This window comes from Gordionus sp. m RMFG-2023, chromosome 2 (assembly GCF_954871325.1).
Source record: "Gordionus sp. m RMFG-2023 chromosome 2, tfGorSpeb1-WG-v2, whole genome shotgun sequence".
Taxonomy (NCBI): Eukaryota; Metazoa; Nematomorpha; class Gordioida; order Chordodea; family Parachordodidae; genus Gordionus; species Gordionus sp. m RMFG-2023.
In genome coordinates this window covers 15,875,269-16,010,037 of record NC_088776.1, presented here as the reverse complement: position 1 = coordinate 16,010,037, position 134,769 = coordinate 15,875,269, and the positions used below count along the sequence as shown (strand labels likewise).

Sequence of the window (134,769 nt, the reverse complement as noted above, 5' to 3'; positions counted from 1 at the left end):
AATATTAAGGAGAGCATTTTAATCATAGTGAATTTAATGAAGTATGTAATATAATAAAAATTAGGCATACAAGGTGGTGATCAAAATATTTCAAGTTTATATCATAAATTTCAGAAATAAAAGCGGCTTGTTTAATAGAAAATCATGGGGATACCAGTCATAAGAAATAATCAGATTTCAATCTCAAGCAGTGGAATTAGCTTTGCACCATGGCCATTAAGAGAAGTGACATAACTAACAATTTCTAGATCTACTTCTTCATCAGAAAGAAATTGGTCGATTTGTGTCAATAATCTTACTAAAACAGAAATCGATTGAAGATTTAGACAAAAAGAAAATTGATTAAAAAATATTAAAGAAAATGATGATATTCAATATAAAATAATATTTATTTGATTTTAACCATATTTGACCGGTCAAATGCACAACCGTGGTTTTGGCAGTCACTATTCTTAAACAGTGTAGATGAATAAAGTCTACTACATTACTGTTTAGAATATCAATTTTGAATGGCAATTCAAAAATAAATTACATCTAAGTGAAATAAGGGATTTCCCCAATTTAAAATATGTATTATTCTTATTATTTAACGATCTTTTCTTTTTATCTTTTCTATTTATTTGAAGGGGGGGGGGGGCGTGATAAAAATTTTAGTATAATATCTCGCCATTAATTTTAATTAATTTAAATATAATATTTTGATATGGGTTCTTATTGAATCTTAAATAATTTTAAAATATAATAAAAAAAATAGCTACACTAAAAATTAACAAATATCTAATGACATATTTGATAAATTATAACTATTTTAAAAAAAAAGTATTGCCGAAATTTAAAAAAAATAATTTTCTCGTCTGGCTGGTGCCATTCCTTTGGTTATAAATTATAAATATTTTCGCCATTCTTTCCTCTTTATTTCGGAGTCTTATAAAATATGTTATCAAGCAAAAATAAGGAGATCTTAACCTTTAAAAATTATTTGTTCCGCCTGGATAAAGTAGTCTCAGATACTAATTATTATAAATTCATTAATCAGGATATTTTTAAATGTCCCGTACGACTTACAAAAAAAATGGTAAGATAAAAGATAATAAAGAAATACACAATCATCCAGAAAATCCAATCGAAATGGAAACCAAGAAAATAATCAATTCAATTAAGAATGAAGCTTTGAATAATACTATGGAAACTCCAAACTTTATTGTGGCGAAACACGTATCTCGATTAAGTGATTCCATATCAATGGCACTACCATCACCGAATCTTATGAAACGTATATTCACCGAACGCGGAGTTCAAACAGTTTTGCACCTCCGAATCCTAGCAGCCTTATTGAGCTGGTAATTCCGCATGAATATTCAATTACAGATAAATATGAGGATTTCATACTTCATGATGATGGTCCGGTAAGATTTTCTATAAATTTTTTGAACAAATATAACTAAATCCTTCATTTTTATTGCGATAAGCTGCCCGATAAGAAACACTTTATTATAATTGCTTATTTATTTATCATGTGTGTCAGGTTCCCGACCGTGTTAAAATTTGGACTTCTTAGCTTCATGCGAACATTGGTTTTCTGATGGTACATTTAAATCGTCGCCACCTTTATTTACGCAAATTTATACAATTCATGGGATTAGAAATAATAATGTTTTACCTCTCATATATATATATTGACCAATAGAAAGGATTATGAAACATATAAAAGAATATTTACTGTTATAGGTGACAACTTAATAGCAACTCCAAAAAAAATTATGACGGATTTTGAAATGGCCAGTGTAAAAGCTTTCAATGAAGTGTTTCCCAATTTGCAATACAAATGTTGCCATTTCCATTTTGGCCAATCCTTTTGGCGAAACATTCAAAAATATCCAGAAATATAAAACAAATGTGGAATTTAATATACAACTTATAATGATGGTTTGCTTGGCATTTGTGCCACCCTTAAATGTAGTTGAAACATTTGAATTACTAATAAACTCAGAATTTTATTCTAATAATCAATTGTTACTTCAGCCTCTAATTGAAACTTTTGAAAAAGCTTACGTTGGTAAAACGTTTGGAAGAGGCAGACTACCTGTTTGTTTAATATTGAACTATGGAATTGTTAACAATCAACTCTGAACTGGGAAGCGAAAACCAACAACGCGGTTGAAGGGTGGCATAGATGCTTTAGTTCCCTCCTAACAAGTTACCATCCAAACATGTGGAAATTTAGTTATCTATATATATAATATTTTAAAATGATTTAAAAAGTATAAAGATTTACTATTAAACTATATAATTTATATTATAGGCTTAAAAAAACAAGAAGGGTTGACAGAGTTAAAAATTGTTCAATATAATTCTGGTGAAACACCCTCTACCACGAAAAAAAAATATCGAAATCTACATGCGAGAATAGTAACAATTGTTTCTGACTTCGAAAATCGATCAAGATTAGATTATCTTAAAGGAATCGCTATTAATATAACATTGAATGTTTAATTTTTTAAAATTCTTATCTACAATAATAAAAATTTTATTTGTTTTTATATAATAATCTCAAATTTTTTATATTTGCATTATTTTTTGTGACAAAAATATAGGAAGGTCTACTTTGGTATAAAATTTAGCTAGCTACATACAGATTCATTCATCAAGATACAGATTTTATGAGAGTATTTACAAATTCTTTTATATGTGACGCAGATTTACAAATTCTTTTATATGTGACGCAGTCTTTCTCTACCACATCAATCCCACAATTAAATTTCAAAAATTACTACCTTTCGTCATGCATTATAAAATTATTTTAATACTAATATTCCTAGCCCTTGAGTCATATAGTTGTTTTCCCTTACAAATATGATCAATTTTGATGAGCAACAATATTAGAAAAATATTATTATAAAATAACACGGGACTCTCCTCTGATTATGATGCTCCTGATTTATTATAAAAATTTTATCAATGTCAGGCCGTGTCACCGCTCGTTATTTATAAATATCCGTTTGTTTAACAGACTATTTAATTTCCTCTAAACAGCCTAATAAGAATTAGGCTATTTAGATTTTAAGAGTGGCACTCATTTATTTTTCTAAATAAAGATTGTATATATCAGAAGTACTTCTACATAATATACAAATAAAATAAATAAGTGCGTTCAGGAAGGTAACAATGACATTAATACTATAGACTGCCGATCGTAATGCTAAAATCAAATTTGAAGTGGCAAAAATTGAAGTGACTGGTGGCCATTTTGTGTTTGTATCTTTTACGAAAGAAGCATATGATAATTTCATAAATTTCAGGTATATTTTTATTATGTTTATATTTATAATATATATATATTCTAATTAAATACCAATTTACTATTTACCTTATATATTATAGTATATATAAATCAAATAAAGGTCACTACTGAATATTTTACTTGAAATATTTCTGCTCTTTATTAACATTTGCCATTTATTATTTAATAATGAATATCTTTTATAAGAATTCAATTTAATATTACTAAAAGATTTAAAATGGTAGTATATTGCTGAGGAAGCAAAATTTCCTTTCATAAGTATGATATCTCAAATTAATTATTCTATTGTAAAAATTATTTATGGCAAATTTCCTATGAAAGATAAAATATTATTACAAAAGTGGACCCATGCTGTGAAGAGAGAGAACTTCAATGTAACAAAATATAGTAAATTATGTTCAAAGCATTTTACACCAGATTCATTTATTCCGTCTGTTACAAATCATGTTCAATTAAGAGAGGGAGCAATACCATCAATTTTTAATTTTCCAAAGCATCTTCTAAAAGTAACAAAATAATGAATAATAAATTATAACATGCAGGTTTCCTAGAAGCCAGATTAATTAAAAAATACATGAATATTTTTTTTATAGAAATCAATTCTAGATTTCTTTTGTATTTTTATAATTTATGTCTTATGTCTTTTATGTTTTATTTTTGCTTATAATTATGTTATTCCTTAATAAATATAAACTATCCATTTCTAAATATGTTTCTTTATTTAAATTTAATTCACTAAAGTATAAAAATCAATAATGTAAATATATATCATAAAAAATACAAATAATATATATTATGTTATATTTACATCAAATAAAATAATTGTATTATTATAATTAATATGTATCGCGAAAAGAAAGTATTAAACTTATAAATCAATAATAAATACAAATAATATATATATGTTATATTTATGTCTAATAAAATTAATTTATTATAACCAATAAAGTCATTAGAAATTTTTAGATAATTTGTTCTTCACCTATAAATATTTAAGTTAAATAACATATTTTTATATTACTTGGTTTATTGCCCTTGAAAAAGTACAGCCTTGTTTAGTTTTTGCCTGATATTTAATTGTAATTTTTGATTTACTATATTACCAAAATGATGCATTCTTATGTGCAGGTATCTGAAAATAAATTTTTATTAAAATCAAGTAAATATTATATATACCTTTTAATTATAAGTCTTATTATAATTTGATAATGACTTAACCCTGCCTCTTGATCAAACATATGATCTTGCAGGTCACTAGGATATTTGTCCCTAATATTATTGACAATATTAGACATTCTATTTTTTTAACAGCATGTCTTTTGGTTATTTCATCTACTTTTTCAAAAGCCCTGAATGAGCTCTCTGTTATTTTGCATAAATTTGACACGCTTTGGGATGGTATTATCAATCCACCATAATTCTTTATTTTTATTAATGTATAATTATTGTCGTTTGCGGAATTATCAATTATGGAATGTAAATAGATATCACATCTAACTTTCTTTTCTTCATATTCAGTAGTGACCTTTATTTGATTCATATATATTATAATATATAAGGTAAATAATAAATTGGTGTTTAATTAGAATATATATAATATATATATTATAAATATAAACATAATAAAAATATACCTGAAATTTATGAAATTATATGGTTCTTTCGTAAAAGATACAAACACAAAATGGCCACCAGTCACTTCAATTTTTGCCACTTCAAATATATTAATCGGCAGTCTATAGTATCAATGTCATTGGAAGGTAAAGTTTGAGAAATTGAGAGCTAGATAATCATTATAAAAAAATTTAAATCATAAATATACCTATTACTTTAAAATATGGAAATATTAGAAATTACAAATAGTAAGTTACACAGACCCCAGAAATACATTCAGATGATATATTTATTTTTCTATTCAAATCCAAGAATAATATAATCATTATTTCATAAAAAAAATAAATTAAAAAGATTGACATTCATTAAAAAAAAATATTATTCTTCATTAAGACAAATACATTATATCTGAAGACAAAGCTTCCTCAAACATGTGATCATTTCTCTCCCATAATCAACAACTAACAAAATTAATTACAGAAGATCCCTTTTGATTGACATTTCATATATATCATTATATATATATATATATAAATACAAAACTACAACAGAAAGCAGACGATATAATTTATTAATTGTAATACTGAGGACTGTGCGCTGATAGAAAAATTATCGGCAACGGCATTTCACTCTAAAAATTTTTTTACTATAACTATATTTTATTTTTAAAACTTTAAATTTTAACAATAAAATAAATATTTATCAAATAAAACGTTTAAATCTTTATAAAAGTAAGTAAGTTGTAAATTCATTATTTTTAAATTTAAGGTCGAAAAAACGTATTTTAACAAAAATGTTTATTATTTTTCATACTTAAATTTAAATATTAAAATATTTTTACCCCAACAGGGACTAGAACCCAAACCCTTCAAATCCTCAATATTTTGCTGAATCAAATTCAAACCCTTTTTAAAATTTAGGGTTCAGGGTGCAAGCTTTTTTAAAAAATTTTTAAATTTATATTTTTTATTCTAAACTTTCATTTTATTTATTTTAAATAATATGTTAAAAATAATATCTATAATATATATAAAAACCTTGCCACAAAAATACCGTTACGCTGTCACAGTCACACTTTCATCTATAATATATATATTTAAAAAATCGTTAATTTTGAAAAGCAATCGGCAAGAACGTCGCTTACAAATCTATGGAATAATGGACTTAGGTTCGAATCCCGGCAAAGGTTTTTTTTCTTAATCTGGCAAAATTAATCAAATAGAAGATACGATTCAAAGTTTGTAGCTACTTTAAAATTCAAACTATTAAATAGGTATTCTGATATTTTTAAATTTTTTACATTCTTTTTAAAAATCACTACAGAATCATATTAAACATTCATTCATCTTCCATTACCACAAATAAGAACTAACTGATACATTAAACAACTGAACTGATCTTATATCTATTATGATAATCCTCAAAATCAAATTTAGCCAATAGTGTTCTTTTAAAAAAATTTTGTCCAATAAAAATGATTATAGGGTAATTGGTCCAATAGTAATCATGTAACAGCCTCAACATTCATTCAATTTTATAACACATTTTACCATCTTCATAAGGTTAAATTTTTTATAGTTTATATAGTTAACCTACAGAAAACGTTAATATATTGGAATATTCAAGTCTTTTAAAATTGGCTTCAAAGAAATTTAAACTTCAAACTGGGCAGAATAATGGAGAGTTTTAATGTCACAGTATGTCTCTAGGAATTTAGGGGTAAAACAATTTTGTTATCAAAACTATTTAAAGTATATCCATGTTAGGAACTTCTCCTTAACACTCAATCTTAATTGACATGTATATCTAATAAATTAAGACCCTGGATTTTGACCCTTGCTAATAATCTTCTAAATAGCCAATGGATACCACCACAGAGTTTTTATGACACAATCAGGTTGACCTCATATTTGATTTAAATCTATGATAGGAGATCTTTGTTTAAAAGAGTAGTTATGAAGGGTACCATGTCAATTCAGCGAAACGTTTATCGCGAAACACTTTTTCGCGAAACTTTTATCGCGAAACACTTTTTCGCGAAACTTTTATCGCGAATCCATAATAGCTAATACTATTCCGCGAATGCAATATCGCGAAACAAATATCGCGAATTTTTTATAGCGAAACCTTTATCGCGAAACCTTTATAGCGAATATATTACCGCGAATACAATATCGCGAAAAAAATATCGCGAATTTTTTATAGCGAAATCTTTATCGCGAAACCTTTAATGCGAATACATTACCTCGAAAATTTTATAGCGAAACCTTTATCGCGAAACATATGAAGCGAATACATTACCGCGAAATTTTTATCGCTAATCAATAATCGCGAAAATTTTATAGCAAAACTTTTATCGCGGAACTTTTAAAGAGAATACATTACCGCGAAACTTTAATCGCGAATGAATAATCGCGAAAATTTTATAGCGAAGTTATTATCGCAAAAATTTTATAGCAAAGTTATTATCGCGAAACCCAAATCGCGAAGACAATGTAGCGGCAATTATTTCGCGAAACATATCACGAAGATATTATAGAGAATTTAATATCGCGATAATTGCTAATTATGACTAATTTATTTTGAATCATTTTTTTATAATTATATTATTTGAATAATATTTTTTTAATTCACATAGTTTGATTTTCTTTTAACCTTAAAAAATTTATATAATGATTAATAAACTTATATCTGGTTTATGAAATTTGTTATTGAAATACACTTTTTTTCGCTATCCTATCCTTTTCTTCGAAGTTCTTATTTTATATAATCGCGCACAAGGAACTCAGCTTTATCAATATATTAATCATTGAGTTTATTAGTTAAATCTCGATATTTACTGGCGAAATTGATATATGTATGGGTAAGCATGACTTAATATTTATAAATTTATCAATCAATTTTGGCCAGGGTTAGCAAGTCAGTCAATTGAACAGTCAAATGACTAGATTTGACGGGTCAATTGAACGGGGGAATATTTGACCTGGTCAAGTGGTCATATATTCTATAAGATCTGAATATAAAAATATGTTTGAAAAAGAAAAAACGATATAAATACATGTGAAATGTGATCACAATGCTTATTGAGTTCCTAATATTAAGGAGAGCATTTTAATCATAGTGAATTTAATGAAGTATGTAATATAATAAAAGAATTAGGCATACAAGGTGGTGATCAAAATATTTCAAGCTATATCATAAATTTCAGAAATAAAAGCGGCTTGTTTAATAGAAAATCATGGGGATAGCAGTAACTTCCATAAGAAACAATCAGATTTCAAACTCAAGCAGTGGAATTAGCTTTGACCACCATGGCCATTAAGAGAAGTGACATTACCAACAATTTCTTGATCTACTTCTTCTTCAGAAAGAAATTGGTCGATTTGTGTCAATAATCTTACTAAAACAGAAATCGATTGAAGATTTAGACAAAAAGAAAATTGATTAAAAAATATTAAAGAAAATGATGATATTCAATATAAAATAATATTTATTTGATTTTAACCATATTTGACCGGTCAAATGCACAACCGTGGTTTTGGCAGTCACTATTCTTAAACAGTGTAGATGAATAAAGTCTACAACATTATTGTTTAGAATATCAATTTTGAATGGCAATTCAAAAATAAATTACATCTAAGTGAAATAAGGGATTTCCCCAATTTAAAATATTTATTAATTTTATTATTTTCAATCTTTATAGATATCTTTTTATCTTTTCTGTTTATTTGAAGGAGGAAGTGGGGGGGGGGGAGGGGGCGTGATAAAATTTTTAGTATAATAACTCGGCATTAATTTCAATTAATTTAAATATAATATTTTGATATGGGTTCTTATTGAATCTTAAATAATTTTAAAATATAATAAAAAAAATAGCTACACTAAAAATTAACAAATAATTAACTATTTTAAAAAAAAAGTATTGCCGAAATTTAAAAAAAAAAATTTCCCGTCTGGCTGGTGCCATTCCTTTGGTTATAAATTATAAATATTTTAGCCATTCTTTCCTCTTTATTTCGGAGTCTTATAAAATATGTTATCAAGCAAAAATAAGGAGATCTTAACCTTTAAAAATTATTTGTTCCGCCTGGATAAAGTAGTCTCAGATACTAATTATTATAGATGTATCAATCAGGATATTTTTAAAAGTCCCATACGACTCACAAAAAAAATGGTAAGATAAAAGATAATAATGAAATACACAATCATCCAGAAAATCCAATCGAAATGGAAACCAAGAAAATAATCAATTCAATTAAGAATGAAGCTTTGAATAATACTATGGAAACTCCAAACTTTATTGTGGCGAAACACGTATCTCAATTAAGTGATTCTATATCAATGGCACTACCATCACCGAATCTTATGAAACGTATAATTCACCGAACGCGGAGTTCAAACAGTTTTGCACCTCCGAATCCTAGCAGCCTTATTGAGCTGATAATTCCGCATGAATATTCAATTACAGATAAATATGAGGATTTCATACTTCATGATGATGGTCCGGTAAGATTTTTTATAAATTTTTTGAACAAATATAACTAAATCCTTCATTTTTGTTGCGATAAGCTGCCCGACACTTTATTATAAATGCTTATTTATTTATCATGTGTGTCAGGTTCCCGACCGTGTTATCATATTTGGAACAAGAAAAAATTTGGACTTCTTAGCTTCATGCGAACATTGGTTTTCTGATGGTACATTTAAATCGTCGCCACCTTTATTTATGCAAATTTATACAATTCATGGGATTAGAAATAATAATGTTTTACCTCTCATATATATATTGACCAATAGAAATGATTATGAAACTTATAAAAGAATATTTACTATTATAGGTGACAACTTAATATCAACTCCAAAAAAATTATGACGGATTTTGAAATGGCTAGTGTAAAAGCTTTCAATGAAGTGTTTCCCAATTCGCAACACAAATGTTGCTATTTCCATTTTGGCCAATCCTTTTGGCTAAACATTCAAAAATATCCAGAAATATCGCATAAATATAAAACAGATGTAGAATTTAATATACAACTTAGAATGATGGTTTGTTTGGCGTTTGTGCCACCCTTAAATGTAGTTGAAACATTTAAATTACTAATAAACTCCGAATTTTATTCTAATAATCAATTGTTACTTCAGCCTCTAATTGAAACTTTTGAAAAAGCTTATATTGGTAAAACGTTTGGAAGAGGCAGACTACCTGCTTTGTTTAATATTGAACTCTGGAATTGTTACCAATCAACACTGAACGGGGAAGCGAAAACCAACAACGCGGTTGAAGGGTGGCATAGATGCTTCAGTTCCCTCCTAACAAGTTACCATCCAAACATGTGGAAATTTATATCAAGTTATCTATATATCTATTATTTTAAAATGATTTAAAAAGTATAAAGATTTACTAATAAACTATATAATTTTTCCTAGGTTTAAAAAAACAACAAGGGTTGACAGAGTTAAAAATTTCTCAATATAATTCTGGTGAAACACCCTCTACCCCGAGAAAAAAATATCGAAATCTACATGCGAGAATAGTAACAATTGTTTCTGACTTCGAAAATCGATCAAGATTAGATTATCTTAAAGGAATCGCTATTAATATAACATTGAATGTTTAATTTTTTAAATTCTTATCTACAATAATAAAAATTTTGTTTGTTTTTATATAATAGTCTCAAAATTTTTATATTTTCATTATTTTTTTGTGACAAAAATATAGGATACTTTGGTATAAAATTTAGCTGGTTACATAAGACTCATTCATCAAGATATAGATTTTATGAGGGTATTTACAAATTCTTTTATATGTGTGTGACACATTCTTTATCTACCACATCAATCCCACGATTAATATTTCAAAAATAACTACCTTTCGTCATGCATTTATAAAATTATTTTAAAATTCATATTCCTAGCCCTTGAGTCATATAGTTGTTTCCCCTTACAAATATGATCATTTTTGATGAGCAACATTATTAGAAAAGTACTATTAAAATAATACTCAAGTATTACACTAAAGGGCAAAGTTTAAAACGAGGATTACATTTTCCTTTTATTTATTAAAGCATATAAATTTATATCGGGGTGTTTTTGTCAGATTTTTTTCCCATGGTTATTTTTAACCAGTCTTTGTTCAAATCAGTGATTCTTTTAAAAATTTACACTTCAGTTATATATTTAACAAACAAACCTATTGGTTTAGACGATATGTTATGACAATGCTCTACTTTTTCCTTCACATATTCAATAAAAAAAAAATTATTTTTTAAATAAATGATATCAACCCTCTCAAAACTTTTAACCTCCTGCCAAATATAAATAATTTTAAAAAAAAATACCTTTCATCCCTTTCCAATTTTTCAAATAATGATAATTATTTCATAACTAACTATCCCCCCTCTAATTTCAATGATGCTCCTCTAATGAGTTCGCAGTTCAAGTTACGATATTGACCTTGCTATAAAAATTTGGAAAAAAATTGGTTGTATTAATTTTGTTATATAGCTTTAAAATTCCTTAAGGTTATTAATTATTTAAATATTGGAATTTGGTTAAATTTTTTTAATATACTATATTCTCATTTGATTTGATAACAATGTAAATGAGCTTGGGTGGCTTCATGTCATGATTCACAATACTTTCTTCATTATTTAATAAATCTAATAAGATTAATTTTAAAATGTATTTCATCAAATGTAATTTGTTGCAATAAAACTTCTTTATCCAATATACCTGTATATTTACTGCTACCAAGAATCTGACTTGTTGTAGTATCCTCTTCAGATTCTATGTCTATATAAAATTTTATATTTAATTTAATTATATTTAAAAAATTAATACATTCAGAGATATCTGTACATTGGATCTCACATATATCTTCAGATTGAGCCACACATAGTGCTTCTATTATTTTATAAATAAAATATCTTATATATAAATTAATTTTTTACCTATTTTCTTTCTTTCTGTACTTACATTATTTACAATCATGTCATTCACAATACTTTCTTCATTATTCAATTAATCTAAATAAGATTAATTTTAAAATGTATTTCTTTTCAGTGTATTTATTTTTGTAAATATAATATATAAAAAGTAATATTCCATATTATAGTGTCCATTTTTCAAAAATATATATAAATAATCAAACTATTCTAAATTTATTTAGCATTTTTATTAAAATATAGTTTATTATTAAGTTAGGATAAACAAATAAATATATAATTATCCAATTATGAAAGAATGATTGAGTAAACAATTTAGCCAATATTATCTTTATTAATGTAAAAAGAATAATAGTGTATGATTTTTTAAGATATTGACTATTTATATAGAAAATATTTACTATGTTTTATTTAGCTAATATTTTGACATCACCTTATGTGATTATAATAGAAAAATTTAAAAAAAAATTTCCATTTCTAGTGTCCTGCTCCTGAAAGGTGAAAATATATTGTAAAGCAATTTTTGCTTACCTTGAAAACTAAAGAAATCAATATTGTTTAATACTCTGGTGAAAAATGACTTAAATAGAAATTCTATAGAAATTAGGCAAATTTGGGAGGAAATAGGAAAAACATATAACTTCAATTATGATCAAGTGAAAAAGAAACCTTCCATTAAAATAGATAATTAACTAATAAATTTATTTTTTTTTAAACTTAAATGTCCAAAGTGTTTTGTTATTAATTTGTGAAAATTTTAAGGATTTTTTCAAAACATTTTGGACACAGACTTATTTATAAATTTATTTACCTATTTTCTTTCTTTTAACATTTTTGTTTTCAATATTTATATCTTTTAAAACTACAATTAATCGTCTTTCAACTAAATCAAAGTTTGAATTTTAAAAACTGTATAAAATATACTTTGTTCATCACCAGCTTTATTATTGAATCCTCTTCTTTGGTCCTCAAGATTATTGCTACTTTTATCTTTAGTTTTTTTCATAAAGTCTTTAATGCTTAAATTTTTAAATCGCAAAGTCATTTTATTTAAATAGTGATTTTGTTAATTTTCAATTAATAAATCTTTATATTTATTTAATTAGGGTTATATAATAATTTAATTAATAAAAATCAATTAAACTTCAACTGTTAATGCTAAATTGATATTTAAACATTATGCATGGTATTGATATTTTATTTTTAACAAAGAATTTGATTGCAAGCTGACATAGTGAAACTATAATTTATATGTATTAATCTAATCTAATAATTTAGATAGTCTTATTAATTTTTAAATAATAAAATTAAATCTATATATTACTTAATAGAATTATAATAAACAGGGGACAATCAAAAAAAGTTCTTTTTAGTTTAAGGGGATATTAAGAAACCATTAAAAAAAAAATTTTTTTTGCTTCAGAGGGCTATTCAAATTTTTCAGGGGGCTTGAGCTCCTGAGCCCCCCCCCCTAGTGACGGCCATACAACAATGGTCCGTAGCACACAGTGGCGTAGCTACGGGGGTTGTTTTCGGGTTTGGACCCCTCCCAGAGCAAAATTTTATTTTTAGATTATACGTTCAAAAGACTTATAAGTGGTGACTTTATATCAAATAAATATCAATAATATTTATATTTTTCTGGTTTTGATTTGTGGAAGGATATTATATTACTATTGAAATTATTATAGATAGTATTATTATAAAGTCATTGAGAATAATCTACTAAATTATAAAACAAATTATTGATGCATTTAAAAATATATTTATTATATATTATCGAAGATATGGTTAAGATTTGTAAGATAAATCCGGCCGAAGGCCCGTTAAAGGGGGTCTGGGGGGCGAAGCTCCCCAGGCTTTTATATGTATGGACCCCCTCTAAGGAAAATTCCTAGCTACGCCACTGGTAGCACACAATAGCCGAGGGAGTTCATCAAGGGTCGGCTCTCAGCCCCCTTCTCTTCATAACAGTAATAGATATATTACCACAGTCTATACCACAAACAGTCCCGTGTAATATGATAATTGCAGATGATATTGTGATACTTGCCGAATCCAAAGATGAAATGAAAGAAAGATTAATGATCTGGATAAATAACCTAGAAAAGCACGGACTAAAAGTAAATAGAGAAAAGACGGAGTATATGGTGATAGGAGGAGATGAAACAGAGAACATTGATATAAATGAATGGCAGATTTCGGCAATTGAAAGCTGAAAATATTTGGGCTCCACTCTACAAACAAACGGCACAATAGAGAAAGAGATAAAGAGTAAAATTAATCAAGGGTGGTTAAAGTGGAGATCTTTATCTGGAGTGCTCTTTGACAAAAGAATCCCACACAAATTGAAGGGAAAAATTTATAGTTCCATAGTACAACATATTCTATATATTTCGGAAACTGGCCAACCAAAGAATCCGACGAGAGAAGTCTACAAACTATGGAGATAAAGCTGAGGATGATTGCTGGGGTAACAAGAAAGGATAAGGTGAGAAGTACAAGAATACTAGGAAGTTTAAAGGTAGTGCCCATTAAGACTAAGATAATGGTAAACAGACTTAGGTGGTATGGGCATACAATGAGAAGGCCTATGAACTACATAAGGTTGAGAGTTTGGAAGTGATGGGTAAACGTAAAAGAGGAAGGCCAAAACTTTAATGGGGCCATAAAGTTAGAGCTAATATGAAAGTATACTTTAGATAAAAGAGATATAACATAAAGTGGAGAGAGATATTGAAGGAGTTTACCACCAGAAAAAATGAAAGCTAAAGAGAAAAAAATGTACTAATAAATCTAGTCATTATCACCTTTGGGTTACGCGCGCAGAATAAAAGCAAATATGTATATTAATATAAAAAAATTAAAATACTCATATGTCTAGGCATCAAAGTTATTTTCTTTCAATAATATTGTGTAGAAATTAGGCAATTATATTTTTTGTTGCATAAGAATATCTTAAGTTAATTTAGCAGTTTATCAAACAGCTGATAAATAATTTTATAAAACTCCAGTACAGACACACAACTATTATTTCAGTTAGGCCAAGCTTATAATTTTTTTTAAAATATTTTAGTCTAAAAAAATTAATTATGGATATTCAAGATTTGCAACAAGTAAAATTATCAAAGAAATATTTGGAAAATTTTAAAAGTATACAATTACTAATTAATGAAAATTTGAAAAAACAGTTTTCTCATGAATCTTTTGAATATCTAACATTAAAACATATAAATTATAAGATTGATAACTCACTTGATCCATTTGTCAGCTTTTTCTGGGATGTTGATATGGCTGATGATTCACAATCTCTATTTGTTGATCAAAATATGTTGATAGCAATCCATAAAATTATATATTATTCCTTTTCATTTGCAACAACTGATAAAATTGATGAATTCTATAATAAATGTTTTAAAAAATTTCCAAATAATAAATTAATATTTTATTATTTAGAAGATGAGAATGAAAATATGGAATCTAAAAGAATAAGTGATGAATTGAATTTATATAACATTATGCAATATGATACACAATTTATTTTTATCAGTTCTTTTAATCCTGATTTACTAATCTGTTATATCAAATTACAAAATCTTATGCAGAAGCTGAAAAAAAATTAAAATTATATGATTCAAAGTTTGCCTTTCATCCTGCTGGTGAACATACACAGTCAATCAAATTTCCTAGTGTCTTTGATGACAAAATAATTGTTAAATGGAAAGTAGATATTTGGAAGGCTCAATTATCATCTTTTAATAATGTTGGTAAAGATGTAGCAGAGGCTATAGCATCATTTATACCATCACCATCTAGTTTATTAAATGCATATCAACAAATAGAATTGAAAAGCAATGGTAACAATTTGAATACAATAAAAGAATGTGAAAACTACTTGAAAGATGTTAATGTTCGAAGAGGGGCAGGTATATTGCAAACTACTAGAAGAGTTGGACCAGAATTATCCAAAAATATTTATAAATTTTTTACAAGTCATGAACCTTTTAACCAAATATAATAAATTTATTTGTACATTATTTACAATATTTTACAAAATTATATCAAATTATTGTGATTATAAAACCAATTCCAATTTATATTTTACATAATAAAAATGTCATTATTTTTTACTTAGTCTGAATGAATTCCTAGGCATATCCTGGGTTTTTGTAAGAGGGCAGGGTACTTTTGGGTACCTTTTTTCATAAATTGCTTTGAAATATTTAGACCCCTTCGAAGGTTTTTGGCCAGATTACTATTATAAAGTGTTTTCCATTGCACTGGGGGAGGGGGGGGGGGTGGAAACAGGGCTCTCAATCATGGGGGTAGGTGATCAATTACATCATTAAAATCTAAGGAAATTATCCTCTTAACCCAAACCAGAGTTGTTAAAGTAGTTTGTGTTGCACGCTATCTTTTTTGATAGCAATAGCTAATAGCATTCTACTTTTTTCCAATTATTAATTTTTTTTAGCATGCTCCTTTTTTTGAAAGTAGTAAAAATATAATGAATGTAACTATAAACATGAATATTTAAATATCATAATTAATTATAATTTTTATGATTTATTATTTATTTTTGAAATTTATACTATAAACCTAAATCATCTTGTGTAAAATATTTAAAATGTCATCGCAAATGGATATCCAAATCGATATAAGTGAGCAGGGGCGGACTGGCGACGCTACAGCCTCATGGGCATTTTTTCATAGCGACCTCATTTATGGGGGCTTTGCCCCCATAATGCGGGCCTTCGACCTGCTTTTGCCCGGTCTTCAACCGGGTTCCCTTATATGGCTTCTTCGATTTACATGATTTTTATTATTTCTTGTAACATTAGTAACGATTTTATTTTAATATATTGTAAATAATGAAGGTTTAAGCTATCAATTTAAACTTTTACTTTATTATAATTTTTATAAGAAACGTTATATTATATTTTATATATTTAATATTAAAATGATTTATTTTTGTATATATAAAGAGATCATTATTATATAAAATTTTACTAGTTAACTTTTGAAAATAAAGAACTTAATTTAATATTTTAAATCGATTCTTATTTATTCATACGTTCAAATCAAGCCATCACCCCCGCGCAGTGTCTACATGAGCGGGGGGGGGGGTAGGAACAGTTTGCATCCTAATATCTATAAAGGGGTAGGAATGTTGGGGGGTAGGCTATAATAATCTAGAAAATTTTCCATTACATTTTTAAATTATCTATGGATAACATTTTAGTATTTTTAGGGGGGTAGATATATATTTTTGAGGGGGGTTTGCATCCAGTGAATATACTGTCATGTAGACGCTGCCCCCGCGTATCGAATACTTCTTATTTTTGAAAATAAGTTCAAAAGATTTACATTTTTAGTAAAAAATCATATATTTTATTTTGAAAAAATGCACATCTAAGATCATATTCACTACCAATATAAAATAATAATCATTGCACATATAAATTTTATATGAGATTTATAACGATATTGCACTATAAAATAAATCATACATCACATGTTAAATATAAAAAAATACATACTCAATATATCAAATCAATTAATTTTACGCATATAAAATTATTCAGTTATATAATATTACAGCGTATAAAATTGCTGCACTTATAATAGATATTATAAAATTCATATAAAAGAATTAAGGAAATATATAATTTTTAAGTTAATAAATCTCTCATTAACTTTGAACCTTTGCTCAAATATACAAGAATATCTTCTAGTTCAATCTGCGCTAAAGGTTCTCATTCAACTGCATTAAAAACGCTTCTAATTTTTATTGGTCAATATTAACTCTCAGCTTATTTTTATAATTTTTAATTTACTAAATGTTTTCTCGCAAAACCTGCATAAATGACAAAGTTAAAATGTATTAATATGTCATATATAAATTAGTGTCACTTGTAAGCATATTGCATCTTTTAAAAATTTCATACACGCATATTAAACACTTGTTCCATTTATTATCACCTCTGAGTTATCATATTTTAATATTCCATCTTCTTCATTTGACTCCTCACTTGTACTCACGATCATCGTCCGTTTCATTTAATTCTGCTACCAAATCTTTGAATACGGCAAATGAACATTATTCGTTACGTAATTTAACACACAATATATATATCTTTACCATTTATTTCAACAAAATATATAGGGTGCAAATATTGCACATTCAAAATAAGCTCTCAATTCGCAGAGAGCCGTTCCGACAAGGTGTTTATAATTTGATCAATTATAGGACGAAATACTCTGAACCTATAAAGATCAATCGATTCTTGAGGACGTTTATTTTGGCATTTGTCACTATATATTCTCTTCGCTCGTCCTATTCGATTTTTTAGCAGAGTATTCTGTACCCTGACTCTCCGGGAGCTTTAAATATTAAAATGTTTCATAAATTAGAAGCCATTTTATTGCTTTATTTTGAATCGATGTAATAATCGATGATACAGAAGACTTAGCATCTTTTATCATTTCCCATGCTGACAAAGTACCTAATTTTTTAATTTGAAGATATGACAGTGGTCCAATTATTTCAAAAATTTCCAATACTTAGAGTCTAAATTTACATAAATTATCAAGTTTTTGTTTCAAATGATTTATTATCTAATATAAATTGAAGTGCATTTATCGTTATTGGGAGAAAGCTCTCTTTACCATATATCCTCTAAGAGCTTTTTCACGTACCCACCACCTTATCTTACCTATTTTTTGCAGCTTTCTCAGCTTATTTTGGCCAGATGAATTATTCTGTTTCACCCAAGCATCCATCCTTTTATTTAATTCACCGACCTGGATTTTACTTGATTTCAATGAATTAAGTACAAGAAATGTTGGCCATATTATTTCTACAATAAATCAATGTATAAAAATGTAATATAATAAACTAATCAAAACTTAGCGTTCACTCCACTCAAAGCGTTTTTACTTCATTTTAAAAAAACAAAGAAAAGAACGTGGTAATGATGTATAGCGTCAAGCGACGTTACTGATATTTTATGCATAAAATTATAGTAAACGACATGACAATTGTCAAGGAATGTGATATTCAAATCATAGATATATCATCAAAAATAAATAAATGATAAGAGAAAATAATGTGAACATAATAATATACTTTTTTTCTAATCGGCCTCTTTTTTGATATTTTCCTCTGATCGGCCTCAAAAATCGACATTTTCAAGCGGGCTCGTGGGCAAAATGCCCACCTGGTCTTATAGCCAGTCCGCCCCTGTAAGTGATTCATAATGATGATATTAATGAAATGGAAGGTACCCTGGAAGAAAATGTTCTTGATTATACACCATTTACAAAAGGTGGCTACAAATTTATTTGTTTAAAATAAAATATATCCTCAAATAAATCTAGTAATTATAACTTAAAAAACACATAAGGTAATTGTTATTTTTAAATTTTAATCAACATTTTTAAAAAGATAGAAAAATATCGTAATAATTTTTGTATAATGGAGACTACATCTAAAAAGACTAATTCAATTCAAGCTAAATTGATTAATAATATTGCACATGCCAATATTTCTCAAATACTGGCTGATAAAGTCACGGTCGATTTATTAGATTTTGAAGGGGGATCGGTGGTTTTTCTTCGGTTTATATTCTCTTAATTTCCCTTTGGTAGTTCTACGAAAGATATTATATTTTATTTTACTACTTGACACAAATGTAGCAATTGTAAAAATTTCACAAGAAATAAATTTGAAAGAAAAATATTGAAGACAAAATAATTTTGAAAACAACAATTTTATTTCTTTTTTTTTCTCATTTTATATCTACTAAAAAATAAATATAAATTGATTAAAAATATAATTAATTTACAAACATATTACGTAAACATTTTTCATATTTAATCTTTTTTATTTCTTTTACAAATAATATATTAAAAGAATGATTGCGCAAAATAAACAAAATAATATTCATCACCAAAAATGAATGATTTTACAATTTAATAGAGAAATATGACCCACATAACATGCTTTCCCCTCTCCACAATTGAAAACCAAACTTGGCGCTTCAACCTCGCATCCGGCTTCTGCCCAAAACTATTGCCTTTCATCGTACTTCCAAGGATTCGCACAGTAACATTCTTATTATTCTTCTTTAGATCCTTGAGTCTTCCCTCTTTGTTCGACGATATAGCTGATTCCCTGTAGAAATCATGTCTTGGTTCGAATTGGCTCCATTGATCATTTACATATCCCATTAACCAATTTATCCCATTAACCAATTTATCCCATTAACGACTATATTGTTGAATCCCCTTTTCATTATTATTATCATTCGCCCAGGTATTAAGTTAGCTTATCTTTGGCTTAGTCATTCCCTTAGACCTTCCTCGGATATATTGAGCACTATATTAAGATAAATATTTTTCAGCCACCTTTACCCTGACAAAATTTTTGACAATGTACCATTATCATATTTTTTTTAATGAATTTCCCATCAATTACCCTCTCCTATTATTAGTCCCGATCGTAATCTACCAGGTTCCACTCCTCTGCGGAGTTGGTCTTTGTGCCGAATACCTTCTCTACCATCTGTAAACTCCACTCTGCTCAATTTGCATCCCATATTTTCTACAATCATTCCGAACTTCTATTTTGTTATCCCCAAACACTCTCGCCCATAATTTCTCCTACCATAAATTCACTTCTTTTGTCTCGATCAGCCCCTTTCCTTGCATTGCTGGCCTAAGCGAATCCAACAAAATCCTAGTTCTCTTTCCTAAATACCTCTCCGCTAACGATTGCTCCTCCCCCTTTTTTTACTGCTATTGTAATATGTCACTGCCATCCACATCTCTCCGCCTATATCTTTTGATTTCCTCAACCAATTCTTGACTACAACTACCATCCTCTCCGCCTGCCTATTCGAACTCGGATGATGCTGTGGCGCCAAAATGTGTTTTGCTCCGGTTTCCGCACAAAAAACCTTGAATTGTCTACTAATAAAAGCTAGACCTCCATTCGACACTATTGTTGTAGCGACTCCGAATTTAGTTCATAGATTTTTCAATGTTTTTACCACCACTTGGGTTGTTAATCCTCTTATTTTCTTGCATCCACCACAAGTATATATACTTTGCTGAAATCCACACGTGTATGGGCTCCCACGGCTTAGTTGCTTTCGGTTACACACTTTCTTTGTCTTTTCGGGGCAGAGCCCAGGAATTGCATCTGACACAAACTACTGATATTTTCAATATCTTTATTCATTCCTGACCACCACACATATTCCCGTCCCCATTGTTTCATTCTCTCCATTCCTTGTTGTCTAGTATGAATTATTGCCATCACTGCTTCCCTTAACTTGAACTGCATAACATTCCGACTTCCTCCCACTAGACATTCATCTATTAGTGCCAACTCCTTTTCTATATGTTTGAACGTTTTGTTTCCATCCTGCCATATTTTCCGTTCCTTTAGACACTCTTGATTCGTCTCAATTCCCGATCTGTTAATGTCACTCTTTTAATCCTCCCATGTCACCGGCCCACCTCTGGGTATTCAGGCCATGGTTCTAATAAGTACTTGCTCATTTTTCTCGTCTCGTTCTTCCTATTCTTTCTTTCCGAAATCTCCACATCTAAATAAAATGTCAGGTAAATAATTTTCTTTCCCTCGGCGATATTTAACTTGTGCGTCAAATCTGCCTACTAGCAATAACCATCTTTGTAACCCCGTCGATAGCATTAATTCCTTGTTGTCCTCTTGAATAAATGCACAAGCGGTTTATTTTCCGTATAAATAACAAACCTGTATTCAATTAGATATTCTCGGCATTTTGTTAATCCAAAAATGACGGCTAGCGCTTCCTGCTTAATCACGGAATACCTGGTTTCTGCTACTCTAAATATCCTTGAGAAGAATAATGCCAGCCTTTCTAATTCATCCATACAATGTAACAAAGCTTCTCCTACACCTTTATTAGGCGCGTCTACAGCCAATAATATCTCCAATTCATTATTAAAGCATACTAAAATAGGTTCTTTATCATTTCAACTCTTTAAAGGCTGCCTCTTGTTCATCTGTCCATTCAAATTTCTCTTCCTTCTAAGCAATTGATAAAATGGCGCGACTATTTGAGCGAATCCCTCTACGAACCGGTGGTAATATTTGACCATTCCTAAAAAGGCTTGCACTTCTGCTTTACTGCTATCATAATGTTAATTCATGTCATATTAATGTCTACAGGTCTCACCTCCTTTCCCGTAATTTTGTGCCCAGGATATGTCACCTCCATCACTCCCAACACACTTTTCTCCGCACTGGCCCGCGATCCTTTTTCTTTTATTCTCCGAAATACTTCCCCCAATCTACGTTCATGTTGTTCGGAGTTCTTCCAGTCACCATCACATCATAAAAAACGGCAACATTTGTTCGTTGAAAAATAGGAGCTGAGACATTAAGTCCAAATGGCAATCTACAAAATGCAAACAATCCCTTAGGCGTAGTGATAGTTAAAAATTTCTTTACCTACGGTTTTACAAATAGCGGTAGATATGCATTAGAAAAATCCACTTTTAAAAAAATAAATACTTCCCTTTAATTGGTGACAACGGATATTTTACCTCCACAACCCACGGATTTAGTAGCATGACCCAAAAATCTGCTCATAGACGGAGCCGGCCATTGGCTTTCTTCGCAGGCACCAGCGGGGTTGCCCATATATTGTATTCCACGGGACATACAATGCCTTTCTGTACCCATTGATACATTTCCATTCCTACTTCTTTTCTCCATTCAAACGGTGTCCATCGTAACGCACAAAATTTTGGAACACAAGCATCTCTTAATTTAATATCCACTTCATAATCTCTGAAGCACCCCAAATCTTTGTTAAAATTTCCTGATAATCTTACATTAATCTCCGAACTCCCTCTTGCACTTTGGTCATTTCCAATTTCCCTCCATTTTCTTCATTAAATAGCAACTCCTCTTCACTGTGCTGTGTCTCAGCATTCATTAGCACTCAATTTTCTTGATGCCGTACATCCCTCCGCCCAGTCTTTCCTTTCTCCTCCCTTTTCTTAATATCACGATATTCTTTACCAAGTCCAATTTCCCCTGGTAATTTTTACAGAATTATTTTCCTTATTTCGCTCACTGAATTATTTCCCCTTATTTCGCTCCTAGAACTATTCCCCTTTGTTTCGCTCCTAGAATTATTCCCCATTGTTTCACTCCTATCATTATTTTACCCTTTTTCTTTCTTAGAATTATTTCCCCTTATTTCGCTTCTAGAACGATTCCCCCTTGTTTTACTCCTGGAATTATTTTCCCCTTACTTCGCTCCTATAATTATTTCACCTTATTTCGCACCCCTAACTAATTCCCCTTGTTTTGCTCCTAGAATTATTTTCCCTTGTTTAGCTCATAGAATTATTTCCCCTAATTACTCTCCTAGAATTATTCTCCCTTGTTTCGCTTCTAGAATTATTTTCCCCTATTTCGCTCAAAATTATTTCCCCTTATTTCGCTCCTAGAAGTATTTCCCTTTGTTTCGCTCCTGGAATTATTTTCCCCTATTTCGCTCTTAGAAATATTTCCCCTTATTTCGCTCCTAGAACTACTCCCCTTGTTTCGATCCTAAAATTATTTTCTCCTATTTCGCTCTTAGAATTATTTGTCCTTACTTCGTTCCTAGAATTATTTGCCCTTATTTCGCTCCTAGAATTATTTACCCTTGTTTCGCTCCTAGAATTATTTCTCCTTATTTCGCTCCTAGAACTATTCCCCCTTGTTTCGTTCCTAGAATCTCCCCTATTTCGCTCTTAGTATTATTTCCCCTTACTTAGCTCCTAAAATTATTTCTACTTATTTCACTCCTAGAATAATCCTCCTTGTCTCGCATCTAAATTTATTTCCACTTATTTCGCTCCAAGAACTATTTCCCCCTGTTTCGTTTTCTCTTATTTCGCTCCTAGAATTATTCACCCTTGTTTCGCTTCTAGAATTATTTTCTCCTATTTCGCTCTTAGAATTATTTCCTCTTACTTCAATCCTAAAATTATTTCTCCTTATGCTCCTAGAACTATTTCCCTTTGTTTCGCTCCTAGAATTATTTCCCCTTATTTTGCTCCTGGAAATATTCCCCCTTGTTTCGCTCCTAAAAATATTTTCCCCTATTTCGCTCTTAAAATTATTTCCCCTTATTTCACTCCTATATTTCCCCTTGTTTCGCACCTAGAATTATTTCCCCCTATTTCGCTCATAGAATTATCTTTACTTCACTCCTAGTAATATTTATCCTTATTTCGCTCCTATAACTATTTTCCCTTGTTCGCTCCTAGAATTATTTCCCCTTACTTCGCTCCTAGAATTATTTCTCCTTATTTCAGAATTCAACATAGTCTCAAATCCCGACATCACACTCTCACTCTCAAACGTCATAACTGCATATTCATCACTAGTTATTGGTACAAATACACCGAACTAGTGTTGTTAAACGACTCACCTGAGTCGACTTAACTACGACTCAAGTCGAGTTTTGAGTCGATTAGTCGACTTGTTTTTACTCGACATGAATTTGAAGGGTCAACTAGTCGTGAACTCAAGTCGCAACTCGAGTTTTGAACTTGAGTCGTGAACTCAAAAATATAATTTAAATTTTATAAAACTCGATTACTTATATGAGTGTTATTTATTGGTTGGTTGCGTATAATCCAGATTCGAGGCTTGGGTCTAAAAATCGATTAAACTAGCTATGAGCACGAACCCCGAGCACAGACCAGGGTTCAGCATGAATAATAAAATTAAAATACATCATTATTTTTGGTTATATTTTTTAAAAATTATTTTCTAAATTTTTTTTATTAATAGCTCAACCTATTCGCGGCTTGATGAAAATAATTAGCTATCCTATTGATTTTACCATAACCAATCCATCTCATTTTGATATAACATTTTCCAAAGTTGCCGCAAGTTATGTCATCTGTCGGAAAAGTTTCCAAGCTTAATTTTCTTTTGTATAAAATATCGAGTTAGCCTTTTATCTTTATCCTCATATTTTGAAATAAGGAAAAAAGTTGATTTTATAAATAATGATAATTTCATTTAATTTTTTTATTATAATTGCTTTCTTTAGATTCTTTGTTCAATCTAAATTTGATAATTTTTGAAATTCTAATAACTTTTGGTTCATACTCAGGGTTGCCAGGTCAAAATTTTCAAATTGAGGTAGATGTGGGAGAAACATGAAAATTGCGGTAGAAATATAAAAATTGCTAAAAAAAATTTTTATGCGGGCGGCCTTCGGCCGGGATTTTGAATTGATTTAATTATCCGCCTATTATTTTTTATAATTAGTTATATAAATACAAAGTCGGTAACTATTTTTCAAAATACAATAAAATCTTGATTTATTAAATTATATTAATTTATAAAAAAAACCAACGATCTTTTTTAAATATAAAAAACGATTTTAATTTTACAATTAAAAATATATTTTAAGCGAATGTTCCTCAAAACGACCGCAATTGGAAATCTACCGTGTGTGTGTATAACATTATAGGGATAGGCGCTTAATTATCAAGTATCACGTTTAAATACATAATAAGGTACTCCAAAATAAGATATAATACAGATGCAACTACAGTTGCGGCAATTGTACTTATCTTGTAGTACAACATTCACAGAGTTACTTATCATCACAATGTTGGTAGAATCTTTTTTTCCATAATATTTAACGACTCTAATATAAATGAAAATTATACTTGTAGAACAAATGAGCAAGGCTATCATTAATGTTTTAAGACCTAAATCCAGGAGGTTAATTTTTGACGATTTGAAAGATGGGCATATATATGCAATTCTAACAGATGAATCTAAAGGGATTTCCCTTGATCTTCCGCTATTTCAACAAAATTAAGGTCATTTCAATAAAACTATTAAATTTTTTCCCCTCAAATAGTGAAAAATCCAAAGACATAGCTAACCATATAATATCAGATTTGAGATGATCAATAAATTGCATGTCAGCTTTCTGATCTGATAATGCCTCAGTGAATTTGGGAAAAACAGAGTGTATTTACAGAAGCGAGTCTACACAATGTTGGTTGCGATATGTTCCTAATATCGGCCATCGATAGAATTTTAAAATTTTATAAACCTTTAAAAAATATTTCTTATAATGAATGGCAGAGGTATATTTAGGAATGATTTCACATGTAGAATGTGCAGTTGCAATCGAAAGAATCTTAACAAAGATTCACAAAATTATGCTGCAGATGTGTCCATCTTTACAGTTATAAATTGACAATAAATTTTTTGGCGCCCTTGCTAAAACATAATTATATTTTATTTGAGATTTAAATAATAGAACTAAATGTTTATCGTCGTTATTGAGATTATAATATTCCTGGCATGACATATTATACATTATTTAACCATTAGCTCGTTCTCTAATGTTGTTAAATCCGATTTCTCTCCTTTTTTCCAGGCAGTCCTCTTCAGGCTAAAAATGCGCTCGGATGATTAGAATGAGGTAAGGAGAGGTTTTGGCGAATCATAAAAAATAGAGAGAATAAAATCTTTTCAAATAAGACATCAATGTCTTTCGGTATTTTTAATATATTTATTAAATTACAAAAACCTTAATTGATGGTTTCTGTTCCAAGGTCATAATATTTATACAATTGTAAATAGAGTTATTAAAATCAAATTTTGAAAATATTCTAAAATTGTCTGAATAAAAATATCTGCATTATTTAAATATGTATTAATTAGAGTATTATTTGAACATTTTAATATAATATTTTTAGCAATAGCGCCATAAAATTTATTTTCAATTTTTAAATATAGAGATGAACAGAGCTGTAGCATAATTTTGTGAATCATTTTTAATAAAGAATATTATGATTGCAACTGAATATTAACTGCATGCAGTAGATTTCCTACATGTGAAGAGAATCCCAAATATACTTCTGCCATTTCATATTAGAAAAATTTTTTCAAATTTTAGGACAGCCTTTAAAATCTTTATTTAAGAAGTATTTTTTTAAGGGTTTGTAAAATTTTAAAATTCTATCGATGGCAGGTATTAATGACAACCACCTGATAGGTATATATCGCAACAACTTCCATTCCAAGTCAGACCACTTCACCAACTCTTTTAATTCATTAACTCTTTTAGTTGAACTAAATTCGTTAAAATATTTCATCACATTTATTTCGACATCCAAAGACAGTACATTCATTGCCTTCTTGCAAGAACTATGTAGTATATATGGCATATACAGCCAATTGGTAATAATTCATTGCTGCCTCAATTCGGTAACTTTAGTTTTGGCCAAAATTTACAGAGGCATTATCAGCGCAGAAAGCTGGCATGCAAATCATTGATAACCTTGAATCAGCTATATTTATCCTTATGTGGCTAGCTACATCGTTGGATTTTTCACTATTTGAGGACTTTTTTTTAACAGTTTTATTGAAATGTTCTTATTCTTGTTGAAATTGCAAAGGATCGAGGGAAATGTTTTAATATTTCCATTATTAGATACATTTGTTAGAATTGCATAAGGATGCCCATCTTTCAAATCGTCTAGAATTGACCTCTAGGATTCAGGTACCAAAACATTGTGATAGCCTTGCTCATTTTTATTGCCACAAGTAAGGTTTGCACTTATATTGGAGTCGTTAAATATCATGAGAAAAAGATTCTACCCACATTGTAATGATATATATAGAGCTCTGTGAATGTTGAACTACATAATAGATGTATACGATTTCCGCAAATATAGTTTCATTTTGAGAATATTTTTGTATTGCAATCGATGTTGATATACTCCCCTGTACTGACTAATATTAATGAAATAATGTTGATTTATTATTGGATAAAAATAAAACAGGATAGAAAGAAATTTACAAACTAGACATGTTTTTCGAATAAATATTTAAAATTTAATTTAAAAATATAAAAATAATCAATTAATGTCTCAAAATTATTATTTACATATTAAAAACGTTTAAAATACTTTTTTTAAAAAATCGCGGGAGAAATTAAATTGCGGTAGATTTTTGTGGGAGAGAGATATTTGCGTGTAAACTAAAAAATTGCGGGAGTCCCGCTGATGTGGAGAGACATGGCAACCCTGTTCATACTTAAAGGTTGCTACTGTCTATATCTCTTATTAAAATTAGTTTTTGTTTATTGACTAGAAAAACTGATTGATGGAATAGTAAGTACTAATCTGGCATTTCTATGGTATGAGCTCACCCAAAAATATTTGTTTTTTTCGCATGTTGCCAATCGTGGCAATTTTATCTTATTTTGTCGAAAAACTATCTAATGAATTGAAGAATCAATGTAATAAATTTCAATTATTGATTTAAGTTCCAGATTAAATGCTTCCAGAAATTTGGTTGGTTTTAGGCTTTAATGGGAGATATAGATTTTATTTCTCTTATAGTACGATTACCTTTTTGTGTGTGAAAAAAATGACTGAAGAATTAATAAATATTAGCGCAAACCAGCTATCTCCATTCTATCAATAATGCCAAATTAGGCAATTTTTCTTATTTTGCTAATAAACTTTTTCTTTATACTGTCTCTTAAACGAATTAAATTATAATTAATACGGAACATCGATAAAATTTTCTGAATAAATTATTTCCGTCGCTTAAATCATAGATTTGCCAAAATTTTGTTACTAATAGTTTTTTCCTTTTACGAGCTACTATACTCGTTTAAATACTCAATTGGTACAAATAAAGCAAGAAATAATGATATAATTTACAATTAGTTCGTAGAACTATTCAGCCGCCAAATTTAACGGCGCTGATATTAAAATATATAAATCTTGTTTATTCCTCTGTGATACACAAGTTGAAGCATATAAAGAAGTTACTTAGAATTATCAAACTATTATGGTAATTATAGATATAGCTTAAACCTTTGATTTTAAATGATACGATCAAGTTAGAATATTTAGAAAGAATTAAATAAAAATGTAAATATAAGCCTAAAAAATATCTAAAAATTTATTTTTAATTCTACATTCAAATGCTGGCTCAGAAATGAGTTTAATGAATATGATTAGGCGAAAAAAATTTTCTTCGGTCTCATTTGATTTATTAGAGGCCGAATTAATGGTAAAGCAGAATTTTGACATGAATTGCGAAGAGTTAAAATTTATTTCATATATAATAAACTTTTAAATAAAATAAATTCCTTCCGATAAATATGTAGATTTGGATCTAATTTTTATATATTTTGACTTTATATTCAAATTCAAATTTAAATTTGTAAATTATAATTTGAAAAAAATTATTCACCAATATTTATATATAAAAGGATTGCAGTTGTGGCGCTTTCCCGCTTTTTATCCTTTAGTTATTAAAAATCCCACCTCACTCTTAGAATATGGGAGGTATGGCCGGGCCTAAAAATTTTTGCAATTTACAAAATGAATGAGAAAATTGAATAATACACCTATTTAATATAATTAAAATATAGCCACTTTTTATAATTATTTTTTATTATCCTTCATTTATATATTCCTCTCAAAATTTAGAAAATGTTTTTAACAAAGTATTACTTTAAATGACATAAAGCACACTTTTAAATTTTATGTTGGGGGGGGGGTTAACTTATTCTGCTAAAAACTTAACCCAAAATGTCCGCTCCATACTTACAACCATGAGTGAGTGAGACCAGGAAGACTAATATATTTTCTATCACATCAGATAGAGGTTACATGCTTATTAAATAAACAATACGTAATAAAATATTCTTAAAACATTAGCGTTTATGATTTAAGAAACTTCGGTTGGTAAATTGATATTGAATATATCGATTTCACTTAAAATGAATTCACAATTTTCGCGGTCATGCGCTCATTATAATAATTTCGCGCAAATACATTCGCGGTAGAAAATTCGCTATAAATGGTTCGCGATTAAAGTTTCGCTATAACGAGTTCGCGATCAAAGTTTCGCTAAAATGTATTCGCTCTAAAGTATTCGCGGTTTAGGTTTCGCGGAAATAAATTCGCGATAATGAGTTCGCGATCAAAGTTTCGCCAAAATGTATTCGCTATAAAGTATTCGCGGTTAAAGTTTCGCGAAAATAAATTCGCTATAAAGAGTTCGCGATAAAAGTTTCGCTAAAATGTATTCGCTATAAAGTATTCGAGGTTACGGTTTCGCGGAAATAAATTCGCTATAACGAGTTCGCGATCAAAGTTTCGCTATAATGTATTCGCATAAAGTATTTGCGGTCATGGTTTTGCGGAAATAAATTCGCGATAATAAGTTCGCGATATTGTCTTCGCTATAAAAGTTTAGCGGAAAAAAATTCGCGGAATTGGTTTCGCGATATTGCCTTCGCTATAAAATTCCTTCACGATAAACGACATTCGCGATAAAAGTTTCGCTGAATTGACCTGATACGGGCGTTATCCATGGAAAATTCTTCATTTTTGGTTTATAAATGTACAATAACGTGGTAGGGATTATCCTAAAAAATATTTTGAAAATATTATGATTTGACCGAATCGAGCTCAAAACCGACCACATATTTTCTTTTGTCTTACTTCTTTAGATTTTCTTTTATCTTATTTCATCTCGATTCTTTCTTCATACATTTTTCTTCTCTCTTCCATTTTGCTACTTTTTATATCTTCTCTCATCTTTTTTCTTTCTAATCATACCAGTTTATCAATGATTTAATATATGAAGATTTCAGCAATTTATTACACTCAAAATAGAAAACAATAAAATAAAATATTCGATATTTGCTTAGCATGCGAATAGATATTTATAAAAAATAGCATTATTTAAAGATTTTCTCTTACATGAAAATTATGTTCGAAATTTGAAAGCTTTAGAACCTATAGACTGCAACCGAATATGATAGTGGTAAGCATGACCAGAACTTCTAAGCCCATCACTATGAACTTCTCAAGAGGGTATAGATTCTAACCAATACGCCTTCTTAGTATCGAGTTACTTATGATCAAAATAAATGTAAATTAGAATCCCGATACTTGAAATATTCAATTTCTTCGCTCGTTTGGATTTTAATTAATCTCTAGTGAAAAGGTCGATCTTCAAATAATTTGATTATCCATGTAAGAACTCGATCATATATTTTTCGAAGATATGCTCTACGTAATTATAGATGCAGAGCATTGCAAAGGTCATTCCTTCTATTATGAAATCCATTTAACTTTAGCCACAAACTTTATAAAATTTAATGACAATAATTAAATAATGATTTATATAAATCTTTATTATTTTTATAAAAATTGTAGAAAGCATCTTTGTATATTTTATGATTTTAATATTTTATTAACTAATTAAACACGATGTTACTTTTTAACAAACTATAAAAAATAAATTTGCTTGAAAGAAATAACATAGCTATATCCAAAATATAAGAGAAGCCAAAAAATACATTAAATATACAAAGTGTATTTTAAGAGAGACTAAATATAATTTATATATATATAATATTGTTTGTATTTGTTATATAGGCATCCTTTGTTTTCGAACAGAAACCATTTAAATTCCTCTTAAGCGTGAGTTTCTTGCAAACATAAGGCGTTTAAATAAAAATTTAATTGAAAAGGTTATCTTTATGGATGAAAACAAGAATTTTTATACCAATTTTAATATTTTATAAATCGATCACACCAAACGTTGATGACGAACTATAAAAATACCAAGATGCTAAATTATATATTGAAGATGATAATATTTTAAATTGGCGGAAGACAAATCATAATGACTTTCCAAATTTAAATATTTTGGCTCTTAAATTCTTAGTTATCTCTGCTTCGTCGGCTCGCAGTGAAAGAATGTTTTCAGCTGCTGGTAGGGTCGAAGAGATAAGGACTCATTTAAAGTCAGATAAACTGGCTCCTCATAATTATATCACAACTATCCACTTTGTGATACATTTTATATGATATTGGTATGTCATTATAATATGTTCAATATATATTTTTTAGTTTCTATATTAAATATTATATCATCTACATTTGAGATAAATCATGCTTATTGTTTTTATATAATCGGATTAAATTCGATTATATTTTAACTTTTTTATAATATTTTTTTCATATTAAATAAATTGGAACTTAATATATATTTTGATTATATTATGGCCTTTAAATAAACTTTTATTCATCGTTTGATTATAGCCGTCAAATAACCTTTTATTCAAGGTGGCGATGAATAAATTCACTTAATAATTTTTTTGGATATTATAATATTCAAACAATTGCAAGAATTTCGGGCTTGGGTTGGATTAAAAAATGTGTGCTCGGGAACCACGAATATTTTTTTCAATAAAATTTTTTAATTTTCTCATTTATCCGATTAAAATAACGTTATTGTCATAATGGGGCATGAAAAATCAACAATTATCTATTTAGCAACCGATTTGTAATTATAAATTGTTTATGGATAAACTAAAACAATTATAGAAAATATTAATATACCTTTGTAAATAAAAATATATTTCTGCTAAAAATTAAAATCTCAATTATTATTAATATTTTCAGCTTAGATAATACAACTTTATGATAATTATAAATAATCTTAATCTAAAATAATTTTAACAAAATATTTTTAAAATATTAAAGCATATCTTAGAAAAAAAATAATATATTTTTGACGATTTGCCTGTTAAATTTTTTATACTCATAACTAGTGTTGTTAAACGGTTATTTTGAAACGGCTAACAGAATATTTTAGCCAGAAAGGTTTTGTATAACAGATGTCTAAACGAGACAAGGTCTCCACTGTAAATCTATACCAAAAATCAGCCGACATGATAAAATAAATACAATAATAGCTTCTTTTTTAAATAAAGCCAATTTCCCATGTATTTTAGAACCGACACTTTTTTAGATAAAAAAAACCCCTGACGGCAAGACAATCGTACCTTTTTAATGGGAAAGCTTTTAATGTGGGATTTTACCTGCATTGATCCCATGGCCCCATCTACTAACTCGCACAGGGGCTTCGCTAGCCTTTACAATCTCAGGGGGGTCAACTAAAAAAAAATTTATAGGGGGCTTCGCCCCCCATGCCCTTCATTTGCGGGCCTTCGGCCGGGTTTTATATTAATATATTAAAACAATATAATACATTCTAAAAATATTATTTTTTAGTACAATCTATTTATTACAGTATAAAATATTTTCGATTGCTGATATAAAAAATTTTTGCGTCTAAAGAATTACAAGTTATAAAAAAGGTTAATTAGTACATACATATGCCTCAATTGATAATGGTCTTTAAAAACTACATATTGTAAAATTAGCAACTTACATTGACAAAAGGTCAAGAAACTAATATAACACTCTGTTACCATTTTTAGACAATGTTTTATAGAATGGACTAATAAGGAAAAATTTATAGGCCTAACCAAATCAACAATTCTTGGAGATGAGAATATAAACGACCAATCCAAATCATAAAACTATATGGTGGTTAAACCCTCTTAAATGATATGATGGAAGCTAGATAAGTAATTGAGAAAAAAATTGTGAGATATTAAATTTCTAAAAGATTATCTTCCAATTTTAATGATGTATAAACAACTAAACAGTTGACCATTATTGTTTATAAAATATGCAATCATACGCTCTCAGCAGCTGTAATAATAATCTTAAATTACTTAGCCACACAAATAATAGATGCTGGTTAATTTGCAGTCATTGCCATGACATTCACTATATTAACTTATATCAGAATTTACTATGCTAGATAAATTGATAAAACAAAAACACTAAAAATCTTTAGAAGAAATTATGTAAATGTATTGAAGCCTTAAGTTATTTACAAGGCAGGGGTGCCATATTAGAAATTAAACATTTTGTAACTATAAAATAAAAACCAGAGTGATATCATATGACAAAAGAAATTAATTAAGATTTTATAAATTATTGTTGCACCACCTCTAGTTGGAATATTATATCTTAAAATAGTAGTAGTTTGTATTTGTAATAATATCAAAAATATACTAGTATTAAAAATTTAACTCAAAGCTGTTTTTCAAATAAGAAAAATATAGCTTTCCTAAAAACACGTAAAAAAGAGAAGAAAAGTTATCTAATTTATTACATCCATTCTGGGATAAATAATAAGATGTTAAATTTTTTAAAATATTTCTAAATAAATAGATGGCGTAAAATATTTAAAAGCAATTTATTACTGAAGAGAATCATGATAAACGTGCAAGTAAGTAAAAATATATTTTATTATTATTAACTCCTTTTCTCTTTTTACACATAGTATATATATACTATTTAAAATTAGAATATAAATGTTTAAACAAAAAAAACAAAAAGTAAGGTTACGAAAAATAAAAAGTAATATAAGTTGAATTTGAATTCATAACAAAAATAAATATTATTTGAATAAATATAAGTTGAATCTGAATTCATAACATTCTCCTTCTTCAAGTTGTTTCACAAGTCATCATATCGTTGGCTTGTCCCAATCGCTGGTTTGTTTAAATCGATTTTGCACGTTGGTTTGTTTAAATCGTAAGCTTGATATCCTTATCGTAAGTTGTCCTTATAAATCGTGACTTTGTCATATAGCTTGCTTGGTTGTACTCAGTTGTTATTATTATCATTTTTCAAAATTGTTATTATCATCAGTAAGTTGCGAATAATAAGAAATAATAGATCATCATATTGGATATAAGAATAAACGAAGAATTATAAATCAATAAGATTGTTATATAATATTTTCAGCGTTTTAATTTTTTGCGTTTTAGTGTAAGCGTTTTAATTTTTTTTTTGCGTTTTAGTGTAAGCGTTTTAATATTTAATTTACTTTATGCAATTTACTATTTATCTTATATTTTAAGTTATGTAGTCTTTTAGATAAACAGGTTTTTGTTTAATTCGGACAGGTCTAGAAATAGGTGTTATATCGTTATTATCAGTAATTTTTATATTTTTGTCCACACTTCCCTCCTTAAAAGAATCCTTAGAATCATTGTTAACAATTGTGTTAAAACAGTTTCTAATTCTTATTTGATCTAAATGTCTCCTCAAAATACCTTTCTCTGTCTTAATTTGGAACATCATGTCACTTTCTTAATGTGTGATCAGAGTTGTACAAAAGATGCTCAAAAATTTGAGCACGATCTTTGAAGATCGTAAAATTTGAAGATCTTAATTTTGTGTAACGATCTTCAAAGATCTTTATATTTATTTTTTTACCCCTTTATTAAAAGCCCAGATGTTTTTCAATTTTCATCAAGGCAGGAGGAGAGGTATAAAACATTAAAGAAATATTATATTAATAAAATTGAAAAACATCTGGGCTTTTAATAAAGGGGTAAAAAAATAAATATCATGAAGATCTTTGAAGATCGTTACACAAAATTTTTAAAAAATAAAAGATCTTCAAATTTTACGATCTTCAAAGAAGATCTTTTTATTTTGAGCAAATGTACAACTCTGTGTGTGATCATACCTTTGCACCATTTATCATCACCTTGTACTTTGTACCAAACAAAATCTCCTACGTTAAAGGTTCTTTTTCGTGGTAAAGTGACGTTTATTTTATTCTCCTTCTCCTCCAACGGTTTTAATAAGTCCCATTTAATTCTAATATCTCGATTAAACATTCTCTGAGATGGTGTAACTCCTGTAGTATCATTACGCGTATTTCTGTAATTAAATAAAAATTTGCCAAGTGCGATATCTAGGTCAACTTTAATATTCCTTTTCATATGTGTTTTGAACGTTCTCACCATGCGTTCTACCTGTCCATTGGATTGCTGGTGATACACAGATGTGAGCACATGTTTGATGCCGAAATTGTTGCAAAATTTTTCAAAATCGTTACTCGTAAAGTTAGTGCCATTATCAGTTAGTTTCAGGTATTCCATATAGCGAAATAGTTTTAAAGATTTCTTTTAAAGTAACATCAGTCGTAATATTTTTAACATGAATAATAATTGGAAATTTGCTGTAGGCATCGACTATTATCAACCAATTTTTTGTGAAGAACGGACCTGCATAATCTTTGTGTATCCTTTCAAAAGGTTTGGTTGCCGAAACCCATGGTTTTTGTATCTTTATAGGATTATCATGATATATGTTACAATCGTCACAACTTTTCACTTCCATCACTATGTCATTATTTATACCAGGCCACCACATGTAATCTTTGGCTAAGGATTTGATTTTTCCTGCTCCCAAGTGACCTTCATGTAATGATTGTAGTATATTTTTGAAGACGGAATTATGATTCTGTTACTTTTGTAAAGACAATCCTTAATTATACTTAATTCCAATTCAATGTTTTTATAAATATTATTCATTATAGGCCTGTTGTTATTAATATCATTTATGACTTGTTTTAATTCCATATCTTTCAAAGTTTCATCAGGAATTTGATTAAAATTAATAGGTAAATCCCCATATTCATTTATTATAGTGATATTTTCAATAGTTTCATCATGACATTCTTGTGGTAATCTCGAGAGACAATCAGGAACAACATTATATTTACCGGCTTTATACTTTAAAAATCATATCCTCCTAATGTAATATTCCACTTCTGGAGTCTTAAGAACATGGTGCTATTATCCTTAAGACCCTTGGTAAAGATGTGAACTAGAGGTTTATGGTCAGTAATAATTGTAAATTTTGTGCCGATTAAATTTCCTGGAACCTCCTTATAGCGAACATAATGGCGAGAGCCTCACGCTCAATATTGGTCTAATTCATTTCGGATTTTAATGAAGTTCTTGACGCAAAAGCTATAGGTTTTTCTTTACCATCTTTTTCAGTATGAAATAGTACAGCTCCTAAACCACATTTCGATGCGTCAGTAACTATCCCTATAGGTAATTCAGGGTTAAAATAGGTCAAAGCAGGTGGAAGACTAATCAACTTCTTAAGATCATTAAAACTTTTAGAGTGTTATAGGTTCCAAGCCCATTTTTCTTTGTTGACAATCATATATAGAGGATCGGCAATTTCTGCAAAATTGTTCAAAAATTTTATATAGTAGCCAGCCATTCCCAGAAATGTTGATAATTCAGCAGCAGATTTTGGTTCTGGCATATTAATTATTGCTTCAATTTTGTCGTGATTAGCATGAATCCCCTTAGCGTCAATATCATGACCCAGGAACCTTACTTTGTTTTTAAAGAACACACTTTTATCGAAGTTAGGTATTAGCCCAAACGATGATATTCTATCAAACAATTTTTTTATGTTGTTAAGGTGGGTTTTATCGTTTTTTCCAGTTATAAGTAAATCATCAATATAAAATATGACGTCATCCATATCACCAAAGATTTGATCCATAATCTGTTGAAAAATTGCAGATGAGGTCTTAAGCCCAAAAGGAAGTCTAGTAAATTGGTGATATCCCTTGTGCATAGATATGGTTAAAAATATTTCGGCAACTTTTATCAATTGGTATCTGTAAGAAAGCATTTTTAAAGTCAATCGTAAATTTCTTTCTTTCTGAAAGTTTAGCTATTAGATCATTGATTCGTGGTAGAGGGTATCTGAAATCTTCTAGAGCTGGGTTTACAGTGTCCTTAAAATCAGCACAAAGCCTAATGCTCCCATCATCTTTATAGACAGCGGTAACAGGACTTGCCCATTGGACATCATTCACCGGCTCAATTATCTTATCATGTATCCATTTTTTAAGTTCATTGCTAACAAGATCAATTTTTGAATAAGGAATACGTCTAGGCGGTATAATTTTAGGTTGGGCATCTCTTCTTAAATGTAACTTGACACTTGCTTTGTTGATTGGCCCATTAGTCAATTTGGATTACACTCTTTAATCAATTTTTTTATTTCATCTTCGTAATTAGTGTCAACATTTGCTATAAATTTATTTAAAATATTTTTGAAAGCATATGATCCATGTACGTCCCAACAAAGCATTTTTATTCGATTCGGCGACTACCCCTTGTAAATATTTTGAGATACCATCATAAGTCACTTTAACTTGAGTGGTGCCGATGATCTTGATTAAATTTCCGTCATAAGCGGTAAGTTGTAACTGGGATTTCTTAACATCTCTAATACCAAGTTTTTTAGCCAGACCATGAGGTATAATAGTATGTTTGGAGCCTGTATCAACTTGCATACATGTAACAATATCGTTCACTTTTAAAGTAGTCATAAATGCGTTATCTTTGTCATAGAGCATGTCACCAGATAAATTGTTAACATTGAAATCATTATCATCTTTGTTCTTTGTAGAGTCAACTTTCTCTTCAATAATTTCTTCAATATTCATATTATAATCATTGTTGTATTGTATTTGCTTTCTATTTTAATTGTCGCTACCTCTATAATTATTTGAGTTATTGTTGTATTGTATTTGTTTACTCTGATTATTGTCACTACCTCTATAATTATTTGAATTGTTGTAATAGGATTGGTAATTGTTACGATTTCCATCACCGTATTGGATCTGTTTTCTTTGATTATTATCATGCCATGTTTTATTTCTACCATAATTAGATTGATTATTATTTTTATAGCGATAGTTATTATAGTTATAGTTGTTATAATTATCTTGGTATCTCGAATTATTAATACCGTAATTGTATCTAAAATTATTATTGTAATTCCCATTTCTATTTCTATTATCATAATTATTTCTAAAATTATTTCTAAAATTATTATCAGGTCTAAAATAATTATTGTTGTCGTTTCTATTTTTATTGTAAAAGTTTTTATCTTTATCGGTCTTTTTGTCGTTATTTATATAACTTATATTATCATGACTTATCGCTGATGCTGTCTAACTTAATCCCTAACTCCACCATCTCATTTAATGTTAAGCTAATATTTTTACAAAATTTATATTTTATTTTATCATTTAAGGTAGATGTACGTAATTTTTCTTTTAATCTACTGTCGTCCGAAAAATTACATTTTTTATGCAGTTTCGATACTCTTATGTACCACAGCATGAAACTCTCAGACGAGTTCTGCTGTAATAAATTAAATTTATTAATTAAAGTGTTTTTATCTTGCACAGGTAAAGGGAAGTTAATTTTTTTAGTCACAATTTTAAGATCTAGTATGTCGGTATCAGAACAAATTGATTTAATATTGTCAAAAACCTCGTCTGATAAATTATTAAGCAAAGTATTTATTTTAATAGAGTCCGATCAGTGGCGTAGCTAGGTATTTTTCTTAGAGGGGGTCCATACATATAAATCCTGGGGACTTCTCCCCCAGACCCCCTTTAACGGGCCTTCGGCCCTTTTGCCCGGCCTTCGGCCGGGTTTATTTTAAAAATCATAATCACATCTTCAACAATATATAATAAATAAATGCATGAATAATATGTTATTATAATTTAGTAGATTTTTCTCAATGACTTTAATAATACTACCCAGAATAGTTTCAATAGTAATATAATATCCTTCCATAAACATCAAAACAAGAAAAATAAAAATATTAATGGTGAAGTCACTTATAAGTCTTTTGAACGTATAATCTAAAAAAAAAATTTGCTCTGGGAGGGGTCTAAACCCGAAAACCACCCCCGTAGCTACGCCACTGAGTCCGATAATGTGCTGGTCGAAAAATAACTTAATATTCTATCTAAATAAATCTCAGTAAGTGGTCCAACTAATTTAGGAATTATGTGTATAAACTCTGGTTTTATTTTCATATTTTATTAGTAAATCATATATATTGGAAATTATAACATTTTATATTTTAACATTTTATATTTTGACAAACATACAATTTAATTCGATGAATTCTCACTCATTATACACATAATGTTTGCCATTCAATAACTCAAAACAATTTATCATGTCTTTGAGGTTCATGAACTCAAATATAACATCGTCAGTACCCCGTATTCTAGAGTAGTTTACATCGCAGTTATAAGTCAAGTCGAACAATATATCGTAAATGGAAATTTCATAGGAATGTTGAAGAGTTTAAAAGCAAACATGATAGAAATAATATCAAAATGATTTTACCTTTTTTTTTCTTCTTTATATAGAAATTATTTGTACCGTTTTATAATTTTTTTTTATTCATATTTATAAAGAGAAAAAAAAATATTTTATTTTTAAAAAAAATTTCCATAAGGCGAGTTTTTTATGCCAAACATGGAGCACCATGAAGAGAATCATGATAAACGTGCAAGTAAGTAAAAATATATTTTATTATTAACTCCTTTTCTATTATATATATATACTATTTAAAATTAGAATATATATGATTAAACAAAAAAAACAAAAAGTAAGGTTACGAAAAATAAAAAGTAATATAAGTTGAATTTGAATTAATAACAAAAATAAAAATATTATTTGAATAAATATAAGTTGAATCTGAATTCATAACAATTACTTAGATTTATTATTAGTAAAATTTATTAAAATATTAACTGTAATATATTATATAACTGTCAAATACGCCTGTAAAAGTGGTATTTAACCTAATATTTTATAACCAATTATATCTAATAGAGGATTATAAACTATATGTTTACTTACTTTTTATATATAAATCTCTTATACTTATTTGGATTTGGACCTTAAAAATAATTTTAAGACGAGGCATGGTAATTAAATTTAAGCAATAATATATTTGATTAGTGATTTTAACTAGGCTAATAACAATATTAATTTGTTAATTTTCAATTAATATTATTTAATTAGGGTTATATAATATTTTAAATAATAAAAGTCAATAAAGCTTCAACTGTTAATGCTAAATTGATATTTAGTGAGTGATATTAATATTCTATTTTTAACACAGAATTTTATTGCAAGATGACATAGTGAAAATATAATTTATAAGTATTAATCTAATCTAATAATTAAAATAGTATTCATTTAAGAATTATTTAGATAGACTTATTAATTTTTAAATTATAAAATTAAATCTATATATCAATAGAATTATAAAAGAAATCATTTAGTGGGCAATCAAAAAAATTTATTTTTAGTTCAAGGAAATATTAAGGAGCCATCAAAAAAAATTTTTTTTTGCTTCAGGGGGCTATTCAAGTCAGGGGGCTCGAGCCCCTGCATACCCCCCTAGCGACACTACTGAACTCGCATGATCCTTTTAACAGAGCCGAATCTCTAAAAAATATAAAATACTCACACCTAATATGTGACAACCACTTTGTTTCCATAGCAGCTACATCAACCTGCTCTTTTGGACAAGCGGCATTAGATCTCTTCAAAATAATATCCAAACCAATAAAAAAATCATACCTTCCTCCATTTTATAAACTTAAGCAGAAAATCGCCGTATCTATAATTAGATCTAATTATCAAATATTTAAAACATCATGGCCCGATATCGCCACTTGATATTTTCTTTTATAAATGTTTTTTCTTTTTATAAAAATATACATTTGTATCAAACTTTTTTTTAAACTTAAGCTTATATATGACATATTTTATAATATTCTCTATATTATAATGTTAATTTTTAAATAATAATATTTTATCATATTTGTATAAACACTACTCATAACATAAGGTTTACCAACTGATAAGAAAATTTGTTTTCATACATTCATCTAAATGGACAGTAAGAAATATTTCTATAGCTATATTTAATCATAAATTAAAAATTTTTTTTAGAATATTTGTTCAACCTAAGGTTTGCATCAAAAGAACTTTTAAGAAGTGCCAAGAAATGTGAGAAGGATGAAGTTGAGCAAAAAAATAAATTGAAAAAGGTCTATATTATTTTATACTAAATATCAAATATTTAAAGGCCATTCAAAATAATAATATGGAAGGGGCAAAAATATATGCTGAAACAGCCATTAGGAAAAAAAATGAAGCTTTGAATTATATGAGAATGAGTGCTCGAATAGATGCTGTAAGCACTAGAGTACAAACTGCTACTGCAATGAAGAAAGTAAACTTTATTTTGATATTATATTAAAAAAAGAGGTACTATCATTTTTTTTTACTGTTAACAGTTTTGGCCAATATCTGGCCTTTATAAAAAAATAAGAAAATAGACTATTTTTTTTAAAAATAGTATTTTATAATTACAATATAAATATTGATGTTGTGTAACTAGTTAATTTAGGAAAAAATATAATGATTACTAGTTACCTTTTAAGTATAAATAGCAGTTGTAACTAACTTTTTGCAACACTAAAAATATTGATGAAATAAATTATGAACCTGAGATTCTTAGTGAAAGTTTAGAAAATTAAATTTGAGTCTAAAAACAGGGAAATTAGAGCAGTCACTTTTATTATTTTATTTAAAAAAATGACCTAAAAAAGTAATAATTTTTACCATAACTTATAAAAATATATTTATATTATACTGCAAAACAATTTCTTTGCAAAATTTTATCAAAATTTTTATTATATTTCGGGGTAAAATAATTTTGTATCTGCCTATATCAGTAAAAAAAAAGTTGTGCCCAATACCAATTAATACCTAGGTGTGTCTTTATTATTAAATAATTTTCTTAACCATTCAATAATCTTATGGGGGCTGTCATCAAGTATGTTAAAATGAATATTACTGGAAATGATTATTTATTATGTTCTCAAATCTTCATTAAATTTATCTTAGAATATATATATACAAAATTTTCTTAATTTATTTTATGTTCAGTAGTTTTTAAGAACATAAGCTATTTGTGATGGACTTGAATCTGTCAAACTCTATTATAAAGAATTTATTTTTAAATTCCAAATTTTTTAGAAGAATTAACATTATTGATGAGTGTCAAAACTTATATCAATATTTAAATCTAGTATTATATTATTTCATTTCTTTTCAGAGATTATCTAAAAATTATGATAAATATTTTTTTAAAGTAATATAGAATTTATCATGTTGTCGTCATCCATTGCATAAAATAAAATTTATCTGGGTTGTTTTTATAATAGATAAATGAAATTTAATTTAAATATTATTATTTTTAATAAAAAAATTGTAAACTAAATTATATAAAAATATTTAAAAATAGATACAGATGCTTTTTATAAAATTATATCTAGATACAGATACCATATTTTTGTGTCTAGATACATTAACTACTATGTATACTTGTAGTATAATAGAAACGAAATTTGAACCAGCTAGCTTTTATAAAACCCAATATATTTTAGGTTAAACTTAAAGATCCAAAAATAACTCATTTTGATATTAAATGATTAAATACTAAATCAATTTGATTATCATAACTAAGTTAATTATTAATAATGGGGGGGGGGGGTAACGAAATGTTATTTTACATGGTCATCTTTATGCCCAGTAGAAAGTTTAAACTAAATTTTTCTAGTAATTAGGAATTCTAATTTTTGCAAAAATAATTTTCTATTGTATAATAACTGATTACCTTATGTCGATAATTTACACAGAAAACATATTGTTAGATATGAGAATTTAGAGAATACAAATAAATAGCATAAATAAATTAACTATTAATACTTTATTAATTAATATAAATTGTAATTAAATAAATCAAAAATAAAACAGCAAAATAAAATAATATAAGAAAAATTAAAAGATTAAAAATTATGTTCGCAAATTCATAATTATTTAACAAGTAAAATATCCTCGATTATATATACTTTTCTATACTATTCATTTACATCGTTTATACTCAAATAATATAATAATTCGTTTCGGTTTTCTGTTTAAAAGTCGATTTGAATATTACTTCCTTTTTCTCGATTTTATTTCATTGTAAATTTACATATTACAACACATATATCTACAAAATTTAACATATTTATCTCTGAAAAAAATTAAGATTGTGCGATATATTAATATTTTAAGACAATTAAAGGCTCTTTATTATTATATAAAATTTAAAGGCACAAAATTCCAATTATCGTAATCATGTGGATTGGGCATTTTTTTTATCTTAAATAAATTTTATAAAAAATAAAAAATTTATCAATATTCTTGATATTACACATAAATTAATTATTGCTCTTTTATGTGTTAGAAACCATTAAAAAAAATATATGTCTTGAGTTGGGCATCTGACAGCTTACATAGGGCTCTAGGAATGCCTTACTGTATTGATTAATAAGGATTAATTTTATAATATTTGACACTTTTATCAAAAAATACCTCCTATAAACTTTTTATTCTTGAATCTCGGCATTCAATACCATAATATAAATATATATTTTAATAAATTCTATCAACAAATAATTATGAATCCTACAGGTGACTAATTCAATGTCTGGAGTAGTTAGAGCTATGGATTCCGCTATGCAATCAATGAACCTTGAAAAAGTTACAACTATTTTGAAAATTGTTTAAAATATTTAAATTATTGCACTTATATCATAAGATAAAACTAAATTTTTAAAAAAATTTGATAAACAAAAATTTTTTTTCCTGCTAGGTCTCTGCATTGATGGATAAATTTGAGAAAGAATTTGAAGATCTTGATGTTCAATCAAAATGTATGGATTCTGCCATGACCTCAACAACCACTATAACAGCACCACAAGAACAAATTGATAATTTGATGATTAAAGTAGCTGACGAAGCTGGGTAAATTTTATTTTTGGCCATAATCTCCTTCAAATCTATATATCTTGATGGTATTTTGATCTAAATTTTAGCTTGTAAATTGTTTAGTTATTACAAAAATACCAGAGATGCACCATTGTTACATTTTTAGCCATTATCCAAACTTATATCATCAAAAATAATTATGTAATATATTGAAAAAAAGCAATTTAATTTATTTATGAAATTAATAAAAGAAATATGAAAGATTAACAGCAACTTATCTTTTCTTTAAAAATTGGTCTCGATATTTTTAAACGGTCCATCTCTGAAAACATGCTAGATTTTTTTCTTCAGGATGCACTGATATCACTTTTTTGCCGATACTGATTAGAGATCTTCAAAACCCAACTACCGATTATATTTTTTACTTTCAGGTTATGTCTGGTCGATAATTTTATTTCAGGTGGATCAGGTTTGGAAACATTTTTTTTTACAGTTTTAAATTTAATCAGTGATATCAATAAATCATGTTTTGATTGTATATATTTTTAATTTTGTTAATTTTCGATTTTTTTTTAATTAATGATCTCTTTACTTATATTAAAATTTGATATATAAATCTATATTAAAATAACATTTAAAAAAAAAGTAAAATAACATTAAAAAGATAATTAAATAAACAAAAAAAGACAAAAATAAGTTTAAAAAAAACATATGGAGGGGGGGGGGCGCAATAAAAGGGTTCTCAATGAGATCCGAGGAAACTAAAATAGTTGCCTGGAACACGTCATACTAAAAAAATTAATAAATTTTAATTTAAATTTTTATTATTTTGATTTTCGGGTTGGGTGGGGAAAATGGTTTTCTTCTTATGAGCCGGGATAGAAAAGTCTTTAATACTGATGCCCGATGCTGGTCCAACCGAGACTGCTCGATGCTTATATTTAAAAATATATTGAATTTGAAGAAAAAAAATTGATATAATAAAGGTGCCAGTATTTTTACCTCCACGCCTAAGATTATTATTAAAAATTAAGCTCGGTGCATAATGATTGATTTTTGTCACAAATTTTGAAATATTGGTAAAGCATATAGATGGTTTTAAATTTATACTAATTTATAAAATAGAGATTAGAAGAATTTAAAAAAATATATAACTAATATAAAGCTACTTTTTAAAAAGTGAAATAATTATTTGGACGACTTACTGCTGAATGCAGATCGAGATATTGACTGCTGTTCTTTTAAAGATCAGAAATGCGTGTTCAAAGTTGACATCTATTCATAAATATAAAAAAGTTTATCTGACTTTTGTTTCTTAAGATTTGTGTGAAATCTGTTTACGGTTGCATGAGCAATAAATGTTCACACAAAGTTAAATAGAAACAATTTAATAGGGAAGAGTAGAAATAGACGGAGCTAATTTAGGCATGTTGAACGAAGGATGATTGTATGAAGAGATGCACCTTGATGGAATCAATTGTATCAATGCCTCAGGGAAAGAAGGCCTAAGAGGATGAAAGTGATACAGATAACATGAGAATAAGTTTTACAAATAATTATCCCCACCACCATAGAAGGGGAGGAAGGAATCAGATAGGAAATTGTTTTACTCGGCTATTTTAGAAAACTGCCATTAAATAAAAAATACATTTGCGAATAAAATTTAAGCAATCATTGCCCAGCCAGCCAGAGTTCGGCAGCTCCGAAAAAAGAATCTAGATACAGATACAGATTCTTTGTTAAAAAATGTATCTTAGAAACAGATATTAGTATCTTTTTCAAAATATTAAAATGATACAAGATAAAAGATTGTATCTTTTGTTTAATTAGAGTATCTTAAATACAAGATACCTTTAAATTATCATTATTAATTGTTTATAAATTACAGTTTTTATTATTTATTTGTGAAGAACATAACATACACATATAATATGAATGAATATTTACATTTGCAATAATTAATAAAATATTTAATGATGAGTTAATTATAATAATCAGGCATTTTAATATTAGTAATAAACTTAGCATAGATAGAGAAGGGAGACTAGTATTTTTAATGGGAGTTAAAATATTAATTTGCAAAAGAGTATTTAAAATAGATTCATTAATTTATAAGATAATCAAATTTTTCAAATAATTTAGCATTAGATTGCCTTTTTGGCCTACTTAACATTGTGCAAAACAAATTATCTTTCAATTGGAGCTAAATTATATTTATAAAAAATTTCCTTAATGGAAGGATAATTTAAGCATTTATAATGTATTTCGACTTTCTTTAATATAATTTAAAACCTCCAGTTCAATGTTATTTGTATTATTGAACTCAGAAAAATTTGTTTCACTAAGAGAAAATATCATTTTCTTTATTGTTAAATCTATCGGTGTTATAGATTGAACTTGTATATACTCTGGTTCTACATTTAGAGCTTCTTTTATTAATATATTTTGAAAGTATTTGCTTTTATCATCTGACTTAATCCATTAAAATATGGATGTGATATTGATGTCAAAAAAGCCTCATTATATTCAAATCACAGGAAAATATTTTCTTAAAATCTATTGCCCATGCCACCTTAGGCAGCTTTTAATTAAGGTAGAAATATTGTAAACTTGAATATTTAAGATAACCTATGCCCGTTTTAACCACACATAAACAATATACTTTAATATGTTTAACAAAATTTGTGTTTAACCATTTATCATTTTTTTGTTTATACAGGTTCTACATAGCCTGTACGTTGTCTTTTTTAACTTTTATTTTTTAAAATTTTAAGATTTGGATGATTCGCGGGAACTTATTTCCATAATTTAAATTTTACTACCATGAGTGCTAATCAGAGTTGTTAACGCTCCTTTTTAAAAGTAGCCAGCTCCCGCTTCTACCTTCTCAAAAGGAGCTAGCTCCCGCTCCCGCTACTACATTTTTAAAAGGAGATAGCTCCCGCTCCAAGTAATGGAGCGCCACTCCATAACCGCTCCTTTGATTTTCATTTTTTAGAAGGTACGAGAAACAAAATCATATTTTTTATCAAAAGGTTTCATTTATATTAAATGATCTATCAAAATATTTATAATCTTTTATTAGCCTTTAAAAGTAATAAATTTTCTAAATTAGAATCTAAAAAACATCTATGCTTCTCACCTATGACTTGTTTTGCAATACTAAATAAGCGCTCCACAGGAGCACTAGAGGGAAGCGGGGTATTGTATTTTATAAAGATATTTTTTAATTCAGGTATAAAAAAAGGAGGTTGAACAAGTAATGAGAAAATTAAAATAAATATTAATATATATTTTAAAAAGCATCATATTCATATCTAACAACCCAGGCTCAACTATAATGAATTGCCCAAATATAATTATAACCATTTTAAAAAAAATTATTCAAAAATAAAAAAAAATATAGTTATCGTTTTGTATTTAAAAGAAAGGTTTTTTACTTTTAAATGCTTTTTTAGATTGAAGCTGCTCGCTTGAAAATGAAATACTTTTACTTAACCACAAAAAGCATTTTGCCCTTAAATTTGTTTGATCATTTGGATCAACATCTTTTAGAAGTTTAAAATATTTTGATGATGGAAATGGAAATTCGATTTCTTCTTCTATGATCTCTAAATCCATAATATCTAAAACTATTTTTTATTATATATCTATAAAATAAATATTAATATAACTTACAAGATTTTCCAAAAAATTTTCAATAGAGAAATGAAAAACTTGATGTTTAATATTTAAAATGATTAGATGAAAAACCAATATAAAACTCGGCTCTAATGGATAAATTTAAATAAAAAAAATTTCATTTTTATTGAATTTTAATTAACAAACATTATTAATATTTAAAAAATAATTTAATTTATACCTTAAATTTAAAGGAGCTAGCTCCCGCTACCCAGGAGGCCTACAAATTAAAAAAAGGTACATAGAACATGTATTACCTGAAGCTTCATGTTATTTAATTTGCCTTATTATCATCTAAAATTCATAATATTATAGTTTTAAAGACAAAATTTTATCCTCTTTTTATTTTTAACATTAGTAAATTAAAAAATGATAAATGCCATATTGATTATTTATTATTCAAATGTAAATAATATATAACTTGTGTAGTAAATTAAAATGATTAAAAATATACTTAATTTAATATTTTGGTAGTTTCAATAAGGATGATCTGTACATTAATTTTAAATTTAATATTTTGTAAGTAGTTTCCAATTTATGTTATCACACCTGAAAGGGATCAAAATGTTTCATTTCTACACCCTAGTTTATGTCACTTGTTGGGCAATTATTGTATTAAAATCTATTATTTCTTAGAATCTTTTGTCTCCTTTATAAAAATTTTATATTATTACACGGATTTATTTTTATCCTTGAAATAAATTTTTGGCCTGACAAAAGAAATTTCAGATCAGACCTGACTTGCAAAAACAGGTCCAATGCAGGGTTTGATTTACTGGCGATAATATTATGGGCACTTTTCTTAGTTTAAATCACAGAAAAAAATTTTTCTAAAAATTAAATATTAAAAATTTTTTATCCTTATATTCATTTTTTTTAAAGAATCGAACTAAAAATGGAACTACCCGGACAATTAAGCACTAGTATAGGAACTGCAACCGCAACGGCTGCCTCATCCGTAGAACAAGACGAATTATCTCAAAGATTGGCAAAATTAAGACAAAGTTGAAAGGGTGATATGGATCATTTTTTTAATAACCAAAACATACCATATTTTATAAAGGCACAAATATTCGAATGATAATATAGTAAAGAGTTTTGATAAAATATTTATTTTCAAAATAATGTCTAAATTATTCTCAATTTTATATAATTAATTTTAATGCTAATTTTCCTATGTTCAAAATCTACTTGAAAAAATGTTAAAGCACTATGTATTATGCTAGAAAATAATATGTTTTTTAAACTCCTTTATGAATATTGATCGTATAAATTGGAGACGCATATAATATATTTACTTATTTATTTATATTTTTTGTCGTTAATATTTGATAATAATAAATAGAAATTATCGGGTCCCGATTTAACTTGTTCCTAATCTAAATTTTCAATATTTAATATATTTATTAATAAATATTTGAACATACTAAAGTCATTTTTTTATTATTTGATTTGAGACTATAGTTAGTTTATAAATTTATATATAATACAATACACCATGACTATAGCAACCGGATCTAAATTTAAAAAAAAGAAGACATAATTTGATTGGTTAATTATAAATCAATATCTGCATTAGGAGAGAGAGAATTTAAAAGCTTGAAATTAGTGCAATAAAATTTGACCGCCAAAAAAATGTTATTGGAATGTTTGAGATACGGAATAATTACACATCCATAAAAAATAAACTCGATTTTAAAAATGATATAAACAAATAAAAGCTATTTATATCCTTGATTTTTTTTCTACTTCTTCATAAAAGGTCACTTAAAATAGTATTATCACAGTTTCGTTAAATCGATATCAAAAAATCGGCCGGCCCGCGCGCTTAAACTTCTGTGAGCCTTAGTATCGTTATACTTTTTGATAGCCTTCAATAAAATACTATTAACGATGTCGTCGGTTATTTCATTAACAACCCTAACCTCCTCTTCATCACGTTCCTTGTGAAGATCGTTATTGTTATCAACTTCTTGACTATTATCGATAATTTTGGTTAGTTCACCCTCCTTGGTTTTTTCTATTTTACTTCCATCGGTTGCGCTAACTGATATTTTAGGGTCGTATTTAGTCAAATAATCATAAATTTTGGGATACTTTATCGGCCATTGAAGATGATCATCGGTGCTATTTTCTACCAACTCTAAAGCCCTATCTAAACTTAATGTTTTACCGCCGCGCTTCTTGTTTCGTTCGTGCCTCACTTGTTTATCTCCAGTTCCTTCTGTCGAAGAAGCATTTGTATTTAAATTAGGTAACGGACTAGGTGTTTTTTCAGCCGTCAGGCATTTAGCCAAGTTTTCTTGCAGGCTCATAATTGTGGATGAGACGTTATTGAGCAAGTAGCTTCTTTCATCCTCAGTTAATTTTTCATAATTCATAACTTTGTTCTCCAATTCATTCAAGTCCGCGAGTAAAGGATCTTCCATTGTATCTTGTTCCAGAGTAGCTTGAGTTGAGTCGACATCATCAAAGGCGTTATTTACCACAATTTCGTCAAACCCAGGTTTATTTATATGAGAAGTATCTACTTCGTTTAATTGATTTTCAGAGTAATTATTATCTTTAGTGGTGTTAAGATTCATGCTAATTTTGGGTTGGTCAGAGGTTTTCAGAGGAGTGTTCACAATGGTTTGAGATTCTGAATTTTTGCCGATACTCGCTGTTGGGAGGAATGGGGAATCATTTAGAGCGTTTTCGGATAATTTAGATGGTTCATCTATTTTGAAAAGCAAGTTTACGTTAGTATGAGAATCTAGAGGTTGCACTTGATTTTTGGTAGGAGATGCTAATATAAAAGTTTCGGCGGTAGAAGTGGATGGCTAAATTATGTTACACAAGAGTAAAAAATATTTAATGAATGTTTAATTTAAAATAACATTTTAAATATTAAGAGGTATTCTTAGATAGTTGGGTAATGACTAAATGTAGGCATATTCAGCTCAATCTTCAGGCACAAATTTGAGCTACGATCTTTAAGAAAAATCCAAAGCCAAAACAATAGTTTTCGGCTAAAAACTTGGTTTAGACTGTAAAAATAGAGTAATTACCCAACTATAGTTCTTAGTTCCACATTTAAGCTGCATTTAAAACGATGACTTATCCAGTATTCTTAAACAAATTAATTCAAAACATATTTTAATTAATATTTTTCTTCTTCATATATAGAAATTGTAAAATAGGTTTATAAGTAAAAATATATTAGTGTTAAACTGTTGATATTAAATTTTTTAGACTTTACCGCAGCATTTAAAAATGTTTCGAAAATCATTGGCTATCTCTAAACATTGCAGCTTTTAGCACAAAGAAGTGAACTAGGACGACCTTTTATGGTCTTTTAAATGAGACAATTTATTGCTTAATTTTTATCTGAGACATGCAAAGGTACCATTTGCATGGCCCGGTCCAAATTTTTTTTTAAAAAATCGGCCCAGGTTTAAAAAAATTTTTCAAGGCCGGACCAGGTCTCTGATTTTTATTTTATAAAATGATAACTTAATATAGAAAAGTTTAAAAATATTTTTAATATAACAAATATTGCTATACCCTTATGATTTCATTTTTGGCTGAATTTTGGTTGAAGATGATATTCAATTTTCTATTCTTATCAACATCTTCACATATAAGGGAACCCAAATTTTCGATACTTTTTTTCAAATCTTTAATCTTAAAAATTAATTAAATATGTACTTTTTATTATCCTGATCGGATTCCTGTTAAACTAATTATATATATATAATTTAAGGTAAGACAACTAAATAAAGCAACAATTATAGTCAGCGCTAGGCCTTAACAACCAGTTCGCTAATTATTTTGGTAAATAAGTGTTAGGTCTACAGTTATTTAATTGCCTTAGACCCTAAGGGTCCTTGTACTAAGAAATCGTTTTGTAAGCCTGGCTAGCCACTGTTCTGCCAACATTATAGATTAAATTTCTATAAATTCTAAAAAAATAAAAATTTCAATATATTTTATCATATTTATATTAAGAATGTTTTCATACATCTTTATAATTATACAAAGTTCACTTTTATTTTAGTCAAATGTTTTTCAAGTGCATCATGAAAAACTTAGAATATGATCCATTAACAAACTATTTTCTAATTGATATTCCATTTATTAAGTTAAAGTCCTCGCTTCAGCATTGATAACTTTATTTGCAATTTTTCTTGGTCCCTACAAGTTTCAATAAAAAATTTAATATAATCCCGAAAATGGCTCACATTTATTTCAAATTTTAATAATTTTAACAAAATTTCTAATTCCTTTTTCTTTCCCTTCAGAGGGGTGATATATTTCTGATTGACCATGATGCTGACTCTAATAGCTTGAGGTCTATAAATTTGTTTTCGAATTATTATCTAAAAACGATTTCAATTTATAAAATAAAAATACGATAAAACAAATAAGAATATATTAAAAAAGAAAAATTTTATATTAAAAAAATATGTTTCTGATTTATTTATATTTAAGTAATTAGCAGTTAATAGTTTGAGTTCCAAGTGCTCGATAATTTTTTCTAGAATTTATTTCGTAGTATGGGAAAAATAATATTATGTAAGCCTCGAAATTTGGCAAATAGAAGTCCAAACCTTTTTGCCACCACCAAAATCTACACTTAAATAATATTATTTTGGCGAATATCTTATGGGGCTTTTTTAAAAATCAACCCAAATCGGGTCGTTTAACAACACTAGTGATAGGTTTGTATTGTTCACTTTTAATTAAATTTGTTACCTGTTCCAGTATCAAAAAATCCTGAAAATAAGTATATATAAATTGGATGGTTAATTTAACCTAATCCGGGCGGGAAGATGGGAATTAATAGTATTAGAATTCATTATTTTTCCTTATTAATTTCTATTAAAAATAAAATAGTATATTATACCAAAGGGGTTGCCTTTAATTAAAAGGCGTTCGCAAATAATGGCAAAAATGTAACAACTGGCTCTAGCCCAGCGCTTTTTATAGTGCTAAATTATATATTCTCAAAAATGAACAAGCAATATTTTGCAATCATATTAATTTAGTCATATATTTTTTTGATACAAGCGACTCATGGCATGCTACAACAACTAAGTCGGTAAATAGCCCAAACTGAAAAATTATTTTATGCCATCTATATATCTGTTTTTTTAATTATAACTTAAACTCATATGTGCTTTTTGGTAAAACCATCTAGCTAATATCAGCCCTTTGACTAGTGTTGCGTAATCGGCCAAAAACTACGCCTAAGCCTAAAATCGGCTAAACCTATTTGGCTAAGCCTAATTAGGTTAAGCCTAAAAATCGGCTAAGCCTAAAAATCGGCTAAGCCTAAAAATCGGCTAAGCCTAAAAATCGTCTAAGCCTATAAATCGGCTAAAATTAAATTAGTCAAAATTCTACTAATTATTATTTATTTATTTTAAAAATACACATGTTATTAATACTTATTTTAACATATATTCGTCAAAAAATTCAAAAAACTTATAAAATAACGATTATGACAATTTTCACTTTTCATTGGTACATCTTCACTAAATTTTTATTTAAACATCTTATTAATACTCATTTTAACATATTTTCTTCAAAAAAATTCAAAAATTTCTAAAAATAACGATTATGACATTTGTCACTTTTCATTGGTACATCTTTACTAAATTTATATTTACACTATTTTAACATATTGTTGTCAAAAAAAATCAAAAAACTTTAAAAATAACGATTATGACAATTGTCACTTTTCTATGGTATATCTTCACTAAATTTATATTTACATATGTTATTAATACTTATTAACATATTTTCGTCAAAAAAAATCAAAATTAACGATTATGACAATTGTCACTTTTCATTGGTACATCTTCACTAAATTTTATTTAAACATGTTTTCAATACTTATTTTAACATATTTTCTTTAAAAAACTTATAAAATAACGATTATGACAATTGTCACTTTTCTATGGTACATCTTCACTAAATTTTTATCTAAACATGTTTTTAATACTTATTCATATTTTCTTCAAAAAACTTTAAAAATAACGATTATGACAATTGTCACTTTTCATTGGTACATCTTCACTAAATTTATATTTACACATGTTATTAATACTTATTTTAACATATTTTCTTCAAAAAAATTCAAAAAACTTTAAAAATAACGATTATGACAATGTCACTTTTCATTGGTACATCTTCACTAAATTTATATTTACACATGTTATTAATACTTATTTTAACCTATTTTCTTCAAAAAAATTCAAAAAACTTATAAAATAACGATTATGACAATTGTCACATTAAAATATTATCCTTAAAAAGATCATATAAAATAACATCAAAAAAGTTTCATAAAATCCACCTCATTTAATAAAAAATAGATAATTTTAAAAAAATTATAAAAGATTTCACCTAAAAGATTGTTTATTTATCGAATAAAATTTACAATATAATTCCTCAATAAAAGATGTATACAAAGAAGACTGTGATAATCACTAATAAATTATATTAAAAAGAATATTACATTTTTACAATATAGCAGCCATATTATTTTTTTTAATTAAAAAAACATCACAAATAAATAAATTTATTTTCATTTCAAAATATAATAATATAAATAAAATATATTAAATTATATCATGTTTATTTGTTGATAATAATAAAATATTTATATTAAATATAAATAAAATAAATTATTTTACTAAAATAAATAAATAATAATTAATGCTAATAAGCATAGATGCAGAATTTTGACTAATTTAATTTTAGCCGATTTATAGGCTTAGTTAGACGATTTTTAGGCTTAACCTAATTAGGCTTAGCCGATTTTTAAGCTTTACCTAATTAAGCTTAGCCGATTTTTTCACCTAAAATCTCGGCTCCGTTTTGTGATCGGCTAAAATTAGTCGATTTCGCAACACTTGACTGCTGATATTTTAGTGATGTTAAGGTAACTAGTTACATTTTGGCTAAAAAATAACTGTAACTAGTTATATTTTTTAAAATTTTAACTAGTTATAATTTTTTATTTTTAATATGTTGTGATAAATTAATTTTAAATTAAATTTATTAATTTAAAATTTTGTGAAAATGTCTGATTGTTTAATTTCCCGTTCAAATTGATTTTCTTTTCTTATATTGTTACATTGCTGCTGGGCTTCATAATTTTGTAAGCAAATTCAAGTAATTTAATAAATTTTAATATTATATTTATTTACAAATGTAGCACAATATATTTTTTTCCGTCAAGTAACAAGCATTGGAACTTCATATCATACGTAATAAAAAAAAAATTTAATTTAGTATAAGGAAAAACAAAGACAGATTATTTTAGAATTTAATATTAAATTATTAATCATTACTTACAAGAACCAAGTCTAACAAAAATATCATGTTATAGGTTTAATAATCTTTATGATAATGACAAATCATTGCTGCAATTCTTCACCCTTTATTTAAAACTGACTGGCCTTGTGAATCCCAGACGAATGAATCATGCTTAAAACCAACATCACTTGAAGTAGTTGGATTTTTTGACCTAAAGCGCCAAAATATTCTGGATAATGAACTTATAGAAAACTTTATCAAATCTAATAACAACACTTTTTCTTTATATAACGATTTTCCAAAATTAAAATTACTCTTTATTAAATATAATGTTGTTCTTCTAACATCAAATGCTCCCGTAGAGCGCTTGTTCAGTCTAGGTAAGCTCATTTTTGGAGATAAACGAGCACGTCTTCTAGATAATAACTTTGAAATTAATTTGTTGTAAATAGCAAATAAACATTTATTAGATTCTAATTTTTATGAAAAATAAATGTTTTTTTTACAATGCAAATATATATTTTTATATTCGATGTAAATATTCAATTTTGCGATATTTTTTTATATAAATAAATTGTATAATAGTTTAAATAACTGATTATACTTTGTTTATCCTAATTTTTTTTATATTAAATAAATGCATTCAATAATTAAATAATGCGCATATGAATGATGTATAAAGTAAGTAACTAGTTACTTTTGAAAATAACTGTAACTAATAACTAGTTACTTTTGTAAAAATGTAACTAGTAACTGTAACTAGTTATGTTTTTGCCAATGTAACTAGTAACTAGTTATGTTTCAAAAGTAACTTTTAACATCACTAATTACTATTCCTTACTAGTTCACATCAGGCCTTGACCTGAATTCCATTTAAAATAAATATAAATTATTTTTCAATATATGGCTATTTACCGACATCTGATGTAACATAGCACAATTTAACAGTATACTAAGCTTCTTATTTATATATGATATAGATATATTTTTCCAAATACTTCATCCCACATTATTTGCAGCATATTAAATTGCGTTTCTCTCATTTCTTTTTCCAATTTTTTTTCTTCGTTACGTCTTAATAAAAAAATATACAAATTTATAAAGGAGGTCTATATGATTCCCAGAACATTTTTCTTATAAAAAAATAATCTTGATTTAAAAAAGTATGAATATATATCATAGACCTGCAGTCCTGACACGGGTACACGGAGAGGGCCGTATTTTAATTTTTAAATATACCCTGACCGGGCCGAATATTTTAGGCCAAATATTGTTAATCGCCTTTATTATCTGTAAAAATTAATAATAAATATAATATATTTTTAAGAAATCCGAGCCGGGCCTGAAAAAATAAAACATGATACGGCAGGGCCGAAATTTTTTTTAAAATCCGGGACGGGCTGTGCAAATGGTACCTATGCAGGTCTCTGGTATATATATATATAAAGTTAATATACAATTTAATCTGAGCGTGTATGTTGAAAATATGTTCCTCTATTCTTCTCATCCTCATACATTGCAATTTTTGAGTAATACTGGGATTGTGTCGTAACCTGTGACCCCTCCACCAGGCTTGGATCTTGGTGGCGGCGTTAGAGGTTTTTTCATATTTCTTGTTCTTTATATTTATTTATATTGACAACAGTTTTATAAATTAGGAGCTTTTAGATTTTAAAAATCATTCTATTAGAACACTATAATAAACTTAATAAATAATTAAAAATAGATGCAATGGATAAAATTGATAATATTGGAACGCATTTACCAAATTTAATATTAAAAAGTATTTTAAATAAAATTGGATTATTAAAAAAGTTAGCATAATGAGTGATATCTCATATGATAGGAAAAAGAGAGTATAGAAAAGTTAACATCAATATGTACTAACTAATTCAAATTTTTTAACTCCAGGCTTAGATGGACTTGAGCTGGACCGATGCGAACCATAAGAATTGGATAATTTGTACTCAGTCTTATGACTATCTGGGCTGTTTTGATAGGTTTGAATTGAATGATTTGTTTGTTCATTTTTCAGTCTGCTGATGCTAGCATTGTTGGAAATTCTGGCGGTTAAAGAAGTGTCTGTGTTTTCATTAGATTCTGTATAAAAGAAACAAAGTATAAAAATTAAGAACAATCCAAATAAGTTTTCCTTCAACATTAAAAAAATATTTTATACCATTATCAGTTTGTATGGGAATTATATATCTCGCTTTAGTGGATTGGATTGGTATTGTAATTTTATGAGCACTTCCGGGAATGTTACTATAACCTCTGATACCGTTCATTTCAAATTTAGTTGGAGAGGTTATGGGCGATTTACAATGTTGATTGTTACCTACATGAATATAGAAATTACCTAAGCTATTTTAATATTATAATAGAAATTATTGCAATTCTTTATTAAATCTTAAATATTTACATAGAAGATTCCTACAACTTTTAACACTATTACGAGTCTAATATTTCATAAAAATTTTAACAATAATTCAAAATATAAATCCAATCCTAATTAAAAATTTATATTTATAAGTATACACTGCTTTAAATTATAAAATAATATTTTTATAAAATATCTACGCATAAAAAATTTTATATTAAGAAAATAGAAGATCAAAAACAAACTATGTTATTAAAAAATATTGAAAAGTAAAAAATAAATAAAAGTATATATGGTTATTGCGAGTAGAAGTGTGCGCGGGCCTACCCGCTCACGGTGACATTAAAAAAAATTTAAGCTCTTTCATTACCAATAAAAATTTGTTTGACCCGATCCGCTCTAGAAATACAATATGATCAAGCCCTTTTTCAAAACTTTATTGTTATACTTTTACGTTTTTTGAATTTATTCTATCATAGTTTTTATTTCTCTAATTCCATATTAATAACACAAAATAATTACAAATTATAAATCAATATTTTTATTTAGAAAAAGAAGAATGTCAATATTTTTTTTTCAATTGTGTTCGCCTTTTCTCTAATAAGTGATTGTCTATAGAAAATAACCTAATTTGCAGGCTGATAAAATTTTACTAGTTAATTTTCTCAAAAAAGTAATGAATTGCTTCCAAAATTTCAAAAATTATTGTTTTATGAGCAATGAATCTTTTAAGTTCATTCTCACCATCGGTAGATATTAAAGCTTCATCAAAATCATCTAGGAATTCTCTAAATGTTTCATTTAGAATATACGGCTTTTTATGTGTGTAGGATAAATTAGAAAAGTTATAAATGGTTAGCATTGACTTATGCGTATCAATATTTTATATCAATTATCATTTTTAGGGTTCTTGTCCTGTTTTTTAGGGCTTCGATTACTATCTATCACCTACAGAAGGTTGACAAAATTTTACTAATTTTCGTTTCCATATATAAACTTCATTTATTGGGGGATGAGAATCTGCGCTCAGATTATCCGAGTCTTTGAATATTTATAAATTTTTAATAAAGATAAATGAAAATAAAACATTTAAATTTAATTTATTTATTATCAAATTTCCATGCTGAACGAGAGTTGAGATTTATTATTTATCATTCAATTGAAATTTTATAAGACGGGAAAAAAATGTTATTAATAAAATGCGGAAAGTTTTTTTGTTTTCAAAAATTATTCATTTGTCAAAAAGAACCAAATTAAATTAGAAATATATTATTATTATAAATTTGTAAATTTATTTAAAAAAATTTAGTGTTTCACGGGAAATTGATGTTCAGGCTCAATCATACACGGCAAAAATTATGGGAAGGCCCGTCACGCGCAATAATTTAAAATTCATTGAAACTCACGCCGTGACCCACCGGGTCACACGTAATTTCAAGGCCAGCGACCACCTCTACATGCGAGCCTTTCCGAAGATAGAATCTTTTCTGGGATTCATAGGTAAATATATGGATGTGTGAGCCTAATTCTTTGAAGATGGGTAGTGCAAGGCCACAATATGTGGCTAAAGTAGCGAAGATGATTGTATAAAAATATAATCATCGGATTTTTTTATTAATTTAAACCAGAGATCTGCAGAGATACTATTCGCAAGGTCAATTTTTTTTAAAATATATTTTTTTAAACTTCTATAAGTAATAATGGCGATTTAAAAAATAAGGCCCAAATATTTAAAAAAAACTGCAGATCTCTGATTTAAACACCAACTATATTTAAATTAAATAACAAGATTTACTTGCATTTCGGTTGATATTATTCATTAGTATGCGAGTTTGTTCCGAAAATTTTTCTTTGACCCGGTAAATGTTGTTATCGTTTTTACCTTTATAGCTATTGAGTGAGCTCTCGTTGAAAATATTGTTATTATTACGAGAGCCGGGGGAATTATTGGTGTAAGAATGGTAAGATTTTGACATTATCTTAGATAGCTCCGGTCGATTATTCTTGAGTTGGCTATCTGGAATATTGTTAGCATTTATCGGCTTACGCCTATTTTCTTCATCCAGTTGAGAAACGAAAAGTTTTTGATGAATCAAAACTGTTTTTAATTTATTTTCGTCGAGAGATGTCGATGATGACTTTTTTTAAGGACAGGTTAGTTTAAAAGATAAATAAAAAGAAATATTTTAGAAAAATTAAAGGGCAAAAAGTTAATATTATTATTAATTAATATTTACGAATAATAAATAAAATAGCTTACTCAGGGGGGAATTTTCATGTGATTGCATCAATAAATCGAAAAACTTTAAAATAATTTCTTCCTTGCTTATCACCAAATAGGAATATAATTTATTTATTAATATTCTCTAAATGATAAAGGGTTTAAATCCACTTTTGATTAATCTTTTAGCGTTAAAAACATATCTATAAGAGTTCCCTTATTGATTAAGTGAAGTTACCGAAGTGTATAAATAGCGATGATATAGTAATAAATATACTATATCGTCTTCCGGGTTCAACGGGCAATGTTTGATTAAGTAAATGACTAAATTAGCGTGTTCGCCGATCCTAAAATTAGAGACTTTACCTTGACTGTACAACCATTCGGCTTTTAAGCTTTCGGTTTCGGACGTAGATTGGTTATCAAGTATTTTCAATTTGGTACACCAGCTTAGGACATACGGGCGGTAATCAAAATTTCTAGAAAATTTGGTAAAATTATGTTAATAATATAGGATAGAAATTAGAGGTTACAAAATCAGACCTAATTTAAAAACCAAAGCCTACCAATATGTATTAGATCGAGAAATTGTGATTATTTCCTATACTCGGGATGAGTTAGGTCAGGAAATTTTTTGGTGGGTTGGATTGGGAAATATTTTTTTCCACAATTATAAATTTAATCAACGATATCCAAATTTTTGTTTATAAAAGTTTAATTTTTTTTAAAAATATACACCCTAAGTTAAGTTGTGTCGACTTAATATCCGTTATTCGATTTAATTTTTATATTAAATGTTTCCAGACAGAACCCGACAATGTTAAGGAAGTAGTTGATTTTTAAAATTAACATTGGAACGAGGATTTTCTTATCATTAAGAATTTGATTTCGAAAGATATTATTAAAATTTATATTTAAAACACTCTCCTCTTAAGAATGCAACTTGGATTTTTTTTTAAATCGATAAAATATGACATAATTAATTTTAAATTATATAAATTAATTGTCCAAGAATTTCTTTATATTTTATAAACTTCTTCGGAAAATAAATGATAAAATTTTTCATTTACAAAAAAGATCTTTTTTTACAATTTCGTTCATTTTAGATTATTTCTTGTGGCGTAGTGAAAAATAAATAAGTTTTAGGTTAAAATAATTTTGATCTTCTTATTGAGTTGGAATATGGAATTAATTTGATGTTGAGATGAGTAGGGAAAATGCCTTTTTTTAGGTCAGGTCGGGATTTAAAATTTTTATCTAAGAATTTTTTGACATGGTTTTTGGATTTTATATTTTACCTGATCTCAAATTTTTGAAATTTTGGTATAAAATGTTTCAAAGGGAAATTGAAAATATGAACATCAAACAGTAAATGATTAAACGCTTATTATATGATTTTCCAACTGATAAATTGATATAAAATTCATTTTTATCGGCCCCAGCATGAATTCTTAATTTTTTATTAAAATTTTTATGCCCGTCTTAAATTTTTGTAAATCATACCATTTTCGGTTATCAAAAAATTGAGATAATGGGGTTTATATTGGATTGTATTGGTATTAAAAACCAATAAAATATTAGCAGTTTCCATTGTCCACCAAATGAACTAAAGCGCAAACTAAAATGTATACTGGTTAAACCTCACATTGGCCTAAGCTTTCGAATTATTGCTTACAAAAGTTAAGAAAACTTGATGCTTAAATTCAGATTCATATCAAATTTTTTAAAAATATAAATCGATTCAAAATATGATAATCACTATTTGATTCTATATCTATTTAACTGAAAGGACATATAATATATATAAAGATCGTAAAATCGAATAAGGGAAAAAGAATTATGAATGTATTTGGACGTAATTAATTTTTTTTATAGTGATCTAAATTTAAAACTTAGATTAAGGTGTGCCGTTATCGTTTTTATTTTGTCTTTAACTGGTACTGACTGATGAATTAGTAAGTAATAATTAAGCATTAAATATTGTAACACCCCACCCAGATATTCAGTGGTTCTATAATTTTCATTCTGCCATGATGCGAATCGTTATTATTTTTCCAATAATGCGTTTTTAATCAAATTATTTATCAATTTCAAAAGGGTTGAAGCCTTAATATGTATTAAATACACATTAATTATTGATATATGATCAAAATTGATGTTTCCAGATTTGGCTTATAATTCGGCTATTTTTTAGAGGTTAGCAAAATTAATTAAAGAATTAATAAGTAAGATGTTAAATAATAACGTAAAACCAGATATTTAGAGCTTCTATATTCTACGTCAGGCATGATGCCATTTTTTTCGTATTTGCAAACCCCTCCCACCTTTAAAATCAAACCGATTTAAGAAATAAAAACTAATCACGTACTATTTAATGATTGGAATAAGTTTCAGAACTAGTGTTTCTAGAAGTTTGGTTTATTTACGCTTAAAGTTTGACGTCATAGTTTCATTTTGTTTATAACTCGGCTTCTTTTTTTGTCATTTGTAAATCGGATATAAGAAAAGTACTAGTCAGGCAGTAATTATTAGCGAAAACCAATGCAGTATACTATCGAACAAATGGATTAAAATAATATGCAATTCACAACATTGATAAAATCTCCAGAATAAATGCTTTCATCGCTTTTTAATCGTAAGGTTGGCCAAAATTTTGTTGCTAATAATTTTTCCCCTATAATTACTACTATTTATTAGCATATATTTAAAAATTGATGAGTCTAATTGCTCAGCTAACTTTAATGAAGATGATATAAAGATATTACATATTTTTTTAAAAACACAGGATACGTAGGACCCGGTCGAAAAATGGACTAATAGGAGATTGAAAGCAAACAAAACAATATTTTGATACCCCCCCCCCCCACACTTTTTAGATAAATCTTTGAAGAAAAATCCTCTAATAAATTGATCGAATTTACACGTATAAATAAAACCGTAATCTAATTTTCATAATTATGCGAAAAAGTACGAGAAATAATAGAAATGCTTGAGGCGTTTATAATAATAATAATTTTAAAAAATTTAAGCAACATACCTAAATATAAATAATAATGTCTTCTCGAAATTATTCGCTCAATGTTTATAAAACAACATATTAATACAAGTTTTGAGATCTTATGTCAAATTTAATATACAACAAAAATGTTCTAAAACAGGGTAAATAAAATTATAATAATTCGATCCGTTCCTTTTATAAAGAGTTAGTTTCTATTATGGATCAGTTGAGACGGGGGGGGGGGCTAATCAATAACTTTATAAGTTTGTTCAATCTTGTATAAACCGCGATATTAAAAATTGAAATAAACCAACGATCATATTTTTCTTAATATTTAATTTTTAGACTACTTACATACACAATAAAAAAAAATTCCGGATACGCTAATTTAAATTCACATTGTAATTATTAAGACCAGGCGCGTAATCGATGGGAAGGAAAAGAGGAAATCCCCCCTTCATCGCAAATTTGTCTGTTTTCGTAAATATCATTTTAAGCTAATATAAATTTCTTTCCTATACCCCCCACCCCTACCTTTAAAAAAGTATACAATATATCATTACAAGGAAGAATTCGAAAAAAAAATCAGTAAAAGTTAATAACTTTTTAAAATAACGACTATAATTCAAAATTTTCTTAAAAAAAGTGAAAACCCAAAATTATTTTTATAAAAATTGAATATAGCTATAGCCAAAGGCCTAAAGTGTACAGATCTCCAATAAAATTTATGGGGAAAAATTTCCCCTAATAGTGATTTTCTCTTCCCTCCTTTAAAAAAAATCCTGGATACGCCTATGATTAAGACTACAAAATGTAATTAAATATAATAGCAAGGAATCAAAAATGCTTCATATTAAATTAAAGTGCTTAATTTTTTTATTAAAATTATTACCTCGGCTTGGTTAGCACTCTTGTATCCGAGAATGAAACGCAAGGATTCCCAAGGATAGATAATTCTCTCAAAGATAATAGGTAAGAAAGGTGGTATACCTTTAAATAAAATTGATTTTAATAAAATTAAAATTAATAACGATATATAAAAAGTAATTAAATAAAATATTAATTATTATAATAAAAGAAAGATCTGAATAAACAATTTTTTTTAAAAATATTATATAATTATTTTTTATATTTATTAAATAAGGGGGAAATAAACTTATTAAATATATTATAATAATAAAATAATTTAACTGTAGTATAGTAATATAAAGAAGGCAGGCGCAACTAATAAAAAAATAATAATATATTATGCAAAATTTAGTTTTATTTACCTTTAAAAAAAATAAATAATAAAATAATCTTATCTATATCTACCTATATTATAATAAGTCACTTTTATATTTTATGAATTTTACTTTACATAATCTAATCTTCTAATATTATTCATATTTTATTTTCAATAACATGAAAAAAAGTAACAAAAAAAACGTATAATTGCTAATTTTTTTTTATTACCTTTCGCTTATGATTACCATTATAAGCCTGCTTGATTATTTACCAGGGATCTTATCTGCAGGCGGGACCCGTAAAAAAATATAACTCCAAAAATTCGAACTGAGCTTAAAATTTTTAAAACATTGGGGTAAAAATTTAAAAATGGAGCGGGCCGATTCTAATTTTTTTTTAAAAAAATTATGAAATTAAATCAATGAGAAAATTTTTGAAAATCTCACAATGAAACGTTTAATATTCATTTACAGCTCATATTTTCATTTCTATTTTGAATCAATTTGCAAAATAACAAAATTTTAAAAACTATAAAAATCAGGACTTGGCTAAAAAAATATTTAAAAAGGAATATCGGGCGAGTTTGAAAATAATTTATTTTTTATCTGGACGGTCCGTGTTTGAAAATGGGGAAAATTCAAATCTTATACACTTAACAAGAAGATGTTTTCAAGATTTAAAAATAATAAGATACAGAACTAATGAGAATATAGCAATTAAAAATAACAAAAAAAAGTAATATAATTTTTGAAAAAAAGAAAAGGGAATTAATTTTTTAAATATTTTAAAAAGCAGCAAGTAACGGGTAATGAATCGGACAAAAATCTCTGAACGTAATTTATTATTCTGAAAAGTGAAAAAACGGACAAAAATGAATATTTACCTCTCCCCTTTTATTTTTTTACTAACACCCATTAGAACATTAGATAAGCTTTGCAAATATAATGTAAAATATAATATAATTTATGTGTTATTAATTTAAAAATAATCATTGCAATTTTTTTTAAACATAATATTTAAAAAAAGCACTTACAACCTAGCGACGTCAAAGTGTATGGTTTAATTTGGTGTTTACTTTGACAATTGCCTATTATGCAGAGTTGTTAAACGCTACTTTTAAAAGTCGCGCGCTACCGCTATTTGTTAAAAAAAGTAGCGCGCTACCGCTATCGCTATTTGTAAAAAAAGTAGCTCGCTATTAGGTACTTTTTATAAAAAAAATTTACAAACAAATTTTTTATTTTTTGTTTATAACGTTATTGTATAGTAAATATATAAAAATCAACATTTATAAATATTAAAATATAGTTAGTTTTGATTATAAAAAAATTTATGAAATAAAAATAAATATTTATGGTAATTTGTTGCATTTTAATAATAAAATCATTTCAATATTATCATCCCCAAGTTTAGAGCGACGATCAGAAAGTATAAGTTTTGCCTTACTAAATAATCTCTCGACACTAGCACTTGAGGGTAAGGTTATATACATGTTTTTAATATAAGATAGATTATCAATAATTTTATTTGCAAGTACATCGTATGTCTGGCATCCTAATATCATTTTGAGGGATAATGCCATAGATCTTCTTTTTAAAGTCCTAGGGTATAGCCAATGGCCTGTGATTCCCAAATAAGCTCAAAATTATTTAATCAAATCAATTTATAAATATAAATAAGTTTTTACCTTCTGTTATGTGTCCAACTATCTTCCGTGGTACATATATATGATATAACTCTACTATTAGAACATCTTTCATCATTTTAAAGTTATCTGCTATTTTATTCATTAGTGTCTGGTGGCATAAAATTGTTGTACCAAGGGATAGAATTTTAATCAACATGGTAAATGATAGATTATCAACTAAGGACATTGGCTGAACTGTATAAATTATGAAATCAACAATAACTTTATCAGCCAATTTCTGAGAAATATTGTCATTTGCATTATTAATTAATTTGGTGAATTGAAATAGTCTTTTTGGATGTAGAGTCGCTTATACCAAAATTATTTAGATGTTTCTCCATTTCCTTAAAACTCATGAACAGTCTTATAAAATAAATATTATTTGAATGTAAAAATGACAATTTACCTATAGGTGTTTCTTGAGGTTATAGCTACTGGATTGATTTGAGGAAATATTTTTTTTTACATTTTAAACAAATAAATTTGAAACCAGTTTTGGTTATATATTTATTTTAAAAAATTTTCAAATCTAGGGAATGGGAAATTTGAATTATAGCTATTAAAAACATTTTGTTCCCTGGTATCTTCCATTTCATTAATATCATTGTCTGAATCACTTTCAACGATTTGGATATCCATAGGCTATGACATTTTAAATTATTAACACGTGATTTGGAGTTATAATACAAATGAAAATATAAATTTCAAATTGAAATTTTATTTCAATTTCAAAATTAAATAATAAATCATAAAAATTATAATTAATTATGATATTATATTTAAATTTTCATGTTTATACTTACCTTCATTATATTTTTTAAAAGTAGCGAAGTAGCGGCTACTTAACTACTTTCAAAAAAAGTAGCGCGCTAAAAAATTAAATAATTACAAAAAAAATAGCCGCTATTAGCTATAGCTACCAAAAAAGTTAGCGTGCTAATTTAACAACTCTGGTGAGGAGTTGTATAGATTATGGCGGTGAAACATGGACAATGAAAGTGGCTCACAAAACTAATTTAGAAAGAGGAGATGACGATGATTAGATGTATGTGTGGGGTATCTTTGAGAGCAAGAAAAACAAGCAAAAAATTGCGAGCAAGGGGGGATAGAAGTAATTGGAATGGTAATGAGAAGAAATAGACTTAGATGGTTTGGGCATGTAGAACAAAAGAAAACTGGGTAAAGAGATGCACCTCGAAAGAAGTAAGAGGATCAAAATTTCGAGCAAGGCCTAAGATGACGCAGATAAATGTGATAGTAGTGGATATGAGAAAAATGAATCTTACAAATATTGATGCTCAAGACCTTCAAAAATGGAGAATAAAAATCAGAAGGGAAATTAGCTTAACTGCGTAAACCTAGAAATCGCTATTAAACGGAGAAGAAAAAACACAACCTAGTCCATCTCTTGCTCCGGGTGCAATTATAACTAGTCTGTCTACACCAATAATTTCAATGGTTCTTTGTTTTCAACATCCGTCCAAGCCCCGGAATATAAATCTAATTTTACCAATAACTAAAAGGTGTCGACCAAGGCGCAGAGTTGAATGACAATGGGAAAACGCAGAAGAAAGCGATGCAGGCTAGAGATTTTTACCGGTACATTTTTTTTTATTGCGAATAATTTTATTTAAAAAACGGTTTCAATTTAGAAATAAAATAATATATAATGATATCAAAAATATATTTGAAAAAACAAATAAGAATTTTCATTTTTAAATAATCACATGGTTTGAACATATTTAAAAATTATATCTTCTTCTTCTCCGTTTTATGGCGATTTCCAGGTTTACCCGGGTAGGCCAGTTTTCCCTCTGATTTTTCTTTTCCATTTTTGACGGTCCTGAGCATCAATACTTGTAAGATTCAAGCTTCTCATATCCGCCGCTATCACATTTGTCCACGTCATCTTGGGTCTTCCTCTAGGTCTTGATCCTCCTACTTCCATCATTGTGCATCTCTTTACCCAGTCATCTCTTGTCATACGTTCCACATGCCCAAACCATCTTAGTCTATTTCGTCGCATTACCATACCAATCATTTCTATACCTAATCTTGCTCGCAATTCCTTGCTAGTTTTTCTCTCTCTCAGAGATACCCCACACATCCATCTAACCATCCTCATCTCTGTTCTTTCTAATTTGGCTTCGTGAATTGCTTTCATTGCCCATGTTTCACCGCCATAAACTAAACAACTCCTCACGCAGCTTACGTAAACTTTCCCCTTTAACTTCAGAGAAACTTTTTTATTTGTAAGAATAGATGACATCTCTCTGAACTTCTTCCAAGCTTGTCTGATCCTTGCAACAACAGCAGAATCTACACCACCATCTGCGTTTAGCATATCACCTAAATAACAAAACTTATCCACTTTTTCTAGGGTTAACCCATTGCCAATATCCAGACCACCATTTTTTAGGTTATCATTATTATGTATCCCTTTCATGCATGTTTTACAAATAAAGGTCATTCTTTCTAACATCAAACTGCCTTTTTTCCCACTACATCTTTTATGTACCCATTTCTGGCATCTGGTGCATTGGATAGAATTTCTAGCAACTCCTTTCCCACATACACCACAAGGCCACTTACCTGATTCTTCTATCTTTAGATTTTCCCCACCAATCATCACCTTTGTTTTTGATGCATTCATTTTCAGGCCCTTTGCTTCCATAGTCATCTTCCATTTACTAACTTTATCCCTCAATTCTCCCTCACTGTTTGCCATTAATACAAGGTCATCTGCATATAATATCTCCCAGGGAAGTCCTTCACGCATTTCTCTAGCCACCACATCCATTACTAAGATAAATAATAATGGACTCAGCACGGATCCTTGATGAAGTCCTACCTTCACCTCAAAGCTGTCACTATCACCATGATCCGTCCGTACTGCTGTTTGTGCTCCAACATACATTGCCATCACTGCGGTAACTAACCATTCCTCCACACCGGATTTTCTCAAGGCCCATCTTGTAATCTCACGCGGCACCCTATCAAATGCTTTCTCCAAATCAACGAACGCATAATAGAGTTTCTTTTCCTTCGCAAGATACTTCTCCTGAATTTGTCTCACCACAAAAATTGCATCTGTCGTGCCTTTTCCCGATGTAAAACCAAACTGCATTTCATCAATTTTGATTTGTTCCCTTATCCGCTTTTCTAACACTCTCTCAAATACTTTCATTGCATGTTCCAAGAGTTTAATAGCTCTGTAAGACCCACAATCTAAAGGATCACCTTTCCCCTTGTATACTGGGATAATTATACTTCTTCGCCAGTCCTCGGGAATAGTACCTTCTGTGACAATCTGATTTGCTAAATTCATTAACCATTCAATCCCTAAATCATCAGAACCTTTAAACATCTCTGATACCACCATCGTTAAACCCGATGCCTTCCCTTTCTTCATCTTTTTCACTGCTCTCCTTATCTCGTCCTTGCCAAATTTACACCCTGGACCTTCTACCTTTGCACAACTAATATTATTATTCCATTCATTTTCTTCATTCAAAAGTCCTTTCATGTAAATCTTCCAGGTGTTCTTAATACCACTACTATCAATCGTCATTTTTCCTTCCATATTTTTCAAACACTTTACACCTATCACATCCTGCCTCTTTTTTGACATCTGTTTTGCCATTCTAACCATATTTCCAATTCCATCAGCGCATTTCATTTCTTTAGCAAACTCGTGTCTTTTTTCTTCTTGAGCCTTCGCTATTAATTTCTTAGCATTTCTTTTAGCCATCTTGTAAATATCATCATCACTATTTTCTTTGCTATTATACCATACTTTGAAACACCTCCGTTTCTCATCCACGGCTTTCGCTACCTCTGGGCTCCACCACCAAGTCTCCTTATGTCTAGGCGGCCCTTTTGTCCATCCACATACCTCCTCAGTTGTCATTACCCAAGCTTTCTTCATGGCTTCCCACTTGTCATTCACCCCAGATGCTTGTGCCACCTCCGCCTCCCTAATCGCCAATGCCATATTGAATTGACGTCTAGCATTCTCCTCCTTCAATTTCCAAACCTTCAGCCTTGGGACAAACTTTCTTTTAGTGACCCTGGCACCTTTAAGAGTGAGATCTCCTACAACTAGTCGATGCTGATTTATACATTCCTCTCCCGGTATCACTTTCACATTTTTTATTATACATCGATCACATCTCCTTAATAACAAGTAATCCACAACACTTTTGGTACTACCCGACTTATAAGTCACCAGCTTCTCTGATTCTTTCTTAAACATTGTATTACAAACAATCATATCCATAGCATCACTAAATTCTAAAATCCTCTCTCCTTCCAAATTTCTCATGCCGTAACTGAACCCTCCATGTACTCCTTCATAACCCTCACTACTCGCTCCCACATGTCCATTCAGATCGCCAGCCAGGATAATCATTTGCCAGTCTCGATGTCACCCCCAATAGACTGTCCCAAAATACATCTTTCTCTTCTTCACTTCTTCCAACCTGAGGAACATATGCCGAGATCATATTATATAGCTTTCTACCAATAATCATCTTGATAACCATTATCTGGTTGTCTAGCCTTCTCACTTCGACTACTTTGTCTACCAATTTCTCCGCAACCAATACCCCAACTCCAGCCTTACCATCATTACCTCCTTGCCAAAAGAATTTATACTTTTCGCTAGTCTTGCCAATCATTCTGGTCCCATTTCCTTTCCATCTAGTCTCCTGTATGCAGCACACATCTATATGACTTCTGTGCAATACATCGACGACTTCTCCCGCTCTTCCCGTCATACTCCCAACATTCCATGTCGCGACCCTAACTCGATCACCCGTAAACTGGTTTCTCCACTTTTTATTAGGTCGTTTATGGCCGTCATAGGTTTCATTTTCATGAATAGTGGTTCCACCAGGTTTCCCATCCTTCTTTTTGTCGTAGGCGGATGAGGAGGCCCACGGGGTACTTTGGGCTGTACCCCGCCCATGCTTTGTTGTAACCATAGGGAAATTTTTGTAGCATGGTTTTTACAATCGGATGCCCTTCCTGACATCAACCTCTTTAAGTGGTTTTTACACCCCGTCGAGGAGACGGTGATCCTATTCTAGACCCAGATCACAGGGAACCTTTTAGACCTCCATTTGCAGCCAAAAGACGTTGCCACTCCCCCGCCACGATGAGGCTGAAGGTAGGATTTTGGGAGAGAAAATATTTAAAAATTATATGAACTAAAATATTAAATAACAATAAAGATAGATTGTATATATTTTCTGGATAGTTAAATTAGATATGTATAAATTTAATAATAAAAATTATATTGTTAAACTAATTAGATAAGATAGTTTTAAAAATTTTAATTTATTTTTTATAATTTCTCAAGTAGATGGTTTAAGACCTGATAGTATGACAACCATACCTTTAGCCCTCGGCAAATCACTCATATGGGACTACACGTGTGTCTCATCATTCTCTTCAAACATAAATTTCAATTTAATAACACAGGCAGAAATTAAAAAGACAAACAAATACAAAAATTTTAAAAACTTCATATTCACTCCAGTAGTGACTTCTACTAACGGGCATTTTTCGCCTTCAACATTTATGTTTTTAAAAAAATCTGGGTAATAAAATACGACTTTTCACAAATGAACCCAGAGAATTTCTTTTTATTCGACAAAAAAAAATTCAAATAGAAATTTTTAGACACAATTATGGTTCCTTTTTGGGGACTCAATTATAGAATTTTATTTTTAATTATGTAATTTATAAATTATAATTTTTTTAATTAGGTTTTATGTAAATTTCAAAATATAAATAAATAGATATTAACTTTCAAAAAATAAAATTTAACCACAAAAAAAAGAAAAAAAAAGAAAAATCGTAAAATTTGAACAACATGGATCATGAAATATATGAGAAAGTAAAGGAGATCTCTAATATGATTGAGATAGAATTTAAAAATAGAGTAGTTTCTAGATAGTCCAATAGCTTAAATATTGATGCATCTACGATTGAGGATTTTTATAAAATAAATATTTTTATTCCCCTTATTGATACATTTTTATTTCAATTAAAGAAAGATTTATTAGTTACAATTTTATTTTTAAAAGTTTTTATTTACTTTTGCCGATTGAGTCTGAATACATTTGAAACGCGAAGGGATATTAAGAAAATCTCAGAATTTTATTCTAGATGATATCAGGATCGTATAAGTTACTTTGTGATGTCGAATTTTGGTATAAAAGTCTTGACAGGAGTACTCTTTAAGACCAAAAAAAAATGATTTGCAAACCTTTCTTATATGTAATAGCACTTTAGATTCCCTGCTTGATATCAAAACATTGCTTTTTATTTTAGCTACCTTACCGATTTAGTACCTGTACTAATGTCTTTTTCAACTTTGAAAAGGCTAAAAACTTATTTAAGAAATAGACGGCTGAAAATGGATCAGCCATTTTAAATATTTATAAGGTGATTATTCTAGATGAAATAGCCAAATCAATCATAAAATTGCAATATGATTATAATATGTTCTTCATAAAATTTTTATAAGCAAAACTTATTTATAATGAATTCTTAGTCATAATATTTATATATTTTTTCGTATCACGTCAATACCGCGAAATATATTATCGCGAATACATTGCCGTGTTCAAAAAAAATGTTTTTAAACCCAAGTCTAACTTTAACTTAATTTCCAGGTTCAACTAAGTCTGTCTAAAGACCGATAAATATAAAATTGTAATTTTCATCAAACTACATCCCCGATATTACAACTGATGTCATTTAAGATAATGCATTCATGATTATGCATTAGCGATAATGCATTCGCTATTATGCATTCGCGATCATACATTTGCGCTAATACATTAGCTATAATAAATTCGCTTTAATATTTTAGTGATAATGCATTCGCGATAATTCTTTCGCGGTAAAACTTTTGCTGCAATGTATCCGCGATAATGCATTCGCAGTAACACATTCGCAATAATGTATTCGCGATAATAAATTCGATGTAATGTATTAGCTATAATACATTTGCTATAACACTTTCGCGGTATTACATTCGCTATAATATTTTCGCTACATTATATTCACTATAATGCATTCAAGGTAATGCATTTGCGATATTTTATTCGCGATAATGCATTTGCTATGATATATTTCGCGCTAAAATTTTAGCGGTATTGACATGATATGTAACCATATTTTTTATATTTCGATATCATTTGTATTAATTATAATTGTTAAATTATTTTTTTAACACCGTACAAGAATTATTTATATTTATTGTAACTATATTTTTAAAAATATAGTTATTTACGTTAAATTTTTAATATAATAAATTATATAAAATTTCTACATTTTTGAAATTTATTTCATTGTATATTATCATTAAAATAAATTCATAGTTAAATAAAGGGATGTTATTTATTAGGGATGTGATATTTTTTATCGGATCGGAGGCCGATATTTCACCTATTTTAAAATATCGGTTATCGGCCATTATTATGAAATTTCCTGATCCGATATAAAATGGCGCCTTTAACAAAAATAAAATTTTTTAAAAAAGTTATATATAAAATCATTTATTTTATAAATAAAATCGAAATCCATTTTTATGTATAATTTTTATAATAATAATTAATTAGTAAAGATTCTGCCATATTGTTATTTTTTTGCGCATTCTGTTTAAAAAAGTGTGCGATGATCAGAATCTGTTTTTAGTGAAGCTGGTGATATTGACAGTTACCATCGCCGCAGGCTAACCTCTGATAAATTGGAAATTTTGGTATTTCACAGAGACCTGCAGGCCTGGCGGGCCGGGCCGTATTTTAAATTTTTTAAATATACCCGGGCCGGGCCTAAAAAATTTTTTTTAAACATATCCGGGCCGGGCCTAAAAATTTTTTTTAAACATATCCGGGCCGGGCCTAAAAAATTTTTTTTAAATATATCCGGGCCAGGCCGGGCCTAAGATTGTTAAACCCGGCCAGGCCGGGCCTAAGATTGTTAAACCCGGGCCGGGCCTTATAATTTTTTTTAAAAATTTTTACATTTTGAGTTAATGGTTATAAGATTATATTATATTATAGTTATGATTAATATAATATTGGGTGATGGTTAACACTACCTAACAACCCACAGATCGATCTAATTATTAATTTCCTGCAAATTTATTTAAAGTATTAATATATTTTTTTTTATAATTCATATCTAAATTTTTACAACATATTTTACCAAAACAATCAAATAAAGGAATATCTTAAATAAGCCCCAATATTCAAGTATTATTAATATATTTTTTTATAATTCATATCTAAATTTTTAGAATATATTTTACCAAAACAATCAAATAAAGGAATATCACTTCTTAAAGTTTGTAATACCTTTCAAAGCGAAAGGGAGAAATAAAATTGATTTTACTTAATATAAAGCATTTTTTAATTGAAAAATTTGTTTTACATAAGTATCATTTTATTTCTCTTTTTCTCTGTCCCAAATTCAAGCAATTACGTATGTAGTCAGGGACAGATCGCAAAATGACGGAAAACTATATAAAAGATTATATTAAATTACAAGAGGCTCAGGAAGTAAATGAAATACCATCGACCAGTCAAATTACGACTGTTGTTAAACAAACTGAATCGTTTTATGACAAATGGGGCGATGGTAATTCTGGTAATATGTCAATACCCGATGATGAATATTATAATTACATAAATAATAGATAAAACATTTAAGGTGGATAATTTGTTAGAGTGGTGGGCGGCTCATCAAAGCGAATTTCCAATTTTAGCAAAATTGGCAATTCCTGCTTAAGTGCAAGCTGTGAGCGGAATTTTTTCACTACTGGGAGAATTCTTGAAGAAAGAAGAAGTAATCTTCAACCTGAAAAGGTAGATATGCTTCTCTTTCTTCATGATAATTTGTGAATTTTTAATATCTTTCTTGAGTATAGGGTTTCGTCAATCATGCTGGTTTTTTACTTTGCAAACTGTCAAATATTTATTGCATTTATTATATTTACCTTGAGTCATGAAAGTTTTTAATCCAACATTTTTCATTATTTTTTTTTACAATATTATATAATACAATTATCTTCTTTTGTTAAAAATTTATATTATAAAATAAATTATATTAATATTGTGCAATTAGATTATATTTTCAAAATACTATTTATTATACATGCATTTTTTTAAATAGCGATTTATTTTTATTTTATAAATTAAATAGTAAATTAAATACAATATATTATATTCTCAAAATATTTTCCATTTTTATAAATTAAATATTAGTTTTATTTTTTTTAAATGTAATATAAAATATAGTATATGACAAATATTATTACCATTTTTATGAATATTAGTTTTATTTTTATAAATGCAATATAAAATATAGTATATGCTCAAAATATCCATTTTTATAAATAACAGTTTTATAATTTTTATAAATTCAATATAATATTCTCAAAATATTAGCTTTTTACATGTATTTTTTAAATAATAAGCGATAATACTCGCTGAAAAATATGGTAAAATACCTCATAGGTGAATTTTTGTATATACCAGGTCGAATATAATTTTAAAAAATTCCGAGCCGGGCCTGAAATTTTTTTTTAAAAAATATCCGGGCCGGGTATTAAATTTTTAAATCCGGGCCGGGCTGGGCCGTAAAAAATTTTTTTAAAAAATATCCGGGCCGGGCCTTAAAATTTTAAATCCGGGCCGGGCCGGGCCGGGCCGTAAAAATTTTTTTTTAAATATCCGGGCCGGGCCTAAAAAATTTAAAACCGGGCCGGGCCGTGCAAATGGTACCTCTGCAGGTCTCTGGTAATTCTAAAAAGAAATCCTCGATATATTAATATTAAATATTTATTTCAAATTTTATAATATATTTGTTTATTACATATTATGTATATTGATTAATGTTATTACTTATTGTATAAAAGTGATTTAACAATAAAAATATTTTATATAGTTTTAGAATTGCAATTGAATTGAATATAAACTATAACTGATTATTTTAATATATTTAAATTACATGTTATGGTATAGTTAAATTATAGATGTTATACTAATAAAAAGTATATTAAAAATTAAAACCATTGGTATCTTTACAGAATACAAAATTAGATATGATACCTGATCGGTAATAGGCCGATATCAATTTAATATCGAGAATATCGGATCGGATCGGCCTCCAAAAAGTGGTATAGGTACACCCCTATTATTTATACTAAAGTATTTTAATAATAAATAAAATTTATAATGAAATTCTCAGCAAAATTTTGTTATATACAAAAATTTAATTAAAATAATTATTTTTAACATAGAATAAGATATATTGAAGTATCATAAAAAGGGGAGGTTTGGTGGGCGAATTTTTTTTTCTTTCTACACCGAATAGATTGAATTAATTTACAATTGACTAAACAGTGATAAAATTTTCAGAGTAATGCTTTCAGTCGCTTTATTAATCATAAATTTGGACAAAATTTTGTTACTAATATTTTTTTAATTTATGCTGGCTACTATATTGGTTAGACACTAATAAAGCACAAAATAGTTTTAAAAAAATTTAATCTCCCCCTCCCATGGATAAATCCTGGCTACGTCACTGCGTACCTTCCCTAGCAATCATATTATTTCCCAGATATATAAGAAATATTCCTATCTTTTCGCTTTTATTGATGAACTGGTCACTATATGGAAACTTCACTGATATTATAATTAATATCGTTAAACAAAATAGTTTCCCTGTAGCTTTAACTTGCTATCGAATATATTCGGTCAATATTTCATCGATATTACTGTACGAAGTATGGCTGTTATTATTAAGATTTTTGAATGATATAGTTTATCTTCTAAAGGGGAATATGTATCCCAATCTAAAACATTTAACAATGATTAAAACTAAAGAGCTCATCTTAAATATTGTGAAATTCAATTTAAATTTTAGTTTTTAAAATTTCTATTATAAGTAGACCAGAAATGAAAAATCAAAGTTTTCATTCATAATTTGCACAATTTCTTTTGCATAATTGTGAATTGCTTCTTTGAGTTTTATAGTGTCATTTTTTTAAACGGTTTATATAAACAAATTACTTTCCAATCACTATTATTATAGATTAAACATGATAATTTAATTAATAGATTTAAAAATTAATGGTAATTAAGCATCAAAATAAAATTGAAAAAATATATATCTGCCTTTAAAGTCTTACGTGCGTTAAATCTTCGAGACAGTTATGAGCGAGTTTCAAAACAAGAATAGATCTGGGCAGATAACACGGTATATTAGAAAGCGATTTTAATTTGTTGTATGACAGATCTATATCCTAAAATTAAAAAATAGCACAATATAAATATTTTTAAAATTAACAAAAAACATGTTTATTTAACAAATTTACTATAACAATAAATAATATACTTTAAGTTTATTTAAGGACGAAATGTTAGCTATATGAAAAATTTCATTGTGAGCGAGGTTCAAGGACGAAAGATTTTGATTTGCTGATAAATTTCCCAATTTCTATATACAAAAAAAACATGCCATATTATTTATTTTATAGAAATTATTTTTGTATAAAAAAATTATTTGATTCGTATCTATTGAATATAGAATAAACCAAAACCTACAGGCCAGGCCCTTAGGTCTAGTCCAGAAAGGGCCGAAAGATGGTATAATTTATAATCCCGGGCTGGGCCTTAAAAAAATTTTTTTAACTAAAAATTGGGGCCGGGCTTAAAAATTTTCAAAAATTAAAAATGCGAACAGGACTGATTTAAATTTTTTTTAAAATATATCCAATTAATCAGTTGGAAAATCATATTCATTTACTTCTTATATTTTCAATTTATCTTTAAAACAATTTAGAAAATTATACAAAATTACGAAATTTTTAGAATCCCTGGTCAATAAATTATCAAAATAAAAAACCGGGAGGCCTAAATTTTTTAAAAAAATCCCGGACCGGGCTTGAAAATAATTTTTTTTCAAATCCGGGCCGAGCTTGAAATTTTGACCTCTGCAGAACCCTAGTATAAATATCAGGATTGTAAAATCGATCAATTAACCAATCAAATACGATCAATCAAGACAGAAAATAAATTTGAGCCGTCAAATACTCTTAAACATTTATGTGAATAGCGTAGTCTAGAACTTCAATTTGATGACTTAAAAAAAGACCAATCAAGATTTTAGTTGAAAAATATGTATTCCTAAGCCTCAAAATTTGGTCAAAAGAGGGCTAACCATCTATACGCGAAATCTCGAGGCTTAGGTAATATTTTTTAGCTAAAATCTTGAGTTTTTCGACAACACTATTTTCGTGATTGAATATATCAGATAACTATATTGTCACGACGCATTTTGATAGAATAAAATAACATTCTTAAACAGTTGTATTATGTGTGTCTGACAAACGCTGATAAATTAAAATCTATGATTGATTTTTAATTAAGAACGGGAAATAATGAATAATTGAATAAGTTTTGAAAAAAAAATATATATAGAATATAAAATAACTTTGATATGATTGTGAGAAAGGTTGAGGCTGACTAGATTAATTAGGGTTTTGAGACCTGATAATTGTATTATTTTGAGAAATAGAGTATATAAAGCAATATTTTTTATAAATTGAACAATTGACCCATTTTGCTTTTATTTAAGAAAGGAAGATATAATGTAATGTATAAGGATGTGGTAATAAATTAAACACTATTTACTTAAAAAATTTATACAAAATAATATACTTACAAGTATACAATTTATAATTTTATTACCAAAAAAGATTACAAAGGTTGAAATCATTAATTTAAATAAAAAGTTTATTAAAAAGCTTTAAGCGGTTTTAAAAATTTATTATACTTATGAAATCGACTAAAAAATGTTACCGTTTTAAAATTACATTTAACGAAAGACCTCGGTTATTTTGCCATAAAAATATTTATTATAAATAAATTTTTGCTTAAAACTGTTACGGAAAACAATATTACGTTCCTCGCGGGACAAACAAAATTTAAAGTCAGGTTACCAATTAGTTTTATAATGGTCACTTCTTCCGAAATAAATTTGGTCGCAGTAAAAATTTCAGATTACAAAGATAGGTCAATGTTTTAATAATAATAAAAGTGAATAACTTTTCAAATACACAAGCATAGCTAGAGGGTTAAGGTATAGGTGGCAGAAATTACCTATAGATTTATTCATGAAAAAAACAAGGCGTTGTTACATCCCTCTTTTTTTTATCTAAAGTTTAGACATTCCTCTGAAATTAAAAGAATATCAGTGTAATATTTAAATTAATGATAAGTGTAAATCAATGCTAAGTGTAAATTACTAGAGGAAAAAAATCTTATAAAAAGTTTCAATCATGAAGAAAATAACTAATCATAAAAGGAAGAACATGTGAAAATTTTTATAAAAAGTTTTAGGAAAAAGTGAAAGATTCAATAATCATTATTATATTTAAAAATATATTTCATATTTTTTTGGTAATTTAGTTTTAAGTTTTATAATATTTTTTTCTTCATTCTTTTTTATAATTCAAAATCACTATAAATTGGCCATACTGACAATTCAGGAAGAACTTTGTAATTAATATAAGTTGGGACTAAAATAAAAAAATGAAAACTTAAGCATATTTTTCATTTGAGTTGAGGGATTTCGCTTGAGTTTCTATGGCTGGAGGGTTGGAGGGATTTGTACGGTATGAATAAACTTATCGAGTCTCAATATTCATTTCGCAATTTTTTAAACGTATGGTCTTTTGAATGAAAAGGTTCTCTTTTCCAAACATAACAGTCATTTATATTGCAGAGACTTTGGTTAAATGGTTTGAATGTATCAGCCAATAAAAATATCCAATTTTTTTTTCAAAAAATAAAGGCTTTTCTACATTCTGAAAAATTCTGGATGGAAAAATTTGAGACGACACTCTTTTAAATTTCTCAGGAAAGTAGGTAAACACCTTTTTCCATAATTTGATTTTCACATTTCAAGTATTTCTCCAATTGTAATTTTATATTGTAGTTAGATTATGGCTACTATAATTTATGTTCTATCAAACTTTGTTTGGTGGCAATGTATAACTAAAAAAAAATCATTATATCGATTTAAACTGGATAGTAGTATAATTCAAATTTTTTTAATGACTATTTTATTATAAAAGGTAAAAAAAAAATTTTATAAAAAAAAAATTCAAATGGAATTTTATTTTATGAAGGATGTAGAAAAAAAAACAATATAAAAATTTAAACAACGAGATTTAAGGGAAATGTCTTATTAAAGTAATTGCCATTAGCTAGTTGAGTTAAGTTCTAAGCAGGTAGAATTATTATTTTATGATATCTCTTTAATACAACAAAACCAAGTGTGATATATATATCATCTCTTTTAATAGTGACCTTTTTAATTGCGTACTTTAGTATGGTATTGACCACCAGTTATGCAAAATCGCTCCATTTGAGCCAATTTTTTAAAACGGCTAACTCAGTATATTATCCAGAAAAACAAACCTGAAGATTTTGCTCATAGATGGCATAAAAGTTTGGACATTTATTAGCGAAATCTCGAGGCTTAGGGGATAATTTTCTGGCTAAAATATTTAGTTTGCCATTTTTAAAAATTGGCTCAAATGGAGAGATTTTGTATCACTATTGATCACTTCTCTATTCTAAAGAATTTTTTTATTTTTACACTATTAAAATAAATACAACAATAAATAAAGAAACAATTAGAGATTTTTTTATTCTTAATTCTTTATTTATTAAACCCATTTATGAATCAATTCATTAAATATGGATCATATGTGAGGAGAGATGAGCCATAGGGGATGAAAGATAAAGATCAATATGAAATTATAAAAGACATTTCTGTGAGCATTACCTTGAGTTCTGAGAGTAATTCTGGAAGTTAAATTAAACCAAAACCACTTCTAAAAAAGGAGATATTTTTTAAAGTCATTTTGCAGTAAACCCTGACATCTTGTATAATATAAAAGAAAAATAAACAGTTTTCCGATTTTTTGATTTTACCACATCTATAAGGTGATCAGCTAATACACCGCCCTTAATTGGTCTCGACTGTATTTGCAAATTATATCAAATTGTAAAATAAAAATAGTGACATAAATTTACTTTCCCATGTTTTCTATTTTCTAAATAATGACAGAAAAAGTATTTTCTTTATCACTGTCTCTATCGTATATGGTTTTCATTTTGTAGAGCTCGGCATCAATATTCAATCCTAATTTTAACTGCTCTTCTATAAATTTTTATGATATAATGTGTAACAGAATACGGAAAATATATATGTCCTCCCGAACATTCAAAATATTCGAGCTTTGTACATCCTGTGTTGGTAAATATACAAACTTTAATAAATAAAAATTTATATTTGGCAATCTGCCAAATTGAGCTCGTGGAGATAATAAAATATGGGCAAAGAACTTATAAGTATAACGCCCAATTTCATAACTTTTAAATTAAATTTAAAATGCTTCTTTATCTCACCCGACTGATTTCACGATACGTAAACATTAAAAAAAATAGCGTATATTATGTCACCTTAAATAGTTTTTGTATGTGGGTATTTTCCGCTGTGTTGCCTGTAGCATTTCAAAAATTTATAGTTTATGCCACATTGGCAATCTAAAATGGTGAGAGCTTGTGATTGGGGGCATAACAGTGCGCATTATTCCATCGCGTGCTCAAAACTATGAAATTATTTTTACCATTCTGAAAGATGCTTTTTAATCATACTATTTCCGCCATAAATTTGAGTTATGCAGATCGTATTTCGGTTATTTATAATGTTTAGGCTTGTGTGCGTTAATTTGGAATCTCCTTTTCCGCACATTATATTATCTAATGTAGACATTATGAATTGTTCGTATGATGTGTTAACAAATAAGATAAAAAGAGAACAATTTTTTTTAAAGAACTTAGACCACTTCTCAGTACAGATTGAAAAAAAATGAAACGGACATTATATCGAAAAAATAATTATTTTTTTCCTAAATAAAGAAATAGTAATAATCTACAAACTAAATAATAATATATAAATTTAGCAAGCAGGTAAAATTCTAAAACATGTGAATATTCATTATATAATGGCGGATTTGCGCATGCACAGTTGTTTTTTATTTAAAAATTAACGAATAAATAACAGCACGTGCTCTTAAATTTAACTTATTAATTTTTACCAAAATTGGTCGTTCAAAGAATAAAATGCTTTATAATTTATAACGCACGATAAAATTTAAAAATATTCAATTTAAAGAAAAACATTTTACCAAGGTAAAATAATTTTAAAAATCTAGTTTCAATCATTATAGCCATTTTTATATTTGTGAATTCACGTTTTAATGTGAATTGTGTGCCATTGACTTAACTTTGGAGATTAATTTGGGATGTTGAATTGGGTCGATAATTTATACAATTAGTTTGCCCTTAAGTAAGATCTAGACCTGGTGTAAAAAAAACTGTATAATAAAATAACAAAGGAGATTATTAGTCTACAAATTAGACAGTTGCGATTACGTTTATAAATCAATAGTTAGAAAAAGATTATAATTTGCTTAAATTGAGTCATTTCTAAGATCAGACAGATTGTGAAGGGGGCAAATCAAGATTTTTGTATTTTTATTTATACGTCTTATTGCGCAATCAAATATACCGATAAATTATATGTTTATTTTTTTTATATCATAATACATACTAGTTGAACTCATCTTAAAAAGAGTTTAAAAAAATCGATAAATCGTGGTTCAGTTAGGGGGAAAAAATAGGGCGACAAAAATAAACATTCAATTTTATTTTACTATTATTATAATATAAACTTGGAAAATAGCTAAGAAAAGTTTGATTTGGTCATCATATAAATTTTGCCAAACAAAATAAAATTAAGATTGGATAAAAAATCTTTATAAGTCAGGTTAATTTTTATAAAGCTACGTATAAATTTGGTTATGCTTATTAAAATAAAATTACTAGTAAACCAAAGCCAACATATCGATCGTATAGAATGAGGTATGTAAGTATATTTAGTAAAAATAAGCCTATTCATGGCAAGCTATTAAAGAATGCACATTTTATTTTCGTTGAATTGGTAAACATAAACAATGTAAAAGATGCAAGAAATATTTTTAAAAATGTTTTCCTCAAAAAATTTAAAAAAAATGCATATATAGAACAATATATAATACTAAGCCGACGAATTATATAATGAATTTAAAAAAACATGAAAAGTTTTTTAAAAATCATATTTACTATTAATTTTCATTATAATATTTTGTAATAAATAGAATAAAAAAGATAAATTTGTCATGTTATTGATGAATATTTAAATTTAATGCATAACATTAAAGTAAAAAATATATTTGAATTTAAGATTTCTTCCCTAAATTTTTTAAAAAAAACGGGCAACGAGCTGCGACAGGTCGAGCCTAGATCTAAAAAAAATAGACACCGGGCTGCGTGCGGGCTTGGGTCAAAAAAATTTCTGCAGGTCTCTAACGTAAAGTTTTATGTAACCTTGACTTTATTGTAGGCCAGGGGAATTTGTATAATTTCTTTTAAATGTGTTGATAAGGTTATTATGCATTCACATTTAACCATACGTAGTGTGATATCGTTATGTTTTATGACGCGAATATAGAACCAATTGAATTAGTATTCATTGCGTCGCGTAAATATAGCGATGTCGCGCTATATTAGGGAAGCTAAGACATGACAGGCGATAAATATGATGCTAGGAGAGTGATAGGAAAAGACCACAAACGATAAATTTCTATAAAAGTGAGATGCAATTAAATCCAATGAATGTGGGCATTCCTTCATCATGACTACATGTATAAAAAAATTCTAAATTGCCTATTTTTCCAAAAAAAAATAATTGGCAAGAAAAATTTTAAAATATAGTCGACAGAATTGGAGTGCTCCATAACACAAGATTTTTGAGTTAGGAGTGGACTTTGATTATTTTGAAAAATGTATATATAAATTTTTAAACATTAATTTTTGGCGACGTTTAGAACTCACAATTTTAGGACATTTTCATAATTTTATTTTAAATGCATAATTATCTATGATATTATCATATATATATAAATAAGATAAAGAATGTATGGAAAAAATTATAAATTAAATATTGGCATGCATGATTTTTTATTTAGCTAAATTATTATTTCCATGAATAAATTAGAAAATTAAATAAAGATTGTGTCTTTATACTATGTAATTTGATGATTCATAACACAGTTACCTCAGATTATTTTACATTTATTTAATAAGTTTTTATATATACAATTGAAGTGTAGGATTTAAACAAAAAATAATTCAGAGTGCTTAATTTGTTCCATTTACACTTTAATTTTATGAAATAAATAGCTCATAACAAATTTTATAGTAAAGTATTTTTTATCATTTGGAAGTAGTATTATGAATTACCTCTCAATTTTTAACTTAATGTAGATTCTTATATTCGAATTCTTTAAAATCGTTTTCCCCAGTTAATAAATAAGTCACTAAATCTTACCACAGAGATATTTTGAACTTCTATATTCTGTTTCTCTGTTCTAGCATGATGCCAATTTATTTCTTATTTTACAAATAATTTTTTATACCTTTAAATATTTTGCCAAAAAGATTAATTTAATAAAATTTACTAATTGAGCACTACTTGATAATTTGGCATAAGTTCCAGAATTAGTGATTCAAAAAGCGTTGTTCACTTCATGCTTAATGTGTAATATCAGTTTTCATTTTATTTATAGCTCGGCTTCATTTTGGGGTTCGCAAAACTGATTAAAGAATTAATAAGTACCAGACAGATATTAAATATTACGCAAACCAGATATTTAGTTCTTCATATTTTTCATTCTGGGACAATGCCAATTTTTTCTTATTTTGCTAATAACTTTTTTTCTATGTACTGTCTACCAAAATGAAACAAATTAAAATAATATACAATATCACTAAACATTAAAAAAAATCAGAATAAATGCCTTCAATCGCTTTTTAATCGTAAGATTGGCCAAAATTTTGTAGCTAATAATTTTTTTTATTTATCTGGTTAATGCATAGATAATAAAGCACAAAAAATTGGCATACATAAATTATATAATTACTGCTTCCAATTGTTCAGTCACCTTTAATGGAGATGATATAAATATATTACATTTTTTAAAAAGTAAAATAAAAAGATCTACTTAAAAATTAAAAATGCCTAATCCCATTTTTTCATACATGGGACTTGGCCCAAGACTGGCAAGTACAAGTTTGAAAAAAAATATCTTGGATAAATTTTGGCAACGCCACTGAGTTTATATTAATATAAAGCAAATCAATTTTACGTCATACGTCATAAAGCGCATACGCCCTCTAAACGTTGTATGTACAACAGAGCTACGCTAGGTATTTCTCATTTCCATCTAATTGGATTAAATAAAATTTGGGAAAAAGATGAGAAGCTCTTTACACGTTTGTGGGCAAGCCGTACGTACTTGTAGGCACAACATTTTGAAAAATGTTGCTTAAACCTCTATAGGCTTTAATTTAAAAGGAGTGGGACAAAGAAAAAGCCTATACCCGAGAACTACAGTATAATTTAATTACTTTAAAGGTGGGTGATGGCTAATTTTAAGCTTAATTTCTTTAATGTAAGTTATATCTGTAAATAAATATGATTAAAATAAAATAATACTTACCACCGGATGAACCGAACCCAAAAATCTTCAAATTTAATTTTATAATTTTAGGAAAAATAATTTGCCATTTTCAAGGGCAAGTTTTCAAATCATTTTCAAAAACTAATATTACTAATAGTGGTTTTTTTTTAAATTTAGCACAAAATTTTTAAAAAATCTTTCCCTATTTTCATTGGTTCTTAAAAGCAGGAGATACAATAGAAATAGGGAAAGGAAAAGGGTATTATTTTTGTTATATTGAAATTCAATTAAATTTATTTTCTATTTCTTTAAAGGTTGTAGATACTGCAAAAGTTAAAATTTTTATATTACAAATTTTCATTGCTATACATATAACTACAAAGGTAAAATATATGTATAAGATATGGATCAATGCACTATGATTAAGTTTGTTTTATGTCTAGATAAAAATCTTAATTTTGAAGCATCATAATTTAGATTTAGTTAAATTATACTAAATTTTAAATCATACTTATAGTTGTTATTATATATCACTTTCTCAATAATTTAAATATATTTACAAATGAGGATAGAATTATTTATTATTTTGAAAATTATTCTGTCCCTGAAGAATGGTAATTTTCCAAAAGAAGCTTTTAGATAAACCAAATAAGTTAAATTAATATTTCTGAATTTATTCAAGAAAACCTGCATAGGCCAAAATTTTGTGGTCATACCTGACTCCAATAAAAATATTAATTTATGGTAATAAAAGTTTAAAAATTTGGTAAATTAGTTATTATGAGAAAATATTTAAAAATACTCAAGTAAAATTTTAAGTAAATTAATATTTTTTTTTCATTTCAATTTAGATATAAGATTCACTTCAGCCATATTCTTTATACATATTTAACAATCCATGAAATTTTTGACACTAGAAGATATTCTATAAAAGTTAACCTGACCAAAGTCTGGGGAAAACTGGTCTGATTGTCAGCCAAAAGGGGATATTGGGACAATGCCCCCCCTCCCTTCATAGAGTTAGAAAGTGTCAAAATAATATTTGTACTACTATTTTAAATAGGCCAGCAAATTTACCTTCAATTGTTGTAATAGCATTTCCAGATAGATTTAATTCTGTTAAACAAGTTAATTTTGTGAGTCCAGATATTTTATTGATATTATTATTGGCTATTGATAACTTATAAAAGTTAATAAACATGAAAATTTAAATAAAATATATATACTTCAAGTAAGCTATCAGAATTTTCTAGATTTTCAAGTTTTTTAATATGATTATCATCAAAATTAATTTTTTTAGCATATTTATTGGATAAAAGTTGTTTATCAATTTTAAAAATATCTTCTTTTCGATGTTCCACTTTTGCCATGTTAAATCTGAAGAAATAATTGTTAAACCTGAAAAAAATAATGTTCAAAAAACATTATTTAAAATGATATGGAAAAAAAAGAAAGTATAATTATTTACAAACTTATATATATTGCAAAAATAATATTTTCATTTAATAGTAATTCTTTGCTTATATGATGTAAACAGTGATTCAGAGTATTTGCGACAGTATATAGAAGTTATTTTATGTGAAAATAGTATTTTCATTAATAGTGCATTCTTGCTTTAGGATATATGAATAGCGCCATATATTATTTAGCATGTCTATAAACAATATAAAAATTTATAAAAACTAAAACTCTGAGTGTTATTAAAAATAAACAAATATTAACATCTCTTCGGCATCAAAATCTTTTTTCAAAATATTCAAAAAGTTTTAAAACTTTTAGAAGTTATAAAATTTCAATAAAATCAGGTGTAAAATTTTTGAAATTTTCTTGAATTATATTTTGGACATATTTTTATATAAAAATATTATACATTTTTTTCTATAAGGTTTTAAAGTTTGAAAATCTTATATTTTGTTAACTATTCATTTTTTATTGAGAATTCAATTTCTAATTTGGCAAAATTTTACTTACTACTATATTATTTTAGCACGTTGATCTAGGACCTCATCATTTTCAATTGTAAAAGAACACACGCTCGCTGCAATTTTAAAAAGCATATGTTTTGTCATAATTATCCACATCAAATACTGATATAAAATTGATGATATGCTTATATAGTCGAATTTGCAATTAATAAGAAAATTATATAACAATAGAATAATAATAATTATTTTTTAAAGATTAAGGAAAACCTTATCTATTTATATCTTTACGATATATTGTTGGAAGGAAGAAAGGGGGCAAGTTGTTATAAAAATTTAATATTTTTTTTCCTTTCATATTTTTTCATGGCCAGACATCGTCTTCAGCATAGAAGATAAAGAAGCAAAAAGTTTTTATTTTACAAAATTTTTAGAGTTCTCAACCCATTGAAACATTTTATAAAAAGGATTGATCCACTAGTTAAATTTTCGTTAAAAATATTTGCAACCCCCCCCCTCCCCACTGCACATAATTTTTTTTTATAAATGGCTTAATCTGTATTTATAGTAAATCGTGATCGTAGCAAGTTTTAAGCTGACTCTGACTCTAAAAAAGCTAAACCAATTTTTTAATCGAAACCATCATTTTAACTTCAATCGAGGTTAAATTAAAGGATAGCTCAATCTTGAAAAAAAATTAACTCATGTTTAAGGCTTAACAAGTTTTTCCCGATAGTTAGGAATAGGATTGGGCCGATTTAACAACACAGGCAAGAGATAGTCCAATTTTAAACAAAATCTTATAAGTTTAAATAGATATTTGAAATTTTAATTAGGTAAGTTGTTAGTTTTTAGAATTAATCAATCTACTTAAATAATTTGGGATATTTCTCAAGATTTTAATATCCTTTTACCAATGTTTGACTTTTATTTTAAAAAAATTAAATCATTAGGATTATGTTGTAATATTTAAATATTATGTAGGTATATATTTAAGATAGTTGATTATTTACAGACCTCGCTTGATTCAGAAATTAAACTTTTATTTTTAAATATACCGTTAAAAAATATCCAAAACTAGTAAAATTATAAATAGACCAATTTATAAATTCTCTAGAAAGCATCATGCAATTCTTTCAGATGTATTACTCTGAAAACAAGGGTAAAAGACTTAGATAAGTTATAATAAAAATTTTTTTTATTTTAGATATCTTTTTGATATATTTCTTATAACTCTGAAAAAATTTTAATATCTTATCTATTCAAGTATTTCTATAAATCTAAACTACTATAAATCGGATAAATTAGTTATTGAAAAGATGTTTTGATCAATGACATTAATACTATAGACTGCCGATTATATATTTGAAGTGGCAAAAATTGAAATAAGTGGGGGTCATTTGGTGTTTGGATCTTTTACGAAAGATACATATGATGATTTCATAAATTTCAGGTATATTTTTATTATGTATTATATTTATAATCTTATGTTTTACTAGATGAATAAAAAAACATTTTTAGAGAAAATGGTTATACTCAGTGGCGTAGACAAGGGGGGGGGGGGGGGGGGGGTTTGGGGTCAAAACCCCCCCATGAAAAAAAATTTTTTTTTTTTAATTTTTTTTTTATTGCGAATAATTATATTTAAAAAACGGTTTCAATTTAGAGAAATAAGATAATATATTATATATAATACAATATGAATATGAATATCACAATGAAATATATTTATAAAAAAAGGAGTTTTAATTTTAAATGATCACATCGTTTAAAAATATATATAAATTATATGAACTAAAATATTAAATAACAATAAAAGAATAAAGAAATATTGTATGTAAATAATTTCTGGCATAGTTAAATTTATTAAATAACAATAAAGATATTTTGTAAATATTTTCTGGCTTGGCATAGTTAAATTAGATATTTATAAATTTAATTATTAAATATATATTTTTAAACTATATAGATAGTTTGTAAATTTTAATTTTTTATAATTTTTAAATATGGATATCTGTAAGTTTTTTCGTCAACAACAAAAAGAAAAAGGTATATAAAAATTTAAGTTGTGTAATTTGAATTAGAAATATATATAGATATAGATGTTGCTCTTGCTAGTAAAAATCAGCCATCAGTTGAGTTGGTTTTCGTTGTATCCTCAGATGACGAAGGTAATGGTATTATTTATAATATCTTTTATTTAAATCTTGCAATTAGAAAGACCAGACATACCATTACCACTCCATGGGAAAACCAATGATGAGTTAGCTACAAAATCATCTGGAAAATCATCAAATGATGGTATAGTATTTATTTTAATTCCATTTTTTTTATTTGTAAATTATACTATTTTCATTTTGAGTTATTAAAATTTTGCAATGCACGATATTTAGTTATAATTTTAAAGTTAGTCATTTTTTTGTGTTATTTTGCAAAAGGTAGTACATTATAAGTCAAACAGAGTTAAGCAGTATTGAAAACTTGTATCTACAATACAAACAGAGTTGGGCAGGCCCTCCAGAAAAATAATCTAGATACAGATTTGTTATGAAAAAATGAATCTTAGATACAGATGATTTATCATTACCAATTAAACTAGAATAGTTTATAAAATACAGTTTTTATTATTTATTTGTGAAGAACATAATTATTTTCTTAAAATCTTTTGTATATACAATCTTGGGCAGCTTATAATATTTAGGAACTTATTTTCATAATTTAAATATTACTACCTTCTTCACTTCCATGAGTGTAAATCATCCTACAAATATAAAAATATTAATTAAAACTGGTAATGATATTCTATAGTAATTTCCTTCTACTTGTATCTGTCTTTAAATTTTTATTAAGAAACTTTGATATCTATCTGAGATACATTTTTTATAATCCAGATTTTTTTCTTGTGCTGCTCAGCTCTTAACATTGAAATTCATATTGAAATATATCATTTAAAATCTAAAAAAAATATAGAAACACCACACCGTTCTCAAAAAGATGTTTCACTTTACTTAAATTTTCATTTTAAAAATGATAATGAAAAATTGTTAGGTGTTGAAAATATTTGGATACCTGACAAATGTTATAAATTTCCATTGGGCAAAAGAAATTTAACCTTTCAAGCATCCTAGCTTAACAAATATAAGTGGCTTGCTTACTCAGCCGATGAAAAGGGCGCATTTTGTAAAGTTTGCGTCATATTTTCCCCAAGATATGCTGGAAATGGGTTACAAAAACTCAAAACATTGGTAAGTCAAGTGTACACAAGATGGAAAGATGCGCTCGAAAATTTTAATTATCATCAAAAAAATAAATATCATCTTAATTCCTGTGAGATAATGGATTCTTTAAAAGAAATCTCAATGAATCAAAAGATATCAATATCCAATGTATTGAATAAAAAAAATTTTGATATTGTTACAAAAAATCGATCAAGAATAATTATAATTATTGATGCTATCATTTGGTTAGGGAGGCAGGGCTTGGCGTTAAGAGCTCATAGGATATCTCCTGGCCCCCTAACACTTACATCCCCTTCTCACAATGAAGGAAATTTTAAGGAATTATTGAAATTTTTATGTAATAATAATGACAACTACCTAAAGCTTTTTGAAAGCTCCTCTAAAAATGCTACTTACCTAAGTCCCACTATTCAAAATGAAATAATATCAATATGCAATCAGTTTATATTAAAGAAAGTTTCTTCAAAAGTCAAAGCATCACCATTTTTTAGTGTTTTGGCGGATGAAACTTCCGATATTGGTAATATTGAACAACTATCCATAGCAATAAGGTTTATTGATATGGAATCAGGTAATTATAAAATGAAGGAACTATTTGTTCAATTTATTGAATTACCTGACACTAAGTCAGAAACGATTGCTAATCAAATTATTAAATCACTTCAAAACCTGGATTTAAATCTACTGAGAGGCCAAGGGTACGATGGAGCTCCCTCGATGAGTGGCCATGTTAAAGGGGTCCAGTCAATAATTAGAGAGCTTTATAGCACAGCTCTTTATGTTCACTGCAGTTCACATTGCCTGAATTTGATGATAACTGAGGCATGTGAAATTAGAGACATCCGGAACAGTTTACGTAAAAAGATTTTGATTTAATTGAAATTTATTAGATTTTATTATGTATTATAGATATCTTTATATAATTTTTATATATTTTTCAAAATTTAGAAACAATATCGTCGGTTTGTGACTTCTTTACCCCACCCAAGAAGAGGGAGATTTTTACCCAAACGTTCGATGAAATTGATTCAAAAAATTCAAAAAAAAAATTCAAAAGATTTTGTCCCACAAGATTCATTGAAAGACAACAATCGGTGAAGGTTTTCATCGAGTTATATGAGGTTATTTTTGCGGCACTGGAATCATACATATTACGCAAAGAAAAAGATTCCGCAGATGCGGAAAATCATTTACAGGCTATTACGAAGCCTCAATTTTTAATTTCAATTCAATGTGTTTATTTTTTATTTAATTATACATATGATTTTAGCAAAATGTTACAAAAAATTGATTTGGATTTAAGGGAGGTTATGAATAGGGCAAAGGATATTGTTGAAATATTAACAAATATCAGAGATAATGTGGATGAAAAATTTCACGAAATATATGAGAAAGTAAAGGAGATCGCTAATATGTTTGGGATTGAAATTTTTAAACCTAGAGTAGTTTCTAGACAATCCAATCGCTCAAATATTGATGCATCTACGATTGAGGATTTTTATAAAATTAACATTTTTATTCCACTTATTGATACATTTTTATTTCAATTAAAGGAAAGATTTATAAGTCACAATTTTATTTTAAAAAGCTTTTATTTTCTTTTGCCGGTTGAGTCTGAATTGTTGATTACACTTGAAACGCGAGAGGATATTAAGAACATCTCAGAGTTTTATTCTGATGATTTATTAGGGTCGTATGATAAGTTACTTTGTGATGGAGAATTTTGGTATAAAAATCTTGGCAGAATAGAGTACTCTTTGAGACCAAAAAATGCTTTGCAGGCCCTTTCCTTGTGTAATTGCACTTTAGATTCCCTGCCCAATATCAAAACATTGTTTTTTATTTTAGCTACTTTACCGATTAGTACCTGCACTAATGAAAGGTCTTTTTCAACTTTGAAAAGGTTAAAAACCTATTTAAGAAATAGCACCGGTGAAAACCGTTTAAATGGATTAGCCCTATTAAATATTTATAAGGAGATTATTCTAGATAAAAATTTGATTCTAGATGAATTAGCCAAATCTCAGAGAAAAGTAGACCTCTTTTTATAAATTCAAATCATATAATTGTAATATTTTCTTAGTCATAAAATTTTTATATGTAAAACTTAATTATAATGAATTTTTAGTCATGATATTTTTATACTATATTTATTAATAGTATTGCACCTACAATAAGAATTATTTATATAATATACTCATTTGTATTAAATATAACTGTTAAATTATATTTTTTTAAATTGCATACAAAAATTACTTATATTTTATTGTAATTTTATTTTTTTAAAATATAGATATTTACAATCAATTTTTAAAATAGTAATCTGTATAAAATTTCTAATTTTGAAATTTATTTTTTGTATATAAAATAAACACATAGTTAAATAAAAGGTTTATACTAAATAAAATTGTTAAATTGTATTTTTTTAGCAAGAATTACATATTTTATTGCAATTTTATTTTTTTAAAATATAGTTATTTACATTCAATTTTTAATATAATAATCTGTATAAAATTTATATATTTTGAAATTTATTTTTTTATATATTATTAAAATAAATACATAGTTAAATAAATAAAGTTAATAATAAATAAAATCTCTGCAAAATATTGTTATATGCAAAAATTTAATTAAAATAATTATTTTTAACATAGAATAAGATATATTGAGTTGATCATAAAATTGGAAGGTTTGGGGGGAGGCAAATTTTTTTTACATCGAATAGATTGAATTAATATACAATTTACTAAACATTGATAACATTTTCAAAATAATGCTTTCAGTCGCTTATTAATTATAAATTTGGCAAAAATTTTAATTCTAATATTTTTTAATATTTATGCTGGCCTGGGTATAATACACAAAATATTGGCAAATTTTGATAAGGGGTTTGGGGGCGAAGCCCCCAAAACTTTTCAACCCCCCCCCCCCCCATGGATCAATCCTGGCTACGCCACTGGTTATACTGTTTTGATTATTGCAAATTTTTAATATTTATTTAGAGTAATCAAGTTAGAATAAATATTTTTTATGAATATAATTAAATTCTGCTCTTTATTAATATTTGCAGAACAAATAAAAGTGATGATTAATACTTAAGATTTATTTAGACTAATCAAGTTAGAATAAATACCTTTTATAATGATATTTCTGCTCTTCATTAACATTTGCAGTTCTTTCCTTAATGAATATCCTTAATATTTTTTATAAACTAATCAATATAAAATCAAATCTGCATAGTAATAAGAACATAGTTTAAAATTTTGTGCCATTTAGAGAAGTAAGGATTTGTTTTATTTAATACTTCATGAAATCTTTAACATTTTTCAAATTTATTTAGACTTATCAAATTGAACTGAATATATTTTATAAGAATTCGATTTAATATTCAATTTAATATTTTTTATTTATATATTCAATAACAAATCAAAGTGAGTAAAGATATATTATATAATCTTGAAATGATTTCTATTTTTTATTACTAAAAGATTTACTTACCATGGAGTGTAATATCAGAATTATCAATTTATCCAGTTAATTTTTAGAGTAAAATACTTATCATTTTGAATTAAATATTTTTCATGTGATTTGAAATCTATTATAAAATTTAATATATTTTTTATATTTAAGAAAATGGTAATATATTGCAGTGCATGGCTGTAACCAAAAATATTGTTCAGGAAACAAAATTTCTTTCATAAGTATGATATCTCAAATTAACTATTGATTTCTAATTTTTGTTAGACTTAAATCTAAAATATTTATTATATGAAGATGCAACTATTATTAATCCATTTTCTTTTGTAAAAATTATTTATGGCAGATTTCCTATGAAAAACAAAACTTTATGATTTGGAATCTATTATGAATATTACATTTTTCTATTTGGAAATTACTCAGAAAACCAAAATGAATATAGATTATTGATCAATATTTTAAATTATAAAAAAAAATATATAATTTCTTTTTTAGAATTTTATAATACTTTAAGATTATAATTTATAAGACTTTTTATATTTTATTTTTGCTTTCAATTATGTTATTCCTTAATAATTATAAACTATCCATTTCTAAATATATTTCTTTATTTAAATTTAATTCATAAAAGTACAAAAATAAATAATGAATATGTATATCATGAAAAATAAAATAAATTTTTACAATATTAAATACAAAAATATATATGTTATATTTACATCTAGTAGAATAAATGTATTATTATAACCAATAAAGCAAATGGTATAAAGTGTAAAGTTTTTTCCTAAAAATATTTACCATAATTTTTCCTTGACCTATAAATATTTAAGTTAAATAACATATTTTTATAATGCTTGATTTGTGCCCTTGAAAAAGTACAGTTCTGTTAAATTTTTGCCTAAAATCTAATTTTAATTTTTGATTACATTAGGCAATAATCAAAACAGTATAACCATTAATGCTCTAAAAATGTTTTTAATTCATCTAGTAAAACATATAAGATTATAAATATAATACATAATAAAAATATACCTGAAATTTATGAATTTATCATATGTTCCTTTCATAAAAGATCCAAACACAAAATGGCCGCCCCTCACTTCAATTTTTGCCACTTCAAATTTGACTTTAGCATTACGATCGGCAGTCTATAGTATTAATGTCATTGGTTTTGATATTCTAGTTACAAAAGTTGTTATTTTTTAATTTTTCTAATTCTCGTTATCAATGACTAATAAATATAAGTGTATTTGTATTGACTAGACAAAAACAAAGTTAATTCTAGACCACGGCCTGTTGGCTCAAGGCTAACTGTCTAAGATATTTTTAATAGTATAGTTACATTCTTAACATAACTATCATTGTTTTAACGTAAAACTCAACTCGTTTATTTGGTCAACAGACATGTTGTTAAGCCAGTGTTCTCATTTTGGTAATTTCTAGATGTAGATTATGAGTTAATAATAAAACCAAATCTTAGAAGGATTCTAGAATTATTGTCAGTAACCCCCATAACAAGTAACCTGCTTCTATGTTAATTTATTTTTCAAAGAATTGGTTTTCGGCTTCCTTAACCTTCTTAGGTCCCTGTAACGATATATATACTAACCCTCATTCCTCGTTTTGAGTACTTGCTTGTATATCTCTGGCTGAGATTAAATCGCATTCAACAGCTACTATAAAATTTATTTATAATTCTTCCCACTCCATAGATATTAATTATATAAGAAATCTAGAAAACATATCTACACCATAATTTTCTGTACTACTCATTTGTATCTTATAATAAAAAATTTTATAAAAATAAAATTACCTAGGGGACGTATCATTTAATATGAAGATTTATAAAAAATATTAATAGTATATGGCTGTTATAAATGTTAAATAATTTCCTACCAAATTTCTTAGTTCAAAAATAATAACTCATGTTGATGTGTCGTGTTTTTAACAATAATAAAAAAAGAAAAAAAACAAATAGATAATAATATTTTAAAAAAAGAAATTTAATTTTACCATAAAGTAACCTATTGTTTAATTTAATAGTTTGTGATATAATTTTATTAACACTGCCAGCGACTGTTAAGATGTTTAACACTATAAAATGATTGTTTTTTATTTTATATTAAATTAAATTAATATCATATATATAATGGACGAGAAATAGTTGAAAGGGGGAGTACAAAATGTAATTTATATATTTTAACTCTCGCCGAATATTAGAAAAATGTAATTCATGTATTTACTAAATAAAGAAATACTTAATTCAAATAAACTTATTTATATCGAGACGCATTATAGGATTATCATATCAATAACCAAAGTATGAATTTAATAAAAGAAACTTCTCACCAATCTAACAGCTCATGATTCCTTTCAATTTGACTAATCACATTGACCTGCATTTTAAAGAAGCTAATACTATAGGCTTTTCATAATTAATTAGGTGAGATTAATACCATTCTACTCCTTATTGTGGCGCATTAGTGGTTAGTGTTACGGAACACTCAGTGTGTCAAAGCCCCTGTATTTCGGATTTTTTTTAAAACTAATGATTGCGGTGTTTTAACTAGATGTCCATGACAAAGGTTTCTTAAATAATTGATACATTTAAACCATTTTATAATAAAGTGATATAATAAAAAATCTAATATACAGCCCCGTGGCCAAGAGAAAACGGCAGTGGAGAGCCCATCTCCCCCAAATTTTTTTTGTCCCTCAAACTTGATATCCAAATTTGTTTCTAAGAACTTATAAACTAAATAATACCTCCCTTAAAAAATATTGCCCCTCACACAAATTTTGCCCCCCCCCCTATTTCAATTAACAAAAGCTTCACGGCTACGGTTCTGCTAATATATCAGGATTCATGAAGTTTTAAAATATTTACCTCAATACCATATCTGTAACTGGTGTGTGAAATAAGTTTTTAGCTCTTTTTACCATTAGGCTTACTTTATTTTTTTAAACTTTTATTTCATTTTTAATTGTAATATTTAATCAGTGAGAAATAGAGAATGGGATTGGGTAGCGATAAGTTTTTAGTTCAAAATTGAGCTTTTAAGGAATATCTTATTAATAAAGTTCTTTAAAAAAATTAATTTAACTTATAAAATTTTCTTAAATACCCGGCCACAGTGATAGGTTTGGTTCAGACCAAACCGGATCAAATAGATCAGGGTAATTCAGATTGAGTTGGGTCGAGTGAGTTTGAGTCAGGTTAAATTGAATAACAAACATCTTTGGGTAAATTAAATTAACATTATATAAAAAAAATAGTTAGTTAGTTGCACAAATTCATGATTCGAACTCACGAATGAAAACGATTCAGCTTGCGAGACTGACTCGCGATTTAGCTCATTAAGTTCTAGTTTTCAAATCTGGGTAAAAACTTGACTTCCTAACTAGTGTTTGCAACGGTCCGGTCCGGTCTTTTTTCCTAAAATGGGACCGGACCGATAGACCGTTAAGTCAAATGAGACCGGACCGTGGGACCGTCGGTCCGGTCCAGCGGTCCGGTCCCACCTAAAAAAAAATTCTATAAAGCTACAAAAGTTTTATTCTGCATTTAAATTTATTAAAAATGAATAGTTAAACTCCCTATTAATATTTCAATTATATCATCAATTTATTTTTATTATATTATACACAAAGGCCTAATCAAAAGAATATTAAAATACAAATTTATTTAATATAAATTGTCTCATATGAATATGATTTACATATTTAATTAATTTTTTTGATATATATATTTGGTTATAAAATAAATTGTATATAAATAATTTAATTATTTTCTAAAAAATCAAAAATGATTCCATTTTTTATCCATGATTCAAGTGCCATCATAGATTGAACCATCTTTGGATTCATTCTATTGCGTTTTTTAGTTATTTTATCATTAGCTTTAGAAAATATCCTTTCACATGCTACTGATGTAGCCTGCTGGGGGAGATAGTCCATTGCTATTTTTGATAGAACTGGAAATCGATATTGATTCCCTTCCCACCAATCTAGTATATTGGAATTAACAGGACATAAAATATCAGATAAATAACATTGAATTTCAGTTATATCCTCTATCTGAGCTATCTCCTCTGATGACCCAGTTCCCATGAGCCTATCCCTGGCTATTTTCTCCCTCAGGGATATTTCCTTAAATAATAATTATCAATAAATAAATAAATATTTTTATATACTTTGTTTGTCCTTATGCCACTTGATAAAGTGCTTGCATATTTTTCATATACTTCCTTAAATTGGATAAAATTTTCAGGAGTATTTAATAGATTATACATGTGAACCTAAATAAAAAGAAATTTTGTAATATTATAAAGAATTATGAATAACTTTTTTGATTCTGGGGTCTAATAGACTACCAATATACGACTCAATGTTTAAAAATTTGTGAATGTAGTGATTAGCTTTCTGAGTGACTTTCGTTGCAAAAGTTGCACCAATAAATGACGGCGAGGAATTAAAATTAAAAATATTTGCAATATGTATTTGTATATTTTCCATTAGCATAAGACATATGCCTAAATAAGAGAAAAACCATTTAAAAATATTAGATAAAAGATATTAAACCAATGGTAGGATAGGAGGATCCAGATAAATCCAAGGTGGTTTCATAAAATGGTTTTAATAAAGGAATTACTTCCTCTATTTTATTTTTATCAATAATTGTGAGGGCAATGGTGCCTAGGGTTTCATACTCTGAATAACACAAAGTTCTTATTGTCTCAAAATTCTAAATATATAATCCTATTAAAAAAAGAAAAAGATAGATAATTTACTTTAAGGACCTTCACCAACATCAAATATGTTGAATTCCAGCGAGTTTCAACATCAGTGGGAATTTTCTGTCCTATGTCATTACCTCTAAGTAATGACCTATATTTTTGGAGCAATGATGGACTTTGAGATATATTCGTAGTAATCAATCTCACTTTAATGATAACTTCATCAATGTTTTTCAGAATATTTTGGCAAATTATGTTTAATACGTGTGCCATACACCCATATTCTGCAAATGGGTTTGGACTCATGTAAGTCTTCATGAGTCTCTGAGTTTTCACCATATTTGCAGCATTATCAGTTGTTAAACTGATAATTTTTTCCTTTAAATTATATTCGATAATTAAATCTGAGAGACATTTGTATATATTTTCAGCTTTGTGCGGATAAGGCACATAATTAATATCCAATATGATTTCCTTCATTTTCCATGATTTATCTATATAGTGCCCACTTACAGATATATATGGAAGTTTTTGAACAGATGTCCATAAATCTGTAGTGATAGCCAGTTTTCCTGGCAAATTTGCTATCATGGATATGACATGAATTTTTTTATTTATATAATTGTTTAGAATATTCTTTTTGAAAGTATTATAAGTGTGCACTTTAATATTTGGATTTATATATCCAATCATTTCCAAAAATTTAATATTATTTATAAGGGCATGCAGGGGGATGGTAGATGTTATAATAATTTCCGCAATGTATTTATTAATTTTTTTATTTTGAGCAGTTGTAATTTTGCTATTATATATATGATCTGAAGAAAAATTTATTTCTTTCTAAACTAATAATTTTTCTTCTCCCTGTGATACATTTTTATGTTTAAGAAACATATGTCGTCTCAAAGTAGCTAAAATAAGAAAAATTATTCATGACATATGTGAATCATAGTATATAGGGGTGGGACCAATACCAATATAATATTGGTTTACAATACCAATACCAATTACATAAATATATTGGTTTTGATATATTGCTTAAATACAATTTTAATCAATACCAATATAAAAATAGATGAATACATATAATTATTTGGTTTTATCGTGGTATATATTTTTAATTTCATTACATAAACATAAACTAATTAATCCATTTCATTTAGGATATTATAATGAATGAAGACCAGGTAGAGTTAATAAACATTTTAAATCCATCCACCCAAGCCCAACATTATATAGGAAATGTGAACAAATAAATAGGCAGTAAAAAAATTAACAAAATAAAATCATTTTTAGTTAATAATATAAATAAAAAAGCTAATTTAAAACATTTAATTCTTTTTTATTCAAAATAACAGCCTTTTCAATGGTTGAGAATATCACTTTTAAAAATTTAATAGCATATTCTAACCCCTCACTAAAATTACTTTCTAGAAAAAGATTAAAAATAGACATTATGAAACATTAACATTGTTCCTTTATCAATTTTAAATCTGTACGTTCTAACATTACATCTAAATTTTCCTTAACAATGGACATTTGGTCCTCTCCAAATATAATACCCTTTATGGGCATAATAACAATTCATTATATTGATAATGAAAGGGTTTTATAATCACTATTTATTTCTATTTTTTTAATTAGTTATTTGAATTTAAACCAATACAATATAAACCAATACAATATAAACCAATACAATATAAACCAATACAAGATACAAGAAATAGAAAATATTGTTTAAACCAATATCAATATTTTAGACCCAATACCAATACAATATTTTGTTTATATTGGGTTTTTAATATTGGTTCCCAGCTAATAGTATATATGCTTAATTTACTTGTGCTTGATGTATTTGAAAATGATTGTAAACAGATTTTACAAATCTTATGACCAGTCTCTTTTTTAAAATAATTGTATAATTCTTTAACATTTTTTAAAGAATTTGATGAATTTTTTTGATTTTCATCAATAATAGTCATTCTTTCACCCCTTGAAAAGTGTGGCATTTCAATATCAACTTCTATGATTTCAATATCCATTTCTAAAAATAAAATATAATACTACCTACCCTACTAAATTAAAATACTTGAAGGCGATTGAATTTAATTGAATGAAACGGGAGAATATAAAAAGTAAACTATGAATATTGAATTTAATGAAACGGAAGAATATAAAAAGTAAACGATGAATTAGATATTATAAAGTGTTAGGCATTAAATAATCATATTTTATATGTTCATGTACATACACATTAACTATAAAGCAATTTATAGTAAACTTTTATATTCTTAAATCGGTCTTCGGTCGGACCGGACCGTGGGACCGTGTTGTTGGACGGGACCGTCCCTAGGACCGAAAAGTCTGATAAGACCGGACCGTTGCAAACACTATTCCTAACAATACTAATAACTTCTTATTATATCAAAACAGCCCAGAACTTTGGTAGCTTGTAGAATCTACTTTAAGGGATCGTTCATCAGATGTGCTCATTAGGGTTATTTAATCGAGTCTACTCAGGTCGTGGCCAATTTTTCTACTTGTTTTCAGGTCTGAGTGCGTTTTTCCGACTCGTGCTCAAAGTTGGGGTGGATTTTTAGTAACTGAGCTCGGTTTAGATGTTTTTTTTCCTGTTCCAGGATTTTATTTCTCCGCCCTCAACTTAAGTTTAGAATGGGGGGTATTTTAAATATATTAATTTCTACATTAGGAGAAAAATTTAAAAAAATGATATTTACGTATCATATCTAAAAAATTTTATCAAAATAATAAATATGGATTTTTCTCTGGCTTTAAATTTTTTTTATATTCTAGAAAGAATTTAAATTCCAAATCAGACCAGTTTAATGATATATTTTTTGAAATGTAAAAATAAACCGAATATTAGATAACACTTATAGCTATTTTTAATTAATAAATAACTTCGTTTACAATTTTCATAAAATTACTCTTTTATGATCTTTATTTTAATTAAATTCATCCATTCTATCAAATGTTTTTATCGTTTTGCCAATGTTTACTTTATAGCTGGCCGGTGAATTAAAATAAATCAATCTAATTTGTTTATCACTGTAAAATATATACATATAATTTAAAAAATTTGTTAATTCTCATCACTTCTGCAAAATAAATGGTATATAAAATCCTTACCGAGTTGAGATTCTATCAGATGTATATATAAAATTTAATAATATATATCTAATCATATGATTTTTAAAATTATTTCAGGCCGATAAAATGTGAGATTTATTTTTCCTGACACTTTAAAAATAATACCTACACTTATAGTGATCTAATTCAAAAATCACCCTTTTTTAACTTAATTTATGTTTAATTGTGTCGCCTTTCGAAATTGAGATTATTTATAATCTAGAAATAATAAAGGTCACATAAAAAAAAAGCTTGAAATAATTTATATATTAACAAAGGTATATAATTTTATAACCTTGGGTTCATTTAAATTTCCAAAAAATATAGCTAAAATATTATTATAATATGATAAATTCGTTTTCTAGATTAAACACTGATCCTAAAAATACATGGCCTAATTGGCAAATTTGATCGACAAACAAACATATCCAAACCCTGGTCGAAAATGAGGACAGAGCAAATAATGCCTTACTATTACATTTCAAAAAATAAGGAAGCAGGGCGTTGGAACCTATTCTTATTCCATATTTAGAATTATATATTATATATTCAAAATTGGTATTTTTTTTAAAAAAAATAGTGCATAGTTTAAATATTTATACAAAATTTTAAATTTTTTTTAACTGATCTATTTAAAAAAATAATTTTACTACTAAACAAATTATTGTCTCCCTAAAAAAAATATTCCTGGATTTCATTATAATTTAAATCATGAAATTTAGTAAGTTATATATTTTTATTTTCCTTATTCATTCTTAGAGGGTTTCTTTAACGTTTTAGGCAGTGGCAATGCTAGAAAGGGTAAAAGTGCAGAAATTTAATGGTTCTTTAACAACACTTTATTTATAAATGCTGGTAACGCCATTGATTCGAACCTAGTCATAAGAAGGAAACATATAAAAATATATATAAGTACAGCAATTCAACTATGATAGCAAAAATTTATGATTTAATTATATATATAAAAAGCGATAGCCATATTATTCTTGACTCTCTGCCTACTTCAAGCTACTTACTTCTCGCTAAACCAAGCCACGTCTTCTGATAATTTTAAAAATTCGTTAACCGAGTATGATGAAGATGAGGAATATTTCAGTGATTTCGATGAGAATCAATTAGAATGGGCTAATTTCAACTTTGAAGAAGAGGGTTCAGGGGTTTATCACAAGGAAGGTAATTTGGATATATTGGAAGAACATATGGAACCAGCTTTTAGTGGTAATATACTTAATATATACGCGCAATTAATGTTATTTTTGTGAGTTAAATAATAATTTCATTATAAAAAGTCAATTTTAATTATGTTTTAAATAATATTTGTAATTGCCCTATAATTTTTTATTGCTAAATTTATCACTAGGCTTAATTTTATCTCACTCCACTTAATTCTAACCAAACACTTTTATCTGACGATTTGCATGAAATAAAACAATTCTTAAGATAAAGTTGCCATTTAAAGCAGTGGCAGGGAATTGCATATGGGACTCGAGTCCAGTCAAAAAATTTGGAGTCTCAAATTTTTTTTGAAGCATAAAATTTAACGAAATGTTAGTTAAAAAATTTGAGCGTTCATTGAGCACCAGCTGTAAAGTTTAGTGACACCCCTGATTTAAAATAAAAGAGATTTATATGTAAATAAAATATAAATAGTTAATAAAGCCACATTTTTATAAAATAGAGAAAATTAGCAAACAGTCGCAAGGTAAATTAAATAGTGACCCAACCAGGTTATCAGAGCAAGAATCGATCGACATTGATTATGAAGATGGGGACGACTTATTCTTTTCCTTTGCCAAAGATGTACAAAATATAGATGACAATAAGAAGGTCACCGACACCAAATCCACTAATAATCCAGCTAAAAGAAACACTGATTCGGCGAAAAATACTAAGAACAACAAAAGAAAGACAAATGAAGAGGAAGAACATGAGGATAATGATAATAAAATTTATTTAAATAATATATAATTTATTGTAAATTGATTAATATAATATTATACACGTGTTTATTTATAAGGTTCATAGTTTTAGATTAGTACAATACCCAATACAACTGTTATTATATATAACTTTAAATTATTTGATTTTTTAAGTAGAAACAGTGTGGAAAAATTCAAAATTTAAACATTATTTTTTTTACATAATAAACTATAAAATTTTTGGAACCTAAAATCAAAACACTAAAAAGTTATAAATACTGATGATTGTCAAAATTTTAAGAAAAAGCGCATTTTAATTTAAAAAAAGAACATAGCCAAAGGCCAGCTATAGGTGATCTTAAATATCTCCAATAAAATGTATGGGGGGAAGCCTAATAGTTACCCCCCCCCCTCCTAGTAAAAATCTTGGCTCCGCCTATGTAATAAACTATGTAGTCTCTAAAGTAAATATTAAAAAATAGCCATACAATCTAAATGCTAAAGTTGGAAGAAGAGAATACAACAATTTAGCACAAATTGTGTTCCCAAATAATTATCAGGATAAGGTTATTAAAAAATATAACCAATTTTAATTATTGATCAAATATTGACCTTATGTTTAAAAAAATTTAAATTCTGATTTAATTTAAATATACATTTATTTGGAACGTTATAAATTTATATTTTGTTTCAATTCTTTAGGTTGTCTTAAATAAATGATAAAAATAAATTAAATTACAATCTAATTGAGATTGCCCTAAATAACTACAGGAAGATTTTAAAAAAATTAAATTCTATTAAATCTAATTTAATGACCCAAATAATTACAGTGAAAATTTAAAAAATATTGTAATTAATCAAAATAATTTCGGCCTTATTTTGGAAATTATTTAAAGGAAAATGGGAAATATCCAGTATAAAAATGTTAAATTCTTCATTAAAGGATTTTCCAATATTTCCCAAATATTTAATTAATGTAATTTAATTTATTCTTTAAATCGGCCACGACCGGTTTCGAATTTTTAATTTTTTTTTTCAATCCCAGCTCATATTTTTATTTTTTTAAATTATCAATCCTGGCTTTTTAAATTCACAACCTTTTTCAGTCCGTTTCGGGCAGGTTCTGCAGGTCTCTGATAAAAATTCTGATTTGATATTATAATCACTAATAAATTTTAATCATTACCTCCAGAAAAAATATTTAACTATTTACAGAGGCCTAACTAATCAATTATTTTATTAATGTGCAATTATTTTTGAGTATTTATGTAATTCATATGTTGAATTATAAGGATGAAACATATATTATTTTTTCAAATATCAAACTAATGGAGACGTTAAGTGTAAAATTATAATTAATGAGAAAAAAATAGATCAGGAAAGTAACAAAAAGAATCAAGTGAGGAGATGAAGATTGCAAAACATAGTTCAGCTAGTTAAAGCGAATTGATGGAATCATATGTAGTGATTTCCCGAGATTCGTCAAGTGCGAGGGCATCAGCATTTGGATCAATGCAGGAGTCACAAACAGCTAACCCTTTGACCAAAGAATTGAGCTATATTAAGTCTAAGCGTTTCCCATTGGTTGTATAGATGCCGGCTGGCTCAAATTTAAAGAGGATGCGCGATGATTTAAGTGCTAGCAAAATAAGGTCCTTGAATTTGGTATGCCATGGGAAGCGGTCTTGGCAATGAGTGCAATGCCTATCTTAATGAATAACACTGGTTTCATAGTGTTTCCATTGATAAGACAAAAAGTTTTTGCAGTTAGCTGTAGTATAGAATGTATTTTTTTATATAATTTATTTGAGCACCCTTTGCTTCATTATTGTTATTAGAGTTCTCACATATTTTCCGTAACCAAAAACAAATTTATGGATATTTTCTAATTTTTTTAGAGTATGTCAAAAACATCAAAAAATTGAATATACAAACTTTCGAAATTTTAATGAAAATATACTATAAATATAAAAATGAAAACAGGTCTAAAACATAATTCTAGAAAATTTTATAAATTTCAAAAATTTAATATTCGATTTCATTAAAATTCTAAAATTTGCGAAAGTTTTGAAATGTTTCAAATTTTTTAAAATGGTATTGGACACAACCTTATAAAAATATATTTATATAAAATGTATATACAACAATACAACATTTATGAAGTATTTAAACTAGATTTAAAAACAACTCTGGCTTTGTTGTAGGATTAAATTAGGATAAGCGAAAAAATCTGAAAATATAAAACAATCGGCATATAAAAAAAAAATAATTTAAAGAACTTTTAAGGTCTGAAAACAACGTTAAGTTGGTAAAAAGGGGAAGTTTATAAGAAAGAAAAAAAAATGGTTGGAAAAAAGTTGTAAAACAGATCTTTTTTATGAAGATTATTTTACCATTTGTGTAAAATATTATAAACCTAACTAGAGGTCTGAAATAAGTTAGTTTTTAGCCCGCACACCCAGTTCGCTTATACTTCGGGTGGGCGTGGTCGGATTTTCTAAAATATTTTCAACACTGGGTGGGTGTATTTTTAATATTTTTATGGCGAAATGAACAGAAGAGACTTCAATTTATTAAAAATAATAGTTGCATATTATATATGTTTGATTAAAAATATATTAAAATAAATGAATAATAAAGAGCCAAACCAGCCATTAAAATAAATTTTAAACATTAAGTGGGCGGGTTAACTAAATTTATAGATATATTGGGCCGGCATTTAAAAAAAATATAAGTCGGGTGGGTTATAAAAATTTTAAAACAACGAATGGATGAGGCTAAAATTCCGCCCACTGAGACCTCTAAACTTAGCCATCAAAATCAAGAATGATTAAAATGAAGGTGCTTATGCAGGAATTGGCTGTGGAAAGGGGGGGGGGAGTGGATAATTAAGTTTTTATAAAAATTATTCTAGGAGTTATTTTCAAGAATATTTTAAGTTTCATAAAATTTATTCAGACTAGTTACTATAAAATAGCGACAATTTATAATACACAAACAAGTATAAATTATTTATAAAATATTATATGTAAATAATTGTCGCATGAATCGTTATAGGAACTAGAACCCTCCTTCTAAAAAATGTGTTCGGTTTTAGGTTTGGGTTCAGTTAAAAATATCTGAACCCTGTTCGAGTTCAGGGTTCGGAGACCAGAAAAATAATATTAAAATTTGTTAAAATAATAGAAACATCATATTTTTTAAAAATTTAATTAGTATCGCCATAAATATAATTTATCATCATAATTATAATATATTATATATAATATAATATAATATACTACAATACAATTTTAACATTATATTTCTATTTTAAAAATTTTTACAAAAAATGGCCGACTATTAAATATAACAAAAATAATTACACGAAAAAATGATCAAAAATATTTTTTTGAATAAAAATTAAATTGTTTTAAATAAAAACTCTTTTTAAATAGGAAATCTTTTATAAATAAAATCGTAATTTACATGTTTATTATATTACTAGTAGATAGCCTATCAAAAATGACGGGGAATGAGAATTTTCTTTTTATATTTATGCTAGATGTTACCTGTTATTTGAAAATAATATCCAATTTTATTCTTTTTACCCACTCTCCCCTTCAGGCCAGGTTCAATCCATTAAAACTAAGTCTAAATACTATGGTTTGAGTAAGAATAAATTTAAAGCTTTTACTTGATAATACCAATATGTTAAATATTACTGATCATTTATACCTAATATTTAATATTAAAAAAAATTCCCAGGCAAAGTACAAAGGTAATAATTTTGAAAAATTCTTCTAAGCCCAATGAAAGATCATAATAATTTTGGTAGTTGAGAACTGAAATAAAACATTTAAATAAACATAATGAATTTAAAAATACAATAAAAATCAGATTTTCATGGGCCTTGGTTTTTTGATCAGGCCGAGCCCAGGCCTACAAAATAACTTGTTTTAGGCCAATGTCCTACCCATAGTTAATAATATAAAAATTATCAAACGTCCAAGCTCATAATAATTTTCTCCAAGCACAGCCCAATATAATTTATAAAAATATTTTCCAAGCCCAGTCCAACTCATAATAATTTTATGAAAAAATTTTCTCAAGCATGCCCAACCCATAGTAATTTTCAAATTTTTTTTCCAAATCTGGAGATAGGTAAGTCTCTAATAACCATATCTATTTTTTATTCTATCTTAACCCAGCTCACCCCTACTTCCGACCATGACCAACCTATTTAGACTAAGAGTGAATACTATTTTTTTGAATAAAAATATATTTAAATTAGCTTTTACCTGATGGCCATATAAATATTCTGTGTTAAATATTACACCTATGCCTAATATTAAAAAAATTCCCAAGCCAGGTCCATGCACTTGGGAAAATTTTCTACCTGCCAAAGACCATAATAATTTTGGCAGTTGAGAACTGAAATAAAATATATAAAAAGTCACAATGGATTTAAAAATACAATCAGAATATGAAAGTTGCATGGACCTTGGTTTTTGATCAGGCCTGGCCATGTCTTCAAAAGAAATTTTCAGGCCAATTTCTAGCCATATTTATAATTAAAATTTTTTTGAAAAATGTTTAGCAAGCTACGTAGTCCAAATTAATTGTGAAAAATATTTCCCAAGCCCAATAAAACCCAGAATAATTAATTTTTTCCTTGGATCCAGAAAAATAGCAAGGGGTTTATAAGAATTAAATCTGTAATATATGTATATATAAATTGGAAAAATTTTTCAAAATTATCATCAAATGAATGGGAAATATCTGATTTACCTATCATAATATGAAATTCATGAATACATATTAAAGTACTATGCTGAAAATATGTTCAAAACAAACCACCACCTTTACAAATGATTTATTACTTAGTTACAAATTATAAAATTAAATTTAAGAAATTGATATTAAATTACAATAGAAAAAATAAAAAGATATTTTAATAAGAGGTTAACTACAATCATAGTCAAATTATATATAAGTAAAACAAAAAGGTTATACATTTCATCAAAAATGTTATAATAAGTTATGAATAACATACATTCTACAATTATGAAGTTATGAGAAAATATACAAAACTATATTATAATATAATAGATTGAATTATTTAATGGTAATTGAAGTATTAGTAAGTGGACAATTTTTACAATTTATACAAAATTATTTAATTTTTTATTTTTAAATTCTTCAAAATATTACACTGCTAATAATATCTGCAATTTTTCTTGGAATATCTGTCAATTTTCTCTTAAACCATACATAAAATATATTTCAATAACTCAAATCGTAACATTAAAAGGTGCTGGAAAATAAGGATCTACTATATGTCAAACAATATATATGGTCAAAAGAAAATATTGATGATATTACCAAATATTCTGAGTCAAGTTTTAAATTGACACAGACAAATGTAAAATATTAAAAGGCAAAAATATAAAATAGTTTTTTATTTTAGGAATCTGAAAATTGACATCTGGGAACAGTATTATTTTATATTTGTATATAAAATTAACTGCATCATACCTTAATGAAATTGCTATCCCTATGTCTAATGATTCTGTACATTATATTACTATTATTTGATATTTAATATTGAATAATAGCTAGATCAAGATAATGCCAACAAATAAAATGAAAACCCTATAGTTATTAATAAAAATATTCCTAATCCCACTCTTAAAAGATATTATATCATTTCTATTATAATTTTATTATATAACTCAAATATAATCATTTATATATATTTTATGGAAAAATTATCTTTCAAAATAAAAGTTATTATTGGTTTTCCAACTGTTTATTAAATATTGATATAATTATTTATAACATATATTTATTTATTAAGTATATAAATGAAATTTAAATATAACCATTAATTATCAAATAATAGGTTCATACAAAGCTTAATAACTGAAAGGTAATATATAATAATAAATACAATTAAATATTTACATATCTTTTAATAAATGACTAATAATTGAATCATATCAAACATTTTGAATATTTTAATTTTTTTAAAACTTAAATGTATCCAAAGTGTTGTTATTAATTTGTGAAAATTTTAAAGATTTTTTTAAAACATTTTGGACGCAGCTTAAAATAAAATTTTAGTTAATTATTATTCAATAAATTTTTTGGATTTAAAGAAAAGTTATTTGGAGAATAGAATAATATTTCTTAAAAAAATAAATATATAATTTGGTAATAAAAATGATTTTAGAAAATGAACTATTAAATATACACATGAATTTCATATAAAACCTACACTTATCATAAAAAATTATTTAAATGCTTTTAAGACCTTCATAACCGTATCAGGTCAATTCAGCGAAACTTTTATCGCGAAACACTTTTTCGCGAAACTTTTATCGCGAATGTCGTTTATCGCGAAGGAATTTTATAGCGAAGGTAATATTGCGAAACCAATTCCGCGAATTTTTTTCCGCGAAACATTTATAGCGAAGACAATATCGCGAACTTATTATCGCGAATTTATTTCAGCGAAACCTTAACCGCGAATACTTTATAGCGAATACATTCTAGCGAAACTTTGATCGCGAACTCATTATAGCGAATTTATTTCCGCGAAACCTAAACCGCGAATACTTTAGAGCGAATACATTTTAGCGAAACTTTGATCGCGAACTCGTTATAGCGAAACTTTAATCGCGAACCATTTATAGCGAATTTTCTACTGCGAATGTATTTGCGCGAAATTATTATAGCGAGCGCATGACCGCGAAAATTGCGAATTCATTTTAAGTGAAATTGATATATTCAATATCAATTTACCAACCGAAGTTTCTTTAATCATAAACGCGAATGTTTTAAGAATATTTTATTACGTATTGTTTTTAATAAGCATGTAACCTCTATCTGATGTGATAGAAAATATATTAGTCTTTCTGGTCTCACTCACTCATGGTTGTAAGTAGTGTTGTTAAAACGCCGCGAGTCGCGACCCCGACCCAAAGCTCGGGTCGTTTTATTCGACTCCGACTCAATGTTTGGGTCGTCTTTTTCAACTTCGACCCAAAATATGGGTCGTTTTTTTCGACTTCGACCCAAAATATGGGTCGTTTTTTACGACTCCGACTATAAATTTGGGTCGTTTTTTTCGACTTCGACCCAAAATATGGGTCGTTTTTTACGACTCCGACTAAAAATTTGGGTCGTTTTTTTCGACTTCGACCCAAAATATGGGTCGTTTTTTACGACTCAAACTTGAAGTTTGGGTCATATTTTTCGACTCAAACTTGAAGTTTGGATCGTATTTTTCGACTCAAACTTGAAGTTTGGGTCATATTTTTCGACTCAAACTTGAAGTTTGGGTCGTATTTTTCGATTCCAACTCAAAGTTTGGGTCGTTTTTCTGACTCAGACTCAAACATCGGGTCGTTTTATTCAATCCGACCCAAAATATGGATCTTTTTTTTAAAAGTCGACTTAAAGTTAGGGTTGCTTTTTTTCACCCTTAACTCAATATCTAGATCATTTTTTTTGACCAAAAGTCTAATAACATTTAGTATATATTAATATTATAGGCGGGAAAGTTACTTAAAGCTTCTTTAAATTATAATACTCTGGATTAACTATTCATCATAGTTATATTTTTAAATTTTTAAGTGAAAATGCACCATAGAAAAGAGCCATTTGTTATGATGGTTATTTTTGAACTTTTTTAAATGAAATAGATAAAAATATATATTGTAGACATGTTAAATCAAAATTTCAGTGAAGATGTACCATAGATAAATGACAATTGTCATAATCGCCATTTTTGAGCCTTTTTGAGTTTTTTTAAAGGAAATAGCTAAAAATATATATTCTAAACATGTTAAATTAAAAATTCAGTGAGGATGTATCATAGATAGGTGACAATTGTCATAATCGCTATTTTTGAACTTTTTCAATTTTTTTAAAGGAAATAGCTAAAATTATATATTCAAAACATGTTAAATTATAAATTCAATGAGGATGTATCATAGATAGGTGACAATTGTCATAATCGTTATTTTTGAACTTTTTTCAATTTTTTTAAAGGAAATAGCTAAAAATATATATTCTAAACATGTTAAATTAAAAATTCAGTGAGGATGTATCATAGATAGGTGACAATTGTCATAATCGCTATTTTTGAACTTTTTCAAATTTTTTTAAAGGAAATAGCTAAAAATATATATTCTAAACATGTTAAATTAAAAATTCAGTGAGGATGTATCATAGGTAGGTGACAATTGTCATAATCGTTATTTTTGAACTTTTTTCAATTTTTTTAAAGGAAATATCTAAAAATATATATTCTAAACATGTTAAATTAAAAATTCAGTGAGGAAGTATCATATATAGGTGACAATTGTCATAATCGCTATTTTTGAACTTTTTCAAATTTTTTTAAAGGAAATAGCTAAAAATATATATTCTAAACATGTTAAATTAAAAATTCAGTGAGGATGTATCATATATAGGTGACAATTGTCATAATCGTTATTTTTGAATTTTTTTCAATTATTTTAAAGGAAATAGCTAAAAATATATATCCTAAACATGTTAAATTAAAACATCAGTGAGGATGTATCATAGATAAGGGACAAAAAATGGTTATTATATATACGAGTAGTAAGGTACATAATAATTTTTAAGTGATAAAATGAGATGCTAATATATTTCTTGTAATTTTAATTTATAATAAAATTCTTAAATCTTTGAAGTTACTAGTTAGGATAAAAGTTACTTGGCACATCATACAATGATATTTATACCTTGTTTTTTTTTTCGAGAATAAATTTTATGCGATATCTCATGAAGGAAATTACATACCATTGTACAGAGAAATAACTTTGTATATATTATCTGCACCAATATCTTTTATATCAATCTCTATCGATGACATTTTAAATTATATTGGAAACTAGATTGTGTAGATTTCTAAATATTAATTTAAAGGATTAAGATTTTAGAATTAATTATAAAAATATCTTAATAATTTTTATATGCATTTATTATTTAAAATCTCTCGTTTTAAGCCTATTTAGCAAGAAAAATATTGACTAATCCTGAAATTACGATAATAGATATCTATACCTTTATATAATCTATGAGAAAAATTGCTCTCATAATATTCTTCTTAATAAAATAGTGAATAATTAACGCCTGAAAAAAAGTATAGCGCTTTATAACATGGTTCAAAGTTAATCCCAGTATCAATTTTAATTTGTAATTTTTCTCAAGTGTTCAAAATTCTAAATCTTAATATCAAAAACTATTTTAGTTATCAATTTAGTCAAATAATATTAAAACACTAATATTCTCCAGTATTCATAAAAAACAACAGCCTGAAACAAGAATACTAAGCTCAAAACATCTTAAATATTTGATACATTTATAGTTTAAATATTTTTATTTAAATTATATATATTTATTAATGTACAAAAAATTTAATTTAACAATATATATAGATATAAAAATTATGTATAAAATTTATTATTCATGATATTGATATCCCATGAATTTAAACATAAACACTGTTTAAGTGTTTCGGAGGCCATGCGATTTCTTTTCTTTGTTACGGTGTCCACCCCTCTTGGGAAGACACGCTCGCTCTCAACGGATGTACTTTGCTGCGACAAAAAATCTTTAGCCAACATGCAAAGGTACGGAAAACGCTCAGAATTACAGTACGACTTAAAAAAACTCGACTTAACACTACATTTATGAAAAATATGGCTCGCCTAAATTATTAAATTATATTTAAAAAAATTCATATTTTAATTGAAAAAATGCATCCGGAATCGCAAATACTTATTTAAAAAATTTATTGTTTTATTAGTTTAAAAATTCCATATGGAAGTGAAGTGACTATTTAAATTCTAAAATTATAAAAGATATTTTATTTTACTTTTAGTGGTGCCAGCTAGACGGCAAATTTGTTGAGATTTTTTCTTTTCTTCATTGTTAGGGATAGGGATATGATTAATAATCATTTTTTTTAACTTTCCAAATTTTTTTTTATTATTTTTAGGGGTATAAATCTAAATTTTTTTATATTATTCATTTTTTGTTTTTAAAATTATAATTTAATATTATTAACATAAATTTTATTAATAAAAGTTGTCCAATTTAAATCATTTCTTAAATGTTTTACACATTAAAATTGATACTGGGATTAACTTTGAACCATGTTATAAAGCGCTATACTTTTTTTCAGGCGTTAATTATTCACTATTTTATTAAAAAGAATATTATGAGAGCAATTTTTCTCATAGATTATATAAAGGTATAGATATCTATTATTGTAATTTCAGGATTAGTCAATATTTTTCTTGCTAAATAGGCTTATAACGAGAGATTTTAAATATTAAATGCATATAAAAATTATTAAGATATATTTATAATTAATTCTAAAATCTTAATCCTTTAAATTAATAATTATAAATCTACACAATCTAGTTTTCCAATATAATTTAAAATGTCATCGATAGAGATTGATATAAAAGATATTGGTGCAGATAATATATACAAAGTTATTTCTCTGTACAATGATATGTAATTTCCTTCATGAAATATCGCATAAAATTTATTCTCGAAAAAAACACAAGGTATAAATATCATTGTAAGATGTGCTAAGTAAATTTTATCCTAACTAGAAACTTCAAAGAGGAAATATTTTAATATCCTCAAACTTAATATAATATGAATAAAACATAGATGATTTTATGTGATAGTTGATTTTCTGACCCGGTCTATGACAATAACATATTTAAGAATTTTTTTATAAATTAAAATTACAAGAAATATATTAGCATCTCATTTTATCACTTAAAAATTATTATGTACCTTACTACTCGTATATATAATAACATTTTTTGTCCCTTATCTATGATACATCCTCACTGATATTTTAATTTAACATGTTCAGGATATATATCTTTAGCTCAGTGGCGTAGCCAGGATTGATCCATGGAGGGGGTTTTGAAAAATTTTTGCCAAATTTATAATTAATAAGCGACTGAAAGCATTATTTTGAAAATGTTATCAATGTTTAGTAAATTGTATATTAATTCAATCTATTCGATGTAAAAAAAATTTGCCTCCCCCAAACCTTCCAATTTTATGATCAACTCAATATATCTTATTCTATGTTAAAAATAATTATTTTAATTAAATTTTTGCATATAACAATATTTTGCAGAGATTTTATTTATTATTAACTTTATTTATTTAACTATGTTTTTATTTTAATAATATATAAAAAAATAAATTTCAAAATATATAAATTTTATACAGATTATTATATTAAAAATTGAATGTAAATAAACTATATTTTAAAAAAATAAAATTGCAATAAAATATGTAATTCTTGCTAAAAAATACAATTTAACAATTTTATTTAGTATAAACCCTTTATTTAACTATGTGTTTATTATATATACAAAAAATAAATTTCAAAATTAGAAATTTTATACAGATTACTATTTTAAAAATTGATTGTAAATATCTATATTTTAAAAAAATAAAATTACAATAAAATATAAGTAATTCTTGTATGCAATTTAAAAAAATATAATTTAACAGTTATATTTAATACAAATGAGTATATTATATAAATAATTCTTATTGTAGGTGCAATACTATTATTAAATATAGTATAAAAATATCATGACTAAAAATTCATTATAATTAAGTTTTACATATAAAAATTTTATGACTAAGAAAATATTACAATTATATGATTTGAATTTATAAAGAGAGGTCTACTTTTCTCTGAGATTTGGCTAATTCATCTAGAATCAAATTTTTATCTAGAATAATCTCCTTATAAATATTTAATAGGGCTAATCCATTTAAACGGTTTTCACCGGTGCTATTTCTTAAATAGGTTTTTAACCTTTTCAAAGTTGAAAAAGGCCTTTCATTAGTGCAGGTACTAATCGGTAAAGTAGCTAAAATAAAAAACAATGTTTTGATATTGGGCAGGGAATCTAAAGTGCAATTACACAAGGAAAGGGCCTGCAAAGCATTTTTTGGTCTCAAAGAGTACTCTATTCTGCCAAGATTTTTATACCAAAATTCTCCATCACAAAGTAACTTATCATACGACCCTAATAAATCATCAGAATAAAACTCTGAGATGTTCTTAATATCCTCTCGCGTTTCAAGTGTAATCAACAATTCAGACTCAACCGGCAAAAGAAAATAAAAGCTTTTTAAAATAAAATAGTGACTTATAAATCTTTCCTTTAATTGAAATAAAAATGTATCAATAAGTGGAATAAAAATGTTAATTTTATAAAAATCCTCAATCGTAGATGCATCAATATTTGAGCGATTGGATTGTCTAGAAACTACTCTAGGTTTAAAAATTTCAATCCCAAACATATTAGCGATCTCCTTTACTTTCTCATATATTTCTTGAAATTTTTCATCCACATTATCTCTGATATTTGTTAATATTTCAACAATATTCTTTGCCTTATATATAACCTCCCTTAAATCCAAATCAATTTTTTGTAACATTTTGCTAAAATCATATGTATAATTAAATAAAAAATAAACACATTGAATTGAAATTAAAAATTGAGGCTTCGTAATAGCCTGTAAAAGATTTTCCGCATTTGCGGAATCTTTTTCTTTGCGTAATATGTATGATTCCAGTGCCGCAAAAATAACCTCATATAACTCGATGAAAACCTTCACCGATTGTTGTCTTTCAATGAATCTTGTGGGACAAAATCTTTTGAATTTTTTTTTTGAATTTTTTGAATCAATTTCATCGAACGTTTGGGTAAAAATCTCCCTCTTCTTGGGTGGGGTAAAGAAGTCACAAACCGACGATATTGTTTCTAAATTTTGAAAAATATATAAAAATTATATAAAGATATCTATAATACATAATAAAATCTAATAAATTTCAATTAAATCAAAATCTTTTTACGTAAACTGTTCCGGATGTCTCTAATTTCACATGCCTCAGTTATCATCAAATTCAGGCAATATGAACTGCAGTGAACATAAAGAGCTGTGCTATAAAGCTCTCTAATTCTTGACTGGACCCCTTTAACATGGCCACTCATCGAGGGAGCTCCATCGTACCCTTGGCCTCTCAGTAGATTTAAATTTAAATCCAGGTTTTGAAGTGATTTAATAATTTGATTAGCAATCGTTTCTGACTTAGTGTCAGGTAATTCAATAAATTGAACAAATAGTTCCTTCATTTTATAATTACCTGATTATTATAATTATTCTTGATCGATTTTTTGTAACAATATCAAAATTTTCTTTATTCAATACATTGGATATTGATATCTTTGATTCATTGAGATTTCTTTTAAAGAATCCATTATCTCATAGGAATTAAGATGATATTTATTTTTTTGATGATAATTAAAATTTTCGAGCGCATCTTTCCATCTTATGTACACCTGACTTACCAATGTTTTGAGTTTTTGTAACCCATTTCCAGCACGCCCTTTTCATCGGCTGAGTAAGCAAGCCACTTATATTTGTTAAGCCAGGATGCTTGAAAGGTTAAATTTCTTTTGCCCATGGGCAATGGAAATTTATAAAATTTGTCAGGTATCCAAATATTTTTAACAGCTAACAATTTTTCATTATCATTTTTAAAATGAAAATTTAAGTAAAGTGAAACATCTTTTTGAGAACGGTGTGGTGTTTCTATATTTTTTTTAGGATTTTAAATGATATATTTCAATATGAATTTCAATGTTAAGAGCTGAGCAGCACAAGAAAAAAATCTGGATTATAAAAAATGTATCTCAGATAGATATCAAAGTTTCTTAATAAAAATTTAAAGACAGATACAAGTAGAAGGAAATTACTATAGAATATCATTATCAATTTTAATTAATATTTTTATATTTGTAGGATGATTTACACTCATGGAAGTGAAGAAGGTAGTAATATTTAAATTATGAAAATAAGTTCCTAAATATTATAAGCTGCCCAAGATTGTATATACAAAAGATTTTAAAAAAATAATTATGTTCTTCACAAATAAATAATAAAAACTGTATATTATAAACTATTCTAGTTTAATTGGTAATGATAAATCATCTGTATCTAAGATTCATTTTTTCACAACAAATCTGTATCTAGATTATTTTTCTGGAGGGCCTGCCCAACTCTGTTTGTATTGTAGATACAAGTTTTCAATACTGCTCAACTCTGTTTGACTTATAATGTACTACCTTTTGCAAAATAACACAAAAAAATGACTAACTTTAAAATTATAACTAAATATCGTACATTGCAAAATTTTAATAACTCAAAATGAAAATAGTATAATTTACAAATAAAAAAAATGGAATTAAAATAAATACTATACCATCATTTGATGATTTTCCAGCCAAATCAACTGATAGCTCACATGCTTTTGTAACACATAATGTTTCTATTTTTAATTAAAAAATATTAGAAATTATAAATAATTTAGAATATATACCATCATATGATGATTTTGTAGCAAACTCATCATTGGTTTTCCCATGGAGATGGAGTGGTAATGGTATGTCTGGTATTTCTAATTGCAAGATTTAAATAAAACATATTGATAATACCATTACCTTCGAACTCAACTGATGGCTGATTTTCACTAGCAACATCCATATATATTTCTAATTCAAATTACATAACTTAAATTTTATAAATAAATTAATATATACCTTTTTCTTTTTGTTGTTGACAAAAAAATTTACGGATATCCATATTTAAAAATTATAAAAACTTAAAATTTACAAACAAAACAAACTATCTAAATAGTTTAAATTTAAAAATATATATTTAATAATTAAATTTATAAATATCTAATTTAACTATGCCAAGCCAGAAAATATTTACTAAATATCTTTATTGTTATTTAATATTCTAATTTAACTATGTCAGAAATTATTTACAAATACAATATATCTTTATTCTTATTGTTGTTTAATATTTTAGTTCATAAAATTTATATATATTTTTAAACGATGTGATCATTTAAAATTAAAACTCGTTTTTTTATAAATATATTTCATTGTGATATTCATATTCATATTCATATAGTATTATATATAATATATTATCTTATTTCTCTAAATTGAAACCGTTTTTTAAATATAATTATTTGCAATAAAAAAATAATAATTTTTTATTTTATAAAAAAAAAAAAAAAAAATTAAAAAAAAAAAAATTTTTTTTCCATGGGGGGGGGGGGGGGGTTCGACCCCAAACCCCCCCCTTGTCTACGCCACTGCTTTAGCTATTTGCTTTAAAAAAATTGGAAAAAGTTTAAAAATAACGATTATGACAATTGTCACCTATCTATGATACATCCTCACTGAATTTTTAATTTAACATGTTTAGAATATATATTTTTAGCTATTTTCTTTAAAAAATGTTAAAAATAGCGATTATGAAAATTGTCACCTATCTATGATACATCCTCTTAAATTTTTAATTCAACATGTTTAGAATATATATTTTTAGCTATTTCCTTTAAAAAAATTTGAAAAAGTTCAAAAATAGCGATTATGACAATTGTCACCTATATATGATACATCCTCACTGAATTTTTAATTTAACATGTTTAGAATATATATTTTTAGCTATTTCCTTTAAAAAAATTGAAAAAGTTCAAAAATAACGATTATGACAATTGTCACCTATCTATGATACATCCTCACTCAATTTTTAATTTAACATGTTTAGAATATATAATTTTAGCTATTTCCTTTAAAAAAATTTGAAAAAGTTCAAAAATAGCGATTATGACAATTGTCACCTATCTATGATACATCATCACTGAATTTTTAATTTAACATGTTTAGAATATATATTTTTAGATATTTCCTTTAAAAAAATTTGAAAAAGTTCAAAAATAGCGATTATGATAATTGTCACCTATCTATGATATATCTTCACTGAATTTTTAATTTAACATGTTTAGAATATATATTTTTAGATATTTCCTTTAAAAAAATTTGAAAAAGCTCAAAAATAGCGATTATGACAATTGTCACCTATATATGATACATCCTCACTGAATTTTTAATTTAACATGTTTAGAATATATATTTTTAGCTATTTCCTTTAAAAAAATTGAAAAAAGTTCAAAAATAACGATTATGACAATTGTCACATATCTATGATACATCCTCACTGAATTTTTAATTTAACATGTTTAGAATATATATTTTTAGCTATTTCCTTTAAAAAAATTTGAAAAAGTTCATAAATAGCGATTGTGACAATTGTCACCTATCTATGATACATCCTCACAAATTTTAAATTTAACAAGTTTAGAATATATATTTTTAGCTATTTGCTTTCAAAATTTGAAAAAAGTTCAAAAATAACGATTATGACAATTGTCACCTATCTATGATACATCCTCACTGAATTTTTAATTTAACATGTTTAGAATATATATTTTTAGCAATTTGCTTTAAAAAAACTCAAAAAAGTTCAAAAATGGCGATTATGACAATTGTCACTTATCTATGGTACATCTTCACTGAAATTTTGATTTAACATGTCTACAATATATATTTTCATCTATTTCATTTAAAAAAGTTCAAAAATAACCATCATAACAAATGGCTCTTTTCTATGGTGCATCTTCACTTAAAAATTTTAAAAAATAACTATGATGAATAGTTAATCCAGAGCATTATAATTTAAAGAAGCTTTAAGTAACTTTCCCGCCTATAATATTAATATATACTAAATGTTATTTGACTTTTGGTCAAAAAAAATGATCTAGATATTGGGTTAAGGGTGAAAAAAAGCAACCCTAACTTTAAGTCGTCTTTAAAAAAAAAGATCCATATTTTGGGTCGGATTGAATAAAACGACCCGATGTTTGAGTCTGAGTCAGAAAAACGACCCAAACTTTGAGTTGGAGTCGAAAAATACGATCTAAACTTCAAGTTTGAGTCAAAAAATACGATCTAAACTTCAAGTTTGAGTCAAAAAATACGATCTAAACTTCAAGTTTGAGTCAAAAAATACGATCTAAACTTCAAGTTTGAGTCAAAAAATACGACCCAAACTTCAAGTTTGAGTCGAAAAATACGACCCAAATTTCAAGTTTGAGTCGAAAAATACAACCCAAATTTTGAGTCGGAGTCGTAAAAAACGACCCATTTTTTGGGTCGAGGTCGTTTTTTTCGGCTTGGACTTGGGTCGGAGTCGAAAAAAACGAACCATATTTTGGGTCGAAGTCGTTTTTTTCGGCTTGAACTCGGGTCGACGTCGTAAAAACGACCAAAACTTTGAGTTAGAGTCGAAAAAACGACCCAAAATTTGGGTGAGCTCTGTTCGAGCCGACTCGGCTAAGCCGATTAACAACACTAGTTGTAAGTATGGAGGGGACATTTTGGGTTAAGTTTTTACCAGAATATTTTACCCCCTCCCCCTATATAAAATTTTAAAGTGTGCTTTCTGTCATTTAAATGAAATACATATTTTCCAATATAGATAAAAAAATATACTGAAAGCTAAGAATTTTTTATTGATTTTCTCAGATTATTTTAAAAATTATAGAAGATTTTACTGATAATTAATGCCTTCTAATTACAATTTTTAGATAATGCACATCGATATAAATTTCTGATATAATAGTAACTAATTCATTTGAATATTTTGATCTCTCCTTTTTCTTCTTTTCGCATTTTAATAAATAGAAATAACTGCAAAGTTATGATTAATCAAAAGAAAATTTCAAAATATTCTATTGGATTACATAAATTTGTAATATTTATGAAGAATAAATTATGGATATAAATCATTAGATCTTCAGTTATTTTAGTTTTTATTTTTGCTGATTTCACAAGTCTAACTAAACAATATAAAAATTAAAAAACGTAAAATAGTTTTCATTTAAAATAATACCAGTTCAATTTAAATCACAACGTTTTTATGAAAACACCGCTAAACGCTTCTACTCAATTTGTAAGCACTTTTACTTATTATTTTTTCTAATAAAATGGAATTTAAAAAAATCAGGATTTTTTGAAAAATTTTTAATGACGCAAAAAAAATAAAAATAATTTTAAAAAAAATGATGTATTTTAATTTTAGTTTTATTTTTATTATTCGTGACATGAAGCCACCCAAGCTCAATTACATTGTTATCAAATCAAATGAGAATATAGTATATTAAAAAAAGTTAACCAAATGCCAATATTTAAATAATTAATAACCTTAAGGAATTTTAGAACTATAATATAACAAAATTAATTCAACCAATTTTTTCCCAAATTTTTATAACAAGGTCAATATCGTTGAACTGCTAACTCATTAAAGGAGTATCATTGAAATTAGAGGGGGATAGTTAGTTATGAAATAATTATCATTATTTGAATAAAATTGGAAAGGGATGAATGGTATTTTCTTTTTTTAATTATTTATATTTGGTAGGAGGTTAAAATATTTGAGAGGGTTGATATCATCTATAGATATGTATACAAGCCCCTGATTATATTCTCCGCACTTCTTTTCTTAAGTTAAAATAGGAAATGGTATAGCAAGTATTCTTATTTTAATAGATCTCTTTAGGTCATATTTTTTTATATCTAATTTACATATAGAATAAATATCCTTACAAAATAAATTTCATTATAAAAAGTTTTTAAAATGATTTTTTTATTTATTGAATATGTGAAGGAAATAGAGCATTGCCATATCATATCGTCTAAACCAATAGTTTGTTTGTGAAATATATAACTGAATTGTAAAATTTTAAAAGAATCACTAATTTGGACAAAGACTGGTTAAAAATAACCATGGAAAAAAACATCGGACAAAAACACCCCAATATAAAAAAATTTACATGCTTTAATAAATAAAAGGAAAATGTAATCCTCGTTTTAAACTTTGCCCTTTAGTGTAATACGTGTTATTTTATAATAATATTTTTCTAATATTGTTGCTCATCAAAAATGATCATATTTGTAAGGGAAAACAACTATATGACTCAAGGGCTAGGAATATTAGTATTAAAATAATTTTATAATGCATGACGAAAGGTAGTAATTTTTGAAATTTAATTGTGGGATTGATGTAGTAGAGAAAGACTGCGTCACATATAAAATAATTTGTAAATCTGCGTCACATATGAAAGAATTTGTAAATACTCTCATAAAATCTGTATCTTGATGAGTGAATCTGTATGTAGCTAGCTAAATTTTATACCAAAGTAGACCTTCCTATATTTTTGTCACAAAAAATAATGCAAATATAAAAAATTTGAAACTATTATATAAAAACAAATAAAATTTTTATTATTGTAGATAAGAATTTTAAAAAATTAAATATTCAATGTTATATTAATAGCGATTCCTTTAAGATAATCTAATCTTGATCGATTTTCGAAGTCAGAAACAATTGTTACTATTCTCGCATGTAGATTTCGATATTTTTTTCTCGTGGTAGAGGGTGTTTCACCAGAATTATATTGAACAATTTTTAACTCTGTCAACCCTTGTTGTTTTTTTAAGCCTAGGAAAAATTATATAGTTTATTAGTAAATCTTTATACTTTTTAAATCATTTTAAAATAATAGATATATAGATAACTAAATTTCCACATGTTTGGATGGTAACTTGTTAGGAGGGAACTAAAGCATCTAAGCCACCCTTCAACCGCGTTGTTGGTTTTCGCTTCCCAGTTCAGAGTTAATTGTTAACAATTCCATAGTTCAATATTAAACAAACAGGTAGTCTGCCTCTTCCAAACGTTTTACCAACGTAAGCTTTTTCAAAAGTTTCAATTAGAGGCTGAAGTAACAATTGATTATTAGAATAAAATTCTGAGTTTATTAGTAATTCAAATGTTTCAACTACATTTAAGGGTGGCACAAATGCCAAGCAAACCATCATTCTAAGTTGTATATTAAATTCCACATTTGTTTTATATTTCTGGATATTTTTGAATGTTTCGCCAAAAGGATTGGCCAAAATGGAAATGGCAACATTTGTGTTGCAAATTGGGAAACACTTCATTGAAAGCTTTTACACTGGCCATTTCAAAATCCGTCATAATTTTTTTTGGAGTTGCTATTAAGTTGTCATCTATAACAGTAAATATTCTTTTATATGTTTCATAATACTTTCTATTGGTCAATATATATATGAGAGGTAAAACATTTTTATTTTTAATCCCATGAATTGTATAAATTTGCGTAAATAAAGGTGGCGACGATTTAAATGTACCATCAGAAAACCAGTGTTCGCATGAAGCTAAGAAGTTATGAAATCCTCATACTTATCTGTAATTGAATATTCATGCGGAATTACCAGCTCAATAAGGCTGCTAGGATTCGGAGGTGCAAAGCTGTTTGAACTCCGCGTTCGGTGAATTATACGTTTCATAAGATTCGGTGATGGTAGTGCCATTGATAAGGAATCACTTAATTGAGATACGTGTTTCGCCACAAGTTGGAGTTTCCATAGTATTATTCAAAGCTTCATTCTTAATTGAATTGATTATTTACTTGGTTTCCATTTTGATTGGATTTTCTGGATGATTGTGTATTTCTTTATTATCTTTTATCTTACCATTTTTTTTTGTAAGTCGTACGGGACATTTAAATATATCTTGATTAATGCATCTATAATAATTAGTATCTGAGACTACTTTATCCAGGTGGAACAAAATTTTTTAAGTTTAAGATCTCCTGCTTGATAACATATTTTATAAGACTCCAAAATAAAGAGGAAAAAATGGCGAAAATATTTATAATTTATAACCAAAGGAATGGCACCAGCCAGACGAGAAAATTTTTTTTTTTAATTTCGGCAATACTTTTTTATTTTTTAATAGTTATAATTTATCAAATATGTCATTAATTATTTGTTAATTTTTAGTGTAGCTATTTTTTTATTATATTTAACAATTATTTAAGCTTCAATAAGAATCCATATCAAAATATTATATTTAAATTAATTGAGATTAATGCCGAGATATTATACTAAAATTTTTATCACGCCCCCCCCCCCCCACTTACCCTCTAAATAAACAGAAAAGATATCTATAAAGATCGTAAAATAATAAGATTAAAAAATATTTTAAATTGGGGAAATCCCTTATTTCACTTAGATGTAATTTATTTTTGAATTGCCATTCAAAATTGACATTCTAAACAGTAATGTTGTGGACTTTATTCATCTACACTGTTTATGAATAGTGACTGCCAAAACCACGGTTGTGCATTTGACCAATCAAATATGGTTAAAATAAAATAAATATTTTTTTATATTGAATATCATCATTTTCTTTAATATTTTTTAATCAATTTTCATTTTGTCTAAATCTTCAATCGATTTCTGTTTTAGTAATATTATTGACACAAATCGACCAATTTTTTTTTGAATAAGAAGAAGTAGATCTAGGAATTATTAGTAATGTTACTTCACTTAATGGCCATGGTGTTCAAAACTAATTCCACTGCTTGAGATTGAAATCTGATTGTTTCTTATGGAAGTTACTGCTTTCCCCATGATTTTCTATTAAACAAGCCGCTTTTATTTCTGAAATTTATGATATAACTTGAAATATTTTGATAACAACCTTGTATGCCTAATCCTTTTATTATATTACATACTTCATTAAATTTACTATGATTAAAATGCTCTCCTTAATATTAGGAACTCAATAAATAGCAGCAATGTGAACACATGTATTTATATCGTTTTTTCTTTTTCAAACATATTTTTATATTCAGATCTTATAGAATATTTGAGCCATTTGACCAGGTCAAATATTCCCCTGTTCAATTGACCCGTCAAAATCTAGTCATTTGACTGGTCAATTGACTGACTTGCTAACCCTGGCCAAAATTGATTGATAAATTAATCAATATTAAGTCATGCTTACCCATACATATATCAATTTCGCTATTAAATATCAAGATTTAACTAATAAACTCAATGATTAATATATTTATAAAGCTGAGTTCCTTGTGCGCGATTATATAAAATAAGAACTTCGAAGAAAAGGATAGGATAGCGAAAAAAAGTGTATTTCAATAACAAATTTCATAAACCAGATCTAAGTTTATTAATCATTATATAAATTTTTTAAGGTTAAAAGAAAATCAAACTATGTGAATTAAAAAAATATTATTCAAATAATATAATTATAAAAAAATGATTCAAAATAAATTAGTCATAATTAGCAATTATCGCGATATTAAATTCTCTATAATATCTTCGTGATATGTTTCACGAAATAATTGCCGCTACATTGTCTTCGCGATTTGGGTTTCGCGATAATAACTTTGCTATAAAATTTTCGCGATAATAACTTTGCTATAAAATTTTCGCGATTATTGATTCGCGATTAAAGTTTCGCGGTAATGTATTCGCTTTAAAAGTTTCGCTTTAAAAGTTTCGCTTTAAAAGTTTCGCTTTAAAAGTTTCGCGATAAAAGTTTCGCGATAAAAGTTTCGCTATAAAATTTTCGCGATTATTGATTCGCGATAAAAGTTTCGAGGTAATGTATTCGCATTAAAGGTTTCGCGATAAAGGTTTCGTTATAAAAAATTTGCGATATTTGTTTCGCGATATTGTATTCGCGGTAATATATTCGCTATAAAGGTTTCGCTATAAAAAATTCGCGATATTTGTTTCGCGATATTGCATTCGCGGAATAGTATTAGCTATTATGGATTCGCGATAAAAGTTTCGCGAAAAAGTGTTTCGCGATAAACGTTTCGCTGAATTGACATGGTACCCTTCATAACTACTCTTTTAAACAAAGATCTCCTATCATAGATTTAAATCAAATATGAGGTCAACCTGATTGTGTCATAAAAACTCTGTGGTGGTATCCATTGGCTATTTAGAAGATTATTAGCAAGGGTCAAAATCCAGGGTCTTAATTTATTAGATATACATGTCAATTAAGATTGAGTGTTAAGGAGAAGTTCCTAACATGGATATACTTTAAATAGTTTTGATAACAAAATTGTTTTACCCCTAAATTCCTAGAGACATACTGTGACATTAAAACTCTCCATTATTCTGCCCAGTTTGAAGTTTAAATTTCTTTGAAGCCAATTTTAAAAGACTTGAATATTCCAATATATTAACGTTTTCTGTAGGTTTACTATATAAACTATAAAAAATTTAACCTTATGAAGATGGTAAAATGTGTTATAAAATTGAATGAATGTTGAGGCTGTTACATGATTACTATTGTACCGATTACCCTATAATCATTTTTATTGGACAAATTTTTTTTAAAAGAACACTATTGGCTAAATTTGATTTTGAGGATTATCATAATAGATATAAGATCAGTTCAGTTGTTTGATGTATCAGTTATTTCTTATTTGTGGTAATGGAAGATGAATGAATGTTTAATATGATTCTGTAGTGATTTTTAAAAAGAATGTAAAAAATTTAAAAATATCAGAATACCTATTTAATAGTTTGAATTTTAAAGTAGCTACAAACTTTGAATCGTATCTTCTATTTGATTAATTTTGCCAGATTAAGAAAAAAAACCTTTGCCGGGATTCGAACCTAAGTCCATTATTCCATAGATTTGTAAGCGACGTTCTTGCCAATTGCTTTTCAAAATTAACGATTTTTTAAATATATATATTATAGATGAAAGTGTGACTGTAACAGCGTAACAGTATTTTTGTGGCAAGGTTTTTATATATATTATAGATATTATTTTTAACATATTATTTAAAATAAATAAAATGAAAGTTTAGAATAAAAAATATAAATTTAAAAATTTTTTAAAAAAGCTTGCACCCTGAACCCTAAATTTTAAAAAGGGTTTGAATTTGGATTCAGCAAAATATTAAGGATTTTTAAAAATAATGAATTTACAACTTACTTACTTTTATAAAGATTTAAACGTTTTATTTGATAAATATTTATTTTATTGTTTAAATTTAAAGTTTTAAAAATAAAATATAGTTATAGTAAAAAAATTTTTAGAGTGAAATGCCGTTGCCGATAATTTTTCTATCAGCGCACAGTCCTCAGTATTACAATTTATAAATGATATCGTCGGCTTTCTGTTGTAGTTTTGTATTTTGTTATATATATATATATATATAATGATATATATGAAATGTCAATCAAAAGGGATCTTCTGTAATTAATTTTGTTAGTTGTTGATTATGGGAGAGAAATGATCACATGTTTGAGGAAGCTTTGTCTTCAGATATAATGTATTTGTCTTAATGAAGAATAATATTTTTTTTTAATGAATGTCAATCTTTTTAATTTATTTTTTTTATGAAATAATGATTATATTATTCTTGGATTTGAATTGAAAAATAAATATATCATCTGAATGTATTTCTGGGGTCTGTGTAACTTACTATTTGTAATTTCTAATATTTCCATATTTTAAAGTAATAGGTATATTTATGATTTAAATTTTTTTATAATGATTATCTAGCTCTCAATTTCTCAAACTTTACCTTCCAATGACATTGATACTATAGACTGCCTATTAATATATTTGAAGTGGCAAAAATTGAAGTGCCTGGTGGTCATTTTGTGTTTGTATCTTTTACGAAAGAACCATATGATAATTTCATAAATTTCAGGTATATTTTTATTATGTTTATATTTATATTTATAATATATATATATATATATATATTCTAATTAAACACCAATTTATTATTTACCTTATATATTATAGTATATATGAATCAAATAAAGGTCACTACTGAATATGAAGAAAAGAAAGTTAGATGTGATATCTGTTTACATTCCATAATTGATAATTCCGCAAACGACAATAATTATACATTAATAAAAATTAAGAATTATGGTGGATTGATAATACCATCCCAAAGCGTGTCAAATTTATGCAAAATAACAGAGAGCTCATTCAGAGCTTTTGAAAAAGTAGATGAAATAACCAAAAGACATGCTGTTAAAAAAATAGAATGTCTAATATTGTCAAAAATATTAGGCACAAATATCCTTAGTGACCTGCAAGATCATATGTTTGATCAAGAGGCAGGGTTAAGTCATTATCAAATTATAATAAGACTTATAATTAAAAGGTATATATAATATTTACTTGATTTTAATAAAAATTTATTTTCAGATACCTGCACATAAGAATGCATCATTTTGGTAATATAGTAAATCAAAAATTACAATTAAATATCAGGCAAAAACTAAACAAGGCTGTACTTTTTCAAGGGCAATAAACCAAGTAATATAAAAATATGTTATTTAACTTAAATATTTATAGGTGAAGAACAAATTATCTGAAAATTTCTAATGACTTTATTGGTTATAATAAATTAATTTTATTAGACATAAATATAACATATATATATTATTTGTATTTATTATTGATTTATAAGTTTAATATTTTCTTTTCGCGATACATATTAATTATAATAATACAATTATTTTATTTGATGTAAATATAACATAATATATATTATTTGTATTTTTTATGATATATATTTACATTATTGATTTTTATACTTTAGTGAATTAAATTTAAATAAAGAAATATATTTAGAAATGGATAGTTTATATTTATTAAGGAATGACATAATTATAAGCAAAAATAAAACATAAAAGACATATGACATAAATTATAAAAATACAAAAGAAATCTAGAATTGATTTCTATAAAAAAAATATTAATGTATTTTTGAATTAATCTGGCTTCTAGGAAACCTGCATGTTATAATTTATTATTCATTATTTTGTTACTTTTAGAAGATGCTTTGGAAAATTAAAAATTGATGGTATTGCTCCCTCTCTTAATTGAACATGATTTGTAACAGATGGAATAAATGAATCTGGTGTAAAATGCTTTGAACATAATTTACTATATTTTGTTACATTGAAGTTCTCTCTCTTCACAGCATGGGTCCACTTTTGTAATAATATTTTATCTTTCATAGGAAATTTGCCATAAATAATTTTTACAATAGAATAATTAATTTGAGATATCATACTTATGAAAGGAAATTTTGCTTCCTCAGCAATATACTACCATTTTAAATCTTTTAGTAATTAAAAAATATTAAATTGAATTCTTATAAAAGATATTCATTATTAAATAATAAATTGCAAATGTTAATAAAGAGCAGAAATATTTCAAGTAAAATATTCAGTAGTGACCTTTATTTGATTCATATATACTATAATATATAAGGTAAATAGTAAATTGGTATTTAATTAGAATATATATATATTATAAATATAAACATAATAAAAATATACCTGAAATTTATGAAATTATCATATGCTTCTTTCGTAAAAGATACAAACACAAAATGGCCACCAGTCACTTCAATTTTTGCCACTTCAAATTTGATTTTAGCATTACGATCGGCAGTCTATAGTATTAATGTCATTGTTACCTTCCTGAACGCACTTAATTTGTATATTATGTAGAAGTACTTCTGATATATACAATCTTTATTTAGAAAAATAAATGAGTGCCACTCTTAAAATCTAAATAGCCTCATTCTTATTAGGCTGTTTAGAGGAAATTAAATAGTCTGTTAAACAAACGGATATTTATAAATAACGAGCGGTGACACGGCCTGACATTGATAAAATTTTTATAATAAATCAGGAGCATCATAATCAGAGGAGAGTCCCTTCTCCCCAGTAGTAGGTTTATTTATATTTTATATATATATCACCCTGAAGCAATGACATTAATACTATAGACTGCCGATCGTAATGCTAAAATCAAATTTGAAGTGGCAAAAATTGAAGTGACTGGTGGCCATTTTGTGTTTGTATCTTTTACGAACGAAGCATATGATAATTTCATAAATTTCAGGTATATTTTTATTATGTTTATATTTATTATATATATATATATTCTAATTAAACACCAATTTGCTATTTACCTTATATATTATAGTATATATGAATCAAATAAAGGTCACTACTGAATATTTTACTTGAAATATTTCTGCTCTTTATTAATGCAATTTATTATTTAATAATGAATATCTTTTATAAGAATTCAATTTAATATTTTTTAATTACTAAAAGATTTCTAATGGTAGTATATTGCTGAAGAAGCAAAATTTCCTTTCATAAGTATGATATCTCAAATTAATTATTCTATTGTAAAAATTATTTATGGCAGATTTTCTATGAAAGATAAAATATTATTACAAAAGTGGACTGTGAAGAGAGAGAATTTCAATGTAACAAAATATAGTAAATTATGTTCAAAGCATTTTACACCAGATTCATTTATTCCATCTGTTACAAATCATGTTCAATTAAGAGAGGGAGCAATACCATCAATTTTTAATTTTCCAAAGCATCTTCTAAAAGTAACAAAATAATGAATAATAAATAATAACATGCAGGTTTCCTAGAAGCCAGATTAATTCAAAAATACATGAATATTTTTTTTTATATAAATCAATTCTAGATTTCTTTTGTATTTTTATAATTTATCTCTTTTATGTTTTATTTTTGCTTATAATTATGTTATTCCTTAATAAATATAAACTATCCATTTCTAAATATATTTCTTTATTTAAATTTAATTCACTAAAGTATAAAAATCAATAATGTAAATATATACATGAAAAATACAAATAATATATATTATGTTATATTTACATCAAATAAAATAATTGTATTATTATTATAATTAATATGTATCGCGAAAAGAAAATATTAATCTTATAAATCAATAATAAATACAAATAATATATATATGTTATATTTATGTCTAATAAAATTAATTTATTATAACCAATAAAGTCATTAGAAATTTTCAGATAATTTGTTCTTCACCTATAAATATTTAAGTTAAATAACATATTTTTATTGGTTTATTGCCCTTGAAAAAGTACAGCCTTATTTAGTATTTGCCTGATATTTAATTGTAATTTTTGATTTACTTTATTACCAAAATGATGCATTCTTATGTGCAGGTATCTGAAAATAAATTTTTATTAAAATCAAGTAAATATTATATATACCTTTTAATTATAAGTCTTATTATAATTTGATAATGACTTAACCCTGCCTCTTGATCAAACATATGATCTTGCAGGTCACTAAGGATATTTGTGCCTAATATTTTTGACAATATTAGACATTCTATTTTTTTAACAGCATGTCTTTTGGTTATTTCATCTACTTTTTCAAAAGCTCTGAATGAGCTCTCTGTTATTTTGCATAAATTTGACACGCTTTGGGATGGTATTATCAATCCACCATAATTCTTAATTTTTATTAATGTATAATTATTGTCGTTTGCGGAATTATCAATTAGGGAATGTAAACAGATATCACATCTAACTTTCTTTTCTTCATATTCAGTAGTGACCTATATTTGATTCATATATACTATAATATATAAGGTAAATAATAAATTGGTGTTTAATTAGAATATATATACATATTATAAATATAAACATAATAAAAATATACCTGAAATTTATGAAATTATCATATGGTTCTTTCGTAAAAGATACAAACACAAAATGGCCACCAGCCACTTCAAATTTTGCCAATTCAAATATAATAATCGGCAGTCTATAGTATTAATGTCATTGCCCGGAAGAACCTGTCACTTAAAAATGCCAAATTATTTACAAAAAATAAGTCAAATATCTTCATCATGACCCTAGACCAACTCGTAGCTTCGAGTGTTCTTATAAATACAGTTGGATTTTTTTATTAAAAATAATTACTTGCTTAAAATGGGTTAAATGCACCTTGCCTAAACCTGCCCTAGATCTTCATATTTATTTTCAAGATATTAAATTACTATAAATATTTTCATACATGGTAAAATTGAGATTACTTTATCATTTAGAGTTGATATTTAGTCTCAGTAACTTATAAAAAAAAAATTTATTAGTAAAAATGTAAAAAATTAAAGTTACTTTTGACCAGGGATGTGAACCCGGCAAAAATATTAATCGGGTTCGGTTCAAGTTCAGTTCAAGGTAAAATAATAATTAATTGAGTTCGGCTCGAATTCGGTTCAGGGGAATATTTTTGAACTTGGGTTTGGTTCCTGGTTAGGCTCGATGATAATTAAAAAAACTAGACATAAATTTGGTATAAAAAATATAATTTATGTTTTATTTATAGGCAAAATATATTTAAAAATACAAAATATAGTCATGTATCAATTTTAAATTTTTATTTAGACGTAGTAATATAATATCCCAAGAGTTTTTTGCTCATCCTCGATCTATGCGGTGAAAGAATAAATTTCAAATGTGAAAAAGATCTTTCAACGCTAACCTATATTAAATATATTTATATAAAAATATGATAAATTAACTAGAGTTATAGGAACAAAAATAAGATTTTGGATAAAATATATAAATCAGGGTGCTGCAGCTTAGCAGACTCTCTAAAATACTAAATATTTTCCTTCTTATCTAATCTTTTTAAATAGCCAAATCCAGTCGTTTCAATTCTTTTCTCTACAATCGTTGGCCCTATTTTAAGTATTTTCTCCTTTCTTTAAATTGTATCAGTTTCTCTAAATTATATTGTTCAATAACTTCATTCGAACTATTATCATCAGATAAAATGGTTATTAACAAGATGCGTTTTCGCAATTCTTATCATCATCACTAAATAATATCTGTTATATTTTAGTATTTATACAGTATATATTTAAATAAATTAAAAATATTAAAGAATCTCATTTAAATTATTAATATTTGTATTAACAAATATCTTAATATATGAAATATAACATTCACTGAACCCGATTGAACCCGTGTTCTAAAAATCTGGATTCGGTTCGAATTCAAAAAAAGGGTTCAAGTTTGGTTCGGATTCATAAAATTTTTTCAAAACCCAGGGTTTTCCAGATACAGTTCAAATCCCTGCTTTTGACATGTTAAAATTTAAATCATTTCATGAGCATATATTTTTGCGAAACATTTTTAGAACCATTAAGCCTGTTATGAAAATCGTATCACGTCAATACCGCAAAACTTTTTCTGTAAAATGTATTACCGCGAATGCATTATCACAAATGTAACACAGAGAACGCATTATCATTAATGCTACAGCGAATGCATTATTACTTAGGCAATAGTGATTTATATTTGACAAATGGTTAATATAAATAATATAAAGTGGCTTCCTCAGAAAGATTTTTTACTTTACTAATATATTTTTTATAATGCCGAGTTTCTTTCTACTGTAATAGATCGAATTATAAATGATAATATAAGTTTCCTACAGCTTGTTTAATTAATTTTAATATCCGTATTTGCTTGCTTTAAAACTTTTATTTTTAATCTTTCAAAGCTTTTAATCTGAAAGAATGCATATTTACAAAATATGCAGGCATAAAAATGTAAAAAAGAAATACCTTCCATCTTTCGATTCTTTAGGATTGTGCATTTACTCCTTGAAGTAGACAACATTGTTTAGTCAGGAAAAAGATTGCACATTATAAATATTTTACTTCAGGAAATTTTCTCCTCTTCAGAACAAAATATTTTACTGATAATGCACCACTATTATCGCAACAAAAATTTATGACATTCGCTTTAATAAAATATAGCAACAGAACTGAAATGGACATATACTATAATTGGTTTTATAAATAGCTAAGATATTTTTAATAATTTATGAGGCATGATCAATTCATTCAATTTTAGTTAAACTTATATTTATTTTGATCTATGTCCATTTTTATAATAATCACATAGGCAGAAAAAAGACTGGTCAGGAAGCAAGAAATTAACAAGAATCCATTAAGAAAATTATTATTCTGTTTTTCTAAATTCTTGAGTCACAATAGAGCAATTTCTTCATCAGATATTATATGAATTAAGCTCTGAGATGTGTAGCCATTAAATTCGAC

The 134,769-nt window shown here is 26.9% G+C and overlaps 4 protein-coding genes and 2 long non-coding RNA genes across 8 annotated transcripts; 5 read left to right on the top strand and 1 right to left on the bottom strand.

Moving 5' to 3' along the window:
• Nucleotides 1–41,373: 41,373 nt before the first annotated feature.
• On the top strand, nt 41,374–49,309 carry LOC135923845 (charged multivesicular body protein 1b-like). Its single transcript, XM_065458821.1, has 6 exons — nt 41,374–41,415; nt 41,469–41,566; nt 41,605–41,751; nt 44,043–44,111; nt 44,224–44,375; nt 48,903–49,309. Exons 1-6 carry the CDS (start codon nt 41,409–41,411, stop codon nt 49,027–49,029), a joined length of 600 nt encoding a protein of 199 aa, XP_065314893.1. The 5' UTR covers nt 41,374–41,408; the 3' UTR covers nt 49,030–49,309.
• Nucleotides 49,310–49,524: 215 nt separating this feature from the next.
• Nucleotides 49,525–87,562, bottom strand: LOC135923502 (centrosomal protein of 97 kDa-like). 3 transcript variants are annotated; one of them, XM_065458294.1, is made up of 15 exons: nt 87,470–87,562; nt 86,725–86,896; nt 86,576–86,678; nt 78,355–78,410; nt 77,257–77,358; nt 77,051–77,164; nt 63,820–63,917; nt 60,207–60,408; nt 59,504–59,846; nt 57,508–57,666; nt 57,217–57,428; nt 56,786–56,946; nt 56,327–56,402; nt 51,567–51,686; nt 49,525–50,842 (listed from the first exon to the last, which is right to left on the bottom strand). In XM_065458294.1, exons 2-15 carry the CDS (start codon nt 86,866–86,868, stop codon nt 49,802–49,804), a joined length of 2,931 nt encoding a protein of 976 aa, XP_065314366.1. In that variant the 5' UTR covers nt 86,869–86,896; nt 87,470–87,562; the 3' UTR covers nt 49,525–49,801. The 3 variants fall into 3 exon arrangements, with proteins under 3 accessions (XP_065314366.1, XP_065314367.1, XP_065314368.1); XM_065458295.1 differs by lacking the exon at nt 87,470–87,562 and adding an exon at nt 85,538–85,562 and having other exon boundaries at nt 49,527–50,842; nt 86,725–86,854; XM_065458296.1 differs by lacking the exons at nt 78,355–78,410; nt 87,470–87,562 and having other exon boundaries at nt 49,528–50,842; nt 86,725–86,853.
• Nucleotides 87,563–89,392: 1,830 nt separating this feature from the next.
• On the top strand, nt 89,393–90,967 carry LOC135924805 (uncharacterized). Its single transcript, XM_065459917.1, has 4 exons — nt 89,393–89,469; nt 89,517–89,591; nt 89,638–89,721; nt 90,391–90,967. The coding sequence occupies exons 1-4, from the start codon at nt 89,427–89,429 to the stop codon at nt 90,546–90,548; spliced, it is 360 nt and encodes a 119-aa protein (XP_065315989.1). The 5' UTR covers nt 89,393–89,426; the 3' UTR covers nt 90,549–90,967.
• Nucleotides 90,756–94,018, top strand: LOC135924114 (52 kDa repressor of the inhibitor of the protein kinase-like). The gene is made up of 3 exons (XM_065459160.1): nt 90,756–91,515; nt 91,608–92,409; nt 94,000–94,018. Exons 1-3 carry the CDS (start codon nt 90,756–90,758, stop codon nt 94,016–94,018), a joined length of 1,581 nt encoding a protein of 526 aa, XP_065315232.1.
• A 34,631-nt stretch (nt 94,019–128,649) lies between these two features.
• On the top strand, nt 128,650–129,267 carry LOC135925240 (uncharacterized). The gene is made up of 3 exons (XR_010571589.1): nt 128,650–128,977; nt 129,022–129,132; nt 129,172–129,267. It is a non-coding gene; the product is annotated as an uncharacterized LOC135925240 (long non-coding RNA).
• A 1,248-nt stretch (nt 129,268–130,515) lies between these two features.
• On the top strand, nt 130,516–131,221 carry LOC135925539 (uncharacterized). Its single transcript, XR_010571666.1, has 3 exons — nt 130,516–130,563; nt 130,619–130,734; nt 131,050–131,221. It is a non-coding gene; the product is annotated as an uncharacterized LOC135925539 (long non-coding RNA).
• Nucleotides 131,222–134,769: the final 3,548 nt, after the last annotated feature.

What these genes read in the sequence shown, in the direction of transcription:
- LOC135923845 (XM_065458821.1), top strand. An exon ending in CTGCTACTGCAATGAAGAAA is followed by an intron (nt 41,752 to 44,042) that starts GTAAACTTTATT and finishes TGAATCCTACAG; the next exon opens with GTGACTAATTCAATGTCTGG. An exon ending in AAAGTAGCTGACGAAGCTGG is followed by an intron (nt 44,376 to 48,902) that starts GTAAATTTTATT and finishes TTTTTTTTAAAG; the next exon opens with AATCGAACTAAAAATGGAAC.
- LOC135923502 (XM_065458294.1), bottom strand. Translation starts at nt 86,868, where the DNA reads ATGGCAAAAGTGGAACATCGAAAAGAAGATATTTTTAAAATTGATAAA. An exon ending in CGTCCTTAAATAAACTTAAA is followed by an intron (nt 77,165 to 77,256) that starts GTATATTATTTA and finishes TTTTAATTTTAG; the next exon opens with GATATAGATCTGTCATACAA. An exon ending in CCAAAAATGAAATCATAAGG is followed by an intron (nt 50,843 to 51,566) that starts GTATAGCAATAT and finishes AACATAATTTAG; the next exon opens with CCATCCACTTCTACCGCCGA.
- LOC135924805 (XM_065459917.1), top strand. Translation starts at nt 89,427, where the DNA reads ATGGATATCTGTAAGTTTTTTCGTCAACAACAAAAAGAAAAAG. An exon ending in TGTATCCTCAGATGACGAAG is followed by an intron (nt 89,592 to 89,637) that starts GTAATGGTATTA and finishes TCTTGCAATTAG; the next exon opens with AAAGACCAGACATACCATTA. An exon ending in TGGAAAATCATCAAATGATG is followed by an intron (nt 89,722 to 90,390) that starts GTATAGTATTTA and finishes AAAAAAATATAG; the next exon opens with AAACACCACACCGTTCTCAA.
- LOC135924114 (XM_065459160.1), top strand. Translation starts at nt 90,756, where the DNA reads ATGGATTCTTTAAAAGAAATCTCAATGAATCAAAAGATATCAATATCC. An exon ending in AGACATCCGGAACAGTTTAC is followed by an intron (nt 91,516 to 91,607) that starts GTAAAAAGATTT and finishes TTCAAAATTTAG; the next exon opens with AAACAATATCGTCGGTTTGT.